Genomic DNA, 144,179 nt, shown 5'->3' with positions numbered 1-144,179 from the left:
TGCAGGCGAAGGCAACCAGGAGGCCAGGCCAAGTGGAGGGAATTCAAGGAACAAATTGGAAAATGGTGGGTGAGGAAGAGGAACGTGCAAGGATGAGGCAGAAAAGTGAACAAAAGCCAGGCCTCTCTAATGCAGGGTTTCTCCACTCAGGGCTAGGAAGGACACCTCCTTTCCCTGTTTTCTAGGTCTGGGTGAGCTCAGAAATCAGTCTCATCACCACAGACGCTCATCTGTAGGCATAAACAGGCCACCCTGTCCAGGGTACACCTTCTGGGTTCTAACAAGGTCATGAACAAAATAGCCTGGAAGGTTCTGAGATTTTCCTCCTTGAGTAGGGAGCACACACCCTAATTCCTTGCCGAAGGCAAAAACTTCATACCTGGAAGTTCCTGTGTTCAGCACAAGCTGTGTTCCTGTGCTAATTTTAGCATCATTTTTCTGCACAAAGACCTCTGGCCAATACTTCCCCAAAACCCCCTGCCTGCAGCACAGGATTTAAACTCCCTAGACTGAAGACTCGGGGGAGCTTCCTGTTTGGGTTCTCCCCCTCTGCTGCTAGAGGTTCTGTTCTCTTTCTTTTGCTTCTTATCAATCTTTCTATCAATCTTTCCCTGTCAATAAACTCTATCCTGTAACTTACCCTCCTGGTCTGTAGTTTCATTCTTCAAACCCCAAGACCAAGGACTTGGTATAGAGAGAAATTCTGGCAACAACATTAGGCTTTGTAAGCTGGGTGAAGAGTTTGGAGTTTACTTCATGTGAAATCGGTGCCTTGAGCTTAAAATGTGTGGATGTTACCTGAGGTTTTCATCTTGCGTTGCTATTCTTGGTGGGTTTGAGAAATTGTCAAACATCTTTGTATTCTCCTTGAATGAAAAGATAAAGAAGCTTGCCCTGGTGGGGCCTGTGGCTCAATGGAGTAGGGTGCTGGTCTCATATACTGAAGGTGGTGGGTTCAAACCCAGCCCTAGCCAAAAACTGCAAAAAAAAAAAAGAAAAAAAAAAAAAAAGCAGCTTGCCCTTCTCTGGGTTTATTATTCTGTATAAGGTTACTGAAAAGTAGGGAATTATTATTGCTCTGAGACATTATTATTTTCTTTGTTTCCTTTATGCTCAGAGGTAAAGTAAAAAAAAAAGAAATCCTAGAAATAACCAGTGCACAGTTAGTTTGTGCTTCATTGCTTTTAATTACTTCTTGCACCATCAGTTCCTCTCTGGGACCCATTCCCTCCTGGAGGGCCTTTCATCATATAAAATAAAAGGTAGGTGGGCTTAATTGTTTTCTTTTTGCTTGGGTAGTCCTTCCTGATATCAGAAAACATTCAATGTTTTAAGTTATCTTCGCTAAGTTTCTCAAGATGGTCATTTAACAATTTTTCTTCAGGCCAGGTATGGTGGCTTATACCTGTAATCCCAGCACTCTGGGAGGCTGAGGCAGGTGAATTGCTTGAGCTCATGAGTTTGAGACCAGCCCGAACGAGAGTGAGACTCTGTTTCTAAAACTAGCCCGGTGTTGTGGTGGGCACCTGTAGTCCCAGCTACTCAGGAGGCTGAGGCAAGAGGATCACTTGAGCCCAAGAGTTTGAAGTTGCTATGAGCTATGACGCCATGACACTCAACCCCAGGGCAACTGAATGAGACTCTGTCTCAGAAATAAATAAATAAATAAATAAAATAAATATTGACCTTATCAGTCTATTTCCTCACAATCTTAATTCTTCCTAAGTATTAATTTAAAAGATCACTTACTGGGTTCTTTTTTGAGGAATCTTTCTTTTCTTTCTTTCTTTTTTTTTGTGGTCTTGCTCTGATTCCTTGGATAGAGTTCAGTGGCTTCATCATACTTCATTGCAACCTCAAATTTGTGGGCTGAAGTGATCCTCCTGCTTCAATCTCCTGAATAGTTGGGATTACAGGTGCCAAGTCACATTGCCCAGCTAATTTTTTTATATTTTGTTGAGATGGGGTCCTGGCTTGTTCAGCCTGGTCTCGAATTCCTCCTGGCTTCAAGCAGTCCTCCTGCCCTAGCCTCCCAAAGTGCTAGGATGATAGGAGTGAGTCACTACACCCAGCCTGAGAATCTTAATATATCATCTTAATATGTAAGTCTGTGACACTGTTAGCATTGGATAATATTACTTCAAACACTTTTTAAAATACTTGTGAACTTTTATTTGAGGGACTATTCGGTAATTTATTTTCATATTATATTCTTACGAAACTTGATTCCAATAGCCATATTCTATCTGAGTCATAGTATGGATATATATTTAACTTTATAAGAAACTGCCAAACAGCTTTCCAAAATGGGACCATCTTTTACTTCGAATCAGCAATATTTGAGAGTTTCAGTGATTCCACATCTGTTTTAAGAACAGGTGATAAAGCTGTCTGGGCGTCATGCTTTAGGTAATTAAAGCTTTTTTTGCCATGTGCCAGTGTGTTGATCCATAAAACTCTAAGTGCTCCTAAATTCCTTTATAAAATAACTTTTTTTATTCTTTTAAATAATATAGTCAGAGAAACTAAGTCTGAATTTATTCTAAATCTTATGTGTGCTTGAAGAGAGGCAAAGAAAATGCTTTCTCTGTGCTTAGCAATATCTTGATGACTCTTTCCAAATTATAAAAGGAGAAACCAATTCATATTTGTTTTACTATGATTAACCCCCTTCTATCATGCATAAGAATAAAGTTAGAAGAAGGTTAGAAGTAGTTATATTGAGAACTATGGTAGATATCAAGATTTAGTCATCATTGTTTTTAGGGTTGGAGGTACTCTGGGAGGTTGGTTTAAATTACTTGCTTTTATAGAGAGGAAAATAAAACAGAGAAGGAAATGAACTTGTCAAGTTCATTCTTTTGATTAACTGAACTTGACCAGTCTGTCTAGTGCTAGTTTTAATTCTGCTTAAAATATCTATTATCAGTTCTGTGAATAAGACTGAATGTTTTCTTCATGGTTCTTTGTGAGGTCTTTTTGTTCAGAGTTATAAGTGGTGAAAGATAAATCATTCAAATAGATCTTTAAACTGATTGCAAAATAAAAAGATACTTGTAAGTGGAAATATAGCAATTCGGTTCAGTATGATTTTTAAAGGAGTTTCATGAAGTAGTTGGGCCTGAAAGGTTTTGAATTTTTTCTCCTTTTCAAACTATATGATGTTATTATGCAGTTGCCATGGGAATCATATGTAAGCTGCCAAAACCCTAAAACAGATCTTTGGATGTTAAGCAGGTAAGATTAAGTCATAGAGTTCAATTCTTACAGAGAGAAATATAGCATCCATTTGAAACACCAACTGTGTGCTGGAAAACTGCTACTTACATTTTTTTCCGTGCATCTGGAAGATTTAAGCACCATTCTTGGTCTATTCAGATTGAGGACTTTTTCAATGTCCACATTTGTTAGAGCCCTGAAGTAGATCTTCAAAGAAGACTTAAAAAGCAATCCTTCAGGCTAGAACCTTTCAAACAATGTTTACTTTCATATCAATAAACCCATTTGTGGTCTCTGAATAAACAAATGGCATTTGATTTTATCACACTGTTGACCATGTGGCTCAAATGTACTATAACCACAGAATCAGGAAGAGTATTGCAAAATGATTTTTTTCATGAGTTTGTGGGCTTCAAAATAAAACCAGTAAATGTCTTAATTTTCCAAGTAGTTTTCAAATCTTATTTTGAATGATTCTAATAATTAAACCATGGACCGTTATCCTATGTAGAATGATGCCTTGTATAATCTTCCCTTCCCTTCAACTATCTACCCAAATCTTTGGCCTTTTCAAAGGGAAAGACCTAGCTAGGAAAACTGATTTGCTCTGTGGGAATCTCCTGTAGCTGCTTCATTAGGGTAGTGTGCCTTTGCTCTGGAGGAGTGATGTGTTAGCGTACATTCCTCTGTAATGCACAGGCATAGGCATCTTATACATGCTTAGTGAATAAATAAGTTTAATTGAGTTTTTATTTTGTTTTTTGTTTTGAGACAGAGTCTCACTCTATTGCCCCAGGCTAGAGTTCTGTGCTTCAGTCTAGCTCCCAGCAACCTAGAACTCCTGGGTTGAAGTGATTCTCTGGTCAAACCCCCCAATTAGCTGAAACTGTAGACTGCCCTGCTAATTTTTCAACTTTTAGTAGAGACAGGACCTCGCTCTTGTTCGGATTGATCTCGAAATCCTGAGCTCAAGTGATCTTCCCGCCTCAGCCTCCCAGAGTGCTAGATTATAGGCGTGAGCCAGCAAGCCCAAACTGAATTTTTATTTTGAATGAATACATTCAAATAAATACATTGATAAAAAACAATCAAGACAATCACGAATCTGGACCGACCGTGTTTTCTCCAGGTTGAACTAGATCAGAGATCAGGAAATCTTTTCTGTTAAGTGCCAGATAGTAAATATTTTTGGTTTTGTTGGCCATGTGATCTCTGTCACAAGTGCTCAAGTCTTGTAGTGTAAAAGCAGCCATAGACAAATAGATGTGACTGTTTTCCAGTGAAACTTTACAAAAACAGGAGGTATACCTTCAAGCTGTAGTCTGCTGACCCCAAGAAGACACACAGATTGTACTGAATATGAAAGCGGCTTGTGGAGGAAGGACATAAACACCAAAAATCCTTTCTTGCTTTTAGGTGTTTTTGTGCCTTTGTCCATTCATTCAAGGTTTTTCTATTTCATATTATTATTTAGAGATAGCGCTGTAAAAACTTCTATCATTTTTTGTTAAAGCACGGAACTTTAAGAGATAATCTGCTTCCACCTATACTGGGTTTTTTAGAGCTCGCCCTACCATCTAGGATTAGTAAATGCTAAATAATAATCATTTTTCCTTTCACTACCATGCCCTTTATGGCATTTCCTCGGGTACCCTCCCAGGTATCACCCTGCAGCTTTTACAAGGTTCTATTACACATTGTCAGCGGCACCTTGCTGATTGAATCACACTCAGGAGAGAGTTAAGCACAAGGTCGTAAGTATTCCTGACAGGTTGTTCTTGCATGGTCTTGGTTTCTCTCGCATAAAGATTAAAAATCTTGTCGGAGCAGGTAAAAAATGAAGTATACGTAAAACCACCGAGCATACATAACTCACAACAGGCACTTCCCTAGAAGTCAGAATTGGGTGAGAGGGGTAGATTATGTGAGGCGAAATCCACCAGGGAAGAGCAGGTATTTCATGGTCCCAGGGTAGCCTTCTGTGGATGTTTGTGTGGGGAGAGTATCTTCTAGAATGTGTAAAGCTTTCACGATCAGTCCAAGAATTTCATGTGTGTAGCTTCACTTATACAGATCCAAGTTAGTAGTCCTATTTTTTGTGTTTGTGCTGAAGACGAGCTTTTTTACATAGTGAACTTAACTAATTTTTCTTTTCTGTCGTCCTTAGTGCAATGGTTATAAAACTGTCTTTTGGCTCTCCTTCAAGATTCCTTGCTTAAACTGGACTTGTGCCCAAAGCAGCAGGAGATGCTGTCTCATAAAGCCAAAACATTTTATAAGTACTGGCAGTGAAGGTTTATTACTTCATTCTGAAAACAGCACAGGGAGCCCATAGCAGACGTCTGGGGAGAAAGGGAGCCGCACAACTGCACATCTGGGAGCAGGGCTGACCTGTGTGCGTCCTGCTGCCAAGTCCGTCTGGGCTGCCTGGTCTGTGGCTTCATGCTTCCGGTGGTGATGAGCAGAAGAGTAGTGGGGATTTCGGTGCTGCAAGTTGTGATGAAGAAATCACCAGTTAGGAAATATGCCTGTCAATCAGGCAAGACTGGGCCCAGTCAGGCAGACACTAGGATTTGGATTTAGATAGATGTTTGGCTTTAATGGTGGAAATTTAGTAGAAAAATTTTTATCCACGGGACTTCCCAGTGGTTCTCAGGTTATACCCAATAGGTGAGCATAGCCATATGGCCAAATTTAGCTTTTGAGTTTTGACAGTCTTAAGGAATAATAATCAATCAGTGTGACTGGGAAAATCTTTGAATTTTGAGATGATAAAAAGTTTAGAAATGCCAGAAAAACATCCTGTATGTCTTTTTTTTTGCCATCTGGAATCAGCCATTATTAAGAGTTTCTGATATTTGTTTCAAGTCCTTCTATAAATGAAAGAGAGCATTAAAGATCATGTTTTCTGTTTCCCATCCCCTGTTCCTTTTCTCCTTTCACTCAAAGGTAAACTGTGATAGCTTTGGTGTATCAGTTATGGTTCTGGTGGGAAGCAGATGGATAATTTGCAGATGTTTATTAAAGAAACCATTTACACAGGTGTGGGCAGAATGTAGGGAAGTCACAATGGATATCAAAGTGCTATTTATCCCTAGACCCAAAGGGGAGAAGGGAGGGAACAGTTACTGGATTGCAGAGAGAGACGATTACATGGAGTGTTCAGCCTCGATAGGCTCTGTGTCCTTTGGTTGAGGGACACGATCTGCCTAAGGCAGCTCTGCGTGGAAGGAGCAGTAAGGAAATACCCTCATCTCATCCTTGTCCTACCCTTTGGTCTTCTGAGAGTGACCTAACTGTCCACAACCAACCATGAGCCAGAAGGCACTTGATGTGGTCCATGCAGGCCAGCCTCTCAGGGCAAGGATGGAGTTGGACAATGGACTCAGGGAAAATGTAAGGCATCCAGCGCAATCCATATCCTGAAATGTTATTATTTATGCCTGTCCCTAAACATTAAAGGATAACAAATAGTATATAGCAGGGGTCAACATTTTCTGTAAAGGGCCAGATAGTGAATATTGTAGGATTTATGAATTATATGCAGTCTCTGTCACGTATTTTTTCAATTTGTATAAACCTTTAAAAATGTAAAAACCATTTTTATCTTGTAGGCTGTACAAAAATAAGACATGAACTTGATAAGACCCGTGTGCTGCAGTTTGCTGACCCTTAGCATATATATTGTCAGTTTTATGTGTTGGAAAAAATTTTACATAGTTTATACCACATTTTCCAAAGCAGTGTAACAAATTATCACACACTTAATGATTTGTAAGAATATCCATTTATTATCACACAGTTCTGTAGGTCAGAATTCTAGGTGGGCTTATAAATGATTACTTAATTGATACTGAGTAAGGCATATTTTCATTAGTGTATTACACTAACTTGGCTTAATGGTGGAAATCTAGTAGAGACACTTTTATCACAGAACTTCCCAGTGGTCCTCAGGTTATATCCAACAGGTGAGCCCAGCCACATGGCCAAATCTGGCTTTGTTGTGAATGAATGTGTTGCATCAACATGAGGAGAATCTCCCAGTCAAATGGGTACCACTGACTGACTTGTAACCAGTGTGATATGCTCCCTGTCCTGGGTGACTTACAGCCAGGGATGGACAAAGCCTTTTTCTCTGAGTTGAGGTTGACTGAAACAGATTATAGCAAAGAAGCAGAAACCTTGTTTAAGGTAACAGGAGACCTACAAAGCAGCAAAGCGGTGACTGAAACTGGATTAAAGAGAGAACATTTTAATCTCATATGCTAGGAAGTTCAGAGGTAGCGTGAGCTTCAGGGTAGGGTGATTTGTAGCTTGACCGTGTTACGAAGAATGCAGGTTCTTTGCCTTTCTCCACTCTGTTTTCACATCTTCTCCTTTTTTTCACTTTTTCCCTTTCTTTCCTTTTCACTCTCTGTCATTTTGTCTTCAGCAAAATGTCTACAGTAGTTTAAGGCATTATATTCAGCTAGAAAAAACTTCAGACATAGAGGACTGGCTTTCTTTCATGAGAAAAGAAACTTTCTCCAGGATACCCTTCCTTCTAGTAGAATTCTTTTTGTGTATTATTGGTCAGAATCAAGTTTATACTGATTTCTGAACCAACCTCTGGCAAAGAGAGTGATATCACCATTGGCTCAATAGGTTTGTTTGTAGAACTGAGCATGGACCTGTTTCCACTGAGGCACCTGGCTGCTTGGAGAAGGGGTGGACGTCAGAACAAAATCAGAGACTTATTAGGAAAAAAACAGGTCTGGGGACACAGAGTGGAGAGAATGGAGGTTGGGGAGGCACATAACAGTTCTCATTGTAGCCTGAAAAGTTCCTATCCTTTCAAATACATTAAAAAGTTCCCATAGTCCATAATAAATGTAATTTCTACACGCCTATTTATAAAGTTGAGATGTGGCCATCTAGGTAATGTAACTTTATGCTTCGAAGACTTTTTTTTTTTTTTCTTTTTTGAGACAGGGCCTCAAGCTGTCACCCTGGGTAGAGTGCCATGGCATCACAGCTCACAGCAACCTCCAACTCCTGGGCTTAAGTGATTCTCTTGCCTCAGCCTCCCAAATAGCTGGGACTACAGGTGTCTGCCACAGGCCCGGCTACAATTTTTTGATTGTAGTTGTTGTTGTTTGACAGGCCCCGGCTAGATTTGAACCCGCCAGCTGTGGTGTATGTGGCTGGCACCTTAGTCGCTTGAGCTACAGGCATCGAGCCTGCTTCAAAGACATTTAATTAACCATTTTGTAGTTTGATATGTTGGGTTTCTTTTCATACTTCGGAGTCAATAAATCTTTCATCAGATCTCAGACATTTTAAAGGCCTTTGTAAAGCTATAGACCCTGGAGCCCATCCCTGTATGACACCACTTTCTCGCTGGATGTGGCGTCATGAAGCCAGGACTCTTGTCTCTGTAGGTGGATTGTATCATCATCTATTCCAGATATGATTTCAAATTCTTCCAGAAGGGCCATCTTCTTGCCAGAGGATCAAACCTTTTTAGCACACACTTCATGATAAAGCTCAAGCTGTAAAAGTCTTGAAATGACACCAAATTTCACTAAAGCCATATAGGCAGCTTTTAAAAGTGAGGTGAGAACAAGAGCAACAGGGACCGTAGACGTCGGCAGGGAGAGTCCAGGACAATAAAAACCAAGTTCCCCGGGCTGCTGTTCTTCCGTCTGAGTCCTAACCAGGCCCGACCCAGCGTAGTTTCCAAGATGGGGCATGTTCAGGGGGCGTGTCAGTGGGCTGCTACATCGCAGATACTGTATTCATTAATTTCATAAATATTTATTGAGCAGTGCTGCGTAGCAACATACCCGAAGGGCTTGGTGAGTGATTTAATAAAACATGCGATTAAAGGTTCTTTTGTCTAAGGAGGCTGTCATCTTGGAAAGGAAGTATGGGAAGGAGTTGGACTTAAAATATAGGATAGGATTCGGGCTACTTAATGTCCAAGTTAAATTTAAACTTTTTGAAATAGGCTTCTGTTTAGTAAATAGTTCTTGGTTTTAGCTCTTAATGCCTTCTCTTTTGTGCAATAGTTGCTTTTCGGACTTGCCTATCTTTCCTTTGAGGGCAAGGACTATGCCTGTCATACCTTTCATCTCCTTGGTGCCTAGAATAGTACCCTGCCCAGAGAAGCCAGGGAACCGGTGCTAAGTGCATACAAACTAATGCTGTGTCTGAGTCCTGGTTCCCAAAACAAACTAATCCAAACAAAACGGTGAGAGGGAGACCTAGCACTTTCTATTGCTCCTTCTGCACAGAATTCTTAGGGAACTGAATTGACATTAAAGAGCACTTGGCTTTATTTTAAACTCTCTAGCTGCTAAAGTTTGAGCACGTTGGTTTTTCTGCTCCAGAGTGGAACTTTTGAGATCTATAAGGTGAGATCTGTTGTTGAATATAAAGAACACAACATGTCACAAATTGGGAAGTTTAAGTGGAAGGACATCTTCACCCCAAGCTGTGCATGCTCCAGGTTGTTGCTCCCTGTTCTTTTTTCCTCTAGGCTTTGCATGGAAAAATTGTTATAGCAGTTTCCTCCACACTGAGCTAGAATCAATTTAAAGCAGATTTTACATATTTATTTTAAAATGGCCTGTAATGTATTTTAGAGTCAGTATTGATTCCACTTGCCTTCATGATTGCATCTTTGACTGGTGTTTTTGTTCTGTTGCAATTGCATGGTAAAGTAATAGGCTCTGAGATTCTATCACTGTCTACTCTTTTTATGTTGCAATTGCTTGATAATAATTTGATTGTATCTCTGCCTGATGTTTTAATACTCCTGTCTTCCAGATTGCTCTTGCTGGAGAAGTATTTACCCCAAGAGGTTGCTACACCCTAATAAAAATAAACAAATCAGGAAAACATGTAGTTGCATTTTTTTTCTTTTTGAGACAGAGTCTCACTATGTCATCCTTGGTAGAGTGCTATGGCATCCTAGCTCACAGCAACCTCCAACTCTTGGGTTTAAGCAATTCTCTTGCCTGAGCCTCCCAAGTAGCTGGGACTACAGTGCCCGCCACAATGCCCAGCAATTTTTTTTCTGCAGTTGGTATTGTTTAGCTGGCTTGGGCTGGTTCGAACCTGCTAGCCTCGGTCTGTGTGGCTGGCGCTATAACCACTGTGCATGGGTGCCCAGTGGTTTTTTTTTTTTGTTTGTTTGTTTTTGTGTTTGTCTGGCTGACACTGTGGCTCAGGTTGACTTTTACAGGTACTGTATGCTCTAGTTACCACCTACTACATAGCACCCCAAAATCTAGTGGCATAAAATGACAGCTATTGTCTTACGCTTATGGATATTATGGGTCAGGGATTTACCTAGGGTAGGGAAAGGATTGCTTGTCTCTACTCTCTACTCTCTGAGATCTAGGATAATTTCTAGGAAGACTCAAGCAATTGGGGTGATGTTAGTAGCTAAGTGCTAGAATCACTAGAGGCCTCTTCAACCATGGGTCTGGCTCATAGGCTGGGATAAGTTGCAAACTGGGCTCTCCTGAGACTGTCCACTGGGGTGCTTATCCTGTGGCCTCCTTCTGTAGTTTGGGCTTCCTAATGGCATGGTGGGCTTAGGGTAGTTGCACTTCTTTCATTTGAAGTTTCAAGGGTGACCATTCCAATGAACAGGTGGAAGCTGTACGACTTTTTCTGACCTAGCCTTCGAGGTCAGGCAGTTTCATTTCTGCTGCGTTCCCTTGGTTACAAATGAGTCACTAAGGCTGGCCAAAATTCAATGGGAGGGGAATTAGACCTCTCCTCTCAGTAGGAACAATATCAAAGAAATCTATTGTCATCTTTAAAAGTCTTTACAATCAATGATTTATTCTTTTATCAAATCTCTTTTCCATCATTTTTGAATAAAGAAAATAATTTATTGGTCATGGAGCAAGTTCATTAAGGACCTGTTAAAACATATTCAGGCATGGTAAGGAATACCGTAAAAGAAAGAATAAAACATTTCTTTTGAATGGGTACAGGCGAAACTTACTAAAGGCAGATGTCTACATACAAATGTCTACATACAATAACTAAGAAAATGCCATGAAGGCTACGTTGAACAGTTTGATGAGAATATTTCAGATTGTATAGGAAACCAGCACATTGTACCCCTTGATTGCACTAATGTACACAGCTATGATTTAACAATAAAAACAAAATAAAACAAACAAAAAAACATTTCTTTTCTTACAAAGATGCCTCCAATTTAATCAGAAAGATTGTATGCAAATATGTAAAAAACCTGAGTAACATATTTATAGCGTATCGAGGAGTGAAAATCAGTATGCTTTAGAACTTGGCTGTAATAGTTTTGGAATTTTTATAATATGCAACTATTTTGGATTTCATCCAAAGGAATATATCTAATGTAACTACCAACAGTAGCAACAGAAGTCTATGAAAGGAAGAATCAGATGAACATAGATTGCTACAGGTGAAAGGAACTTTAGAGATGATTTATTCCAACTCTTTCAATATGTAGACAAGGAAATGAAATCCTAAATGTAGGGCGGCGCCTGTGGCTCAGTCGGTAGGGCGCTGGCCCTGGGTGGCGGTTCAAACCCGGCCCCGGCCAAACTGCAACCAAAAGAATAGCTGGGCATTGTGGCGGGCGCCTGTGGTCCCAGCTACTCGGGAGGCTGAGGCAAGAGAATCGCTTAAGCCCAGGACTTGGAGGTTGCAGTGAGCTGTGTGAGGCCACGGCACTCTACTGAGGGCCATAGAGTGTCTCTACAAAAAAAAAAGAAATCCTAAATGTAACATTGTAGACTAGGAATGAGGAACAAATACTGGTTTACTCCTCTTGGGTAACCTCAAGCATGGGAAACATCACTTCTGTGAGTCTCACATAAAGTGTAAATTTTATTAGTCTGATTGTATAAGTCAGCTTAAGCTGTTGTAACTTAGTAACAAATTACCCCCAAATCTCAGTGATTTACAACCAAGGTTTGCTTCTTGCTTATGCTACAGGTCCATGGTAGGTCAGCTGAGGGTCTCCCATTGGTAGTACTTTACTCTGGGACCAGGATGACAAAGCAGATCTTATTTGGACATCTCTGGCTGATTGCAGGGGTGAAGAGATTATGGGGATGCAAATACTGGCTCTTATAGCTTCAGCTTGAAGTTACAGGATAAGCCTGACTGACATCAGAGGAGATGAAAGTATGATCTCCTGTAGAGGAATGAGATCCCTCCAGGGAGGGGCAGCAAGCATTTTGAAGGAGAATACAGTTCATCATGATAATATAAAAGTACTTAGTGAACAGTGGAACTCTATGTGAATGCAAGTTGCTCTTGATCTGTCCAAAGTTTACAGACCATTGAGTGCAGTGGTGAACCTGACATTACGGACTCAGGTGGTTTTCAACCTGTCTTCTTCTCTGGAGTGATTCTCTGACAACTTTCCTTTCACATTTTACTGTTCAACACAATATTCATTTTAGAACTACCAATCAATATATTCCCTTTTTCTGGATATAAGGACCATTTTCATGAGGATGAACCTGTCTCTCCCTCCTGCCCTCCTTTCTCGCTGTTTCCCCTTCCAGCCCCCTCACTATGAGTGTGTGTGTGCGCACGTGTGTGTGTGTTTGGTAAGGCTTGTAAATAGCTTTCGCATCTTTCAGTTTGATTGATAATTTTATACTACCTAGTAGAAACTCTTGCCACATGTGTCTTAAATCAACCATTTCAACCTTACGTGTTTTATTCGTGGAGAGAAGACTTCCATTATACATTTTTTTTTCCTGACAGAATTTGTCCTTAAAAATATGTAAATTCCATTACTGGCTATATCATTCTCCCATAATTTCCATATTCATCTCTGAATTATGCTTAGAGGAGGCAAGATGGATGACATAAACTTTCCAATGTTTTATGGAAGATTTAGACACAGAGTTTTTGTAAGCCATCATTCTCTAGCTCTTCTTTTTCCACTAGCACAAGCCTGAGAACCCAAGGAAACTCACTGTAGACGCTGATCTGCAGAATCGATCAGTGTGCCAGACTAAAACACCTATGAGGTGTGGATCCCTGAGCTTTTTTGTTTTTTATCTTTCATACAGCATCATCAGTTGCTTTCAGTTTTAATGTACTTTTACCTATGAGGTTATGAAGGATGGCTACACTCTTGCTCTTGCTTTAGTTTTTATAGAATCGGAGGAGTGGAATTGGCATGCTCTTCAGAGGGGAGGTAATTGTGTTCTGTCTTTTAGCTATGGAATATTGAGCAGGTTGTGATACAGTTGTTATACCACTCATCTGATGGTGACCTTTGGGTAGTACTTTTTGTATATTTCACAAAGCAAACATAAATCCAGTGAACCTTAGTCATGGCCAAAAGCCAAACTGAAAAAAATCTTTGAAGTATAGATTAAAAAACCATTGCAGCATTCATATTATATAGGTCAATGAATTATGAAAGTGAGGAGTATTAACTTCAAATAGCCCAACTCCCCTTCCTGCCCAAGGGCAAGTCCTATGTAGAATGCCATTGTTTTTGCAAGGTGAAAAGTAAGGGGTAAAGTAATAATGTGTTGTTACTGAAAGTTTGAAGGAAGGGAAGATAGGACAAGTGGCTTGAGGAAAAGGAAAGAGAAGTTTATTAATTTGCCAGCAAATAAGAGTAAGGAGAATGTCAGACTCTAGCCTTAAAATACCATTGCCCTAACTATAAGGAGAAATACAGAGCTTTTAATGGGGTTCAACTTTGGGCTATTGCTGTTTAATTATAGTTGATGGCTCTGATTGTCATTTCTGGAGATGAGATGACAATCTCGTGAACGCTGCCTAGATAATTTCCCTGAGCCATCTTCTGTGCTACCAAAATACCAAGGAACATTCTTCTCCCCCTCTGATTAATGACTTTGGGCAGGGATACAGGTTTTTGTTTCCCAAAAGGGTGAGGGGGTTTAAAAGAGACAGCTTGTAGAACATTTTTGCTCTTTTTCAGGGCTTTGCCTCTGTTATAATATATTTTCTGGTTAAAAAATAGTAACAGAGGCTTGGCGCCCATAGCACAGTGGTTATAGCACCAGCCACATGCACTGAGGATGGCAGGTTTGAACTAGCCCAGGGCCAACTAAACAACTTCAGCAAAAAAAAAAAAGCCAGGCATTGTGGTGGGTGCCTGTAGTCCCAGCTACTTGGGAGGCTGGGGCAAGAGAATCACTTGAGCCCAAGAGTTTGAGGTTGCGATGAGCTGTGACAGCATGGCACTCTACCAAGGGCTACATAGTGATACTCAGTCTCAAAAACAAACAAAAAAAAGTAACAGGATTCATATTGACCAATTCTATCATTAGTTTCTATCTCAGTTCAATTTAAAAATGTTTTCTCGGGGTGGCGCCTGTGGCTCAGTGGGGGGGGGGGCGGGCGCTGGCCCCATATACCGAGGGTGGCAGGTTCAAACCTGGCCCCAGCCAAACTGCAACAAAAAATAGCTGGGTGTTGTGGCAAGTGCCTATAGTCCCAGCTACTTAGGAGACCAAGGCTAGAGAATCACCTACGCCCAAGAGCTGAAGATTGCCGTGAGCCGTGACGCCATAGCACTCTACTGAGGGCGATAAAGTGAGACTGTCTCTACAAAAAAAAAGAAAAGTGTTCTCAAATGGTTTTGTATTTGACATATGGAAATAAAATTTGAAGTGATAGCCTAAGCTTATAGAGTAAGTAAAAATCCATTGCAACTGTTATATAATAACATTTATGAAAGATGTTAACTGCATAATTAACAACACACTGCCATAATCTAGACCTAAATTTGCATACATCCAGAAGAATAGTTTGCAGGAGCCTAAGAAATCATTACTGTAACCATTTACTAAATCCTTGCAGGGAAAGGAAAACCAAAATGTGTCAGAATTCCATGGTATGACCTAGTATATGTATTTTTAAAAAATTCCAAAAGACTGATATAAAGTAAATATTTGAATATCACTAGAAATGTTCAGTCTCCTTGCACATTAATGGGCCTCTTTAGACTATCACTGGCATGTGTGAGAATTAATTTTGGATTTGATTTTAAGATGTCTATGGTTATTTAATAGGAGGAAAGGAACAAAAAGGGTAACAACTTCACTTCTTCCTTTGTGCTTATGAATGAGTGGTCTCCTGGCATGAGTGCCATTGCCCTTTTGTCTCTTATATTCTTACTCAACTTATATATATCAGCTTGAGTTTATAGTACTCTGATGATGGGAAATTAGGGAACTATCTCTATATTCTGTGCTTCTGGATTTATTTTACAATAGCAACCAACAGGAGAAAGTGCTTCATTTCTACTTGTATGTATAATTATACACAAATATACATAATACATAAATATATATATGAATAAAATGTACAATTAGAGTGCCCAAAGCATGAAAGGAGCTTCTGCAAATTTTGGAATCATTGAATGAGCTAGAAGCTATACATAGGCTGTTTTTCTAGTGGGCTACTTCTCTAGAATATACCATAGTGTAACAAGGCTACCTGGCAAGGACATAGGACAAAATCCTGAGAAACGGAATTTAAATAAAGAAAAGAGATGAGATAGTGTGAAGAGTTAGCTTTTGCAGTGTGACAAACGACCAGAAAATTTCAGTGATATAGTGATTGCCCAGGGCTGCTCTGCTGAGCTCAGATGGGCTCAACTGGGCTTGGCTACTGGCCATGGGCTCCATTCAGGTCTGATCCATGAGGCTCTCAATCTCCTGGGGCCAGTGGTTTGCTCAAGACTTGTTCTTATGGTGCTCACAGAATCTCAAAGACATAGTGCTTCTGTACTAACCTCTGCATACATCATGCTTACAAATATACCATGGGCTGAAAGAAGTCACATGATGAGGGCAACGTCTCCCATGGAGGTGGAAAAAAGGGAATGACTTTTACTAAACAATGATCTAATCTGCCACAAATGAGCTTTTTTTTTTTTTTTCTTAAATTAGACAGAGTCTCACTCTGTCCTCCAGGGTAGGGTGCTGAGGCATTAGCCTGGCTCATAGCAACCTCAAACTCCTGGGTTCAAGTAATCATCATGGCTCAGCCTCCTGAGTTATTAAGACTACAAGTGCCCACCATCACACTCATCTAGTTTTTCTATTTTTTAAGTGGAGATGGGGTCTTGCTCTTGCTCAGGCTAGTCTTGAGCTCATGAGCTCAAGAAATCCTCCCACCATAGCCACCCAGAGTGCTGGGATTATAGATGTGAGCTACTGTACCTGGCCACATGGTCTTTAACATATTTCTCTTTTATTGTGTGATAGGAGGCTGGCTAACACCTTGTTCAGATGAGGCTGGAGAGGTAGACAGGGACTTATAGGCTATGGTAGCTATAATAATAATAACAATGATACGTAACATTTATAAAGTCAGGATGTTGGGGGCCATGCTGATAATAAATAATAACAGTAGAAACAATGCACACGCTATGAATTAGACATTGTTCTAATCATTTTGCAAACATTGATGTATTTAATCTTCATAGCAGCCCTATGAAATAGATGCTGTTACTATTCAGTTTTTACATGAGGAATCTGGGACACATAGATGTTAGGTGGCTTGTCCAGGGTCACATAACTCTAGTAAGTGGTGGAGTAGAGATTTAAGACCTGGCAGTCTGGCTCCAGAGTTCAGTCCCGAGTCCATGTTCTTAATACTCTCCTTTTCCTCAGTTATTTTATAAGTTGAGCACTGACATAGGCTATGTTTAAAAGGTGTTTTTGATAGAAAGATGGGAGAAAGGGTGAAAGTGATGATATTTGTTAGAACATGATTATTTAAAGTGTGATCTGTAGATTGCTACTGTACCATAGACTATTTCTTACCAGTCTATGCCAAAGTAGGTACAGAAATTGAAAAGATCTTAACACAACAACTAAGAAAATGCCAGGAAGGCTATGTTAACCAGTGTGATGAAAATATGTCAAATGGTCTATAAAACCAGTGTACGGTGCCCCATGATCACATTAATGTACACAGCTATGATTTAATAATAACATTAAAAAAAGAAGAAATTGAAAAGTATTTAAAAACTTATATAGCAAAGTTGACATTGTCACAAGACCTAAGCGCATGATCAATTTCTTAGTAATTTCTTTCTGTTGTTTGTTATAAAAGTGTTGGTTTATAATGGATTGAAAATTAAACACAATCAAAACAAAAACAAAAATGAAAACCAACTATTTATTCTTTACAGATAGTTTGAGAAACCCTGAGCAGAAGATAAATGAAATAATCAGAGCAAGTGTTTATTGATTATGGCTTCAAGTAAAGTGATGCTTTTGGAGATAGAAAGCAAATGAATTTGATAAAAAATTTTAAGGGTCTGTTAGCCCTAATTACCTTCATCTCACAGAGATTAAAGAGAGGAGAAGGTGATTGTTAGGCAAGTTTTAAAAAAGGGTTCAATGATGCTCCTTTCTCACCATTTAACTGGGGACAGTAATGCTGTTTGCTATGGCATTTTAAAGGAAAAATCACAAAGGAATACAATTCTGTTTGAAACCCAGGAAATGGAAAACTTTTAGTGATTTTAAGGGTAGATGCAACATTTGTTTAACTTTTTTTTTTTTTTTTGAGACAGAGTCTCACTCTGTTGCCCCTGACTTGAGTGCCATGGTGTCATAGCTCATAGCAACCTCAAACTCCTGGGTTCAAGTGATCCACCTGCCTCAGCCTTCTGAGTAGCTGGGACTATGGGAGTCTGCCACGACACCCAACTAGTTGTTCTATTTTAGTAGAGATGGGGTCTCACTCTTCCTCAGGTTGGTCTCAAACTGCTGAACTCAAGCAAACCACCTGTCCTGGCCTTCCAGAGTGCTAGGATTATAGGTGTGAGCCAGTGTGCTCAGCGTTGGTTAACTTTTTAAATTTTATTGATTGATTGAGACAGATTTTCACTCTGTCACCCTGGGTAGAGTCCCATGGCATCATCACTCACAGCAACCTCAAACTCTGCAGCTTGAGTAATCCTCTTGCCTTAGCCTCCCAAGTAGCTGGTACTACAGGCATGTGCCACTATGCCCAGCTAGTTTTTTTCTAGTTTTAGTAGAGACAGAGCCTTGCTCTTGTTCAGGCTGGTCTCGAACTCCTGAGCTCCAGAAATACACCTGCCACAGACTCTCAGAGTGCTAGGATTACAGGTGTGAGCCACTGTGCCTAGCCTGGTTTACTTTTTTAAAGTGACCAAAGTCTCTGGGTTTGCCTGAGACTTTCCCAGGTGTAGTGCTGGAAGTCTTCTGTCCTACAAGTCCCCTGAAGTCCCAGGCAAACCAGGTGGTTGGTTCATTTTATATTAGAAACATTATTTTACATTATACTGGGGTCAGTTTTCCCACTGCTGTTCATACTTGTACATGTATGTCTTCTTCTGTTCTGTCACCAGCCCATCTGGTGAGGTTCTACATTCCTGAAATAATGGCAAGTGGGAGTATAAATATAGACGCTCTGATGAAATGGAGTATTTGAGTGAGAATTTATTGAGAGAGATTTCCAAAGTGATAAAGAAATGAGACATAGGAGCAAAATGGGATGGTAATTATGTAAATATCACTTAAATTTTCTTCCGCAACATATAACTTTCCACAAATTCTTGACTTGGGTTTGCAGACTTTATTTTTCCAAGGGTAGAGAAAGCAATAAGGGAAACTATTACATACTGGCTAGGAGGGAAGAACTGGTTGGGAGAGAGAGAGTGCCAGAAACTTTAAGAGAATGTCACTGATTCATCTTAGGGTGTGTGAAAATGAAGGGATGGAATGTTTTGGCAGGGACCTGTTCTTCCTTCCCCCTAAGAGCATATACTTCAACCCTGTAGAGAACTGGTAGTGATGATTCTACAACAAGAAGAGGTAAAAGGAAATCCAGATTAAGGAAGGCAGTAGATTGAAAAAAATAAACTTTATAGTTTGTAATGAAGAAATAAGTAAAGTGCCTGTTGATGCAAACATGAATTTTTCATTAGAAGGCTGAGCCTTGAGCGTTTCCTTTTTTGTAGCAGAAAGTCTTCTTGGTGCTTTCCTCACACAGATGGACAGCGTCTAATGTGGATTGTGCCACTGTTGAACCATCAGTTAATATGTTTCTGATGACTCCCAATGCCTTGTGCTAGGACATCATGGGAATTGTTAATTCTGGCATACAGATCCGGTCCTCGTGAGAGGGCCATTATCTTGCTTTTAATTTTAAGAGCTAGTAAAATTTAGCAGTGGGAGGTTGTATACCAACTTAAGTGATACTAAGGTTAATAAGTTCTGATAAACCTCTATGATTAAACCAGCCTGTCTTTGCTTTTTATTTTCCCTGGGAGCATTTTTTCATTCTGAATCCCAGACAATGTGATGAAGGGCTAGAGGCCTGCATAACTCTTGGTATTTTCTTCTCTTGGGGAAGCGGGCATGTTCCTTATATCTCTTGCACACACTGGAGGTCTGCTTGAGAGGATCATCCTGAACTATGACCTCATCTGCCTCCTCTTAAGGGTCAAGGGTGAATCTATGTCCTGGGATTGAGACCACCTCTACTTAACCTTATATCAGCATCATTTGAGACTGAGACTAAAGCCTTGCCTCCCCCTTGGTCTTCTACCTCATCATCAGGAATAAAGTGGAACTTGTATTTGGCTTTATGGCACATAGTTGTTTATATTATTTTATCTCATATTTATTTAAATTTAAAGCAGTTTATTGTGAGCCGACTGTGTATGATTCATGGCCCAGAACACATGCTCTCAAGTAGGAAAATGTGCCCAAGGTAGCTGGGGTACAGTTTGGTGTTATATATTCATGGAGACAGGAATTACACATCAGATCATAAATAAATGTGTGGAAGGCATTCAGTGCTTTGTCCAAGGCAGGCACAGAGGGGGAGCTCACATGTTGTAGGTAGGTTTAAAGATTCTTTGATTTGTTACTGAAGTTTTGCCTAAAAGGTTGTAATGTTTTAAGATAAGGAAGTCTGTTGATCAGAGGCAAACGGCTGGACATATGCCAAGATGCAAGTGATCTGTTAAGTAAGTTGATGGCCTACCAGGTGTGGCGTGGCTGACCTTTGCCTAGATGATCTTAGGTCCTGTAATGATTTAATATCTATAATTATGAAGAGGAACTCCAAAAGGGAGGGAGAATGATGAGGCGCGTCTGACTTTCCTTCTCCTCATGGCTGGTGACTCAGTTTTAGGGTTTCTCTGGGGTCCCCTTGGCCAAGAGAGAATCCTTTCAGTAAGCTGGAAGGCTTAAAATTTTATTTTGGTCCACAATTTCCTCCTTTTGGCCAAGATTTGCCAGAGGCATCATTAAAGCCTACAGATATTTTTTTTTAAAAATTGTCATACTTTTAATATAAGATTATTTAATCTTGATGGATGATCTTTGAAGACTTTGAGAGAGACAGGAAATAGTCAATCATACCATTCTACAAAAGGGGCAAATACAGATTTCAAAAAATGAAGATATATAAACTTAAGTCTTTCCAAAAAATTTGTTAATAGGTTTTTTTTTTTTTTGTGGTTTTTGGCCGGGGCTGGGTTTGAACGTACCACCTCTGGCATATGGGACCGGTGCCCTACTCCTTGAGCCACAGGTGCTGCCCTGTTAATAGGTTTTTAACCAGATCTTTCTTAGCACTTAGAATGTGTTGATACAGTCCAAGGGCAATAAATGGCAAGTAAGTCATCAGAAACCAAGACAGCTCCCCTCACCCCCAACTTTCCATTTTTTTCTGTGCTTCTCTCCAATGTCTGATTCATATCTCTCCTCCCCATCCCCGCCCAACAGCTCTGCTCTTCCTGGCCATGGCACGTAATACCTGTCCCCAAGTGGTGGTGTCCCCAAAGTCAGTCCATATTCCCTCACATGTCAAGTACCTCTCGCCATTTCTCTCTATCCCTAGTATAAATTCTAGAAGAGGAAATCTTACTGAGACAAACATCAAAAAGGGTCAGTGTGAAGCACTCATCATTCTTGATTGGTGTGGACTGAATCTGTGGCCTGTGCTAAGACCATACCTCTGTCCCCACCATTTGAAATTAAGGGGAGGCTCACTCACTGGGAATAAGCCTGCCTTCTCAGTCCCCCATCACTGAACAGTAACAGACTTGCTACCAGTTCCTTGAATTCATGAGGACCAATCTTTTTCCCCTATTGCCCTTGCTTATACACGCCACCTTAGGTATCTTTACACATGTAGGGCAGCCCTACTTGCCCTGTTTTAATGCCCACAAAATGTTGAGCATGATCTAATGCAGGGGTCCTCAAACTTTTTAAACAGGGGACCAGTTCACTGTCCCTCAGACCGTTTGAGGGCCAGACTATAGTTTAAGAAAGAAAACTATGAACAAATTCCTATGCACACTGCACACATCTTATTTTGAAATAAAAAAACAAAATGGGAACAAACACAATATTTAAAATGAAGAACAAGTAAAGTTAAATCAACAAAATTACCAGTATTTCAATGGGAACTATGGGCCTATTTTTAGCTAATGAGATGGTCAATGTCTGGTTCCATATTTGTCACTGCTAGTCGTAACAAGTGATGCAAGTGTGCATCAGTTAGTCTAGATCTGGTTGGAGATTTCAGATGTTTCATTCTGGAAAAAGTCTGTTCACAGACATAAGTGCTGCCAAAGATGGTTGCCATTTTGAGTGTGTGGTTCCTGAGATTAGGGTACATCTCAGAGGGGAGAGATGCATAGAAATTAGGAAGCCTGCTTGACTTGAATGCATCTTTCAGAGAGTCACAATTCTCTGAGTCACAGTTCAGCCAGTTCCATTTGGTAAATTGTATCCACATTTTCAATGTCAATAGAAAATGGGTTATGGAAAAGCTGTATGTCCTGTTCATGGAGATGAAGCTCTTTAAATCTAAATTGGAACTCCTTTTGCAACTTTTCCAGTGAATCCACACATGTTTTGTTGGGAATGCAACCAATGGTTTTTCCGCTAACAGATTTTGAGTTGCGGGGAGATGGCAGAAATTTTCCTCCTTCACTTGTTTGATGAGGAGGCCTAATTTTACTTCAAGTACTTTCACATGTGATTGCATATCACAGATGAGCTTCCCCTTTCCTTGAAGTTGCACATTGAAACTGTTGAGTAGCTCTGTTACATCTGTCAGAATGGCAAGGTGCCATTTCCATTCTGCATCATTGAGCTCTGGTACTTCTTTGTTTTTTGAAAGCAGAAAAGCTGTAATCTATGGAAGTAAGTCATAGAAATGTTTCAAAACTCTCCTTCGACTCAGCCAACGGACTTCTGTGTGGTATGGAACATCTTCACAGGCAACATTTAGCTCAGACAGAAATTCCTGAAATTGTCTGTGGTTTAGTGCATTACCTCTAATGAAATTAACACAAGATACCACAGTTTTCATAAGAGTCCCACTTCAGTGATTTACTACACAGCGCTTATTGGTGGATGAGGCAGTGTATGGCTATTGGATGAGAATGGTTATGTTTGTCCAACTCTTGGTTAATGCGAGCAATTACTCCTTTCTTAGACCCCACCATGCTAGGAGCACCATCAGTTGTCACACTGGCTAGTTTAGCCCAGTCCAGGTCCAAACCATTTACAGTTTGGCAAACCTTTTCATAGATATCCTGTCCTATAGTTGTTCCTTTGATGCTTTCCAGTGCAGCAAGCTCTTCTGTGACTTCAGAATAGTCATTCGTCCCACGAATAAAAATTAGAAGTTGTGCAGAATCACGAACATCATTACTTTTGTTGAGTGCCAAGGAAAAATAGGTAAGTTTTTTTGCAGAGTTTTGTAAATGCTGATGCAAATTGTCTCCCATTTCTTCAATCCTTTGTGTAATTGTAGGTCCTGAAAGACTCACTGTACTAAATAAATCGGCCTTCTCTGAACACATCTCTTTGGCAACAGAAAGAAGGCATTCTTTAACAAATTCTCCCTCCACGATTGGTCTGCCAGGGCATGCTATTAGCTTGGCAACTTGAAAAATTGCTTGCAGTGATGCAATATTTAGCTGCTTCTGCTTCACGAAAGTATTTTGCTGAGTTGTCAATGTATTTTTCAGTTTTAATATTTTATCTTTTTTTACTTCTCTGACCAAACAATCATATTTGTCTTTATGTTGAGTTTGATAGTGTCGACGTAAATTGTCTTCTTTGAACACAGACACTATATTCTGGCATATCCACACACAGCTCTTTCCTTATACTGCATGAAACAGTAATCATAAGTCCACTGTTTTTTGAATATCCTACACTCTGAGTCAATTTTTCTCTTTCTTGATATCATTGTTTCCTAGGGATTCCAAATTACTATTAGTAAAATACCAATATATATACATACAGCACTACAAAAACAATATACCAGCAATAACTTTGCCCACACAGAGAAATATAGACCGCACTGCCCATCAATGCAGTCTGATCAGTGTCCATCAATGCAGCCTTGCCAGTCCACATCATTTCAGCCTCGCCAGTGCCCATATGGTGGAAGTCCACTTTTACCTCAGGCTCACACTGGTACGGTGCGGAACCTGCAAGATTACAGAGCCAGTTCCTCCACCTATGCGAGCTGCACTGCGATCTGTGAACTCGCACTGGAATCTGATGGCTTGGGTCTTCTCACAGGAAAAAAGAAGGCACATATGCCTTTTTTCTTCCGAATCTAATGTGAGTTCAGCCATACAAGCATATGGCTGAATTTGCACTGCTCAGAGATCGCAACAGTGTGAACTGGGGCTTACACAGCACACAACATACAGCATCATACACAACTGACTGGCAATCAGAATATAAATGCAGGGGAGTCGGAGAGTTCGGCTCATATTCCACATATGCACACTGCGGGCCCGGGACAAGTTGGCTGCTAAGCAGGACGGGCAGCGGGGGCATAAACACCTGGTGGGCTGGATAAATGTCCTTGGTGGGCCGTAGTTTGAGGACCCCTGACCTAACGTGTTCTGTTCTCCCATGCCCCCTCACATCCTGAAATTCCATTATGCCCTCTGGATTGTATAGTCCATCCCCAGTACAGTCTCTGTATCTTTTACCTCTTTACTCAGTGTGCTTTTTGCCATTTTGTTTTAAAGGAAACTTTGCTCTCTTCTGAGGACACTGCTTCCAGTGTAACCTTCTCCAGGATTGTCTGTTTTTCTCCTACAACCCTCTTATTTCTAGTCCTGAGGGGTTGGGAAGATGTCCTGTTTGTTTCCCCTTGTTGTTTCGACCATTTCTTCTTCCTCTCCTTTCTCCTCCACTTTGAATCTACAGTCGTCAAACTCTATCACTAACTTTTATCCACTCAGTTTCTCTAGATTTCTTGGTGATTTTACACTGCGGCTCACTATTAGCCCCTCTAAGAGTAATCATATGTTATGTTTTAGTGGTCTAAATACACATGAGGTTGGTTTTTTCAAATCTCTGGACTTTTAGTTCCTTGACTTTATCTATTCCAAAAATCTTGTTTTCTGCTCTACCTCACCCACTTCTTCCCATTGTTAGACTCTGGACATGGTCGTTATCGATACCTACAGATTTTCCATGGTCTCCACTTTGTGCATCTCTCTACCTTATCACCATCTTGAAAATATTCCAATTTCTTTCCTCTCTCTCTCCAAAGGAGCTTTCAAACCTTCTCAAACTCTCACCCTTTAAGCATATAGCCTTTTTCCTATCCCCTTGTCCCTTAGTGTCCTCTCTCTCCTTACCAGTAAATTGTATAATCGTAATCACTTCTGGGAAGACACCTTCATCTCCGTTGCCTATATGTATCTTGTTTTCTTCTCAATTGGCAAAAATATAACCTTGGTTAGTTCAGTCTTTTTGCTGAACGTGGCTAGAGAAAAATTTACAATCATGTTGGGTAGTTTTATTATGAATTCGTGACTGAGAATTTCAAGCAAGTCTTCAATGCTGTCAGAAAATCAAAAATTTCTTGTTCATTCATTCTCCTACTAACCTACATAACTACTTTACTTTCTCTTCCTCCTTAAAAATTTCAACATCATCTTCCCTATTTCACTCTGATGAAATTTCTTCTGTCTTTACTGGAAAAATATCAGAAGAGAACATCCATACACTCCACCACCACATTTGTCCAGCTACCAAAAACATCTGAACTCTTTTATTCTGCCTATCTACTCTGTCTATCTAACGCTCTTCTGTCCTCTGCCTTCCGCATCACCCCAGCAATTCCCATTTTTCTTGCCTTTAACAACGATATTTTTCCTTTCCACAAGACCATTCCCATTTGTTATTTTTCAGTTCTCTAAAACTCTCTTCTTTTTTTTGTTGAGACAGAGCCTCAAGCTGTCGCCTTGGGAAGTGTCACAGCTCACAGCAACCTCCAACTCTTGGGCTTAAGTGATTCTCTTGCCTCAGCCTCCTAAGTAGCTGGGATTATAGGCTTCTGCCACAACGCCCAGCTATTTTTTGGTTGTAGTTGTCATTGTTGTTTGGTGGGCCCAGGCTGGATTCGAACCTGCCAGCTCCGGTGTATGTAGCTGGTGCCCTAGCCACTTTAGCTACAGGGGCTGAGCCTAAAACTCTCTTCTTGATGAAACATCTACCAACAATCTGGCCCCTATTTCTTTGCTCCTCTTTGGGACAAAGGTCCTCTAGTATTGTCTGAGCTTGTTATTTCTAGTTTCTCTTCTTACATTCCCTCAAACCACTCTAGTCAGGTTTTATGAATCCATTAAAACTACTCTTGTCAAGATAAGCAATGAATTCCACATGACTATCTGTAGTGCTCAATTCTCAATTCCCATTTACTTGCTCCAGCAGTGTCACTTGACCTAGTTGAGGGCTTCACTCCTCTCTCTAACAAGGTTTGTTCATTGGCTTTCAGGCTATTCCATTATCTTGGCTTTCTTTGTACCTCACTGACTGTTGTATCCATTTTCTTATCTTTTTTGATTTTTTCTCTGACCCCCAGCTTTTTCTTTTTCTTTTTTTGACAAAGTCTCAAGCTATCACCCTGAGTAGAGTGCTATGGTGTCATAGCTCACAGCAACTTCCAACTCTTGGGCTCAAGTGAGCCTCTTAACTTAGTTTTTTCTAGTTTTAGTAGAGATGGGGTCTCATTTCTTCTCAGGCTGGTCTTGAACCTGTGAGCTCAGACAATCCCCCTGCCTCGGCCTCCCAGAGTACTAGGATTACAGATGTGAGCCACTGTACCCAGCCTTCTCTCTATCCACCTGCCTTGGCCTCCTGGAGTGCTGGGATTACAGGTGTGAGCCACTGCACCCAGCCTGCTCCCCATCCACCTGCCTCGGCCTCCCAAGTGCTAGGATTATAGGGGTGAGCCACTGTGCCCGGCCTTCTCTCCAACTTAGTGTTGCAGTGTCCCAGGGATCAGTCCTTAGATTTACTCTCATCTTTTTTGAGCTTGTTGAGTCTCATGACTTTAAGAACTATTTATATGCCAGTAACTTTCCTAGCCTGGACTCCTCTCCCAAACTCCAGACTTGTCTTTCCAACCTGTCCAAAACAGAACTTCTGATCTTCATCTCCTATCCCAAACCTCCTCCATCTCTTGAATTCTCCGTGACAGCTGATGGCAACTTCCAGCTGTCCAATTTCTCAGGCCAAAAACTTTGGCATGAATCGTCTCTTTCTTTTACAACCACATGCAACCCATCAGCAAGTATTGTAGACTTTACCTTCAAAATAAATGCAGAATCTGACTATTTCTTGCCACTACCATTTCTCACTGCTACTACCCTGGTTCAAACTACCATCTCTCACTTAAATTACTGAAATAACGTTCTAACAGTGCTTTATTTTCTGTTTTAGACACAGTAGCAAAAGTTATCCTCTGAAAATGTAAATCAGATTTTGTCACTGTCTGTTCAAAACTACGAAACACCTTTACCTTTCATTCAAAATATTTAAGTCCTTATGCTGGCTCCTATTACACGTCTGGTCTCATGTCCTACTCTTTCTCCCAGTCATTCACTCTACTGCTGTCATGTGGATTTCTTATTGTTCCTTGAATGTGACACTTAGTGTCTGTCTTAGTCTGTTTTGTGTTGCTATAAAGGACTGTGGAAGGCTGGGTAGTTTATAAAGAGAGGTTTATCAGGTTGTGCAAGAACCATGGAGCATCATCTGCTTAGCTTCTGGTGAGGGCTGTTATGCTGTATTCAAACATGGTAGACAAGGTCACAGAGAATGTGAACACACGTGAAGAGAGACCAACCCCAAAGGGTTTCCTGGCTTTATAACAACCCACTTGCATGGAAACTAATCCATTCTCCAAGAACCAGTCCAGACTCTCACTCACTACTGCAAGAACAGAACCAAGCTGTTGGTAAGTGCTCTACCCCATGACCCAAACATTCCTCACAGGTTCCAAATTTTGACATGAGATTTGGTAGGGTCAAATAAATCATATCCAGATCATAGTGGTACCTCTGCACTGGTTGTTTTTTCTGCACAAACACTCTTTTCCCAGAAATTTATATGGCTTATATCTCATTTAATCTACTCCAAGTTTATGCTCAATTGTTAAACCCTCGTTCAGGACCAAGGTGACATATTTGGACTTAAACTTCTCACTTCCAGTACTCTTTACCCATTCTATTTTTCAAAGGACTTATAACCTTCTACCATAATATATAATTTAGTTATATCTTATGCTTAATATATATTTTTCTCTTTCTGATATAAGTTCTACAAGGGCAGGAATCTATGTCTATCTTGGTCATTAGTATATTGCCAGGATGTAGAACGGTATTTGGAACATGGTAGATAGTGTTGTTGAGTAAATGAATGAATCTTAGTTTGGACTCTATTAGGTGTCCCTTCTTATTCTGATCAGCTGAAGACTGAGAGATGAGGTTGCAAATTAGTAAAGAAGGCTGTTCCCTCTGGGGATGAAGTAAGGTAGGTTCTCTAAGAATGTGTGTTTCTTCTTAAAAAGAGGAATTGGAAAAAGAAAGGAAGTAATGAACATGTCTGTAAAGATGGGGCCATAAATGTATTAAGCAACCAATAAGCCATGGGGCTTGGGGTAAACCATAGAAGTTAGATGAACTTGATGATTACTTTCAAATCCAACATTCTGTGATACTTGTCCCAAGAGTGTTGATGGATGGGGTTAGTGTTAGCCTGGACGAGAATCCTAATGGCATTAGGAGAATTCTCCTCTTGCCTCATATCCATTTTATCTTTAATTTTGGAGACTTAGAAGATAATAAAGTTATCAGAATATATATGTAGAGAGATAGCTAATATATAAGATTGCAGAATCAGGGATTCAAGAGCATCTCAGTGGGCTCCAATAATGTATCAAAACAAATAGGATAAAACTTAATGAGGATCAATTTAAAGTTTAGTATTTGGGAGTAAAAAAAATTAATTGTACAAGCGCAGAATGAGGGAAATCAGCTTCAACAGCAAATTATGTGAAAAAGAGTTGAGGCTTTTAGTTGATTATAAGATCAATATGAGACAATAGTGTGATGTTCCTTCTGAAAACAACCCCCCAAAATCTCAAATGCAATCTTTGTCCATGTTTGTAGAAAGATAGTCCTAGTTATATGTATAGTAAGGATAATAGTCACAGGCTACTTCGTACTATGAAGAGGATGTATGAAATATATATATATTTTTGTCTCAAGTATTTCATTTAGTTGAGAGTATCACCTTTTAAGAGAAGCACTGACAAATAAGCAAAATGTTAAGGATACCAGAAACTAGTCATTTTTCAAACTAGATTTATTGAATATTGACAACATTCACAGCCCTGTCCTGTGTGCTAAGTATATATTAGTGAATAAGTACACCAAAACTGTGCCATCTAGAGTTATCAAAAAAAAAAAAAATAGTGGGAAAATTTACTTTTAAAAGTTGATACTTTTGTTTTTTTATTATCTCACTGGATCATAAAACAAAAATATCTTATGATGTTTGCATATTATATAAAATTTGAGAAGTAAAGGAAATTGGAGAGAAGTAAAAAAAGGGGGGGCTCATAATCTCTCCATTATAAGTATGTATATTTTTTTTAATGAACTGTTTTTGCTCTATGCACTTTTGTCAGGAACCCAGGCTCCTTGTGGTCCTTCTTTTCTGCAGACCCTATTTAACAAACATTCAGGCTGTGGAATTTGAAAGAGGGAGTATGAAGGTGTGCATAAATGGTGTGATGGGTCAGATCTGCAGTGAAGTTTATCACTTTCATCCACAGTTGACTGGTCAGAGTCACAGAGCTCACAGTATTGCAGAGCATGCTGGGAAATGTAGTCTAGCTGTGTTCCAGATGAAAGGGAAAATGGTTATTTTCTACTATAATCATGAGCATTTGTTGAGTTTGTTTTGGTCATTCTTTCTCTAAATTTACTTTTGGATCAGAAGTAGTTTAGTTTTTTTCTTTTTTTTGTAGCTGCTATTTTTCTTTATAGTTTTATACTGTTATTAAAGAGTTTCGTTTGGACTATTTTTTTTGAGACAAAGTTTCATTATATCAGTAGAGTGCTGTGGCATCACAGCTCACAGCAACCTCTAACTCTTGGGCTTAAGCAATTCTCTTGCCTCAGCCTCCTAAGTAGCTGGGACTACAGGCGCTGCCACAATGCCTGGCTATTTTATGGTTGTCATTGTTATTGTTGTTTAACTGGCCCTGGCTGGGCTTGAATCCGCCAGCTCTGTTATATGTGGCTGGCACCCTACCCCCTAAGCTATAGGAGCTGAGCCTGTTTGGGTTATTTTTTGACTCCTAGGTTTGCTGAGTACTTACCTTCATGCATTTCCTCCACCTGACTGATTTTTCTTTTAACTGTACACGTATTTCATCAGCTGCAAGTGTGATGAAATGTGGTAGTGCTTGCTGTCTGAGAGCTTGAGATAGCTTTGACATCAGAAGAAGAAGATAGAAATCTGTCTATGCCCAAATGTCTTCCTTTTCAACCTTCCCCTTCATGTTTCTCTGCTTCTTGAACTGTGCTATATACTAACATCTTCTCTCACACACACTCAAACCTGTCATTTTAAAAGAGTAACTTTATCCTCTTTTACATCTGTTTTCATCATGATCTACCCATGCTCTAATCTTGGATCTGTTTTAGTCTTTCTAGACAGATTTTAAAAAACTATATTCCTTCATGCTTCATAAAAGGGATGACAGGATCTTCCTGTTGGATTTGATTTTAAAACTTCGTGACACTTTGGGGATTTCCCAATGCTTGCAAAATACCATTTAATGGCGGGAAAATACAGCACCCAAACTCAAATATAAAGTTTTCTTTGAATTCTTCCAATGATAACTGTAAGAGATTTTTTTTGCTTCAAAAATAGCTGGGCAGGCAGCAGCTACTCAGTGGGTAGAGCACCAGCCGCACACACCGGGGCTGGTAGGTTCAAATCTGGCCAGGGCCAGCTAAAATAGCAATGACAACTGCAACAGAAGAAATAGCCGGGCGGTGTGGTGGGCGCCTGTAGTCCCAGCTACTTGGGAGGCTGAGACAAGAGAATCACTTAAGCCCAAGAGTTTGAGGTTGGTGTGAACTGTGATGCCACAGCACTCTACCCAGGGGGCAGCTTGAGACTCCGTCTCAAAAAGAAATTTTTTTTAATAAAAGAAAAAACAAAATAAAACACACCAAAAATAGCTGGGCAGGTTAAATTATGGTTTTCTTTTTTTTAATCAAAGTAAAGATAATTGTGTATTGGTTTGTAATTTTTTTTTTTTTCATTGTTGGGGATTCATAGAGGGTACACAGAAGCAGGTTACATTAATTGCTTTTGTTAGATAAGGACCCACTTATATTTGTGGTTTGTAATTCTTTAGAAAAAGTTTCAGTATAGTTTGTGTGAAATACATCTGCATTTGCATTTGTTTTAATTCACACACGAAATATAATTGCTGGAATAACTCCAGAAGTAGTTAACTAGCTTTTAATCAAGAGGCCACACTCTAGAGATGGCTACTACAAGTGAGTATTTTACTATATTGATTTCTGATCAATACTATAAGCTTTATTAATGAGTACTCACATGCTATAGGTTAGAGCTTTCTTTTTTTTATTTTTTATTTTTTTAATTAAATCATAGCCGTGTACATTAATGCAATCATGGGGCACCATATACTGGTTTTATAGACTGTTTGACACATTTTTATCACACTGGTATAGGTTAGAGCTTTCTTTGGTGTAATTAGTCAAGATATGGGGATGGTCTAGAATGAATAAGGCATGAATAAGGCAAGGTTGAAATTCAGTGAGGACATGCTGTCATGACTATACTACAGTCATGGGTTGCTTTTTTTTGAGACAGAATCTCACTCTGTTGCCCAGGCTAGCGTGCTACAGCATCCATGCTTGGCTCACAGCAACCTCAAACTTTTGGGTTCAAGTGATCATTCCTACCCTCAGCCTCCTGAGTAGCTGGGATTACAGGCTCCTGCTGTGACACCCAGCTAATTTTTCTATTTTTAGTAAAGACAGGGTCTCACTCTTGCTCCAGGTGCCTGATGATGGGGATACAGTTTAAGAAATGGGTCATTAGGAGACTTTGTCTTCGCGTGAACATCATAGAGTGAACTTAGATGGAATAGCCTAATAGCCTCCTACACACCTAGGCTGTTGCTCGTAGGCTACAAACCTGTAAGAGTGTTACTGTACTGAATTGTAACAAAATGGTAAGTATGGCTTGGCGCCCATAGCTCAGTGAGTAGGGTGCCGGCCACATACACTGAAGCTAGCGGGTTCGAGCCCTACCCAGACCTGCTAAGCAATGACAAAATGGTAAGTATTGGTGCACCTAAGCATATCTAAAAATGGAAAAAGTACCGTAAAAACATGGTATAGAAGGTTGAAAATAGTATATCTGTGAATGGAGATTGCAGGACAGGAAGTTGCTCTGGGTGAGTCAATGAGGAATCTTCTATGGAGATTTGAGGGAAAAAAATGCATACAGTCATGTGTTGCTCAGCGATGCGAGGACAGATTCTGAGAAATGTGCCATTATGTGATGTTCATTGTGTGAGAATCAGAGTTAACAAACCTAGGTGGGGTGGCCCCTTACCCACCTGGGCCATTAGCTTTAGCCTTTATGCTACTGTAGGCAATTATAACACAGTAGCATTTGTGTATCCAAACATTGAAAACGTATAGTAAAGATAGAGTACAAAAGATAAAAGATAAAAAATGGTGCACCTGAATTAGACACTTGCTATGAATGGAAGTTGCTGTGGGGGAGTCAGTGAGTGGTGAATGCATGTGAAGGCCTAGGGCATTACTGTACCCTACCGTGGACTTCATAAACACTGTATACTTAGCCTACACTACATTTATAAAAAATGTTATTTAATAATAAATTAACCTTTGCTTACTGTGAAGTTTTTACTTTATAAAGCTTTTCAGTTCCTTTAACTTTTTGACTCTTATAAATAACACAACTCCAAACACAAGCCCATTGTACAAATATATTTTCTTTCTTTATATCATTATTCTATAAGCTTTTTTGTATTAAAGTTTTTGTTCCCATTTTAAACGTTATTTGAAAAAAGCTAAGAGAAAAAACACACACAAGGCTTCGGCCTGCACAAGGTCAGGAGCATTAATATTACTATTTTTCACTTCCACATCTTGTCTTCATGGGCAATCACATGCATGGAGCTATCATGTCTTATGATAACAATGCCTTCTTCTGGAACACCTCTGGAAGGACCTAACTGAGGCTGTTTTTTACAGTTACTATTTTAAAAAAATAAGTAGGGATATACTCTAAAAGAATGATGAAAGGTATAGAAAATGCATAAACTGGTAACATAGTTGCTTATTGTCATTACCAAGCATTATGTATTGTACATAATTCTATTTGCTAAACCTTTCTATGACTGGCAGCACAGTATGTTTATTTAGTATTATCCCACAGAACGTGAGTATTGCATTGTGTTGTGACATTATAATGGTTACGATGTCACTAGGTGGTAGGAATTTTTCAGCTCTATTATAATCCTGTGGGACCACTATTTTATATGTGATCCATTGTTTACTAAAATGGCATTATGAACTGACATGCGGGTTGTTATGGCTAGCATCCATTCTGATTGGGCAATCTGTGCCATTTTTGATGTTAAATATGTATTTTGAACATTGCTACTTGGAACAAGGTATGAGAATGAAAGAACCCAGCTTTATCCTTAGGAATGTCTTTACCCTTAAGAATAACTATAACCCTAGAAATGGGAACAGGATTGCTTGTTCTGGTTTCAGGGTTATGCAGTGTTCAACAAACACAACTATATTCAGCAGCCATGAATAGTGCCTTGGGTGTGAGAGTTCCTTAGAAGTCCTGTCTGCAGTTACTAATTTGAAGTATTTTTGGATGTTGACTCTACTTGAGGGTTAGTTGAATTATGGTGTTTGAATTTTGTCATATTTGGCTGGAGTAAGCCTTTTCCAGGTGCTGTCAGACCTTCTTAATAAGACAGAGCTGGCATTTCATCAGGTTTAAAGAACAGAATACATATTGTCTCAGGCCTGCCTGCGAATAAATGGCAGGATTCTGTCAGATATTTGCCTTCTTTATTACCTTGTAGTGAGATCTAGACAGTCTGTGGACCCTTTGCAAGGTATTGTTCATAGTCTTGGAGATGAAAAAGAATTATATTTTTATTTTCATCAACTCTATCTGAAATACAGAATTTCTTTCAACTATGAGTATAGGAAACCCACCCTGGTATTATTAATCTTCCTTTCTAATTAATAGAAATGACATTTATTTTCATGATGCATTACTGATATCGCAGATAGCCCAACATGATATTTAATCTTATTATTTTTTGAGATAATCTCACCATGTCGCCCTCAGTAGAGTGCTATAGTGTCACAGCTCACAGCAACCTCAAACTCTTGGGCTTAAGCGTTTCTCTTGCCTCAGCCTCCTGTGTAGCTGGGACTACAGGCACCCGCCACAATGCCCAGCTATTTTTTTTTGTTGCAGTTGTCATTGTTGTTTAGCTGGCCTGGGCTGGGTTCAAACCCGCCAGCCTCAGTGTATGTGGCCGGCGCTGTAACCTCTGTGCTATGGGCACCGAGCCAAGAGACACAAATTATTAAGGACATCTGCAATTTAGAGGCAATTGGTATTTACCAAATGAAGCCTAGTGTTGTTCATGACTAGGTTGACTTAGGTCAGTTCACAAAAGTGGATGATTCATAAACCGGACAAGTCATATGAAAGTAAGACTGGTAGAAAAAAATGTGGTCCTGACTGACAGCCATTGTTCTTTACCCAGAGGGGTGTTTCTGAGCTGGGTCAGAGACATGGTAGGGCGCTAAAATCAGTGATAGTAGCCCTGAAGGCAGAACACACTTGTATGTCTGGGGGGTTGGGCAAGACAAGTTACCTTGGTGGGAGGAGAGGAAGACTGTACCATTTGTCCACTCTCTGTTCTTGCTATGTAATCTTTCTACATCCTCCTCTAACTTTCTTTGTAACAAACACCCTCTTGTACACATATTAATTTAGAAATTATTTCAAAGGTGTTACTTTTGGAAAATGTGTTTAGAGGGGCAAGTATACCTCTTGCTTGTTTCCCTCCTCATCTGTTCCACTACTGGGCTAGGCATGCTGGGAATACAGTATAGGGAACTACAGGAAATGATATTCAAACTGTTTTATATTTTACAGAATATTTTTCTTATTTTCTTAAAAAAAACCCAATCTATTTTTATGTATATTTTTATAGTAGTCATCGTTATAAACATCAGGTAAGAAGTTAGGTATTTGAGGATAATAGCAAAAGTAGGATGAAAATTTCCCTTTCCTTATTTTAAAACTATATATGGATCAGTGGCTTTCAAAATTTTTTACCTGTGACCTATGGTCAGAAATGCAGTTTATGTTCTGACTCACTGTCCCTGCACATATACAAACACAGGTACACATACACATTCACGATTGAACAAAATCTTCGGGAACTGATTGTTTCTGTTCCACCCCATCCCATCCTGTCCTGCCCTGTTCTGTTTTATTCTGTCCCATTCTATTCTATTTTTTAATTTAAGAAAAATGTTGGGTGGCGCCTGTGGCTCAAGGAGTAGGGCGCCGGTCCCAAATGCCAGAGGTGGTGGGTTCAAACCTAGCCCCGGCCAAAAAAAACCACAAAAAAAAAAAAAAAAAAAAAAGAAAAAAGAAAAATGTTGGTCTTAACCCACTAAATTGATTTTACAACACACTAACATGTCATAATCTGAAGTTTGAAAAAATATTGGCCTAAGTGAGGCTGGTGTTTTTGATTCCTAAACAAGGTTCAGAAGTCACATGTTTTCTTCTACCCCCTCCATCCACTTCTAGTGAAAAAAACTGAGTGAGAGTGTTAGCTGGAGGATCTGGAATTAAGTACCTACTGGGCATCGATAACAACATATTTGTTTTGTTACCATTTGTACTTTTCCAAAGAATCTTGAAGAATAGAAAAATCTAAGCTTCATCATGACTGACATTTTTATCTTTTTTTTTTTTTTTCTTTTTCACTTCTGTATCCCCACCACTTAAGAGGATGACTGGTATATATAATATTAGGCACTCAAGAACTACTTTTTAAGCGATTCTTATCCCAATTCCCATATAAGAAAAATGAAGCTCAGAGGGATTTGTGACTTGCTTAATATCTCAGAGATTGTAGGTGGCAAATCTGGACTTAAAGATGTCTATCTAGGCCAGGCGCTGTGGCTCATGCCTGTAATCCTAGCATTCTGGGAGGCTGAGGCAGGTGGCTATCTTGAGCTCATGAGTTTGAGACCAGCCTAAGAAAAAGTGAGACCCTGTCTCTAATAAAAATAAAAAAAGTGAAGCAAGAGGAACACGTGAGCCCAAGACTTGGAGGTTGCTGTGAAATACGACGCTATGGCACTCTACCCAGGGCGATAGCTTGAGACTCTGTCTCAAACAAACAAAAAACCCAAAAAGATTTCTGTCTGATTCTCAAGTCATTGTGTAGTAAGAAGAGATGTAGAGTCAGACAGCCTATTAATTGGACTTTAGGAATATTGTCTGGTTTTGCATGCTAGGAAGTTTAGTATGGTGGTTTAACACCCTTTTAAAAAATAAGATCTTGGCTCAGTGCCTGTGGCTCAAGCAGCTAAGCACCAGCCACATACACTTGAGCTGGCAGGTTCGAATCCAGCCTGGGCCTGCCAAAGAACAATGACGTCTGCAACCAAAAAATAGCAGGGCCTTGTGGTGGGTGCCTGTAGTCCCAGCTACTTGGGAGGCGGAGGCAGGAGAATTGCTTGAGCCTAGGAGTTTGAGGTTGCTGTGAGCTGTGATGCCACAGCACTCTACCCAGGGCAATAGCTTGAGACTCTGTCTCAAAAAAAAAAAAAAAAAAAAATCTTGTCCTGAAAGGCTGTGTTTTTATATTCTTGATTATTCATTCATGTTGAGGTAGTCAAGGCCCAAATCATATGACTATTTTGATTACAAGTCATACATTTTGACTAGAAACTTTTCCTCATCACCACTCAAAACAAATATAACTAGCCACTCAAGCAGACTGAATTCTGCTGTTAGCAAACTGATGACCTTGCTGGAACTATTGATGCCATTGGGTAAACACAATCTGAATCACCCATGGGCTAAATCTGTCCACTTGAAGACTGGACACGCCCTCACAACACTCTGGCGAGTTCTAACTTGATGGCATGGAGCCGCTAGGATAAGGTCATTGTTTATTTTTTACTAAGGCAGAGACCTTTTCTAAATCAAGACCAAAGCTTTGCAAATAAAATTCTGACCAAGAGAAATACAGAACCAAATTAGCAGTGTCTTCCCCTTTCTTCTATCTTGAAAAAACCTTTGGCAATGAGCTTTCTCAAATAAAGGTGGCACAGCTGTTGTCTGGGGTAGAGCTTTGCCCCACTGCCTAATAACAGGCAGCTCATAACCCCAGCAACTAGGAACTAACAAGACGTAGATATTTAATAACTTACCATGGATCCTTCCGAGAGAGACAGAGCTGCTTAACAACTCCCCAAACAGAATTGCCTCTAACTTGTGAAAAGAATTTTGATTAATGAATTCTGAGAGTTTGGTGGAAACCATTGACATCTAGGCACAGAATACATATGTAGGAATGCAAGGCTGGCAAGCTGTTTTTGGCCAAGTATGGGTCTGAGCCTTGGAGAAGAACACTGAATGCTTAGCAACCAGTGTCCGAGGGCTTTAAATGTGGATTCCCACTGACTTTTAATTCAGCTGTGGCTAGATTCCATGAGTGGGCAGTTATCTGGAATACAAAGTTATCATTTACAGTTTTGTATAACTAGGTCATTAAAACCAGAATTTTTATGTAAACTGGAGTATGTCATTCACAGTGAAGATAAAGTCTTTGGGAAAAATTCATAATCAAAGGCTGATAAACACAAAGTCCATGTAAAAGAGATTGGGTGTCCTTGAAGACGCATTTCTACTGAGTTGTGCTGGACTATGAGTCTCCCTGAAGATGCATTTCTACTGAGTTGTGCTGGACTATTGAGGCATCCTTTTCTATTGCAGGATTATACATATGATGGACATCAGAGACTTCTGGTGGACTTCAGTCTTTTCTGAATACAGTGAAGATTCATCTCTGATTTTGTGCCTGGTTTGGTGAACACCCCCCCTCCCCACACACACACACACACACAAAAGCCTCAAAAGATACTTAGCATTCACAGAGTCAGCTTCTTAGCCATCCATTTTGTCTGCTGGTTCTAAGCTCTGCCTCTGGACTTCCTAGACCTCATTATTGTTAATTTTGGGGCTACAACCTAAACTATCGGACCACTGTCCAGCTTGATGCATTGGCTGGCTTTCTCTTAGTGTCCAGTCACTGCCTTTGTCTCTTTGTTACTCTTTTCTTCCATAAACAGCCCCAAAGCACTTCATAGCAACCTTCCTCTTTGATTTCCTATAACTGCACTTTTCTCAATAGGCCCTATTTGGAAATATTGGGCTTGGAGATGAGTCTCAGAAATCTTTGTCAGCATTTTCTTCCTTTAACAATACTGCAGACGTATTGATAAATAGAGGAGAATTAATATTTCTCAAACATCTATCATGTGCTAGAGACTCCAGGAGCAATAGATTGGCCAAAAAAAAAAAAATTGTCATCGTAAGAAATTTGTCATATAGGGGCAATTTTGTGTGTCATGGAAATATTGCCAATTTTTATGTGACCTTGAGTATTTGTGTATATTTATCAGAGATGTTCAGGGTTTTTGAACTATTTTTATGAAGCCTTGGCTATTTCTAATAATGTGCAGTTTGTTCATTTCTCAGATATTTAGAGTTTATTTTTGGCCAATTAGGCCTGCTTAGCTTGTCGGGCAATCTTTCATAAATTTAAGTTTTGTCTCTAAATCTGGTGTTTCCAAAAGCAAATTCATAAAATATTGGTGCTTCCAACCACTTTTATTGTTGGTATTGATACATTTTGTGTGCGCTAGTGTGATTTCACAATTTAAAACTCACAATTTTGGAGCACTATTTCTCCATTTTATATATTTTGATTTTTAAAATTTAAAGTTCATCTTTACCTAATGATACCAACTTATTTAGATAAATTTCACGTTTTGATTGTGTATTTGTTTTGTATATAATAGCTTTAATAAAGAAAATTATATGGAAAAAGCAGGTTTGAAAGAATAATAAATTTTGGTTTGTTACTCCTAAAAGCAACGTTAGCTTTTAATGTTATTTTTACATTGGAGTGTGAAAAGAAATGTCAAGAAATATTTATCAGTTGGGCAAGGTGGCTCACGCCTGTAAGCCTAACGCTGGGAAGCTGAGGTAGGTGGATTGCTTGAGCTCAGGAGTTTGAGATCAGCCTGAGCAAGAGTGAGATACTGTCTCTAAAAAAAATACCTGTAAAAAGAGAAAAAAGAAAAAAAGAAATATTTTTGTCGATCTAATGTCTCATAGATTAAATATTTCAGTACTTACAGACATTGTTGATTTTTTAACCCTATTTTGGTTTGAGTAATCCTTTGTATAGACAAAGTTGCAAGTTTAAAAATTAAGTACTATCTGCCTTTATGTTGTTTTACATACTTTATCTCCCCACTACGAAGTGTAATAGGAATTCTTGCATTCAATTTACAGGTTAGGAAACTAAGGCTCAGAGAAACTAACTTTTCAAAGTCTCTGATTTAAATCAAGCCTTAAAATGAGAATGAGGCTGAGCTCATTTGAGCTGAAATGCTACTCTTTAGATCTTCATTTCAACAGGTTTTCACAACAAAAATTTTCGGTAATTGCATGTACTTAGATTATATGAAGCTGCTACCTAAGTACTTATAGCTTCTTTCAGAGGGCTTGTGTGTAGCAAATGCTCTCGGTTTCTCATTCCTGTCTCCATGGCATGGATTGTAGCTGGGCACACCAGCTAACTTCTGATTGCTAACATCTCTGTATCTTTATGGTCTGTAGGTGCTGGAAATTAATGCTGTCCCTCAACCAGAGACTGCCAGAAGTTGGCGGATAAATACCCCAGTCCCTCACCCCTGGGTGGGGTAACTTTGGAAGTGCATGCTCTATCCTGTTTTTCAGAGTTCCCCAGTGGCATATAGTTCAGTTACCACAGTGATAATTCACACAATAGCACATCCTTTGCTGGCTTTCTTTCCTGCTTCTCTTCCCCTCTCCTCTAGTGGTATTATCTGGGATTATTTCCACTATTTGCATTCATTTGAATCCTTATCTTTGTGTTTACTTCTGGGGTAATGCAAACCAAGATACCATCATCCCTATTGGTTATGGGTATTTGGAAGTCAACCTTTCTGCTTACAGCATGTAGAAGTCCAGTCTCAGCCTGGAACCTCTGGTTTTGGGATTGACAAGGTAGCCTCTCATTTTCCTGATCACCTGGCTTTTCCCTGCTTTTGCTTCCTTATCTCTATTTCTCCTGGAGTTCCCTATTCTCTGTTCTTTCTCTTCTTTTAATGGCAATGCATTTGGGGCTGACTCTTGTTAACTACTTTATTTACCTAGTCTCTTCACATTGTATGCTACTCTCATGTATTAGTTGTCTATTTTTGCAAAACAAATGACAGCAAAACTTAGCAGTTTATTGTAGCAAACATTTATTATTTCACATTTTCTGTGGGTCAGAAATTTGGGTGTGGCTTAGCTGTGTGTTTCTGCCCCAAGGTCCCCCATGAGGTGGACTTCAGTCTGTCAGCCAAGGCTGTGTTCTAATCTGATGGCTTGACTGAGGGGGAGCTGGTTCTAAACTCAGTCATACAGTTGTTGAAAAGCCCTGGTCCTTGGCCATATGAGCCTGTGCACATGTCTACTTCATGATATGTGTGGTCTGCATAGGCTGCCATAACAAAATAACACAGGTTGGGGAGCCATGCAGATATTTATTTTCTCACAGTTCTAGAGGTTAGAAGTCCGTATCAAGGTGCCAACAAATTTGTTTTTTGGTGAGTGCTTTCTTCCTGGCTTGCAGATTACTGCCTTCTTACTGGACCTTCCCATGGCCTATTCCCTGTGTGGGTGGAGAAAGAGAGAGGTATTGCTGGTGTCTCTTCTTCTACCAGCCAGATTAGATTGGAGCTTTACCCTTATGACTTTATTTAACTCTAATTACCTCTCTAGGCTTTTTCTCCAAATATCATCCATAAGGAGTCAGAGCTTTGACATATGAATTTTGGGGCGGAAAGGGGCTCAATTCAGTCTATAACACATGGTAAGGTCCAGAAGAGAGCAAGTGAGTGAGTGAGAGAGCAGTTGAGTAAGATGGAAGCCATAGCCTTTTTATAGCCTAATTTTTGTCATATTCTATTTGCTTAGAAGTAAGTCAACAAGTCTAGCACATATTCAAGGAGAAATGATTAAACAAGAGTGTGAATATTAGCAAATGAGAGTGCAAGGGGCTGCTCCCTTTTCCTGTCCCACGCACCTTCCTCAGTTGAACAAGTTAATTCCTGACTAACCCACCAAAGCTGGGTAACCTCACTAAGGAGGGACAGCCCATAGAGCAGTATTCAAGGACCAAGGGTTTTGGGGTCAGGAAGACCTGGCTGTGATTATTCGCTTTGTGTTTTATTGTCCGTGTGACTTTGAACAAGTATTTTTTTTTTTTTTTTATTGTTGGGGATTCATTGAGGGTACAATAAGCCAGTTACACTGATTGCAATTGTTAGGTAAAGTCCCTCTTGCAATCATGTCTTGCCCCCATAAAGTGTGACACACACTAAGGCCCCACCCTCCTCCCTCCATCCCTCTTTCTGCTTCCCCCCCCATAAACTTAATTGTCATTAATTGTCCTCATATCAAGATTGAGTACATAGGATTCATGCTTCTCCATTTTTGTGATGCTTTACTAAGAATAATGTCTTCCACTTCCATCCAGGTTAATACGAAGGATGTAAAGTCTCCATTTTTTTTAATAGCTGAATAGTATTCCACGGTATACATATACCACAGCTTGTTAATCCATTCCTGGGTTGGTGGGCATTTAGGCTGTTTCCACATTTTGGCAATGGTAAATTGAGCTGCAATAAACAGTCTAGTACAAGTGTCCTTATGATAAAAGGATTTTTTTCCTTCTGGGTAGATGCCCAGTAATGGGATTGCAGGATCGAATGGGAGGTCTAGGTTGAGTGCTTTGAGGTTTCTCCATCCTTCCTTCCAGAAAGGTTGTACTAGTTTGCAGTCCCACCAGCAGTGTAAAAGTGTTCCCTTCTCTCCACATCCACGCCAGCATCTGCAGTTTTGAGATTTTGTGATGTGGGCCATTCTCACTGGGGTTAGATGATATCTCAGGGTTGTTTTGATTTGCATTTCTCTAATATATAGAGATGATTTAACATTTTTTCATGTGTTTGTTAGCCATTCGTCTGTCATCTTTAGAGAAAGTTCTATTCGTGTCTCTTGCCCATTGATATAAGGGATTGTTCGCTTTTTTCATGTGGATTAATTTGAGTTCTCTATAGATCCTGGTTATCAAGCTTTTGTCTGATTGAAAATATGCAAATATCCTTTCCCATTGTGTGGGTTGTCTCTTTGCTTTGGTTATTGTCTCCTTAGCTGTACAGAAGCTTTTCAGTTTAATGAAGTCCCATTTGTTTATTTGTGTTGTTGTTGCAATTGCCATGGCAGTCTTCTTCATGAAGTCTTCCCCCAGGCCAATATCTCCCAGTGTTTTTCCTATGCTTTCTTTGAGGATTTTTATTGTTTCATGCCTTAAATTTAAGTCCTTTATCCATCTTGAATCAATTTTTGTGAGTGGGGAAAGGTGTGGGTCCAGTTTCAGTCTTTTACATGTAGACATCCAGTTCTCCCAACACCATTTATTGAATAGGGAGTCTTTCCCCCAAGGTAAGTTCTTGTTTGGTTTATCAAAGATTAGGTGGTTGTAAGATGTTAGTTTCATTTCTTGGTGTTCAATTCGATTCCAAGTGTCTATGTCTCTGTTTTTGTGCCAGTACCATGCTGTCTTGACCACTATGGCTTTGTAGTACAGACTAAAATCTGGTATGCTGATGCCCCCAGCTTTATTTTTGTTACTAAGAGCTGCCTTAGTTATACGGGGTTTTTTCTGGTTCCATACAAAACGCAGAATCATTTTTTCCAAATCTTGAAAGTACAATGTAGGTACTTTGATAGGAAAGGCATTGAATAGGTAGATAACTTTGGGAAGTATAGACATTTTAACAATGTTGATTCTTCCCATCCATGAGCATGGTATGTTCTTCCATTTGTTAATATCCTCTGCTATTTCCTTTCTGAGGATTTCATAGTTTTCTTTATAGAGGTCCTTCACCTCCTTCGTTAGGTATATTCCTAGGTATTTCATTTTCTTTGAAACTGTGGTGAAGGGAGTTGTGTCCTTAATTAGCTTCTCATCTTGACTGTTATTGGTGTATACAAAGGCTACTGACTTGTGGACATTGATTTTATATCCTGAAACATTACTGTATTTTTTGATGACTTCTAGGAGTCTTGTGGTTGAGTCTTTGGGGTTCTCTAAGTATAAGATCATGTCATCAGCAAAGAGGGAGAGTTTGACCTCCTCTGCTCCCATTTGGATTCCCTTTATTTCCTTGTCTTGCCTAATTGTATTGGCTAGAACTTCCAGCACTATGTTGAATAGTAAAGGTGACAGAGGACAACCTTGTCTGGTTCCAGTTCTAAGAGGAAAAGCTTTGAGTTTTACTCCATTCAGTAAAATATTGGCTGTGGGTTTGTCATAGATAGCTTCAATCAGTTTTAGAAATGTGCCACCTATGCCTATACTCTTCAGTGTTCTTATTAGAAAAGGATGCTGGATTGTATCAAATGCTTTTTCTGCATCTATTGAGAGGATCATATGATCTTTATTTTTGCCTCTGTTAATATGGTGGATAACGTTTATGGACTTGTGTATGTTAAACCAGCCTTGCATCCCTGGGATGAAGCCTACTTGATCATGATGAATGACTTTTTTGATGATAAGCTGTAATCTATTGGCTAGGATTTTGTTGAGAATTTTTCCATCTATATTCATGAGTGAGATTGGTCTGAAATTCTCCTTTTTGTTTGGGTCTTTTCCTGGTTTTGGTATCAGGGTGATGTTTGCTTCATAGAATGTGTTGGGGAAGATTCCTTCTTCCTCAGTTTTTTGGAATAATTTCTGCAGTACAGGAATAAGCTCTTCCTTGAAGGTTTGATAGAATTCTGGAGTGAAGCCATCTGGACCAGGGCATTTTTTAGTTGGAAGCTTTTTTATTGTTTCTTTGATCTCAGTGCTTGAAATTGGTCTGTTCAGGAGGTCTATTTCATCCTGGCTAAGTCTAGGGAGAGGGTGTGATTCCAAATATTGATCCATTTCCTTCACATTGTCAAATTTCTGGGCATAATGTTTCTGGTAGTATTCAGAGATGATCTCTTGTATCTCTGTGGGATCAGTTGTTATTTCCCCTTTATCATTTCTGATTGAGGTTATTAGAGATTTTACTTTTCTATTTCTAGTTAGTCTGGCCAATGGTTTATCTATTTTATTTATTTTTTCAAAAAACCAACTCCTTGTTTCATTAATTTTCTGAATGATTCTTTTGTTTTCAATTTCATTGATCTCTGATTTGATTTTGGATATTTCTTTTCTTCTAGTGAGTTTAGGCTTAGATTGTTCTTCTTTTTCCAATTCCATAAGATCTCTTGTGAGATTGTTGATGTGCTCTCTTTCTATTTTTCGAATGTTTTTCTAAAGCGATGAATTTTCCTCTCAAAACTGCTTTTGCAGTATCCCACAGGTTTTGGTAGCTTGTGTCTTCATTGTTGTTATACTCAAGGAAGTTAATGATTTCCTGTTTTATTTCTTCCTTCACCCATCTGTTATTCAACAGAAGATTGTTTAATTTCCATGCCTTTGGGTGGGGTTGAGCATTTTTGTTAGAGTTGAGTTCCACCTTTAGTGCCTTATGGTCTGAAAAGATACAAGGTAAAATTTCAATTCTTTTGATTCTGTTGGTATTTGTTTTGTGTCCCAGGATATGATCAATTTTGGAGAAGGTTCCATGGGGTGATGAGAAGAATGTATATTCTTTATCTTTGGGGTGGAGTGTTCTATATGCGTCTATCAAGCATAGTTGTTCTAGGGTATCATTTAAATCTCTTACATCTTTGTTTAATTTCTGTTTAGAGGATCTGTCCAGCTCTGTAAGAGGTGTGTTAAAGTCCCCTGTTATGATGGTATTATCAGATATCATATTGCTCAGACTGAGTAAGGTCTGCTTCAAGAATCTGGGAGCATTTAAATTGGGTGCATAGATATTTAGAATTGAAATGTCTTCTTGTTGTAGTTTTCCCTTGACCAATATAAAGTGACCATCTTTGTCTTTTTTTACTTTAGTTGCTTTAAAACCACATGTATCTGAAAATAAGATTGCAACTCCTCTTTTCTTCTGAATTCCATTTGCCTGAAAAATTGTCTTCCAACCCTTGACTCGGAGCTTTAATTTGTCTTTTGAAGCCAGGTGCGTTTCTTGCAGACAGCAAATGGATGGCTTGTGTTTTTTAATCCAGTCAGCCAATCTATGTCTCTTCAGTGGGGAATTCAAGCCATTAACATTTATTGAGATAATTGATAAGTGTGGTAGTATTCTATTCGTCTTATTTGGTGAGAGTCCATTGCTTAGTTTTATCTTTTGCATCAGTGTGGAGGTTAGGTTCTGTCCTTTGATTTCTGAGTTCTTACTTTGCTGCTGATCCATTGTGGTGGTCAGTGTGCAGAACTGGTTGAAGTATTTCCTGTAGAGCTGGTCTTGTTGTGGTGAATTTCCTCAATGTTTGTATATCCGTAAATGATTTGATATCTCTGTCAATTTTGAAGCTTAGCTTAGCGGGGTACAGAATTCTGGGCTGAAAATTGTTCTGTTTAAGTAGATTAAAGGTAGATGACCATTGTCTTCTTGCTTGGAAAGTTTCATTAGAGAAGTCTGCGGTCACTCTGATGGATTTGCCCCTGTAGGTCAACTGGCGCTTACTCCTGGCAGCTTGCAGAATCTTTTCTTTTGTCTTGACTTTGGACAGGTTCATCACAATGTGTCTTGGAGAAGCTCGGTTAGAGTTGAGGCGACCTGGGGTCCGATATCCCTCTGAAAGCAGTGTGTCAGACTCTTTGGTGATGTTTGGGAAATTTTCTTTTATAATATTCTCTAGTATGGCTTCCATTCCTCTGGGGCATTCTTCTTCCCCTTCTGGAATTCCTATAACTCGTATGTTGGAACGCTTCATAAAGTCCCATACTTCTGACAGTGAATGTTCTGCTTTCTCTCTCTTCTTTTCTGCCTCTTTTACTGTCTGAGTTATCTCAAAAACTTTGTCTTCTACCTCTGAAATTCTTTCTTCTGCATGGTCTAACCTGTTGCTGATACTTTCCATTGTATCTTTAAGTTCCCTAATTGACTGTTTCAGTTCCTTCAGGTCTGCTATATCCTTTTTATATTCTTCGTATCGTTCATCTCTTATTTGATTCTGTTTTTGGATTTCCTTTTGGTTATTTTCCACTTTATTAGCAGTTTCCTTCATTGTTTCCATCATTTCTTTCATTGTTTTCAACATGTGTATTCTAAATTCCTTTTCTGTCATTCCTAACATTTCTATACTGGTGGAATCATCTGCAGTAGCTACCTCATGGTCCCTTGGTGGGGTTGTTCTAGACTGGTTCTTCATGTTGCCTGGAGTTTTCTGCTGATTCTTCCTCATGAGTGATTTCTTTTATCTGTTTCCTTGCCCTAATTTTCCTTTCACTTCCTCTTGCTCTTTAAGTTCTTGTGCCTGTGGACTAAGGGTTACAGGACCAGAAGGGTGAGAAGGTTGAAGAGCAAAAAAAGGGGATGAAAGAAAGGAGGACCGAGTGATAAGAAAAAAAGAAAGATAGAGAAAGGAGAGGGGGTGGGTATAAGGAATATTGACAAAAAGAAGAGAGGCACAGAAAGAGGGAGACAGGGCAATATAGGTGTACAGTAGGGTACTTTGACACAACCTTAAAAGACCCCACCTTCTGGGGGTGCCCAGTTGCGTGGTTCCCTTGAGGTCAGCAGCTCTTTGCTAACTTGATCAGACAAAGTACCCCACCTCCACCAAGTAGAGAGGAAAGACAAAAATGCTATAAATCAAACCAAAAGAAGTAAACAGAAAACTTTACGGGGATAAAATTGGGTGAAAAACCAAATTATATCGGTAGAAACACTAGCAAAAATGAAGTTGAAGTTATTGAAAAAGGGCAGCAATGGGAAATTATAATTAAACTAGGAAAATTGAGAAAGAAAAAGGGATCTGTGTGGAAAAGATTGAATTTAAAAAAACAAAAGAACATCAGCAACGTCAAAACAAACAAACAAACAAAAAAAAAACCAAACAAAAAAAAAAGAAAAAAATACACAACCAAGTACAAAGCAGTTTGTATATGTTATTGAATATTGTCTGGGCAACATGTGGTCTTCTGGGGTATGAGATGTTAGTCACAGTTCTGATACGACTGGAGGCTGCTGATTTCTCAAACCCCAGCAGGTAGACACCCTAAATCTCTCTTCAGCCTACTTAAAAGGCACTTTGAACACGTAAACTTGCTGAGCAGAAGCTTTCCCAGCTTTCTCGCTGGAATCGCTGCTGAAGTGGCTATCCACTTACCCAGTGTGCCAAAACCGGTCTCACTCTGCCCCTGAGGGTTAGGGCTGCAAGGCAGCTCAAACCCCACCCTTAGGCTACTTGGTTGCTGGGTTACCAGCTCCCACCCGTTTCTAGCTCTGCGACCCTGAGGGCGGAGCTTGCCGGGGCAGATCACTGACAATGGATCCGTGTGACCCACCGCCAAACACTATTAGCTCCGTCTGGCTCAGCGGCTCAGACTGGGGTCCTAGACAACGGCCACTCCCGCTCAGGCCTTCCCCAAGGCAGTTCAACTCAGTGCCAAGTCCAAGGACATCAAAACAGTTCACAGGTAAGGCCTTTCTGGTTTGCAGTCTCGCTGCTACTGAACTTACAGTTGTGGGCGGGTTTAGACGGATTGAACACACGCGACCACTTGCCGGTTTTCCACTGTTTTAGTCCTCCTCTTGGGGTCCAGAAGTCTCTCACTGACTCCCTGTATCTTCATAGGAGTGATGATAGGCAGTTCCCACCAGCCAGAGATGCCTGGAGTCCTATCTCCCCAGACTCACGGTGCCCAGATGCAAGGAAGCTGTTACTCGGCTGCCATCTTGCTCCGCCTCTGAACAAGTATTTTTTAAACCTCTCTAAGACCACATTTATTTTATAGGAAGATACAACATAAAACTCTCTGTTTTTGTTCTACCCAAAGCTGATCCACAGAAGCATTTGAGTGCAAATTATTTGGGAAGTCAGGAACCACCAGAATGGGAAGAGAGAAATGAGGCAGGAAAAAGAAGGCCAGTTTAGGTTGTGTTATGAAGTTAACACCATGGGCAGCCGGAGCTCAGTTCAGTCAGAGAAGCTCAGGTGTCAATGTGGCACATACACCTCATAGTTATTGCTACTGAGGGCCAAGGGATCTGGGGTTTTCACTCACCAACTCTCCTTTTATAGTTGGTTGAAGGCTGCTTCTGGGCATTAACTCTTCGGTACTTCTGCCTTTTTTTTTCCCCCATGGGCCAGTTTTGCATCTGGTGCCAAGAAAAAGCCTTCAGGAGGAGAGTCACAGATATTCATAGTAAGCAGCTTTCAGAGTACAAAAGTGCATATCTAATGCATCCCTGTTCAATAGAAACTTAGCACAAGCCACAAGTTCATGCTGTGAGCATAATTTTAGGTTTTGTTTAGAAGCTGCATTAAAAAACAAATAGCAGATGAAATTAATATTCCTATTTTGAGGTATTTAATCTAATATATAAAAATGCCATCATTGCAATAGATTAATATAAAAATAATGCAGATATTTTACATTTATTTTAAAGCTCTAGGTCTTTGGAATCTAGTTTGTATTTTATTTATTTATTTATTTATTTATTTATTTATTTATTTATTTTTTGCAGTTTTTGGCCGGGGCTGGGTCTGAACCTGCCACCTCTAGCATGTGGGGCCGGCGCCCTACCTCTTTGAGCCACAGGTCTTTGGAATCTAGTTTGTATTTTACACACACACAGCTTATCTTGATTTGAACTGGCCTTATGTTAATTATAGCTAGCCACGTGTAGCTAATAGCTACTGTTGGGACAGTGTGGGTCTGGTGGATATTCAGGGTATCTATATGGTCTGGGTACCCATTTTAGCAGGTTTTTGTGAGAATTAAATAAGTTCACACGCATCTCAAATTTTATACTGTTTCCTAGAGCCATTGTTATTGGGGATTCTACTAGTTACTAATAGGTTTTGATTCCTGGAGGGAGGCATTCATGAGACCATTGATGGAGATGTAAGCTAGGAGACGCCAGTACCCTAAAGAGTTACACTGGGTAATTTTTTAAAGACTGTTAGAAATTTGGCTTTCTAAAATATATAGGTTTTTTTGCCCTGTTTTTATCAACTCTACTCCTGTAATCCCCAACAGATATTTAACAACCCTTGAATCAAGCTCAAGAAGAAAGCAAACATCAGTAAGTTTATTTAAAGGGGAAAATGAGCTAGCTGGATTTATGTGCATATAATGAGGAAAGAAAGGAAACTGTATTCTAACCAAGGGTGTTATAAACTGAGAACTTGGGTGAGAAAGGTACACACAGATCAATTTATAGAATCCTGTCAGCAGAGATGCTTTTTAAATAGCACTATAGACTCTCTGGCAAAATAAAAGTGAAACAACTGGAACTGCTCCAGCCCCAGGCTTGTAAAACCAGCAGTGAGTGAAGCCAGTAAACAGATGCACATTCCTACCTTGAACTACCCCTCCCCCCCCACACTCTTCTGCGAATCCTACACACTATCATTTGCAGAAATATTCAGACTTGGTTTACAACGTCAAAGCCTTAACCTGCACTCACATAGCCATGATTTCTTGTCTCCTGTCCTTTGGCCATTTCCAGTACATGGACTCTCCTTCCTAGCTCTGCCCATCAGAGCAGAGTTTGCCTTCAGCTAAGTCATTCACCAAAGATATCACATAGGATGGAGCTTCGTTTCACAACATTAGCTAATCCATATCTGCATTTTTTCTTCAAATTTATATAGTAGTATGGTTCAACCAGCTGGGAATCCCTACAGTGAAGTTGTCTGTTCATTCAGGACATATTTTGAGTTGTGCCAATCACTTTGTGAGGCACCAGCAATATAGCAGGGCACAAGTCCTAGGCTCTTACCTTAAAGGAAGTCTGGTGTGGAGGCAGACAGGTAAACTGGAGTGCAGGACATCAGAAGACCACAAAGGAGGGGGGCTTAGTCATGAAAGGCTCCCTGAGCGGAGTTAAGTTGAGGTCTGAGGCTGAACAGGGATGTGTAGAGCAAAGCTGTAGAGAATAGATGTGAAAGGAATTGGGGACATAGCATGTAAGAAGACCTGAAGGTAAAATTTCATGTTAGTTTACTAATAAGGCTGTTATAAGAGAATTATATATATAGTGCCATGTCAATGGGGTCGTAAATTCATGGTCCACAAGCTGGCCATCAAGTTGTAGGAGCTGGAAAGAGGTCCAGCAGTGTTGGTGGGAAGCAATGCAGTGCAGCTGCAATCTACTGGGCCAATAGGACATATTTGAAATTCAAAGTTGAATGTCTTCAGGAAGTGTGGATTTTTACAGTTTGCCCCAAATCCTGATGCTTTCTAACATCATAGAAATGAAGTTTACACAATTATGCTACCTGCTCTACTCCTTTGAGATCCTGTTCCCTGGTCTGTGTCATTTCTTTGATTTTTAATGCGGGAGCTTGATTGCTGGATAAACAGATCATTCATCCTCTTGTTCAACAAATATTTACCTTGGCACTGTGAGGGGGCATGGATATATGCTTGGTATTTCAGCTTTAATGGAGCTTGTATTCTGAAGGGGAGGACAGGTAAGTAAATAAGAAAATGAGTGTACGATATATAAATTATGACAAGTGATTTGAGATGGTAATAGGGACCTATTTTAGAATGGGTGGTTAGAGAATGCCTCTCTAAGGGTGAACATTTAATCAAAGACTGGAAAGAGAAGAAGAAAGTCTTTGGAAGCATGTGGGGGAAATGTGCCCCAGGCAGCAAAAGTGAAGCCAAAAGTGAAGTTGGACAGGTTGTAACTTGCACAAACGCTTCTGCTCCCTGAGCCGTGAATTCTGGTACATGGGTGTGTCTGTCCAGACTCGAGGAAGGGGGTTGTAAATTGCAGCTTGGCTTGCAGAAGTCCCTGTAGAAAGCCCTAGCTAGGACAAATACAATAAGATTCTTATATTGTGGAGAACAGATGTCTTTTTAAAGTAGAATAAATACTGAGGGAGGGGTGGAGTTTGGGGCGGCTCCAGCTGTAGGTGCTGTTGGAAGTCCAGCAATGCTGAAGGACGGCAGTTTGTACAGGTCAGGAAGACAGGGTGCACCAGATGTCTCTTTAGGAATACTCAATAAGGCAAGCCCGGCTTCTAGGCCTGTCAATGCCCTAAGTCAACATTTAGTAATATAAAGCAGTGAAGGAAAGGAGGCAGGTAGAACAAGCCTTCCTTCAGGCTGACAGCTCTGGCAGACACAAATGTCTAGGGCACTATGGAAAGAGGAAGGGAACAGAGCAAAAATGAGAACTAACAATGCAAGAACCCAGTAATCAGAACTAGGTCCTAGGATCAGAGGAGAATCAAGACCAGGCTCCCTGGACATTGTGTTATTGGTCTGATAGGCTTTGAATTCTGTAATTGGTACCTAACTTTGATTAGTCCAGGGCAATCTTGGCTTGTAATAAAAAATTAAACTGTATCTGATTTAAAGATTAAGTGGCTGATGGATGGGTGGAGGTCCAGGCATGTGGTGACATGATAACACCCACATGGTGGCTTACAGCATCTAGGTGCCCCCGTGGTGACTCTTAGACGTCTCCACATTCTTTTCTCGGTTGCACTGGACATTCCTTATTCACTCTCTTGAATCTTCTCTAGTACTCCTGTCTCTGGGGTCCTTGGCCATTTGTGTTCCCCAGCTCCTATAACCACTGGCCTCACATGGGCACAGCCCCATAATGCCTTTCTGCCCCTACTATGCATGTCTTGGGCTTCCCCATGGCCTCTAATGTGCGAGGTGCTGGGGGACTGAATGGGCATCATGTACAAGCAACCTGAAAGTGTGCGGGATTTAATGTTCTGGGACGTGCCTGTGTTCAGGCTGAGATGGAAGCTAGCTGGTAAATACTTCTTCCTTCCCCTGGCTGTCTCAGAAGATGACCGTAGGGCATGGAACAAACGTTGTACCTCTACTTGTTTCCAAGTAGTGGCCAACTCAGTAACCACCCTCCTAATAACTCTCCTCCCTGTCTGCTGTATACCCCCTTGGCCTCATTTTTACTTTCTGGGGATCGCACCTTTCATAAAGTAATAGCACATAACCTTTGTCTCAGGCTTAGCCAGGATGCAGTGGTCAGGTGCAGAATTGTGCATAGGGTCAGTAGCTTATAGGTCAGCAGCTGCATAGCTCAGTATTCGCCAAGAGCCATATGTGGCTCTAGAGCATTTGAAACGTGGCTGATCCTAATTAAGATGTAGCGTAAGCACATGTAAGCATAAACTATGCATAACATTTTAAAGACATAGTACAAAAGATGTAAGATATCCCATTAATAATCTTTTAAATATTTATTACATGAAGAAATATATTTGGATATGTTGAGTTAGAATGTACTATTAAATTCCGTTTTATCTGGCTCTTTTAACATTTTAAAATGTGGCTGCAATATTTCTACTGGCCAGCATTTTTCTAGAGTTTATGGAATCCACCTCTTACCCTATTTAAAAATTTAAGGCAACAGCTGGCAGTCTATGTTGTCTTCTTTTATTCTTTCAGCACTTTTGTTTTCTATGAGTTTTTAAAGATTATTCATCAGTGATGCTATGGATACATGATACTTTCAAACTAAGGGGTCAAAAGAAACAGCAATATGTGCACAAGAACGTTGTGAATATGTTAAAATGACCACCTTTATTTGTTAATGCCTGATTTTATAGGATGCTGGGTTTGTAACTTGAACTACAAAAGACAGAGGGCCTCTATTTGATGCTTTTCTAAACATACTAGGATAAGTGCAATAGGTGTTGAAAAGCCTAACAGTTTTATGAGTGTTCATTTTCTGGCTATATTTTATTATGTCTATTTTCCATGCTATAATTGAATATCATGAGCATAGTGCCTAAGGATTAACTTTTGTGCTTTTTTTTTTTTTTTTTGTTCACTGCTATTATCAATTACACGTTTCAATTTGGTTGGCTAAATTAAATTTGTTGCAGGATTTGGCCCTGCTCTTTTCTCTGGAATTTCCTTGTGGCTTTTTTGCTCAGGGTATTTTATCATCAAATTGTCTTATTAAGCTCTCATACACATGACACTGGCTATGCACTGTATATGCTACAAGTCAAATAGCTGGGGATTCTATTCTGTTCTATAAAAAGATAAGGTTCTGGCTTGGAGTCACATTCCATCTCTTGGAATTTTGTTCTGGCTGGATTGAAATACTGTTAGAGAACAGTTTGGTGAGAAGTTGCTTGGGGGGCAAGAGTTGAATGAGTTCATATGAAAAAGGAATGTGACTTGAAACAGAGGGAGTAGCAGGGTAGATAAGAAGCCAGCTTCTAAGCTGGGAGGGGAATGGAAGAAACAGATTTTAAAGATTCAAAAGGAGCAGTGGTCTTAAAACAGCAAGTCAAATTGCTTGCCAGAGCTCCACTCTGTCTAAATATAAGGTTTTTGGTTTAAGTCAACTTGACAGCAGAATATGTTACTTAGTTTTTGGTAATCAGTTTATTGTTAAAGAAAATGCATCTTACAAGGGTACATGTGAAACTTAGTAAATGTGGAATGTTAATGTCTTAGCACAATAACTAAGAAAATGCCAGGAAGGCTATGTTAACCAGTGTGATGAAAATGTGCCAAACGGTCTATGAAACTAGTGTATGGTGCCCCATGATCACATTAATGTACACAGCTGTGATTTAATGAAATAAAAAAAAAAAGAAAAAAGAAAATGAAGACAACATACTATCCAGAATTTTGAAATACTGAAGCAGGACTATGTATTACCACACATACTTCTAAAGCTGGCCTACAAAATTCTTTCAACAGACCTAATATTTGAGTTGATTTCAATAGCCAAATTCAGATGTGAGTTTCACATGCCATGGGTTTATTTATTTCCCTTTTTTAGCTCTTAGATTGTGTTTGGTTTAAAATTTTGTTTCTTTTCTTGGCAGATAAAAGAAACTAAATATAGAGAAAAAATTCTATCTGAAAATTCCTTCTGATAAGAGAGGAATAATTGTGCTTGAAAAGATGTGCTTGAATCTGAATTGCTACATTAATATTAACTTTGTTCAAAAGAACAAGTAAGCGGAGTGCTGGGACAATTACAGTAAATCATTTATTTCACACTCAAGTCCCTAATCTGTTTTGTAGTCTTCCTGGGAGGATAGATCTACATACGCTTGTAGGGGTGAGGGGGAAATGCCTCTTTCCCTCAAAATTTTGCTGAAAGACCAATTTACAATTAAGGCAGATTAATAAAAGAAAGGCTTACTTACCATGTACAAGGGGAGAATCACAGAGGATTACTCAGTATCCCAGTGGGGATCCAGATATTTTTATACACACCTTTTAGAGATGAAGGCAGGGAGATGAAGCATGTAGATAATTCTGCATAGGTGCAATAAACACTAGGGAGGATGAATATTATACTTGGGAGAAGGAATGGATGGGGTGGGGGAAACAGATCGACTTGTAAATTAACCTGAGAGAGAAGGTATTATGCTTTAAATAATTTGGGCTAGGTCCAGTTGCATTCTTGATCTTTTTTCCTGCAATATATTGAGATAACTGGAAGAAGAAGGGAAGTCCATTGTCCTTTTTGATGGGTCAGTCTGATTTATGCAAAGAGGGCAAGCCTCTTCCAAAGGCCTGTTAAACTCTAAGAGCCTTTAGTTTAACATATTCTTTTATATCAAGGAGTCAAATTTGGGGGTAAAATTTCTCTGAGCTTCTTCACAGTATAATAAATAGAAAGGCAAACCCTTTGTCTCATTCATTTCACACATGAATCCTTATGCAAAGCTGACTCAAACTCATTCAGCAATTGGTGGTAATTGAATTGTGACAGTGTTCTTAGGTTGTGTTAATCTCCCACTGGATGGAAGCCCACTACCACAGTCACGTCCAATCTGGTTTTATTTTAAACATCTTTTAAAAATCAGGGTTAACAGCTTTCACTGCTCATAAAATTAAGTTGACTTGTTAACATTTTATGACCCAGAGAGGTAGGTTATCATAGGCAGAAAACGTAAAAGCAAATGAACTATAGCTTGGATTTATTTTTTTGCCAGTGAACATAAAGCATACAATTTTTTCTTTTTCTTTCCTTTTTTTTTTTTTTTGTTAGAGACAAAATCTTCCTCTGTTCCCCAGGCTAGAGTCCAGTGGTGTGACTATAGGTCGTATCTCATCCCAATCTGACTCCTAGGCTCGAGGGATCCTCCTGCCTCAGCCTTGAGAGTAGCTAGGACTATAGACACCCACCACAATACCTAGCTAATCCTAATTTTTTTTTTTTGTAGAGACAGGGTCTCACTATGTTGCCTAAGGTGATCTTGAACTCCTGGGCTCAAGTGATCCTCCTGCCTTGGCCTCCCAAACTGCTGGGATTTTAGGTACAAGCCGCTGTGCCTGGCCTTAAAGTAATCTTAACAGCAAAATCATGATGGCAGTCACTTCTGAAAATTATGTGAATTGCACAGATGATAGTCATGCTAAGCTTGGATTCTAGGGCTTGGCTGCTTAGGGACTGCAGAAGCAATGGGAAGACTGAGGTTGGAGTGTGTGGCCAGCAAGAGCTGTTTTTATTCATGGTTATTCTTCAACCCCTAACATAGCCCCGACAGTTAATAAGCCTTTGGCAAATATTTGTAAAATGAACAAAGGGTGGAATGCTAGGAGTTGTCTCAGTGGCATTGCCAGCTCGTCAGGGAAAGTACCAGACGAGCCATCTGGATGTGAGCCAGGAAAGTGAGCAGGTGAGGCCAATGAGGTAATGGGGGCAGGAAGATGGTGAGAAGCGGCGGAGGTTTTCTGCTGCGTTCTGCCTCTGACATCTGTTTGGCCTTCAGGGTTTCACGCGTGCTTTTCTGAGGGGCACGTTAGAAATGCACATTCTGATAAAGGCACAACAGAATGAAGCAGGGAAAGGAAAACCTTGAGACTGCAAAAGGGACCCAAGAAGAGCTCGGTAAGTATAAGGGCATAGAAAACATAGAAAAATGCTAAGTTCATTTATAAAGAAAACTTTTAATACTGATTCTTAAAAAGGCAATAAAATTAAAGAGGATAATTGCATTTATAGTATTCATTACGTTTTCCTCTTTTCAAAGCATAAAAATGACACTTGGGCTATCATATTTAGCGTAAGAGCTAATGACAAAGGTAGTCATGGGAGGTCCAAGGAGAGGAAACTAAGTGAACATGTTTTGTGCCAGAATTTATGACAAAGGCTTTGCATGCATCCTTCCCTCTGACGCTTACAATAAATTACTAACACTTGAGAAGCTCAGAATGCTTCACAGAGAACATGCAAGAAAACCTTTTATTTTTTCCTTAGAATAATCCTATAAGTAACATACAAATTATTATAAGTTTCAAATGCCAGTGAAGACAGGATAAGACAGTAAAATTTACCTTCCATCCTTGCCACTTTCCAGCCTCCCAATTCTTTTTATTTACATATATGTAAATAAATTATATTTTATTACATTTATAATTACATAAATTACATTATGATGGGACATGTAGCCTTCCAATTCTTTTTATTTACATATATGTATATATTATACATAACTGTTAAAATACGAAGATAATTTTTTTTTGTCTTTTTAAAAATTTCCAATTAATATGAGGGTACAAATTTTTAGGTTATAATGTTCTTACTTGCAAGGTAAAGTTCAAGTTGCAGAAGAGCCCTTTGCCTAAGGAGTGTGCACATCAGGTGAGATCCCGCCAAATGCCCTCTCTCTTCCCTCCAATTGTTCTCCCCCTCCCTTCTCGCTCCTCCCCCTTGCTAGACTATATTTGTGTTTTATCATTCCTATAAGCATGTAATTGTTTATATATTGGTATGAAGGTAATTATTGAGCAGCACAATTTAATTCATTGGAACATAAATATAAGATGATTTAATTTTTTAGAAATGACTTTTTCCTAGATGTGATATCTACCACCCAAAAAAGGGGGGAAGTATTTTTGAGACAGTCTCACTCTGTCACCCTGGGTGCCACTCACAGCAACCTCAAACTCTTGGACGCAAATGATCCTCCTGTCTCAGCCTCCAGAGTAGCTGAGACTACAGGTGCCCACCATGACCAGGTAGTTTTTCTATTTTTTGTAGAGAAGGGGTCTCCCTCTTGCTCGGCTGGTCTTGAATTCCTGAGCTTGGGTAATCTTCCTGCCTTGGCCTCTCAGAGTGCTAGGATTATAGGTGTATATACCCGGCCAAACTTCTCCCTTTTTTGGGTGGTAGATGGATTCCTTAGTGAAATCCCAGCCCTTTTTATATAACTTCCCTGCTATTTTCAGTTATTAAAGTGCTTTCATTTTGGTATTTAATATTACATTTGTTTTAAAACTTTAGTTTTAAATGCAGTTCAGAGAGAGTCTTCTCCTCTACGCCAGGGAAGGCCAGCCTGTATAGGAGGGTCTGTATAGGAGTGAGGCAGGGAGCTTGCTGGCAGCTTTTTCTCTGCTGTCCATCTCATATTGTAGCATTTGTGAGTTTAATGAGGTTGGTGAAAGTATCAAGATGCCCCTTGCAAGAGAGGCTTGTTTCCATTCAGCATTGGTAGGCATGGCAGCCCTTTGTCATGTTTAGGTCAGAACCTCTCCCAGCCAAGGATGGTATCTATTTTCATTCTTTGGTGAGGCACATCTTTTCTCCCTGCCATACGTGACTATGGTGGTTCTAAGAATGTTACTGTGAGTTCTGTACTTTTCCCTGAGGCTGAATTAGTGAGAACAAAGAAAGAGGACAAGTGGTTTGAGGAAAAGGAAAGAGAAGTTTATTAAGTTTGCTGCCAAATAAGAAGAATGGCAGACTAGTGTCTCAAAAGACTGCCATCCACCTTTAAGCAGAAATATAGAACTTTTTAAAAGAGGATGTTCAGAGGTTGGGCTTGGGTCTCTGCGACACGTGGCTTTGGGCTGTTGTTCTTTAACTACAGTTGATGTCTTTGGTAGACCATATCTTCAGTGCAGATGGTTTTGTGACCTCTGGACAATTCTGTTGAGCTATCTCCTGAGGTTTAAGATACTAGAAAACAAAGAACAAAGAATATTTTCTGCCTCTTTAATTACTGGCCTTGGGCAAGAATATATGTTTAATTCCCAAAAAAGGTTAGGGGTTTTAAAGAGACACTTTATGTCTGTTATACTCTTCAATTATACTTGTATCAGTAAAGCAGGGGCAGGTGGCTTATTGAAAGATACTCATAATATTTTACAATTGTCATTTAGAAGTACATGCTGGTTATTTTCTATCAGTGAGAATTCAGTTATCTCCCATTGTATACGCAGAACAAATAATCGAAGAAAGGTTAGCCGGGATGTCAAGGCCCCCAGGAACAGATCACCTTCAGTGGCCTTCTCGGTAGCCAGTGGCCTGATTTCTCTTGGAAACCTGAATGTCTCTTTTTGAGTGACTAGGAAAATACATGATGGCCTCCTGCTTGGGCTTAGCCGCAGCCTGCATAGGGGCCATTATTTCAGTTGCGTACATAACGTCCTTATTTCCTGCTGTTAGGAGCCCCCTTTCTTCTAGATGGCACTGTGAGCATGCGTGGTCATACAAGCACATTTAGAGTTTGCAGACAGCTCAGCTGTCTGGGCTGACGTCACAGGCGGCAGTGCCATGGCTCTCAGTACCCATCATTTCATGACCACAGCATATCCAGGCCTTCGTCAACCATTGTTCACAAAGCTGCTCCTGTTGGTGAAAAGATCCCAATCTGGCTCTGGCATTGGCTGATCTAACAGATCTGTCCTTCTAGAATAGACAGCTTCCAGGACCTCTATACAGTCTTGCTGCAAAGGCTTATTCTCTTCAGCTGGTACTAGGGTAGGATTAAGAGTAGACACAGTCTTTAATTTAATACTGGTATTATCCAAAAGGATGGCCTGGTTTCTGCAATCAACCAATAACCTCCCTTCTGTTCTAATAAAGCCAGAACCTGCTGGGGGGCATGTCCTAAACAGGTTGTTCTAAGGTGAGTTTTGCGGCCTCTTGTAACAAGTCACAAGTAGTTGTTCCTGCCTGGAAGCAAGGAGCCCATCCTCTCACAGTATTGTCCAGTTGCTTTGGCAAGTATGCCACTAGTTGTGGGGTGTCTTCCAGTATCTGTAATAGGACTCCAAGGCTCATTTCTTGTTTTCTATGAATGTGTAATTTAAATTCTTTTTTTTTTTTAATTTTCTTTTATTAAATCATAACTGTATACAATGATATGATTATGGGGCATCATACACTCACTTCATAAACCATTCGACACATTTTTATCACAGTGGTTAACATAGCCTTTCCGGCGTTATCTCAGTTACTGTGCCAAAACATTTACATTCTACATTTACCAAGTTTCGCAAATACCCCTGTAATATGCACCACAGGTGTGATCCCACCGATTCCCCTCCCTCTACCCACCCCCCCTTCCCACTTCCCCCTATTGTTAAGTTGTAGCTGGGTTATAGCTTTCATGTGAGAGTCCCAAATTAGTTTCATAGTAGGGCTGTGTACATTGGGTATTTTTTCTTCCATTCTTGGGATACTTTACTAAGAAGAATATGTTCCAGCTCCATCCATGTAAACATGAAAGAGGTAAAGTCTCCATCTTTCTTTAAGGCTGCATAGTATTCCATGGTATACATATACCACAATTTATTAATCCATTCGTGGATCGATGGACACTTGGGCTTTTTCCATGACTTAGCTATTATGAATTGGGCTGCAATAAACATTCTGGTACAAATATCTTTGTTATGTTGTGATTTTTGGTCTTCTGGGTATATGCCCAGCAGAGGAATTACAGGATTGAATGGCAGATCTATTTTTAGATCTCTGAGTGTTCTCCATATATCTTTCCAAAAGGAATGTATTAATTTGCATTCCCACCAGCAGTGCAGAAGTGTTCCCTTTTCTCCGCATCCACGCCAGCATCTCTGGTCTTGAGATTTTGTGATATAGGCTAGTCTCATTGGAGTTAGATGATATCTCAAAGTAGTTTTGATTTGCATTTCTCTGATGATTAAAGATGATGAGCATTTTTTCATATGTCTGAAGGCCTTGCGCCTGTCTTCTTCAGAGAAGTTTCTCTTCAAATCCCTTGCCCAGCCTGCGATGGGATCCCTTGTTTTTTTCTTGCTGATGCGTTTGAGTTCTCTGTGGATTCTGGTTATTAAACCTTTGTCAGAGTTATACCCTGCAAATATCTTCTCCCATTCTGAGGGCTGTCTGCTTGCTCTGCTTACTGTGTTCTTAGCTGTGCAGAAGCTTTTTAGTTTGATCAAGTCCCAGTAGTGTATTTTTGAAGCTGCTTCAATTGCCCGGGGGGTTCTCCTCATGAAATACTCGCCCAGACCAATTTCTTCAAGGGTTTTCCCTGCATTCTCCTCTAGTATTTTTATAGTTTCATGTCTTAAGTTTAAATCTTTAATCCAATGAGAGTCTATCTTAGTTAATGGTGAAAGGTGTGGGTCCAATTTCAGTCTTCTGCAGGTTGCCAGCCAGTTCACCCAGCACCATTTGTTAAATAGGGAATCTTTTCCCCACTAAATGTTTTTAATTGGCTTGTCAAAAATCAAATAGCGGTAAGTAGCTGGATTCATCTCTTGGTTCTCTATTCTGTTCCAGATATCTACTTCTCTGTTTTTGTGCCAATACCATGCTGTTTTGATCACTATCGATTTGTAGTAAAGTCTGAGGTCTGGTAGTGTGATTCCTCCTGTTTTGTTTTTATTTCTGAGTAATGTCTTGGCTATTCGAGGTTTTTTCTGATTCCATATAAAACGAAGTAATGTTTTTTCAAGATCTTTAAAATATGACAGTGGAGCTTTAATAGGGAGTGCGTTGAAATTATATATTGCTTTGGGTAGTATGGACATTTTGATAATGTTGATTCTTCCTAGCCATGAGCATGGTATGTTTTTCCATTTGTTAACATTTTCAGCTATTTCTTTTCTTAGAGTTTCATAGTTCTCTTTATAGAGATCTTTCACGTCTTTTGTTAGGTAAATTCCCAAATATTTCATCTTCTTTGGCACTACTGTGAATGGGATAGAGTCCTTAACTGCTTTTTCAATTTGACTGTTGTTGGTGTATATAAAGGCTACCGATTTATGAATGTTGAGTTTGTAACCTGAGACGCTGCTGTATTCCTTGATCACTTCTAGGAGTTTTGTAGTAGAGTCCCTAGTGTTTTCCAGATACACAATCATATCATCTGCGAAGAGCGAGAGTTTGATCTCTTCTGACCCTATATGGATACCCTTGATCGCCTTTTCTTCCCTAATTGCGGTGGCTAAAACTTCCATTACAATGTTGAAAAGCAATGGAGACAATGGGCAGCCTTGTCTGGTTCCTGATCTGAGTGGAAATGATTCCAATTTAACTCCATTCAATATGATATTGGCTGTGGGTTTGCTGTAGATAGCCTCTATCAGTTTAAGAAAAGTCCCTTCTAGACCAATTTTCTTGAGTGTTCTGATCATGAAGGGATGCTGGATATTATCAAAAGCTTTTTCTGCATCAATTGAGAGAATCATATGGTCTTTGTTTTTTAATTTGTTTATGTGCTGAATTACATTTATAGATTTACGTATATTGAACCAGCCTTGAGACCCTGGGATAAAACCAACTTGGTCATGATGTATAATTTGTTTGATGTGTTGTTGGATTCTGTTTGTTAGGATCTTGTTGAATATTTTTGCATCTATATTCATTAGTGATATTGGTCTATAATTTTCTTTTCTTGTTGGGTCTTTTCCTGGTTTGGGGATCAGGGTGATGTTTGCTTCATAGAACGTGTTGGGTAGTCTTCCTTCTTTTTCTACATTTTGGAACAGGTTGAGTAATATAGGTACTAATTCCTCTTTAAAGGTTTGGTAGAATTCTGACGTGAAACCATCTGGTCCCGGGCTTTTCTTTTTAGGGAGGTTTTGTATAGTTGATGCTATTTCTGAACTTGATATGGGTCTGTTCAACATTTCCACTTGATTCTGGTTAAGTCTTGGAAGGTGGCGTGCTTCCAAGTATCGGTCTATTTCCTTCAGATTTTCATATTTCTGAGAATAAAGTTTCTTGTAATATTCATTAAGGATTTTTTGGATTTCTGATGAGTCTGTGGTTATTTCGTCTTTGTTGTTTCTGATTGATGATATTAGAGATTTTACTCTTTTTTTCCTGATTAGGTTGGCCAGGGGTTTATCTATTTTATTGACCTTTTCAAAAAACCAGCTTTTTGATTTATTGATCTGTTGTATTATTCTTTTGTTTTCAATTTCATTTAATTCTGCTCTAATTTTGGTTATTTCTTTTCTTCTACTGGGTTTGGGGTTGGAATGTTCTTCCTTTTCCAGTTGCGTGAGATGTCCCATTAAGTTGTTAACTTCCTCTCTTTCCGTTCTCTTGAGGAAGGCTTGCAGTGCTATAAATTTCCCTCTTAGAACTGCCTTTGCAGTGTCCCAGAGGTTCCGATAGTTTGTGTCTTCATTGTCATTTTGTTCCAAAAAATTGGTGATTTCTTTCTTAATCTCATCTCTGACCCAGCTATCATTCAGCATAAGGTTATTTAACTTCCATGTTTTTGTATGGGTATGCAGATTCCTGTTGTTACTCAATTCAAGTTTTATTCCATGATGGTCCGAGAAGATGCATGGAATAATTTCTATTCCTTTAAATTTACTGAGGTTAGACTTGTGACCTAAAATGTGATCAATTTTGGAGTAAGTTCCGTGGGCTGATGAGAAGAATGTGTATTCAGTTTTGTTGGGATGAAATGTTCTGTAGATGTCTGCTAAATCTAAATATTGGATGGTTAGGTTTAAATCTAAGATTTCTTTGCTCAGCTTCTTTCTGGAGGATCGATCCAACACTGCCAAGGGAGTGTTGAAATCTCCAACGATTATGGAGCTGGAGGAAATCAAGTTACTCATGTCTGTTAGAGTTTCTCTTATAAATTGAGGTGCGTTCTGGTTGCGTGCATAGATATTAATAATTGAGATCTCGTCATATTGAGTATTACTCTTAACAAATATGAAGTGACCATTCTTGTCCTTCCTTACTTTTGATGGTTTAAAGCCTACTGTATCTGCAAATAAAATTGCAACACCTGCTTTTTTCTGATTACCATTTGCCTGAAATATGGATGACCATCCTTTCACCCTGAGTCTGTATTTGTCTTTTAAGTTGAGATGTGACTCTTGTATGCAACAAATATCTGGCTTGAGTTTTTGTATCCAGTCAGCTAACCTATGCCTCTTTAGAGGACAGTTTAAGCCATTCACATTGATGGAGAGTATTGATAAGTCTGGTGGAATTTTGGGTATCGAGTTTTTCAAAGGTCCAGTGGACATTTTTAATCCTTTCGCCAGTGTGGAAGTTGGAGTTTGATCCGAAGATTCTGAGTGAGTTTACTTTTGTGGTATAGGATTGGGTTGGTCATTGTGGAGGATAGGTCTGAGAACATCCTGAAGAGCTGGTTTACTTATGGCAAATTTTTTCAACATATGAATGTCATTGAAGTATTTAATTTCTCCATCATAGATGAAACTCAGTTTAGCTGGATACAAGATCCTGGGTTGAAAGTTTTTTTGCTTTAGGAGATTAAAAGTTGATGACCAGCCTCTTCTTGCTTGAAAAGTTTCAGCAGAGAGATCTGCAGTTATTCTAATATTCTTACCTTTGTACGTTATAGTTTTCTTTCGCCGGGCTGCTTTGAGAATCTTCTCTTTCATGTTAACTTTAGTGAAGCTAATTATGATATGTCTGGGAGATGGCTTATTGGGGTTGAATCGTGCTGGGGTTCTGAAGCTGTCTGCTATCTGAATTTCAGATTCTCTAGGCATGTCTGGAAAATTTTCTTTCATAATTTCATGTAGAAGGGCCTCTGTGTCCTTGGCAGCTACTTCATCAGTCTCCGAAATTCCTATAACCCTTATGTTGTTTTTTTTCGAATTATCTGAGAGCTCTCTGAGTGAGTGATCCGTTTTTGCTCTCCATTTCTCTTCCTCTTTGAGAGATTGGGAGCGTTCGAAGACTTTATCTTCAATGTCAGAAATCCTTTCTTCTGCTTGCTCCATTCTGTTACTGAGGGATTCTACTGTATTTTTCATATCTTTGAGGGCTGTAAGTTCTTGTTTCAGTGTGTCTAAGTCTTTGGTGGTTTTGTCTTTAAATTCGTTAAATTCTTGAGACAATTTTTGAATTTCTCCTCGAATTCCTAATTCCATTTTATTAATCTTGTCTGCAAACCAAATTCTGAATTCGACTTCTGACATCTCAGCCAGTTGTTTATGAATGGGATCTTCAATCACATCTGCCATATCTTTTCTTGGGGGGGTTGATCTATTCTGGTTATTCATGTTACCAGAGTTTTTCCGCTGATTCCGCCCCATGGTTTACTCCCTTTGGTTTTTCCCCTGGGGTTTTATCGAGGGCCCGTACAGTGTTGTGGCCTGAGAAACTGGGGCCCTGTCTGGTGTGGTGGAGCAAAGTGGTTCTGTCTTGTTTTCAGCTGGTTTCTGTTCGATCCTATTGCAACTTCTACTCTGGCTTGAAGTCTCAGCTGTGTGGAAAAATCAGCAATTAAGTCACCCCGCCTGCCCACCTCTGGCCCCAGTTGGAAAAGGAGAATCAAACCTTCCTACAATCGCACACCCAGGGCACCGCCTGAAGAGTCCTCAGTCTATTAGCCCAGTTCAAAAGGTCCGAATCAACTGTCTCAATCGGCACTTGTCTCGGGTGGAAGGGTTCAAGAGGTCTCTGGGAACTGGATCACAGGGGCCTGGTGACTCCTCTGACACGGCTCACCCCAGTGCAGCGTGGAGTCAGGAGGAGCCACCCAGCAAACAGAGCAGTCTGGGAAGGTTGACGTCTCCTTCCCCACTTTGCCCCGGACCCAGTCACTGGTATCTCTGCAGATGGCTAACCCAGTTGCCTGCAGTGAACAGACACTCCAGGGGTTTGCACCTGCCTGAATCGCAAGGAAGTCTGCCAGGCCCCCGCAGACTGCCGCTATCTAGCAGGAGGAGATGGGGCCTGACATCTTTGAGTGTTTGATGCAGGTGATGGGAAGGAGGTGTTCACTCAGGCTTAGCCCCGTCCCTGATGCATGCTGCTAACAGAACAGAACAGAACAGACAACTTTGTGAGGTTCTGTCTCTGTTCTTGTCGTCGCCTACAGGAGACGGGCTGTTTTGAGTTCAAACGTCTTTGCTGCTGGAGAATTGCGTCTGAACACCTCTCTGGGTCGGCCCCGCCCTGGAGGCTTCCGGGTTTGTGAGCCGTGTCACCGGTGGCCTCCTCTGGTTGCCCAGGGAGACAGGGGGTGTGGCCTCAGAATATCCAGAAGTGAGCGTTCTGCCGTTAAAGAAAAAACGGCTGTTGATCTACCTCCAGGGAACTGCTGCTCTGGTGTGGGCACTCAGGCGACCCTTTTCTCCTCTGTCCCACGCCCCAGAGTCAGCACTGAGCGGCCGCAGTTTGTGCTGGGTCCACACCCCTTAAGAGATCCCCCAAGAATCAGAACTCTTGGGGGATGGGCCCCCAGACCCCGATTGGGAGTGGGGCGGGGGGAAGCTAGAGTTTCATTCAGTTTCACGCAATACTACGGTCCGGGGAGGGCTCCTGCACTGCACCGCAGGGAAGTGCCGCCAAGGCTTGGTTTCCCCTCAGCAGAGTGCCCTCTCCTCGCTCACGTGTCCCAGAGTCAGCGCTGCCCTGACGCAGCTCAGGCACTGTGCACTCCCCTCGAGAAATCACCCAAGGAGCTGAACTCCTGGGGGATAGGCCCTCAGACCCCGAGTGAGAGTAGGGGTTCTCAGCTCTCAGCAGGGAGGCCAGAGTCTGATTCAGTCTTGGGCCCCGTATGCCTGGGGAGGGTTGCTGCACTGCACCGCAGGGAAGTGCCGCGAGGCGTGACTCAGCCCGGTGCCCTCTCCTCACTTGCGCGCCTCAGAGTCAATGCTGACCAGTCGCAACTCGGGGACTGTCCACTCCCCTTGAGAAATCACCCAAGGATCCGAACTCCTGGGGGATAGGCCCTCAGACCCCGAGTGAGAGTAGGGGTTCCCAGCTCTCAGCCGGGAGGCCAGAGTCTGATTCAGTCTTGGGCCCCATATGCCCGGGGAGGGTTGCTGCACTGCACCGCAGGGAAGTGCCCCGAGGCGTGACTCCCCCTCAGCCCGGTGCCCTCTCCTCACTCGGCGTGCCTCAGAGTCAATGCTGACCAGTCGCACTCAAGGGGACTGTCCACTCCCCTTGAGAAATCTCCCAAGGATCCGAAGTCCTGGGGGACAGGCCTCCAGACCTCAGTGGGCGGGAGGGGAGCGCCGGGGATTCAGGGTTGCCGGCAGAGGATTCCCAAAGTTTTATTCAGCCCTATGTCCGGCAGGAGAACGCCACGGCACCCCAGTAGGGGAGGTAGGTCCAGTTTTTAGAAGGTCTCTCCCGTGGAGAGACCGTGAAAATTAAAGGGCTCTAATTTCTGCCCGCTTGTTCAATTTCTGCCCGCTTGTTCAATTATGGGGCTCTAGAGCCGGTCTCATGGGGGAGGGGGACTCCCGTCCGCTTGGTGGTGGATTTTGTACCTTTTGTTTGCGTCCTTGTGATCACAACTTGCCTCAGCGGTGTTGATGTGCGTTCTTCAGCCTTCTCTCTTGGTGAGGCTCAAGTCCACCAGGATACTTACTAAATTCCTGTCCCTTAACTCTCCTTCTGGACGGGAGCCTTTGTTGAAAGCTGGCTTCAGTCCGCCATCTTGTCTCCCCGCCCTCTGTAATTTAAATTCTTTCTGCAAGTCTGGCAACTCCAGAGTGGGGGCAGTTGTAAGATTCTTTCATTTCTCAAAGGCATTTTGACAGTCTGTTGTCCAGATAAGGGACTCCACGTCTATACCTGTAAGGACCTCATACAAGGGCTTTGCTATTAGTTCAAAGTTTGGGTCCAGATGTAATGGAACCCTGCCATTCCTAGGAATCTGTGCAGTTGTCTTTTATTTTGGGGCACCTTAAGATTCAAGGTGACTTGCTTTCAGTATGACATTAGGCTGCAGGTTCCCTTGCTAATTTTCAACCCCAAATAGTAACCTGCTATTTGGAAATCTGCCTTTTAGGGTGATACTTTATAGTCACACGAAGCCAGATGATTTAGCACAGCCAATGTATTTGTGAGACAGTGATCATAATTGGGCCTGGCTATAGGTAAATCATCCATATATTGTAACAGGATCCCTTGGCTCAATTGCAGCTCCCATAGGTCTCTTGCTAAACTCTCACTAAACAAGGTAGGAAAGGTTTCCAGCTCCTGAGGGAACATTGTCCAGCAGTACCCTGTGGTCATCCTGGCCTCAGGATCCTGCCATTCAAATGAACTGTGTCTCTTTTTCCAAAGGAATGAAAAAGAAAGCATCTTTTAAATCTACTCCTGAATACCATTTATAGTCACCTGGTACTATTGTTAGAAAAGTATATGGGTTTGGAACCACAGGGCGAATGTCTTATACACTATCACTGGCGGCACATGATCCTGTACTAATCTACACTCACTGGTATGGGGCTTCTTGACAGGCAAATTGGCATATGATAAGGGGACTGGCAAGGAAAAATTAGTACATGCTCTAGAAATCTGTTCAATATAGGCTGAATTCCTTCCAATGCTTCCTTTCTGAAAGGGTATTATTTCTTAAGAGGGCGTAAAGTCCCTTCTTTTAACAGAATGGTAATTCAGAGTTCTACTTGACCATCTGTCCTTACTCACTTTTTAGTAGACCTCAGGATGAGTAAGATTTGTTTCTTCTTGTCAGTCAGCAGACAATGAAATCAGAGAACATTTTCAGGAGAGTCTTTCAGGTAGAGTTGTTGCTTTTCTGGGAAAGTAGTTCTCTGGGCATTCATCTTACGTAACAAATCATGGCATAGAAGGAGTGTTGGACAGCCAGGCATGTATAAGAAACTGTGTCTCAATTTTTGTTCTCCCAGTTGGCACTCAAGAGGTTGGAGTATGGGTCGTTGTTGGGTCTGACCAGTTACCCTCACCACTGCCACTGTATACTTGCTAAGGGAAGTTTTTTTTTTTTTTTTTTTGAGGCAGAGTCTTACTTTGTTTCCCTTGGTAGAGTGCTATGGCATCACAGCTCATAGCAACTTCAAACTCTTGGGCTCAAGTGATTCTCTTGCCTCAGGTTCCAAAGTAGCTGGGACTACAGGTGTCCACTGCAATGCCCGGCTAATTAAGGGAAGTTAATTTAGAATTTAGGACAGAAAAGGTAGCTCCAGTGTCAATTAAAAAGTCCACTAATTGAGTCTCCCCCGTCAATTGTACCTGGGGCTCTTGTGGGGATATTTGGATTAGGGCCACAGTGAGGCCTGGGATCCCAGGCTCCCTCATTCATCATCTGAGTCCTGGACTTGAGGAACCATTTGCTCTCTTGGGGGTTTCTTGTTACCTGGAGTCCTTTACAATTTTGGGCCTTGTTTTTTACAATGTCCTTTCTCTTTACAAAAAACACATTTCAATGTGCATTTTCTGCCCTTTCATTTTGACTATATCAAAGGACCCTTGGTTGGTGCAGCTACCAGAACACACATAGGTTTCAGTTTGTGTTCTTTTCTAGTGTTACATAGTTTAAAGGCAAGTCAACAAGTTGTAAGGGATTCACGCCAGTTGCCCCTCTACACACTGTAGTTTCCTGTAAAAATCATATTAACCATGCACATATTTTCAGGGGCCTCTGGTTCTGCATTTATATATTTCTGATATGCCTGATAGATGCATTCCAAAAATTCAGAGGAATCTTTATCAGCTCTTTGTTATAATTCTTGGACCTTGTTTAAACTCCTCCGTCTAGGCACCCCTCCTCCCGACCCCCAAAATACTCTTTTGATAATGATTTATTCTCACACTGTCTGTGTTCACTGTAGGATCCCAATTTGGTTCTGCCATTGGAATGGCAGCACTGGTGTCTGGGGTCTGATAGGATCCTCACCATGGAGATGCTATGCTTCCCCCTTGGCCTTGTCCACCACCAATCTATGCTTATCTGCCGTAGTCATGTATTCAGTATGGTCTGTATGTTTGCCCGAGTGTTCTGGTGTGTCACAAAGATGGCTGTGAACAATTCTCATTCTCTGAGGGTCCTCTCTGTAGGTTGAGTTCGAATTTTTCCAATTCAATAAGTCAGAGGTACAAAATGGGATATAAGTCCAATAATACCTTGCTGATTGTTCTAGAGCATCCAAGTCCCCTATCAGATGTTGCTGTAATGGAAATTGCCTCGCCCCAGCTGTAGGTACCCTTTAGCCAAACTGAGTTCCCTGCTGGGTCTTAGAAGGAGACTGTTCCCATTCCTGAGTCATCATCTGGTGGGCCTGGGAACTGAATTGGTTCTCGTTGTGCCTTCCCCAACCATGGGCCCTTCCGCTGGCGGTGTCAGGCATAGGGGAGGTGGCAGTTGGGGAACAAGGTTCTGTGAAATTTGGATTGAAAAGGCTTATGAGATTCAACCCGGTTGATTACTCCTCAATTTTATCACCCCATGTCTGACTATCTTTACAGACTGGTGGGGAGGTTTCCTTTGCACCATTAACTTTGTCACAGGCCTTTCAGTCTTTTTATTAAGCAATCACATGAAAGATTTATACTTTTGTGATCTTGTCCCATTTGCCTGGCTTTAGACAAAATAATTCTAGTTGTAAGATAGTATAATAATTTAAGGTTCCATTCAATGATCACTTCTCCTCACACTCTAGAATGTATATTGACCAGCAGTATTGCAATACAACATCATTCTCTTTTTATACATAGGCTTACAGCTGTAAGTTGACCATTTAGCCAAGATTCTCCCCAAGAGACTTTTGGATGGAATAGAAATGGAGCCTTCTATCTAAAACAAAACTCGCACATAGCAACAGTAAACACAAGTTGACAAGTAGATAATACAGGGAATTCCCAGTGCAAACAGTCTCAATCTCAATGCCAAGGCCTACCAAACAAATGGGAACCACACAAAAGATAACTAAATTCTCCTAGTCCAGAAGGGAATAGATCCCCCTGGAATGGAGCCATTAATGGAACCCTGGTTCCCTGTTTCTGCTCAACCATGACTTCCATACCTGCAGAGTCACAAATGCCTTACTATAGGGCTGGAAGTTTCAAAACCTTCCCCTGATGGGGGAGGAATTAATTAAGGGTCTCAGTGTGCACACTGGGGAACTTGCCAAAAGGGCTGAGGCATAGCGACTCTTCTCAAATCCATTTCCTTTTCTTCAATGAGGTTCAGGTTGTGGGGAGTAGTGTCTAATCTGGGGAGGAGGAAATGGGAGTTCTGTGGAGCTAAACAGGCTACAGTAGCTGATGGGGTGGTTTCCCTCTCCCACCAAGAAAAGATGGTGCTCCTACTGGCAGTGACCAATGGCTTGACCCAGGGATGCTCCCCACCTCTTCCAGACATGGCAACAGTCATGTTGCTCCAGGGTGTCAGTGGGCCCAGCCATGGAAGTCAAATTTTATTACTGAAAGTTTGGCACTTGTCCCTCAGGCTGAATCAGCAAGAATGAAGAATAAGAACAAGTGATTTGAGGAGAAGGAAAGAGAAGTTTATTAAATTTGCTGGCAAATGAGGAGGGCGGTAGACTAGCATCTCAAAAGACTGCCATCCTTTAGGTGAGAACTTACCAAATTCTCACCTGACAGGTACAAAGTAGGGGCATATGGAATACCTCCTGCTGAAGGGCTGAACTACAACTTGGAATTTACCTAACAAATGCAAACAATGTAACCTGATCATACATCCTTTTATATTAATCTGAAATAAAAAAAGGAAAAAAAATACCCAAAGCTTAAAAAAAACCCAGGATATCAAATTACCTAAAAATTTAAGAAAAGATTCTCAACCTCATTAGCAATCAGAGAATACAAAGTATGATGAAATACAGACTCACCAGAATTGCTAAAAGTAAAATGACCCCAATGTTCAGAGTTAGAGATCTGGTGGGAAAATCAGTCTGGAAAACTCTTTGGCATCACCTAATAAACTTAAAGATACACACACACACACACACACACACACACATGCACGCACACCAGGATTTCCATCTTGCTGTTAAGCAGAAATACAGGGCTTTTCAAAAGCAGGGTTTTCAGAGGTTGGGCTCTATGTGACTAGTTTTACGTGTTGTGGCTTTGGGCTATTGTAGTTTAACAGTGGTTGATAGTTTTGGTAAACCTTATCTCTGGTGATGATGATCTTGTGACCCCTGGACAATTCTGTTGAACCATCTCCTGTGGTTTAAGGCACCAGAAGACAAAGAACGAAGAACGTTTTCGTTTGATTATCGACTTGGTCAGGAATGCAGGTTTTAGTTCCCCAAAAGGGTTGGGGGCTTAAAGAGACAACTTGGAATGCATTTTGCCCCTTTTCAGATCTTTACCTCTATTACAAGAAAGTTCTTTTAGTTGCAACTGCTTGCTGGAATCTCCATCTAGGGCTGGCGGATGCATATGGGATCTCACCACCCATGTCTGTCAGAAATCACGGATTTGGGAGTGTGGAGGTGATTCTGACTGACTCTTCACCAGGTAAACCCCCATTCCACTTGTCATCTGTCTTCAGTTTTCTTCTACTGAGGTTGTATGCAACAGATTGTTAGACCTGCTGGCCAAGCAGATATCAGACAGGGAATAAAATGCCAATCTTTTCTTCTTGAAGTTACCCTAATCTTTACAAGTGACTCTTCATGGAGCCTCAGTGGAGACTGTGCACTTTGTCTTGGGGAAAGGAAGGAATCCTCTGACCCTCCTGCATGGAGACTAGACACCAGAAGGAATTAGTCTCTTCCCATGAATTGATATTCTAAGAGTGGTGGCTCCCTCCCCTCTCAGTGCTCTCCTTACATGGACTAGAACAAGGACGTGTGGTGGGTAGTGATAGCACTGGTTTTGCATTTAAAAATTTTTTTTAGACAGCGTCCTGCTTTGTTGTCTGGGCTAGAGTTCAGTGGCATCATCATAGCTCACAGCAACCTCAAACTCTTGAGCTTAAATGATCTTTCTGCATCAGCCTCCTGAGTAGCTGGGACTACAGGTATTTACCACCATGCCCAGCTGATATTTCTGTTTTTTATGGTATGGCTCTTGCTCAGGCTGGTCTCAAACTCTTGTAATCTCAAACTCTCAAGTAATCCTCCTCCCTCAGCCTCCCAGAGTGCTGGAGTTAGAGGTGTACACCACCATGCCCAGCCTGATTCTGCATTTTGCTTCTTGCTGTAAGGTCCATGTGGAGGAGGGGGCCCTCGGTGGTGGCTGCTTTGTGCACAGAAAGCATAGAGTATTCAATCTTCAGCCCTGACCCTTATCTGGAATTCTGCTTCATGAAAAACATCCAAGTTGACATTCTTAGACACAGAATCTGCTGCTGTGCTTGCTTGCTATTCATCCTTCTGTACAAGACCTGTTCTCCCTCTTTTCGGTCCTGTAATACATCCTGAAAATCTGACTTCCATGGACTGTATCGCCTTGGCTCTCTTGTCTTCTTGCTTCTGATTGGTTTTGAGTCATGGGAGGCACTAGAAGGAAGTTGGAGAGTGGTAGAAAAGGAAGTTGAGGTATTTATAACATGGACCCTCTGTCCAAACTCAGGTTCCTCTGTGGTTTCAGCTGCTGCACTGGTGGGTCCTCTTCCGTAGCTCCAGCTGTAACTGTTCTCTCCTTTTTCTCCTTCTGTTTAAGGCTGGTGCTAATCCCTGGGGAATGTCACCATCTTATGTGAATTCCCTCAACACCTAGCTGTTCTTTTAACCCTGTGCATACTTTTGGAAAATCTCTTCATTAAAGTAATTTTAGTTACATCATTGAGTGGGCCATCTGTTTTCTGCTGTGTCTATGACAAATATGCTCCCCTTTTCCACTAGCAAAATATCCCTGGTTCCTCCATGTCATTACAAAGATATTTATTAAATTGAAACATGGCTGTATTCTGTAATTATGAGGAAACATCAGACATATCAAGATTGAGGAGACTGCTGCAAAATAACTACCTTGTACTATTTCAAAATGTCAAGGTCATGAAAGACAAAGGAAAAGCAAAGAACTAATATCACTGAAGGAAGATTCAGAGATGTGAGAAGTAAATGTAATGCTTGATCCTAGATCAGGAGGAAAAAAGTTTATAAATTTTGCTAACACAAAACATATACATACATATGTATACACACATACAGCTTGGAAAGAGGGAAGGATAAACAAATGTGATAAAATGTTAACTTTGTGAATCTGTGTAAAGGATCTATGGGAAGTCTTTGAACTATTTTTGTAACTTTTCTGCAAGTTTCAAAATAAAAAGGTAATATATTAACTGGACAATGTTTCATATTCCAGGTGAACATCTCCCAACTGCCCTGGTGCTGGCCATCTATTCAAATTGTCTCTCATTTTCCTCTGTTAAAAGCAGTCCTTCAGTGAACACCCTGTACACCTATCTTTCTGTACATGAGCCAGAATTGCTGTTGAATACAATTGAATTCAATGAATGGTCTTGCACATTTTACATTTTGGTACATTTTGGCAGGTTGCCAAAGACTCTGTCCATACCTACAATCAGTTTGTACTTTTGCAAAATTATGAGAAAGCTTTTCTAAAAAAAGTTAGATTGTAACCTGTACCAACGTAGTCTTTCAACCTGATAGAATGGAAGTCCCTAGAGGTTAGGAATTCAGTGAACTCTAAGTTATTTTCATAGTGTTCACTGCTTTTCCGCCTTATCTCTGACATTTTCAATGCCCTGCTTGTCTGTACCTTCCATTTGCCCTGGGATTTTGTGACACATCTTTCTGAGCCTAACTCTCTGAATTTCAGTTAGCCAGAAATGCTAGCAAATTTTAGTCAGGAGGGTAAAAAAGTTAAAATACTTTCAGATATTAATTATAGATGGTTTTTGGATCTATCATTACATGCTTTCTTTCATGAACATATATAACCAAGAACTGACAGTTATAATCCTTTAGAAAATCATTAAGTGATGTAACACCAAGGTTGAATTGGGAAAGTTATAAAATTGTTTTGCAGTTTGCAGAACACATTTATGTTTGGTCTTTGAATATAATCACAAAACGTTAAAGATGGAAAGCAAGTCACAGACCGTTTTGTCCACTTTCTTCTTTTGCAGATGTAGAAACCATGATTCACAGATCAACTGAAATCACACAGCTCATAGCTAGCAAAACAAGGATTAAGCATGAATTTTCTGATGGTTTTAAAGTGCTTATTTGTGCTTCACCTCTGTACATCTTAGAAGTACTGTATGTAGGCTGTGTTAGAAGTACTGTATATAGGGCTATGTAAGTGGTGCTGTGACTTCACTACATTCAGGGTGGGATGGTTGAAAGAAAATATTACTTCTATATCATAATGGAAAATTTGAGTAATGTGGTTTGTAGGAGACCAGGCACCAAGCTTGTGGAAGCAGTCACTGGCTCTTGAGGGAGGCACTGGGAGCGGGACAATCTCCTAGCTGGCATGGAGATGTTTGGCTGGCTGGAGACAAGCCCTCAAGCAGCTGCATGCATTAATGAGTGAAGATTGGGCCCTCATTAGCAAGCAGGTGTTATACATTGGACATTCTTGGTGCAGCAGGGTGGGAGTGGAGGGGCCGGGGGAGAGCACGTAGTGATCATTAAGTATGCAGCTCTTGTGCCTGGGTCTCCACACCTGTTGTATAATGCCTCCATAAAAGGCCACGGCAGAGGTTGCTCAGTGTTCTCCCTGGAATATGGGAAGCCCCCCACTTGCAGGCATTTGTACCTTCAATCTGTGGTCACGGCTGCTTTTATTCATGTGGCGACGGGGTGCCCACAGTGGGCACCAACATGATGGTGATGAGGATGGGACAGTAGATGAGCACTGACAGTGGCTGTGTAAATGATTTATATCTATCAAGCCCCCGATGAGAAATTGTAACTGGTAAATCAGGTACTTATCTTTTGATTGCTGGGAGTTGCATGAAAAAGGTACAATAATGCCATGAGTATTACAAATGTCTTAACATTATGTAAGCCCCAAAAGTTTTCCCCAAATGGTAATTCTACATTGCTTCATATACACAATGTCAAATATTACTATATTTGGAAATGACTAGATTTTCCTAGACAATTTGTGAAGCTGAACTTGGATGATTAAGTTCCTACTTCTCTTTATAATGGCATAATTTAAGCTAAGATTACACCATTCAGCTTTTGTAATTGAAATAAATAATTCTTCAAGTGGTTATGCCATAATGAGGAACAGTAATTTATAATACAAGTTTTAGAGCTAACCCTTCTCACCCTTGCCAAATCATTCATATTTAGTCTTGGAAATGCATTTTTGTATTAAGTTGGATGTGGCATATGTAACATTCTGGAAGATCAGAAAATTTCATGTAGAATCCTCAAGTTTGAAGGCAACTGGATCATATTTCTATCTTCATTATAACTCTGGTGGGTTCACTTGTGGAGTATATTAGATTTGGAAAAACCATTGTGGAGATGGGAGAAAATTTTGTAGCAGAGTGGATCTAACTTGGCCGTGGGTCTGAACTTCAAGAGAAAGAGAATTGTCAGGGAGTGAAAAGATAGTCTCTATCCCCAAAAAACCTGAGATTTGGTCTGAATTGAAATTGGTCTGCTTATTCAAGGGGATTCATCTGGTTTGTGGTGGCAGCAGGAATTTCAGTCAATGGTGATACCGTAATTTTTGTGATTCCAAGGCTTCTGTTGGTGGTGGGCTAAAGAGAGTGGATAATCAATGACTGGACAGATGGTCAGGTCCCGACTAAGTGCTTGTCAACTCTGCTCCACCCAATTTTCTCTATTTCAAACATTTTGTGACACCCATTTACTTAACACACATGCTAAAGTATCTACACACATAATTAAAAAAAATCCATATACTCTAACTATGAATTAAAGAAGAAATAAAAGAATAAATGATAATATTTATTTAAATATATAATGCTTATATAGAACTAAAGTGGAACAGTGTTGCTCCAATTTGACTGTCCATAGATGTCTTCTGGGATCTTGTTAAAAGCAGATTCTGGGCGGCACCTGTGGCTGTGGCTCAAGGGAATAGGGCGCCAGCCCCACATGCCGGAGGTGGCAGGTTCAAACCCAGCCCCGGCCAAAAACTGCAAAAAAAAAAAAAGCAGATTCTGCTTCAGTAGGTGTAAGGTGGGCTTTGAAATTCTGAATTTCTCACAAGGTTCCAGATGCTACTGTTGGCACATGAAATACACTTTGTGAATAGCTTGGTCCTAGAAGACAGAATGAAGAAATCAGAGCATTGCCCTGAGAAAGAGACAGCGTACAAGTAGAGCCAGACACAGACAGGTGTATTCAATTGGCAATTGAATTACCAGGAGTGGTGGTTGTCATTATTAATGTGATTTTTCAGGGCATTTATGAACAATTCTTGGTAAAATTCTGACCAAAATAGAGCCTGCTTTTCCCTTGATTTGCGTAGTAGTTGCATTCCTGCAAAAATACTTTGTGTTCATGTGTGAAATGAAGTTAACACCAGGCTCAGGTAATCATAGACAAAACTTTCACTCAAAGAAATACCCAGTAGAAAACCTGAGATTTTCATGGAACGTGGGGCAACTCTTTGTATGCGGGGCTATGTCATGGATTTCAGGGCCTTTAGTGCCCACCGAATATCAATAGCACAACGTAAATCATTGTGGCAACCCCCCAAAATGCACTTGTAAAATCCTCATGTCCTCTGGGGCACAGGGTGTTAACCAAGATAGAGTGCTGGTCTCAGTCTGCTAATTAGCATCTGTGGCAGAAACCTACTGTAAGGGTTGGGCAAAAATGAAGGGGGTAAGGTGGAAACCCTGCTATAGCTGTTTGGGGGAGACGGGTAAGCCTGGGCTCACTCTGAACTTGGCTAGACCCTTTGCTTATGACAGACATGCTTATGTCAGACTCTTTTGAGGAAGAGGTGGGCTGGAATTGAGCATGCCTTTCAAATGCTATGTTGCTACGCTGCAGACCACCTAAGGATTTTGTCAAAATGCAGATATTGCTGCAGCAGTCCTGGGGTTGGGCCTGAGGTTCTGCATTTCCAGCAAACTCTCAGGTGATGTTCTTGGTGCTGCCACACCATGTTTTCTTGTTTTATTTATTTTTGAGACAGAGTCTAGAGTGCAGTGGCATCATCATAGCTCACTGCAGCCTCAAACTCCTGGGCTTAAGTGATTCTCCTGCCTCACCCTCTCAAGTAGTGAGGACAACAGGTGCCCACCACGACACCTGACTAATTTTTTTATTTTTAGTAGAGACAGAATCTGTTCTTGCTCAGACTGTTCTCCAACTCCTTACCTCAAGAGATCCTCCCGCATCCCAGAGTGCTAGGATTATAGGCATAAGCCACTGTACCCAGCCTGTTGCACTGAGTTTTCTTTACAAACTCTGAATAATTGCAAGAGATGGAGCACCTAGCTGGTGGGAGTGTGGCTGTGGTCAGGAACATCAGTGAGTGAAGCTGAGATGAACTGAGGGCGGCCAGTGGCAGACAACAGTCACCACATCTTTCTTAACTCCTCTGTAAGAATTCTTATTTATTTTTTAGTTGCAGTTTGGTTGGGGCTGGGTTTGAACCCACCACCCTCGGTATATGGGGCCGGTGCCCTACCCACTGAGCCACAGGTACCGCCCTCTCTGTAAGAATTCTTTTCTCCTCATTCTTCTTGATGAAGACTAGCACGCTGACATAGGCTTGTCTGCATAGGGCTGCTGGTTCTTACCTTCTCTAGAATGGGGGAGTAATTGGTCTCGTTTTGTTTAAGGGTCATTTTAGGTTTTAATGGCACAGAATAAATAGTACAGAGATTTTATTTATGTCATCCGAGGATTTAATTAAGCATACGTTGACATATTTTTTTTTTTTTTGAGACAGAGTTTTCACTTTATTGCCCTTGGTAGAGTGCCGTGGCATCACACAGCTCACAGCAACCTCCAACTCCTGGGCCTAGGCGATTCTCCTGCCTCAGCCTCCGGAGCAGCTGGGACTACAGGCGCCCGCCACAGCGCCTGGCTATTTTTTTTTGTTGTTGCAGTTTGGCCGGGGCTGGGTTTGAACCCGCCACCCTCGGCATATGGGGCCGGAGCCCTGCTCACTGAGCCACAGGCGCCGCCCACGTTGACATATTATTAATGAATATTTGAAAGCCAGATTTACTGAAGATAACATTCAATTCAAATAATTACTTACTGATGATTGAAAATGTTCTCTAAAAAGACTATTAAGGGAAAGACTTTCATTTGGTTTTAGAGTCAGTAAGACGGAGATAGACACAGATGCTATAAATTCTTACTCTTTTATCCAGGGCCTTGGCAAGGGTGAGACAGGAGAGGTGCCCGGGACGCCACATTAGAGGAGGCACCTGCTCTCAGGTGGTGCCCCTGAGAGTGTGTGTACGCCAGGCAGACATTGCTGGGCAGAGAGTGCTCACGTAGCATTGATGCTTCTGCTATGAACTGCTTGGAAGATGTGCCGTCTCCCTGAATGAAGTCATCTTCCACGTATCTTTGGTTGATGACCTCTTATCTGGAATACTGTTTATTAATAAGTTTTGTGGTTGCCCACAATAAACACACACTAAATCTTATTTTGAAGGCACACAGTAGAAAAGAACCTCAACAATTCTCTCAACAGATTTCTCATTTTCTGTACCTAAAATTTCTCCTTGGTCTTCTTATAAATTACATAACTTGTGGGTTTATGATTTTGAAAGCTTACCCAAATGTATCTCCAGGTCTAGTGAGTAAAAATGGATAAAATAAACCAAAACAGAGCATATGGGTCAGATCTACAAACCAATATGCTTCCCCCACATGACTTCTAGATGTGATTAAGTCATGAAAAATTTGTTTTTTTTGGATGAGAATAAGATTGCAAAAGCCAAAAGCAACATCAAAAGCCTGCTGGGGAAACCAGCTTAGAACATAGCTGGGTTTCATCTGCTTTTAGATCAGCTGCATCAAAATCTCTTAAGAGTCGGGGTGGGCATTTGGAATGTATAAAGCTGCTTAGGTGACGGCAATGCTCAGGAAAGATTGAGATCTAGAAACCTAGATGTGTCTATTTTCAGGGTGTCAGAAAACGCTAACATTGTTAAAATTTTTTTTTTTTTTTTTTACAATATGTTAACCTAAAGATGTGTTACCAATTAAAAAAGAAATCTATTTAATTTATGAAAGGGCAGCATTATAACAATAATAAAAGTAAACAAAACCCCTCTGAGCCTTGCAAATAACTCACTTATTTTCATTTTCTCTTTCTAATCAGTCCTTCTCTAGGCTTCATAGGCCTATGACCTTTGCAATGTGCTGTGGTCCAAATGTTTGTGTCCCTCAGAAATTTGTATGTTGAAACCTAATCTTCAATGAAATAGTTCTCAGAGGTGGGGAGGTGATTAGGTCATGAGGGTGGAGCCCTAATGAATGGGATTAGTGCCCTTATAAAAGAGACTCAAGGGAGCCTGTTTGCCCCTTCTGCCATGTAAGGTGACAGAAATAAAGTGCCATCTGTGAAACAGACACCAGATCTGCTGGCATCTTACCTTGGACTTCCCAGTCTCCAGAAGTGTGAGACACAAATTTCTGTTGTTTGTAAATTACCTAGCTTAGGGTATTTTGTTATAATAGCACAAGTGGACGAAGATATAGGGGTGCAGGGCTCCATACTGAGAAGGGCTTCATGTTTGGTTTAATTTCTGTCGTCACTGTCTTGAGATTTTTAGTAACTTTTTAGCAAGAGGCCCTTCATTTTGATTTTGCACTGGGCTCCACAAATTGTGTAGCTGGTCATGTCTCTCTATCTATATGTATGAATACCTACATATAATTTTACATAGTTCTCATATGAATTTGTGTTCTTTTTCTACTCAAAATTATATGTTCAGTATTTTATCATGCCATTTTATACTACTAGAGATTTTGTACTATTTTATAATGTATTACACTACTCCCTTTTATACTATTATACATTATACATACTCATGATGACCAATTTTAATGATTTATATAATATCAATTAATTGTATCTATGTTTAAGACTCCCTTACCTTAATATTTCCCATATTAGGTTTTGCTTTATTTTTCACTAATATATTTTCTATAGCTATGAGAATCTTTGTGCATTTAGCTTTATCCTTTTTTTAAATTTTTATTTTTTTGAGACAGAGTCTCACTATGTCACTCAGAGTGCTGTGGTGTCACAGCTAACAGCAACCTCAAACTCTTGGCCTTAAGCGATTCTCTTGCCTCACCCTTCCAAGTAGCTGGGACTACAGGGGCCCACCACAACACCCGGCTATTTTCTGGTTGCAGGTGTCATTGTTGATTAGCTGGCCGGGGCCGGGTTCAAACCTGCCAGTCTTGGTGTATGTGGCTAGTGCCGTAACCACTGTGCTAAGGGTGCCGAGCCATAGCTTTATCCTTTGACAAACTTTACACAAGATACATCTCAGTTTTCCTAGGGCAGAGTCAGTTTATGCCTTGTGTATTTGTTAATTGTGCCTTCCTTTGCTCTCAGATGTATCTTAGTTAAGTCTAAATTTTATGTTTTTCTTGGCCATGACTGATATTATGACCATTGTTCACTTTTGATAAATGCTCAACAGTAAGATATTGTAACATATAACATATGAGAATGGCCACTTTGGAAAATAAAATATAGTAAAAAACTGGCTTCTTTAGAAAAGACTATCAGAATAAGTTTAAGTTCTCCACACAATCACATAATTAAGAGGAATGACATAAGTGAGCAGTAATGTATTTGGCATTTTTTATTTTTGCTGTACATGTGGTTATTAATGACTCATGGTGTTGGAGAATATCACTTACAAACCAAGACGTTACCTTTATTTTTTAAATTCATAGATAATTCAAAGACTATTTCTAGGCAAGAGAAGGGTCTAACTAAAAGTATGGAAAGAAGTGTTTATATATTTGGACACTAAATAATTTAAAGAACTTTGGTGACTGTGCTAACTCAGATGGAGTGTAATGATGTTAAGCTGCACCTCATGACTGCTTGGATTGATGCTCTGATTTGCTAATTAGAATATCAATATCTAATCATTAAATTGGGGTCTCCTTCCGAGTATGACTGCTCTGTCCAGTTCTAGTTAGTGTATGGACATGGCCTCATTTCTTTGAAAATAGTGCACACTCCTAGATGCCTTAAATGGAGTACATGGCAGAGGCCATCTGCACTTGAGATAGGATAGGGAAGCTGAGACAGACATAGGCAAAGGCACACAGGCTTGCTAAAATCTAGAGCAGGAAGCCAGGACTGATGACCCACCCCAGCACTCATCCCAAGTCCTGCTAAAAGGAATGTTCTGATTCCTCCATCAAACAATTGTGAAGCCTGTAGTTAGTTTACTAATTCTAAGTTAAGCAACAAAAATTTTAGAACTAGAACAATTATAGACTACATATTTCAAACCTTCTCACTAATGGACAGCCTTTCATCTATCTTTCTGTCTTTTCTGAAAAGAAAGAAAGATGAGAGAGAGAGAGATGGAAGGAAAGATGGAAGGAAGGAAGGAAGAAAAGAAGGAAGGAAGGAAGGAAGTTTCCCTTTTCCTGGATATTTATTTCCTTCAGATTTTACTATTCATTTATAATTCATGTCTCAATCAAAAATTACAAGACATATGAACAAGTAAAAAAAAAAGAAGACTCTTCCTCAAGAGAGAAAACAGTAAATAGAAAAGGATTCATAAAACTGTTACAATTATGAGACAGGGACTTTAAAATAATGATAAATTCATAAAAGGAATGATTGGAACAAGAGAATAACATCTTTGAACACCTGGACAATTTTAGAGTCAAATGGAAATTATAGAAATTAAAAATATTTCATTTCCTAGACAAAGAATTCCTTTTTCTTTTTGGTTTGTTAGAATAATTTTCCAGAATTATATTTATTAGTCTGTATTCACACAGTGTAACAACTTTAAAGTGGTAAACATTTATACATATGCATTATGAATAGATAGTTGGATAAATTCTTGTGCAGATTAAGGTATTGGTACCCTGGACACAGAAAGGGTTGAATTAGTGAAATGGAAGGCAATCAGACAATTTGAATTCTATTTGCAATTAAAATATGTGATATAAAATAAACACATAATTTGAGTTCTAGGAAAAAATATCTGAAGGACCTAGAATTTTCTAAGGTATATGAAAGAACTCTGCAAACCCAAAGAAGGATGAATACAAAGAATTAGCAGTAGAAACACCATTACAGACAACACAATCAAAGTGCTAAAATCCAAACACAGAGAGAAAGTCTTAAAACTGCCAGAGAAAATGAGACACATTACATACAGGGCAGAAACAAGAGACAGCACAGTTTCCACTGGAAATAATGGAGACCTGAAGACAATGGAATGGCATCTTTAAACTGTCAAAAGGAAAAGAAAAAGTAAATCCAGAATTTTACACCTAGTGAAATATTTTCCAAAAATAAAATGCAAAACAAAGATATTTTCCAAAAAGCAAAATTGAAGAAAATGTCTCAAGCAGACTTCTACTACAAGGATTACTGAAACAAATGTTTAAGTTGAAAGAAACAATGTCAGATAGAGATCCAGTTCTTTGGAAGGGAATGATAACTGGAAAGAAAGAAAAAACATGTTAGTAAATATAAAGGGCATTAAAACATACACACAAACACAGATAAAAAGGCACTAATGATTTCTAAGAATAAAAATAGCAATGTTGTGTAAAGTTCTAGCATATTTAGAAGTAAAATACATGACAAAAATATAGAGGTTGGGAAAGTGGCAATTAAAATACATTATTTTTGGCTGGGTGCCGTGGCTCATGCCTGTAATCGTACACTCTGGGAGGCCGAGGCATATGGATTGCCTCATGGTTCAAGACCAGCCTGAGCCAGAGTGAGACTCCATCTCTAAAAATAGCCAGGTGTTGTGCTGGGGGCCTGTAATCCCAGCTACTTGGGAGGCTGAGGCAAGAGAATCACTTGAGCCCAAGAGTTTGAGGTTGCCGTGAGCAATGATGCCATAGCACTCTACTGAGGACAACAAAGTGAGACTCTGTCTCAAGAAAATATGTACATATGTATGTATATAATGTATATGTTATGTTAAGATTTTTATATTAACATTGTAATGGAAGTTTTAGCCATTGCACTTAGGGAAGAAAAGGCGATCAAGGTTATCCATATAGGATCAGAAGAGATCAAACATTCACTCTTCGCAGATGATAGGATTGTATATCTGGAAAACACCAGGGATTCTACTACAAAACTCTTAGAAGTGATCAAGGAATACAGCAGCATCCAAGGTTATAAAATCAACATTCATAAATTGGTATCCTTTATTGGTAGCCTTATCTACCAACAATAGTCAAGATGAAAAAACAGTTAAGGACTCTATTCCATTCACAGTAGTGCCAAAGAAGATGAAATATTTGGAAGTTTATCTAACAAAGGATGTGAAAGATCTCTATAAAGAGAACTATGAAACTCTAAGAAAAGAAATAGCTGAAAATGTTAACAAATGGAAAAACATACCATGCTCGTGGCTGGGAAGAATCAACATTGTTAAAATGTCCATACTTCCCAGAGCAGTATACAATTTTAATGCAATCCCTATTAAAGCTCCACTGTCATACTTTAAAGATCTCAAAAAAAAAAAAATACTTCATTTTATATGGAATCAGAAAAAACCTTGAATACCCAAGACATTACTCAGAAATAAAAACTAAGCAGAAGGAATCACACTACCAGACCTTAGACTATACTATAAATCGATAGTGATCAAAACAGCATGGTAGTGGCACAAAAACAGAGAGGTAGATGTATGGAACAGAATAGAGAACCAAGAGATGAACCCAGCTACTTACTTTTATTTGATCTTTGACAAGCCAATTAAAAACATTCAGTGGGGAAAAGATTCCCTATTCAACAAATGGTGCTGGGTGAAATGGCTGAAGACCTGTGGAAGACTGCAACTGGACCCACACCTTTCACCATTAACTAAGATAGACTCTCACTGGATTAAAGATTTAAACTTAAGACATGAAATTATAAAAATGCTAGAAGAAAGTGCAGGGAAAACTCTTGAAGAAATAGGTCTGGGGGAATATTTTATGAGGAGGACCCCCGGGCAATTGAAGCAGCTTCAAAATTACACTACTGGGACCTGATCAAACTAAAAAGCTTCTGCACAGCCAAGAACACAGTAAATAAAGCAAGCAAACAGCCCTCAGAATGGGAGAAGATATTTGCAGGTTATGTCTCTGACAAAGGTTTAATAACCAGAATCCACAGAGAACTCAAACGTATAAGCAAGAAAAGAATAAGTGATCCCTTTGCAGGCTGGGCAAGAGCCTTGAAGAGAAACTTCTCTGAAGAAGACAGGCGCACAGCCTACAGACATATGAAAAAATGTTCATCATCCTTAATCATCAGAGAAAATCAAATCAAAACTACTTTGAGATATCATCTAACTCCAGTAAGATTAGCCCATATCACAAAATCCCAACACCAGAGATGTTGGCGTTGATGTGGAGAAAAGGGAACACTTCTACACTGCTGGTGGGAATGCAAATTAATAGATTCCTTTTGGAAAGATGTTTGTAAAACACTTAGAGATCTAAAAATAGATCTGCCATTCAATCCTATAATTCCTCTACTAGGTATATACCCAGAAGACCAAAAATTACATTATAACAAAGATATTTGTATCAGAATGTTTATTGCAGTCCAATTCATAATTGCTAAGTCATGGAAAAAGCCCAAGTGCCCAACGATCCACGAATGGATTAATAAATTATGGTATATATACACCATGGAATATTATGCAGCCTTAAAGAAAGATGGAGACATTACCTCTTACATGTTTACATGGATGGAGCTGGAACATATTCTTTTTAGTAATGTATCTCAGTAATGGAAGAAAAAGTATCCAATGTATTCAGCCCTAGTATGAAACTAATTTATGGCTTTCATATGAAAGCTATAACCCAGTTATAACCTAGGAATATGGGGAAGGGGGAGAGGGAGGGGAGGGAGGGAGAGGATGGGCAGAGGGAGGGTGATTGCTGGGATTACACCTGTGGTGCATCTTACAAGGGTATATGTGAAACTTAGTAAATGTAGAATATAAATGTCTTAACACAATAGCTAAGAAAATGCCAGGAAGGCTATGTTAACCAGTGTGATGAAAATATGTCAAATGGTCTATAAAACCAGTGTATGGTGCCCCATGATCACATTAATGTACACAGCTATGATTTAATAATAAATAAAATAAATTAAAAAATAAAAAATAAAAAGATTTTTATATTGTTAAAAAAAAAAAAAAAGAAAATAGTGCACACAGTATCATCAGTATATTGTTTTCCTCCATTTAAGATAGGCTTGCTCCTTGAGTTTATTCTAAATTCATGGTATTCGATTTTTCCCCTTGAAGCTAAAGGCTGTATTTTTAGGATAAATGCAAAAACTCAAGTGTTTCTAAGACATGTGTTGGATGTGACTTTTATAAAACAAATGTGTAAGGATCCTGACTGCATACTTCCTCCCTCCGAAAGGAGGTGCAGTGGTCAGTGCTGTTGGGCTGTGTGTACTCACCTGGGGATTGATGGTGGGGCTGCTAGGCCAGCGTGGAAACCTGTTGCTAATGATTAAAGACTTTTGAAGCTTTGCTGGGATGCACAAAAGGTTGAGTCTAAGGTTTATTTTAAACTGGAACAAGTTACTCATCTTCTCTGAGACTCAGTTTCCTTGTCTGTATATAACCAAACATGTTTTTCCTGGAAGTTACTCTGTAGTGAGTTTGAAACTGTGTTCCTAGAAGTGGAAGAAAAGATAAGGGATGCCTGAGAGGGGAGAGAGCCAGGAACCAATAAAGAAAGCTGGAACTTTTTTTTTTTTTTTGAGACAGAGCCTCAAGCTGTTGCCCTGGGTAGAGTGCTGTGGCATCACAGCTCACAGCAACCTCAAACTCCTGGGCTCAAGTGATTCTCCTGCCTCCGCCTCCCAAGTAGCTGGGACTACAGGCACCTGCCACAACCTGGCCCGGCTATTTTTTGGTTGCAGCCATCATTGTTGTTTGGTGGCCGGGGCTGGATTCGAACCCACCAGCTCAGGTGCATGTGGCTGGCACCTTAGCCGCTTGAGCCATAGGCGCCGAGCCAGAAAGCTGGAGTTTTGTGACTCCTCCAGGGCAATGGATTCCCATGCCTGTGGACAGAAGACGGGAAGTTTGGACAGGCTGGGCCAGAGTGGCTGGGCCATTTATGCCCTTGCTAGTGGGGAGGTGTCTTCTAGGGCAGTGTAGGCTCCAGAAGGTGTGATCTGGAGGTGAGTAGCAGGAGGCAGTGGGCAGAGGGAGTATATTCATTGTGAGGGAAACCGGTATAGTACAGGCTGTGGTGCCTCCAAGGAGACACTACAATTGGGCAATACACTGATTCTGAGCCTGGATATAACCTTAAACATTCAATTTTTAATTCAGTGGTTTGCAACATTAAGAGATAAACTGAGGCATGATAAAATTTTAGAGTTTATTTGAGTAATTCAGGCATCAGGAAGTACCAAGCCAGAAGTGGTTTTGGGGGGTGTCTGCCAAGGGAGTACAAGGGGAAGGCCTTTATAGGGTGAATAAAGAAGTAGCCAAAAAATATTTGATTGGTTAGTTATTACAGTTGCCTTATGTGGTCTGTACTGCTGGAAAGTCCCCTGTTATATAAGTTAGTTGATGGCTTCTTATTGGTTAGCATTAAGTTTTATTTTTCTTTAACAAAAGCATTTACAAGAAGTAGCCCAGGTTAAATTTCAGTTATGTTGGTAAATCGAGCAACGTTAAGGTCATTTACGAGGCCTAACTGGCTTTGTCTGCTCTAGGATTCTTTAGGCTGCCATTTTAATTTACTTTAAAACTAAAAATCACCTTTTATTTGTGGAATTACAAATGAATGAATGTGTACATTTTTTCTTTATTTGTCAAGTGCCAACCAAGGCTCCAACTCTGGGAATAAAGAGGAACAAGATGCAACCTCTGTCCCTGGAGCTTTCATAGATTAGGGAGGAGATATTTATTGCAGTTTAAGGAACATAACAGGTTTTATTTGTGACCCCTCTTGGTTAAATTGACCTTGTCTTGAAAGTGATAATCCTACTCTTCCTTCTAGGAAGCAAAATGTAGACATAGTCTTTGGCGCCCCAGGGTCTGGGTTTGCTGATGCGTTTCAGCTTTATGATCTAGTCCCCACCCCATGGAGCTAATCTGCCACATGGTTCCTGTCCCACGTTTGTGTGTGTGTGTGTGTGTGTGTGTGTTCGCTCCCCAGTTCTCTCTTGGAAAAGGGGGCTGGAGATCCCCTTCAATTTCCCCATCCCTCTCAGCCAACTGTCCCACAGAATTGGCTTTGGTGTCCTTTATTTATTTATTTATTTATTTATTTATTTATTTATTTTGTAGAGACAGAGTCTCACTTTATTGCCCTTGGTAGAGTGCTGTGCCATCACAGCTCACAGCAACCTCCAGCTCCTGGGCTTAGGCAATTCTCTTGCCTCAGCCTCCCCAGTAGCTGGGACCACAGGCGCCCGCCACAATGCCTGGCTATTTTTTTTGTTGCAGTTTGTCTGGGGCCGGGTTTGAACCCACCACCCTCGGTATATGGGGTTGGCGCCCTACTCACTGAGCCACAGGTGCCGCCCCGGTTTCCTTTACTTTTTACTTCAGAAGGTAGACTGATGGCCAAGGCCTTTATCCCGGTTGCTATCAGCACTGGGTTAGGCCTTGGTCCTGTGAACAATCCCGTCTAACCTGAAGATGTCCTGATCATTTTTTCTGTTTTGTTCATGATGGGTCTGACTGCCTCTGGCCATCGACACATACCTGGAGGCAGGTGAAATGAGTTAAAATGAGGTTAGGCAGCTAGCAAATGGAAATATTAACACAAGGAATTCAGACCCAGGCAGTGTGACTCCAGAGATCATGCTCGTAACTGCCACCCCATCTTTCTTTCAGCAGTGGTAGGCGTTCCTCCATCATGCCTGGTGTCCAGTATTGCTTCCTCTGGAGAAAAATCTGACTCAGTTCACATTACTGCTGCTTTGATAAAATTGTTACTTCGTGTATGATTGCATCGTGTCTCTCCTCTTGTGCTCTCTTTTTTCTTTCTTTCCTCCGTTGCCCCCCTTTTTTCTTTCCTTTCACTCTCAGAATGCTGTTAGCATCCTCACAGCGTGGCAGCCTCGGCCACATTGGGCCATTCCTTTTTTTACTATAGGACTGGGCTAGGTAAGTGACCACCAGGGAAGAAGGATCACGGGAGGCCACCTGGGAAGACGGCTACCACCCTGACTTCTAGTTCATTTTCCTGTTTGCAGATTTACATCTTACTCCCACTTTATGACGTAACTTAGTTTCCAGTCCCAAACCCTTCTGGATTTCTGTCAAGAAGTAAGGCAACTTTGTGTCCTTTTTCCGTAACTACCTCTCCATACACGTGATGCCAGCCTCCTTCCCTAAGCATTCTTCTTCCCATCTTGCAGAGTTTTCTTGAAATCTGTCTGCCAGTGGATTCCCTTCTAATATCTTTCTTGTGACTGGCGCGTGTGTGTATCCTTACGTTTCTTCAATATCCTTAGTAGGGTCTAGGAGGAAGAAGAGAGAAATCTATTTGGTCAATTTATCATTTTTAACTTGAGATCAGAAATTGTATTTTTTAATGTAGCTCCAAGAATAAGACATAATTTTATTTCATAGACTAGTTTTCTGATTATCTCTGTGAATAAATTGCCTTCTCCTAATAGCTAAGAACATCTAGTGAAGCTAAGAGATATTGAGGGATTTTTAAAAATTTCAGTTTATCTGTAAGACATAAATAATACTATGTGCAGTAAGCTGCTTGACACTTAAATTTTGTTAGTCTTATTTTGAAATTAATGTAAAATTAGGACTGCAATTTATAATGGGTTTTCCTGTTGTGAGATTGGCACTGTATTTTAGAAACTGGAAAAAAAGATGAGTTTGATGACTGGTGATCTTACATTGTGGCTGAAGCAACTCTATAATATACCTTTTTTTTTTTTTATCATTAGAAACATCTCTGTTCCTTACCAAATACAGTTTTCTTATAAATATTATAGTTCTTCATTCCCCAGGCTTTTTATTACAGAGGCCCTCATTTACCCTGATGCACAGCTCTATCTGATTTTTTTTTTTTTGGTTAATACAGGGCACACATTTTTCTTTTGAAATCAGTAAGAAACCAAATTGAAAAGAGCCAAAAATATCTGATGTTAGGGTTACTTTCACATTAAAAACTTTCCTTTCCCCCCAACTATTAAATAATAATTCATGTTTGTTGTTTGAGAAATTAGAAAACATATAGCCAGATGTAAAAGTAATAAGCAAAAATCACTCTCATTTCACCACTTTTTCTAGGTTTATATTGATTTATTTTCTATATCTATGCTTCTCTGTATTACTTTTGTCGTTTAATTTTGACCATCTCTCCTCATTAAGAAATGTGAGCCTAAGTAAGAAATTTTAATGTTAGCATACTATTCCAGTTTGCAAATATAATAATAATATGTTTAACCAGTTCCCTACTAATGGACATGTAGGTTGTTATGAAATTTTTATTATATTACAAGTGCTGTGATGAATATTCATATATGTATATATAAGGTGTCTGTAAAGTTCATGTGCAACTTAAAATATAAACTGTAAAACATACATGCATCTACATATACACACATATGGTTTATCAACTACTTCTGAATGATAGATTCTTTGAGGTAGAATTTCTGGGTTTTAGGGTACTCATGTTTTATATTGTCAACTTGACATTCATAGGTCATAACCACAAACATGTATTCAAATCATCAGTTCTCCACACCCTTTTCAGCAGTGATAAATCATTCTTTTAATATTTGCCAATGACAAGTTTTCCGTCTCCACCCCCAGAATCCCCTGCCCCACCCTGCTCTTCGGAGCATCAGTGGGCCCCTTGCCCTCTGGCTTCCTTGTGAGTCAGCCAGTGGGGCTGTTGGTAGCAGGTGGACAGAGGGAGCACGGTGAGGTCAAGACAATTATTCATCTGCTTCCCCTCTGCCGGGTTGATGGGGGGTGGTTTTCAGCAGCTTCCTACCAAAGGCTACAGCTCCTATCTGGTGGTGTACAGTCATCGTAGCTTCCAGTAACTGTTCCCTTCCTGGTCCATTCTGACCTAAGGTGGGAAATGGATTCTCCTGGACTGTTGCTAGCCCTGGGGTGCTCTACCATCCTGGGTTGATATCCCTCAGCCTTATCTACAGTTTTGTGAAAACTTCTCTTATTAAAGTCCCTTATCGCCTTGTTTGAATATGCCATCTGTTTTCTGCCAGGACCCTGACTAATAGATAAGAAAAATATCTTGTTTTTATGGTAACACTTTAATTTATTATAATTTCTCCCTTCGCCATGTTTTTTCTTTTAATCTTATTTTCAGCATTGCTGCAGTTCACTATTAATATGAAGTAGTCAGATTTATTGACTATTTACAGGTTATGTCATGCTTAGAAAGTTTTCCCCTACCTTATTTTTTTTCTTATATACTTATAATTACATTTTAAATATTTGTATCTTTAATTTATGTGGATTGGTATGAATTAGTAATAAAGTTTTCTGTTCCTATTTAACTATAGATTTTTCTCCAGTTTCCCAGCCGCATTTACTGAATCCCTACCATTTTACCACTGAGTCCACCCCTCTGCATATCATCATTATTCATTCTGAGCTGTTTCATTGATTTCCGTGTCTGTACTGGCCCCCTTGTTAAGATCTTTCATTCTTGTTACTTTAAAATGTATTTTAAAATCTTGTAGAATGTTTTATCTTATTCTTCTTTTTTAGAAAAAGTCTGGATATATTCAGTTTTCATGTTCTTCCAAATAAACTAGGAATTGTTTTTTTCAAGACCCCTCTCCTTCAAAATTATATTATGATTTCATTTGGTATTGTATAATATTCACGCTTTATTTTGTAGAGAATTAATGTCTTTTCAATTTTGAGTCTTCTAGGCCAGAAATATGGTAAATGTATATTTATGTTAAGTCTTTTTAGTGTCTCAGTAAAATTTCTTCACACATGTTTTGTGCAATTCTTATTTATGCTTAAAAATAAATTGTCATTGCTGTTGTAGAGATTTTGTTCTTATTGTAGAAAGATATAGCGAGGGAGAGATAGTATTATTCTTATTTGTATTTTGAAAAACCACTAGCAAATTTAAATTCAAATTCATTATAAGGTACTTTGCAAAGCATTTCATTGTTTTTCCTTATATTTGTATTCATAGTAATTGAATCAGTAATCAATCTATATTTATATTTTATATATTTATATATTATATAGTATAATTGTTAATTCGTAAATGTATAATGAGTTTCCACTTCCAAGATCATGTATGTTAAATCTTAGCAAACATTTGCAGCATCCCACAATAACCTTAAGAGGAAAGAAATCCATAGATACAAATTAATTAGCTGTAAAACTAAAAACTCCACATATATACAGCAAAGTAATGCCAATGCTAAAATATAAAAAATTCCTGTGCAGTTTGAATAGCCCTGAATTTTCAAAGCTCTCACTAGATATGAACACTTTTTACTGCAGTAAGATGAATACCGAACATTAGCTCTTGAGAATTTAAGCACATTTAATATACAAATTTTAAAAAGTTATCTCTACTTCACTTTCAAGATGAATTTGGCATTGCTGTAGAAAACTATTAATGTTGCAAGCTATAGATGCCCTAAACTAAATTTCTAAGCAGTTTAAGTTTTTTATAGTGTACCCTAAATTTTGTATACATTGTTTTGAATTCCTAAACTTAATGAACTTCTCTACTTTTTGCTAATGTTTCAGTTATCTCCAGGATGGAACATGTGTATTGTCAGTATTTAGCAAACTGGTAAACTGAGCTATGGACAGATTAAGTGGCTTATAGTATTCTATGTTTGATCATTGCCTTAGTTCAGGTTTTTTACACCTTTGATTTTTATAATTCAAAGAGTCTTCATGCCAGTCTGTCATCTCTCCAGTCATTGATCTTGGCCCTTTGTGCAGTGACCTCTTTAAGGACATGTCAGAGCACGTCCTTGTGCAGAGGTTTCAAAGAAAAATCAGAACCTTCAAAGCTTCTTACCCTGATGGAGGGAGTTCACAATGTCTATATTTGCATTCAGAGTCCTTATATTTGTCCCTTTTGTAACCCCAGGCTTCTCCTCTCCTATTTTCTTATTATTTCCACGTGGCTCCATCTTCTCCTTACCTTTTGATACCCTACCCAAGCTCTCAGCAGAGGCTGAAACACTAGCTCTTTCTTTATGTGTTCTTGTGGATTCTCTTCATCTGAAATAAACACTTCCATTTTTTAATAGTATTTTTTGTACCACTCTAATATGCTTTATATTAATAGTTGTTAGTGCATGTGTTTTAAGAATCTTAAATAATAAACACCGGAATGGCAGGTAGAATGTCTTGTTTATCTTTGTACGCCTCACAGCGCCTAGCATAATTCTTATACACAGCGGTTTGTAGAACTGAGTGGTGTTTTCTAATGTTAAGATTCACTGTGCAGTGTTGACATTAACCATAGATAGATGATTGCATTAAAATTGAATATATATATATATAAAAATATAATATATATATGTACAAATAAAGTCGTAGGTTTTCACTGTTAATTTTATTTGGGAGAAGGGTAAAGATAAATTTTTTTTGAGTTAGAGTCTTGTTCTGTCTCATGGGCTAGAGTGCAGTAGTGTCTTCATAGCTCACTGTAACCTCAAACCCCTGGGTGATCCTTCTGCCTCTACCTCCCAATCATCTGAAACTATAGACGTGGGCCACCATGCCTGGCTAATTTTTTAATTTTTTGTAGAGATGGGGTCTTGCTCTTGCTCAGGCTGATTTTGAACTCCAAGTTGAACTTCTTTCATCTTGGCCTCTCAAATGCTAGGATTAAAATGCCCAGCTAAAAATGATTTTTAAAAAATTAATATTTCATATACATGGATGTATTTCTCCCTCATCATGATCTTACTTAACCACATTAAACGCTCCTTGAAAAAATGTAAAATATAAAAAGATAATTTCTCGTTTTTTATTTCAGTAGAATTGAATACACTAAATAATCAATGTCATTTTATAGGTGTCATTTTTAGTATGAGCATGGCTGTTATTTTATTTTTAAATACAGTAGTTTACTCTTCTAATGACAGTTTAATATTTATTCAGGAATAGTTTATTCTAATTAGAGAAGGGAATTTTACCAGTTTAAACGCAGTGACCATGACCATCATGAATATTTCTGTGAATGACTGTAATGGGAGATTGTCAGTGGCACCGTTTGGATAATTTTTATTTTTTCATTATTTCATAAAAGCAAACTTTGTGTTATCATTTGCAGCTATTGTTTCAGAGGACAGGCATGGGCTCTTGAGACCAGTAGGGGGAATAATTTTTCTGAAGACTTTTCAGTAGTTGGTAAAATAATATGGGTGGCTAATACAATTTTTTTCTGTCATGAGAAAAAGGCAATTCTACAAGATAGGATATGACTTCGCATTTTTCACTTTAAACTAGTTCTAAATGAAGCAGTATCTCCAGAAGGATTCTGAACATGAATTTCATCTACTTTCAGATGGTGCACGTGAATGCAAATGTGCTGGAAAGCCCTCAACTGCTAGGCCTGGCCCAATTAATTTTCATACAGCAGAACAGAAAATGATAAAAACAAAAACAAAAAAGCTGCAGTGGATCAATGGGAAAGGAACATTCCAACTTCTTTATGCGTTAGTGAACATAGTAGTATTTGACTGTTTTTTAATAAAATTTAGTTTGAACTTCTGCCTGCTTGCCAAGTGATTCATACCAAAAAATGGTAAAATTTAAAAGCCAGATAGAAATGGAACATTATCAGTATCATGTGTATTTCAAAAAGAGAGTATAGTATTCTTTTTAGAAATTTTGCATTTCCCTTACAAGTTTAGTTAAATTGGATGTAATTGAGTTGATTCGATGATTATCAAGTGAATTAAGCCTACTGTTCCATGTCAATGAATGCATGCATACCTACCTTGTGTGCTGTCAAAATATCACCTTTTTAGACAAGATAGAATAATTTGGAAAATGTGTACATGTTGAAGATCAGATCTGAATTTCAAGACTTCTTTTGCCCCTTAATAACTAGGAGGCTCTGGAAAAGTTATTTTACCTAAGCCTCAATTTCTTCTATAAAATCAGGATAATGCCTGCTCCCCATAGTTGTTCTAAGAGTAAGAACTACTGTATATGAAAGATGCTTACTATTTCCTGGTACATAGAAGGAGTTAAAAAAATGGTAGAGTTTTTTAAATACTCATATAAATACTATAAATTTAAAAACTAACAACAGATGTTTGGTAAGAAATTTGAACAGTGAGGAATGGCTGAGAAAAGCAAGAAAGTAGGTGTATTTCATGTTTTGGTCAAAATAGAGGAATTACAGAAAAGAAGGAATTTCCTTTGATCCAAACAAAACAAAAACAAAAGAACTAAGCATTTCTTAGTGGATGGAGGATTTGTGCAAGGAGTAGTCCTTGCCTCCATCTTTTGAGTGGTGCTAGATTTACCATTTTCTTCGTTCCACAGCAAATGATTTTCCCATCAGCTTTGGATATGTGATATCATTTTTCTTGTTCAAACAACTCCTTTTCCAACAGGACAATATGCACATAGCCCTATTCTACCAAAATGCATTTTACATTTTAAAATTGGCAAGAATTCTCCATGCCCTTGGGTATGATGACATTCTCTTGGTATTGATTACTATCATCTAGTTGTCTATGTTTATACATCTACCTAACTACTAGAGGAACTTTGCAGGAGAATATCTGTCTTTATTTTATTTTTGCTTTCAATGGTTACCACATTTCCTGTAAAGCACATTCATAGTAGTTTAAATAATTTCCTGGGGGAGTTAATGTGGATAAGTCATCCTGCTTTGCTTGGGCTTCATTTCCCTTTGGCTCTCATAGAATGTCTGCTTTTGCCCTTTGGGTGTTTATTTTGTAGCCCCAGAGCTCTTTCTAATTTAAGAATTGACATAGGAGAAACAAAGTGTGTAACAAGTAGAGAACAGAGTCACAAAGGAGAGAGGGTAGAGCAGAGAGATGTCAAAGAGTTTAATTGGGTATTTAAGAAAATAGATAACTCAGCAGAGTCTTAGAGATATTGACCTAAGTGGTAATTGACCAAGTAATAAGGCAAAGAATGAAAAAAATTGGCTATATTTGGAAAAAAAATAGTATGGCCAAAATAATGAGAGGGAAAATTATAAATATAGTATTCACCTTAGTATTCTTGTGAGAAGCCAGCCAAAGGAGAAGGAGAATATATTAGGAAGATAAAAAAATTTCATGGAAATGTTACAATGTGAAGAACAAAAAGTGAATGATTAATACAGAGTGTAGAAGGCTGGATGCAGTGGCTCATACCTATAATCCTAGCACTCTGGGAGGCCGAGGTGGGTGGATTCCTTGAGCTCAGGAGTTGGAGACCAGCCTGAGCAAGAGTCAGATCCCCATCTTTACTAAACATAGAAAAAATTAGCTGGGTGTTTTGGCATTGCCTGTAGTCCCAGGAGGCTGAGGCAGGAGGATCACTTGAGACTAGGACAGTGGTTCTCAACCTTCCTAATGCCACAATGTATTTTCATTGTTAAATAGGGGTCACGATCCACAGGTTGAGAACCACTGGCCTAGGAGTTTCAGGGTGCTGTGAGCTGTAATGCCACAGCACTCTACCCAGGGCAACTGTTCCATGGAGAGAAGCATGCAGAGTGTCAATAAAAAGTATGGCTGTTTGAGTTTAAAAAAAAGCTGCAGTTTGGGTAGAAAATTCTTGCAGTTTGAGAGGATCTGTTGAAATAGGAAGAGAGATGATGCAACATATAGAAGAGCTATACTAAATAGAATGTACAATATTTTGTAAGTAGAAAACGGCAGAAAAAATGAGTTCTTAGATGACATAATGTAAAAAGAGACATTTATTACAGTTAATGAATGAGTAGTCTTTTTTTAAAATTTTTTTTATTGTTAAATCATAGCCGTGTACATTTGTGCAATCAAGGGGTACAATGTGCTGGTTTCATATTCAATCTGAAATATTCTCATCAAACTGTTCAACATAGCCTTCAAGGGGTTTTCCTAGTTATTGTATGTAGACATTTGTATTCTGCATTTAGTAAGTTTTGCCTGTACCCATTCTAAGATGCACTGTAGGTGTGGCCCCACCCATTACCCTCCCTCCACCCTGACTTCCCCCCTGCCTTCCCCTCCCTTGGCCCTTTCCCTATAGTCTTGTGCTATAGTTGGGTAATAGCCTTCATATAAAAGCTATAAATTAGCTTCATAGTAGGGCTGAGTACATTGGATACTTTTTCTTCCATTCTTGTGATACTTTGCTAAGAAGAACATGTTCCAGCTCTATCCATGTAAGCATGAAAGAGGTAAAGTCTCCATCTTTCTTTAAGGCTGCATAATATTCCATGGTGTACATGTACCACAATTTGCTAGTCCATTCGTGGGTCGATGGGCACTTGGGCTTCTTCCATGACTTAGCAATTATGAATTGGGCTGCAATAAATATTCTGGTACAGATGTCTTTGTTATATTGTGATTTTTGGTCTTCTGGGTATATACCTAGTAAAGGAATTATAGGATCAAATGGCAGTTGTATTTTTAGATCTCTAAGTATTCTCCAAACATCCTTCCAGAAGGAACGTATTAGTGTGCATTCCCACCAGCAGTGTAGAAGTGTGCCCTTTTCTCCGCATCTACGCCAACATCTCTGGTTTTGGGATTTTGTTATGTGGGCTAGTCTTACTAGGGTTAGGTGATATCTCAAAGTAGTTTCGATTTGCATTTCTCTGATGATTAAGGATGATGAGCTTTTTTTCATGTGTCTGTAGATCGTGCATCTGTCTTCTTTAGAGAGGTTTCTCTTCAAGTCCTTTGCCCACCCTGAGATGAGATCACTTGTTCTTTTCTTGCTCATACGTTTGAGTTCTCTGTGGATTCTGGTTATTAAACTTTTATCGGAGGCATAACCTGCAAATATTTTCTCCCATTCCGAGGGCTGTCTGCTTGCTTTACTCACTATGTTCTTGGCTGTGCAGAAGCTTTTTAGTTTGGTCAGTAATGTATTTTTGATACTGCTTCAATTGCCTGGGGAGTCTTCCTCATAAAATATTCACCCAGGCTGATTCCTTCAAGAGTTTTCCCTGCACTTTCTTCAAGTATTTTTATAGTTTCATGTCTTAAGTTTAAATCTTTTATCCAGTGAGAGTCTATCTTAGTTAATGGTGAAAGGTGTGGGTCCAGTTTCAATCTTCCACAGGTTGCCAGCCAGTTTACCCAGCACCATTTGTTAAATAGGGAATCTTTTCCCCACTGAATGTTTTTAATTGGCTTGTCAAAGATCAAATAACAGTAAGTAGCTGAATTCATCTCTTGGTTCTCTATTCTGTTCCAGACATCTACTTCTCTGTTTTTGTGCCAGTACCATGCTGTTTTGATCACTATCGATTTATAGTATAGTCTGAGGTCTGGTAGTGTGATTCCTCCTGCTTTGTTTTTATTTCTGAGTAATGTCTTGGCTATTCGAGTTTTTTTCTGCTTCCATATAAAACAAAGTATTATTTTTTCAAGATCTTTAAAGTATGACAGTGGAGCTTTAATAGGGATTGCATTAAAATTGTATATTGCTTTGGGTAGTATGGACATTTTAACAATGTTGATTCTTCCCAGCCATGAGCATGGTATTTTTTTCCATTTGTTAACATTTTCAGCTATTTATTTTCTTGGAGTTTCATAGTTCTCTTTATAGAGATCTTTCAGTCCTTTGTTAGATAAGCTCCCAAATATTTCATCTTCTTTGGCACTACTGTGAAAGGAATAGAGTCCTTGACTGTTTTTTCAGCTTGGCTATTGTTGGTATATATAAAGGCTACAGATTTATGGGTGTTGATTTTGTAGCCTGAGACATGCTATATTCCTTGATCACTTCTAAAAGTTTTGTAGTAGAGTCCCTAGTGTTTTCCAGATATACAATCATGTCATCTGCAAAGAGTGAAAGTTTGATCTCTTCTGACCCTATGTGGATACCCTTGATCGTCTTTTCTTCCTGAATTGCAATGGCTAAAACTTCCATTACAATGTTAAAGAGCAATGGAGACAATGGGCAACCTTGCCTGGTTCCTGATCTAAGTGGAAATGATTTCAATTTAACTCCATTCAATACGATATTGGCTGTGGGTTTGCTGTAGATGGCCTCTATTAGTTTAAGAAACATCCCTTCTATACCAATTTTCTTAAGTGTTCTGATCATGAAGGGATGCTGGATATTATCAAAAGCTCTTTCTGCATCAATTGAAAGAATCATTGGGTCCTTATTTTTTAGTTTGTTTATGTGCTGAATTACATTTATAGATTTAATGTATATTGAACCATGTATGTCATGTATGTCTCTTGTGGCTTTACGTTCATCAATAGTTCTCAGTCTGGGGAGTCCTGGGAAAGAGCTCCCTGAATTTTTTCCAAGAAGTTCATGAAGTCAAAACCATTTTCATGATAATACTAAGGTGTTATTTGCCTATTTCACTCTCATTTTCTCAAGGGTGAGCCATGGGGTCTTCTAGAGGCTAAATGAGGTGTAATATTGCAACAGAGTGAATACAGAAGTAGGTGGGATAATCCAGTTGTCATTGATTGAGCCAAACATTAAAGATATTTGCATAAATGTAAAGCAATGACATTCTTTCACTAATTTTTTTGTTCTGGAAAATATAGTCATTTTTCATAAAATGTGCAATTTATAATAATATGAGTTTATCATTATTAATGAATAAATATTTAAATTTTTCTGTTTTAATTTCAATACAGTTAAATATTGATAAATGTCACCCATGTAAACAAAAAACTCTTTGGGATCCTCAATAACTTTTAAAAGTATAAAGAAGTCCTCAGAGCAAAATATTTGAGAACCAGTGATGAAGAAGAAGAGATGGATGGAACCCTTGAAACAGTCTAGTGAAGAAGTGGAGAATTTCTCATGACCCACGAGCATTTACAGATTATTTTGTTACGGATATTTTATTCTAAATTCTTTTAAGGGAAAATAAGTTAATTCTAAGAGCATTTAAAATTTTTGCCTCCAACCTTTGAAGCGAAACCAGACAAAATGTTGAATTAATGGAAAGGAAAAAAACAAATATTTCTGAAGAATTCTAGCGGAAGAGAAATTGATGTGAGGTGAATACATTATTTTGACTGTGTAATGACACAGTCTTTTAAATATAGATGGAAAAAGTTCAAATTTCACTAGTGAGTTTTTGGCACTGAAAAATTCCTATTTTTATTTTCTTCTTAAAAAAGGGATTGTTTTTCAGAAGTTGCAAGTTGGGCTGCTATAACAAAAACAATAGGCTGGGTAGCTTAGAAAGAACAAGAATGTGTTTCTCATGATGCTGGAGGCTGAAAGTCTGAGATCAGGGTGCTGGAATGGCCAGTTCCTGGAGAAGGCCCTCTTCTGGTTTGGATGCTGCCAACTTCCATTGTATCTTCACACGGTGGAAAGCCCCCTAGAGGCTCTTTGGCCTTTTCTTATAAGGGCACTCATTTCATTGTCATGACCTAATTATCTTCCAAAGGTTCCACTTCCTCACGTCATGAGGAATTTAGCATGTGAATTTTGGGGGGACAAAAAGATTCAGTTCTTAGTATTAAATGAACTAATACTTGTCAAAATTTTCTTTATTAAGGTGGAAAATGAATTCTCATAACCCTGACATGAGAGCAGCCAGTTTAGAAATCAGTCCCTTTCCCAGATTCCTGGAGTGCCTCAAGGCTAGAGTGCCTGGAAACACCCTACCTACGATTCTGACCGACCTTAAGGATATGCCCACAATCCTGACCTGCACTACAGAAGAGCCCCCGGCTGTACCCTGGGCTCCTGTGTGGGAGCTGAGCTGACACCCTGTCAGTCTCCATCTGCCTTTTCTTCTCTATTAAAGTCTTTCCTTGTCCCTGGACTGGCCGCCTCTCCTTTCTTACAGACCCTCACCCTAGTTCTATGCCAGAATGCATGCTCAAGGATGTTGCTCTTTGTTATATGTGCTGGCAGTTGTAATTAATTATTTTAATTCATACAAAGAAGAAATAGCTGCTTAAATGCCAAACCAATATAGTAATCTTTTAAAAAAATACTTAGATTTTCATTATACTGGAGATAATTTTCTACGTAGATTGATAGTATATTTAACTCCAGCCTTTTAGTGGCATGTGTTACATGCTGTGATTCATCTTTGTGAGTCATGATTAACAACATGACCTATTTGTACATATTTAGTTTTTGAGAACTGGGTAAAATGGGTGATATATTTCAGCAGTATCATTAAGATTCAAGGGCTGCTACAAAGGCGGGTCCTTGGAATAACATTTCATTAATTGCCCACATAGTTTTCAATCAGCATCTAACCCTTAATTATTCTGAAAGTTCATCCTTGAGCATGCATTCCTTAAAAGAACGTTTATCATTTTTTTCACATCACAAAAGGAATATGTATTCATGGTAGAAAATATAGCAAATATAGAGAAGCAAAAAGAATTAAATAAAAATCACAGGCAAGTTTTTCTCATGAAGATTACCCACTGTGTTTACATTTTTTTTTCTTTTTTTTTGAGACAGAGTCTCACTTTGCCACCCTCTGTAGGGTGCTATAGCATCATAGCTCATAGCAACGTCTGACTCTTGGGCTCAAGCAATTCTCTTGCCTCAGCCTCCCAAGTAGCTAGGTCTACAGGCACCTGTCACAACTCCCTGCTATTTTTAGAGACAGGGTCTTACTCTTGCTCAGGCTGGACTTTTTTTTTTTTTTTTGAGACAAGTCTTACTCTGTCACCTGGGTAGAATGCTGGGGTATCATAGCTCACAGCAACCTCAAACTCCTGGGCTCAAGCAATCTTGCCTCAGCCTCCTAGCTGGTTGGAACACCTGTTAATTTTTCTATTTTTAGTGAAGATGGGGTCTCCCTCTTGCTCAGGCTGGTCTTAAAACTCCTGAGCTCAAGGGATCTACCCACCTGGGTCTCCCAGAGTGCTAGGATTACAGGTGTGAGCCATGGCAGGCCCTCTATTTACATTTTGAGAATATCCTTTCAGTCTTTTTTTGATGTGTAAATATATACATATATTTTTTGCTTTTGCTAAAGCAAGACCATACTATACATACTGTTTTGTAAATTGCTTGTTTTTCCCAATGGTATTTTGCAAATATCTTTCTTTCAAGTGTATGTTTTATTGGTATTCACATTATCTGAAGTTCTGCAGACACTTTTATCACCATCATCGTAGATTGTGAGAATGTATTATGGTGACTTGAAGGTTATATTCCTCAGGTTCTTGGCTGCAAATAACAGAAGATGACTGGCTACATTTCACAGAAAAGGAGTTTACTGTAAATACTGGCAGCTCCCAGAAAGAGTGGGAGGGGGAGTGGGGAGAAAATGGAGCAGCCAGGCTTGGAAAGTGGAAAACAAATGCCCTCTACAAGGAAAACCAGAATTTTCTGTCTACATATGTGTACATTTAAAAATGAGGCCTACACCTGCGGTGCATCTTACAAGGGTATATGTGAAACTTAGTAAATGTAGAATGTAAATGTCTTAACACAATAACTAAGAAAATGCCAGGAAGGCTATGTTAACCAGTGTGATGAAAATGTGTCAAACGGTCTTATATAACCAGTGTATGGTGCCCCATGATCGCATTAATGTACACAGCTATGATTTAATAAAAAAAAAAATAAAAAAATAAAAATGAGGCCTACCTGGCTTGACTCTTCAGAATCTATTGCATTCACTTAGATTAGAGCTGAGAGAAAATGGGTATGGTCTGGAGGCCAAAACGGTAAAAGATTAACAACCTAGACACTGATAGAAATCGGAAGAACTCCTGCAGCTCCGAGCCAGAGGGGTTATTATATAATGAGACCGGCATACTAAAGATCCCTCAGCTTGCTGTGCTGTGAGTCACATGGAGGACAGGCAGGTTTGCCTTTTTCACTTATTGCTGTTTATGGAGCACACATTTTTATTATTTATTTGAATGATGGGAAATGACCACAGTGGGCTGCCCTGAGGACAGTGATAGTCAGCTGGAAACAAAGCCTGGATGACCTGAATGTGAAATGCCGAGTATGTGTGGACCCAAGAGGTGAGCCCAGGACATGAAGGAATCCTAAGGATTTAAGGGCTGTGCTATATCATAGTGACAAATCAAGCCCTTTCATCTTCCTCTCCCCCCTCTCCCTCCCCCAAATTGCTAAATCTGTGACCATGTGTTAATCTGACTGATATAACAGCTTGAAACTAGGCCATTTGAAATATAGAATTCTTGGGGATAGCGAGAAAATATGCCATTTTGAAAAGCCATCTTCTACTATAATCATTGCATAATGGCATTCAGCAGCATTAAAAATGACAGGGAGAAGAAATAGTGCTTTGAGAATAGAATTGCTCTTAGCTTTCTTTAGAGTTCTGAGAGGGTTTTACAGAGAAATGTACTCTTGGTCAATTCAGTAAAACTAGCTCTCTCTCCAGCAAGTCTTCCAACTGGGAGAGGCTGCCCTTTGCTAGCCCAGGGTAGGCTCTTGGTGGTAACAAAAACAAGACTCTGTCCTCCTCTACCTGGGCCCTGCCCAAAGCCCTTAGTAATGATTAATTCTTAAAACATGGCATTGCTGAGAAAATTACTGTCCCCGTCTATGTAAATTTTTTTTTTTTTTTTCACTTTTGTGTTTTCTCAGAAAATAAGAACTTAAAAGGGTTGGTAAGGAAGGGGAGGAGGGGGTCATGGAATGGAAAGTAAATGGAGAAAAGAAAAGGAGGAAGCTCACATCTGTTATAACCCACAGTCTAGTTACTTTGCACATATCTTCTCAGTTAATTCTCCCAACCACTCAGTAAGTTAACTAATCAACATTTCCATCTTACAGAGGAGTTAGCTGAGGCCCAGAGAGGATAGGAGGTTTGCCCACGACCCCAGAAGCTAAATAGAAAAACCAGATTCAAACTGCAGTTTCTTCTTTGTCCAAGTATTTTCATTGTAATAATTGAGGGCGAGGAAAAGGAAAGGGATGAAGGATATTGCATGGTTGGGGTGGGGGGGGCGGGAGAAGAAAAAACAAGGCTAGTTTATGTCATTTGTTAATGTTGACATCTATATTTTTAGTTAGCCACAATATATTATGTAATACAAAATTATGAAAATGATTTAAATGTCAAGAACTGATTATTAACTCAAAGACATACTAGTTCACTACTAATTAATATGAAAGCTGTGTCTATTCATTACATATCCATGATCTTTGCATTATCTGAAGTGTTTTTGTGATAATTCATTTCAATATATGGTAAGTTTTGCAAATGGCTCATTATCTATCTATCTATCTATCTATCTATCTTCCATCTTTCCTCCCATGTATATCTAATATATACTTAAATACACACATATATAAATGTACACTCAAAAAAGTTTTAATTCTTGGGGCATCTTTAGGTTTTTTCATTACATAATAATATAACTTAAAAATAATTCAGATTACTCTAAGGGTACTACGATTAGATTACATTGCATTTGTAAGGTGAATTCCAAGTTGTAGTTGAGTCCTCCACTCAGGAGGTGTGCTTTATACTCCCCATTGTGCCTAATAGGTGAGAGTTTACCATGAAATCCCTCCCCACTTCCTCCTCCCTCCTTCTTGGATTTAATTGTGTTTTTCCTCTCCTGTGGGCCTGTAGTCTACTAGTTTAAATTAGTGTTGAGTACATGGGATGCTTGATTTTCCATTCTTGAGATGCTTTACTATGGAGAATATTCTTCAACTCCTTCCAGGTAAATGCAAAAGATAACACGTTTTGATTATAAAAGTATTTGCTCATAGAATAAAAGTTTAAGAGTATGATGATAATAAAAATCACCTGGACTAATCTGGGTCAGGCTGACCTGGGAATGAGCCTGATTAAGAACTTGCAGGTGGGCTTGGTACCTGTAGCTCATAATTGGCACTATGACTATTAGCATTTTATTGTTTTTCTCTCTTCTAAACTGCATATGTACAGAAAAACATTTCCTTTTGGGATAATTATAGATGTACAGGAAGTTATAAAAATGGCACAGTTTTTTTTTACCAAGTTGTATCCGATGGTCATATTTTATGTAACTGTAGTATAATATCAGAAGTCAGCAAACTGCCCTTAGTACAAAGGATGTATACAGTGCTATGCCATTTTTATCACATGTGTATATTTATGTAACTACCACCACAATAAAAGTATATATATATATTTTAAAAATTTGTATCATTCTGTATAATTTGTTTTATAATGTTTCCATTTCACAATATACTATATTGAGAACATTCTCAATATAATTACTATCTCTCCTATGTTGATGTTTTTCATGCCTGTCTAGTATTACATTGTATAGACATCTTTGTGTGTGCATCTTGAATAATTTCATTAAAATAAATAGAAAAATAGTAGAATTGGGCAGTCATGGCTACAGACATTGTGAAGGTATTTGCCTCATACTTCGGAATCACTCCTTGAAATGTATCAGTTTATACTCATGTGGCCAAAATGAATGCTGATGTTCGTTAACCAGTGACTTGGCCAACACGGGCATGAGCATTAAAAGAAATCAATACCTTAATGTACACAGCTATGATTTAATAAAAAAAAAATCATCTAGATGTGAGAGTCCAAGGATAGATTGGGAATAATGAATATAGAGGTGACCCTGGAACAACATGGGTTGAACTGCACAGGGTCCACTCATACGAGGATTTTTTCAACCAAAGGCAGGTGGAAAATGTAATAGTCATGGAATGTGAAACTCACATCTATTGAGGGCTGACTTTTTATACGCACGAGTTCTGCAGGGCCAACTGTGGAACTTGAGTATGCACAGATTTTGGTATATTCAAGGACCTTGGAACCAATCCCCCAAATATACCAAGGGCCAATTGTAATGGTATTACAAATGTATGATGTGACTTCAGTGAAGGTGGTGGGGAAAACCAGACTTGATCTAAGTAACTTTGTAGGATGATGTTTTCAGTGGAAACTGTAAGAATAAAGATAAAAATGACTACACATTTAAAAAAAAAAGAAATTAATACCTAGTTGATAGGTGAAAAGTATTATTGTATTGTGATTTAATTTGAATACATTTCTACTAATGTTAAATGCTTTTTATGTTTATTGAACACTGATACGTCTTTCTGCTGAATTCTTTCTTCTTGTACTTTAGCCAAGTTTTTCTCAGGCAGATATTTTTCCTTTATTTATTGGTGTCCTTTGTGTGAAGGATATTATCCTACTCTCATAGGTAGAAACTTTTTTTGTATGTTTGTTCCAGTGTTTTGTTAGGTTTTCAGTTTTGTTTGTAATGATTTTTCTGAACAGAAGTTGAGAATTTTTGTGTTATGAAGCCTATCCATATTCTATAACAGTTCCTGCCTTTGGAGAGTCCTTTTCCCCATGAAATAATTAAGTTATATTTTCTTTTTCTGAGATTTACTTTTTATGTTAATTTTTTTTAAAACCATCTTCTATCTATTTTAGTATGTAAGGTAAGCATCTAATTTAATTTTGTATTCTTAGTTATTAGCTATCACAGTAATAGCTATTAAAAATAAAGACCTTTCCATTAATCTGAAATGTCTCATTTATCATGTATTAAAGTTTTATGTACACAGCACAAAGTATAGAACGTGGATTTCTACTCATATTAATTCATCCGTTTACTCATTTATTCATTCATTCACATATTCATTCTTCCACTCATTCATTTCACAAACATTTATTTAACACCCACCATGTACTTTAGATTTAGTGATTGAAATAACGCACAAGATGACGAGGAATCTACCCTCATAGGGCTTTCTTTCAGGGGTGGGCTGGGAAATAGAATAAGGTTATAGCAAATAAGTAAAAAAGGATGGAAATTTTAGGGAGAAGTTCTATGAGAAGGAGAAAATAGACTGCTTCTCATAACATCATATCCTCGTCCAAGTCACCAAAATCTCTTGCTTGGATTATTGCAAATGGTTTTTTAGCCAGGCTGTGTTGGGTAGCTAGCTAGATATGAGCTTGGTGGATGACAGATGCAGTTAGGCTAAGAATGTACGCAGACATCATCGTGCCAATTATAGATTCTCACTCATACTGTGACCGGACTGGTCTGGGTCAGGCTGACCTGGGAATGAGCCTGATTAAGAACCTGCAGGTGGGCTCGGCACCTGTAGCTCAGCGGCTAGGGCACCAGCCACATACACTGGAGCTGGCAGATTTGAATCCAGCCCAGGCCTGCCAAACAACAGTGACAACTATAACCAAAAAATAGCTGGATGTTGTGGTGGGCGCCTATAGTCCCAGCTACTTGGGAGGCCAAGGCAAGAGAATCGCTTAAGCCCAAGAGTTTGAGGTTGCTGTGAGCTGTGGCGTCACGGCACTCTACCCTGGGCAACAGCTTGAGACTCTGTCTCAAAAAAAAGACACTGCAGGTGGATTGTTTTCAAGACTTTGCAGGTGGGCATTTTGGGAGCAGAGTTAGTAAGACCCTGGGAGACTTCCAAGAAGCAGCTGATACTCCTTGAAGTTGTGTATAAAACCCAAGGGCTGCGTTTTCCACAGTGCCTGCAGTTACTAGGATGAGGCCTGGCTTGCTGTGCAGGTTATTAATAAATACTTTCTTTTTCTTACTAAGACCTTGTTTTCTTCAGTTATTTCAGGGACTACCTTGAGCCACCACAGTGCTCTAACCCATTTTTGGGATCCAGCCAGGAGGAGGTATGTTTAATTGATTTACTTTTAACTCTTTTGCTACTGAAGAAGTGAAGATAGTTGTATGGGAATGAGTGCCAGAGAGTCATCTGTTTTCTGTGTTATGGAAGGCATAGACAGAGGGTCATAGTATGAGTGAGAATCTGTACTTGGCACTTGATATCTGGGTACATTCTTAGCAAATGGCTCCTTTTGATTTGCATTGTACCCTAGGACTTGATTTCTTCCCTTCCTGGATTCACTGTCTATTCTCTTATGATCTCTTCTGCATTTAGGATTGCCAGAGAGGTCCTTCTAAAACAAATTGGATCATGTCACTCTTTTGCTCTAAAGCCTCCATGTCTCCTTTATCATCTATTATTGGGTAACAAATTACTACAAGCTAGTGATTTAAAGCAACACACATTTGTTGTCTCACGGTTTCAATGGTCCAGGAGTTGGGGGAAATTTGGTGCCCACTTAGAATGTCTGCCACCCTCCATTCCATGTTACTGAGATAAAAAGGCAAAGTCCTTAAATGGCCCCGGAGGCCTCGGCAAACCACCCCCTGCCCTTCATATCTCTCTGACCATCACTGTCTGTTCTCATCCTCTCACCTTCCCCATCTCTTTGCTGCAGCTCAGTGGCCTCTTGAATAGGTCAGGCACACTACGGCCAGGGTGCTGGTCTCGCTGCCTGGAGCACTCTTTCTGCCCACTGCTATAACTCATTTGCCTCCTTCAACTCTTTGCTTCCAAGTCACTTCTCAGTGTCCCTGCCCCCCACGCCCCCATATAGTGATGCAAACTTCTCCTCACCCCTGCCCCTGCACTCCCTACCACCCTTACTCTGCTCTCTATTTTCTTTCTTTCACAGCATGAATTGCTTCTGACATGTTATATTTGCTGTGGTTATTACTTACCATCTATCTTACTCCACTAGAAAGCAAATTCCATGAGGGAAAGAATCTTTGTTTTCCTCTTAATATGTACTCAGTACCCAAAACAGTGCCTGGTGCACAGCAAGCATTTAATAAATATGTACGGAATGAATAGGCTGGGAAATACTTAATGAGAGGCTTGAAGTAAGAGCATTTGAGCCAAGGTCTGAATGATAGGAGGCCTCCTCAGACAGGATATGGGGAAAGATCACTTGGGGCAGATTTTTTTTGCTTTTTGGTTTTTATTTTTATTTTTGGAGGAGACAAGAGTTTTACTTTGTCACCCTCAGTGAATCCTAGCATTCTAGGAGGCCTAGGCAGGTGGATTGTTTGAGCTCAGGTGGTCAAGATCAGCTTGAGCAAGAGTGAGACCCTATCTCTACTAAAATAGAAACAATTAACTGGGCATTATGGCAGGTGCCTTTAGTCCCAGCTTTTTGGGAGGCTGAGGCAAGAGGATCTCTTGAGCCTAAGAGTTTGAGGTTGTTGTGAGGAACTCAACCTAAGGCAACAGAATGAGACTCTGTCTCAAAAAAGAAGGAAAAAAGCCCTTCTAAGCACTTTTCTTTTCTATTTTTTTTGAGACAGAGTCTCACTATGTTGCCCTCAGTAGAGTGTCGTAGTGTCACAGCTCACATCATCCTCAAACTCTTGGGCTTAAGCGATTCTCTTGCCTCAGCCTCCCAAGTAGCTGGGACTATAGGATCCTAATACAATGCCCAGCTATTTTTTTTTTTTTTTTTTTTTTGGTTGTAGTCCTCATTGTTGTTTAGCAGGCCTGGGCAGGGATCGAACTCATCAGCCTTGGTGTATGTGGCCGGTGCCCTACTCATTGAACTATGGGCACTGAGCCCCTTCTAAGCACTTTTCAAACATTAATTCATTTAATTCTCTAACAACCATATGATGTAGGCACAGTAATTTTTCCCATGATACAGATGAGGAAACCGAAGCACAGGGGAATTAAGTAACTTACATGAAGTGTCATAGCTAGTATTTAAACACAGGCAGGAAGGCACACAGTATAAAGCCAGAGTCTGCACACTTAACCACTATATTAGCATTATCAGTGCAAAAGCCCTGAGGCTGGAACAAACTTAGAGTTTTTGGAAGGATGGCAACAAGACCAGTATGGCTAGTGTTTATTTAGGGATGAGAAACATCATGGTAACTGAGTCCAGAGCGGTAGGCAAAGGTGAAAATAGAGAGGCTCAGGGAAAGAGGAGGTAGAGATTATTCTCATTGCTGGAGGCTATTAACAGTAGTGATATGATCTGTTATAGTTTTTAAAAATAATTTCTCTCAGGCTTGGTGCCTGTAGCTCAGTGCTTAGGATGCCGGCCATATACACCGGGGCTTGTGGGTTTGAACCTGGCCCAGGCCTGCTAAACAACAATGACAACTACAACAAAAAAGTAGCCAGGTGTTGTGGCGGGCACCTGTAGTCCCAGCTACTTGGGAGGCCGAGGCAAGAGAATTGCTTAAGCCCAAGAGTTTGAGGTTGCTGTGAGCTGTGACGTCATGGCACTCTACCCAGGGTGACTAGTGAGACTTCATTTAAAATAAATAAATAAATAAACAATTTCTCTATATGGAGAAGGAACTTCATGAGGGTGAAGAAGGAGGTAAACTTAAAAAAAAATCCTCAAGAACAATTCTGTTTTCCATGTGTATATTTTTTGTATAGTTATATCAGTTTAGACACACCTCTCGGATTCCATGTTATATTAGCTAATGGAATGTCTTTACGTTTTTTATTATCTTTTGTATAGTGAGTTTTAATTTCTGTAAATGCACATAACATAATGTTTTTGAGAAGACAAATAGGAAGCAATCATGTGCACTGATACTAAGCTGCAGCCAGGCCGTAATAGCCTGGCTCATTTTCAAAATTCAATCTTATTTTTTTACACGGCTTTATTGAGGCATAATTTACACACCATAAATTTCATCTAGTTTAAGTGAATAATTTTATGGCTTTTAGCATATTTACAGGATTGTGCAACCATTATCACATTCTAATTTTAGAACGTTCCCATCACACCAATAAGAAACTTCATGCCCATTGGCGGTCACTTCCCATTCTCATCTGAGCCTGGGCAACCACTAATTTACTTTGGGTCTTTATAAATGTACCTTTTCTGAACATTTTATGTAAATGGAATCCATACAGGATGTGATAGTTTATGTCCAGTCTCTTGTCACTTAGCATAATGTTTTTGAGGTTCATCTCTAAGTTTTAGTATCTTTTAGTACCTCATTGCTTTTTATTGTTTAATAATATTCCATTGTAGGGATATGGTACATTTACTTCTTATTCAACAGATGATGGACATGTGAGTTATTTCTCCTTTTGGTTGTTGTAAATAAACCTGATTTAGACATTCTTGTATCCATCTTCATGTGGACATAAAACATAATTTAGAGTGGAGATATCTCTTGGGAGGAATGAAATTGCTGTTTTTTTTTTTTTTTTTCCTTTTGGTAAATCTATATTTACATTAATTTTCAGTCTTAAAACCAGAATGCCCTACACTATGACTTTATTTTGATAAATTTCCATCCCCAAATTATTTTCATTGTTTTGCCTTTAGATGTAGACCTGCAGCTTACTTGAGTAAGGAACATCTTTGCATTTTTTAATGTTTTAAAATATTGAGAAATAATTTCTGTGTGCTCATAGATTTTTTTTTCTTGGTGCTCAATTTGTGATTTGATTAAAAGTGTGTTTAAAATGAAGATGTTCTTTAAATTTTTGTTTTAGCATGCAGAATATATAGAGTTATTTCTGTCTTTAAAACAATCTTCTGTAGAAAAAGAGGTTTAAAAAGCACAATGACAACTTCTTTGTTATTTTAGCTGCTGACATTTTTAATTCAATTTAACAGCGGCCTTATATTTTTAAAGTTAATGATGCAGATTTCAGGTTCAGTTAGCAGCAATTTAAGATGACAATTCAATCATTAGTGAAACTAATTATTAAATGGAAAACTCACTGTAATATTCAACCTCATAATGAAATAAAATCTTAGGTCCAAGTGCTGTGTAAAAACTGTGAGCTGGTTGGTGTGGAGCTGTCTTAATAAAACAGCACAACGCTAAGGTTGAAAGATGGCAGTCTTGTACATGAGATTATTTTCAGTTGTCTAACATTAAATATTTAGGTTCATTTCTAGCCATGATTTTATTTAACTAAATCACATAGCATGTAATGAACTTTGTTTTACAGCATCTCTAACCATGTTTCTAAATGTAAATATATTTACATATTATATTTATCCCATTTATCTTAAATGCGTATGACAGGTATAATCATTACCATGTTTATACAATCAAAATAAAATAGCAATAATGCTATTATGGATATTCTTGTAGCTTTATTTTGATAAGTGCCTGCATTTCTGTTGGGTATATACCTGGAGGGAATTTTCTAGATCACAAGGAATGCAGTGTTTAACTTTGATAGGTAAGGTCAAACCATGCCCCATCATGGTTGAACTACCTGCTCATCCTACCACCAGTCCTTAAAGAGTGTCTGTCGCTCTCTCTGATGGTAATATGTGGAACTGGCAACAACGCATTTGTATCAGTAGTCAAATGGATGAATAAGCAATGGTGTCTTGGTCACTTTGGGCTGCTATAACAAAGATACCGAGATTGGGTGGTTTTAACAACACACATTTGCTTCTCACAGTTTTGGAGTCTGGGAAGTCCAGGATTAAGGTACTAGTAGATTTGGTGTCTAGAAAGGGTCCCTTTCCTGATCCATAGACATCATCTCACCACGTCCTCACATGGCAGAAGGGGCAAGGAAGCTCTTTGGACTCTCTTTTATAATCCCATTGATCAGCATTCTGCCATTTAAGACTTAACCACCTTTCAAAGACCCCACCTCCTAATGCCATCATCACATTTTCCACAGTAAAAATTGTGTTGCGATTTTAACATGTGACTTTTGGAAGGCAGAGGCAATCTATAATAGGTGATATATGTATGAAGTCTGACAATTAAGTTTGTGAACTCATCCTAGAAAAAGTGCTACGTACTTCATTGGTGCATATCACTGTGGTCACCTTCAAAGTATCTAGTGCCTAGTCCATTCAAAGCAATTCTGGAACTCTTTTTCTGAAATGACCTTCAGAGTTGTTGTATGGCAACCCCAAATAAGCAATAATAATAAATGTCACTCAATTGTGAGACACTGATATACCAAGGTTATGAAACCTTACTGAGTTATTTGTACAGTGCTGGCAGTGTAAGCACACAGTGGCAAGTTTGTGAACTTAATTGTCATAACTTGCACAATGACACCTCCAATGGTCATTCTCGAAAAAGAGTTCCAAAATTGCTTTGAAGGGTGGACTAGGCCCTAGCATTGGTGCATAGTTTCCCAAAGGGAGTACTTTGAAGGTGACCATAGTGACATTCAGCAATGAGGTATGTAACACTTTTTCTAGGATGAATTTGAGAATGTGTCTGACCTGGTATACAGTGGGATGCCCTACAACAATGAAAATGAACTATACTGTAAAGGTAACAACATGAGTGAATCTCAAAGACATAGTGTTAAAGAGTAAAGTAAAAGACAAAGGAAAATATACTATATAATCCCCATTTTTATAAAGTTCAAAAAAGATAAAATTAAGCTGTGGCGTTAGAAGTCAGATAGTAATTAATTTGGGGGAACCAAGGAGACTAGTGATTTGAAAGGTGGCGGGAGACGAGTTTCTGAGTGCTGGAAATGTTTCATTCCTTCACCTGGATTTCTTCACTTTGTGTGACATTTTCTTTGAGCTGTGTACCTAATGATCTATACACCTTCTGAATGCATGCTAAAATTCAGTAAGAAGTAAAAGACAGAGATTGAACTTAAAAATCACTGATTTTACCGTCTTTTGATTTTATTTATTTATTTTTTTTTTTTTTCTTTTTTTTTTCTTTTTTTTTTTTATTGTTGGGGATTCATTGAGGGTACAATAAGCCAGTTACACTGATTGCAATTGCTAGGCAAAGTCCCTCTTGCAATCATGTCCGTCTTTTGATTTTAATTGTAACATTGATTTGAACTTAAACAGAATAATTAAAGTGAAATTTATTTAAAACAATCTTTTTTATATCAGTAAAATTTTCTAATAAGTACTCAGAATTTTCCACTACAGCAGTATTTTTTGCCCTGTTTTTTTTGTGATTATTATTTTTTTTTTGAGACAGAGTTTTACTTTGTTGCCCTTGGTATAGTGCTGTGGTGTCACAGCTCACAGCAACCTTGAACTCTTGGGCTCTAGTGATTCTCTTGCCTCAGCCTTCCGAGTAGCTGGGACTACAGGTGTGTACCACTACACCTGGCTAATTTTTCTATTTTTAGTAGAGACAGGTCTCACTCTTGCTCAGGCTGGTCTTAAACTCTGAGCTCAAGCATCCACCCGCATCAGCCTCCCGGACTGCTTGGACAGGCATGAGGCACTGTGTCCGGCCTATTTTTTGTGATTTTTTCTACAGCTGTCTTTGTATTTTTGGTCTTTTATCACAACCTTAATATTTTGCTGATTTATAATACATTTTAATTTCTGAACAACGTTACTCTTGTGATTCATTTGTTTAAAGACAATTTTAACTGTTTTCTAATATAATTACTTAGTAAATTTTTAAAAAACTAGCTAGGATCCGGTGGCGCCTGTGGCTCAGTGAGTAGGGCGCCGGCCCCATATACCGAGAGTGGCGGGTTCAAACCCAGCCCCGGCTGAACTGCAACCAAAAATGGCCGGGCGTTGTGGCGGGTGCCTGTAGTCCTAGATGCTCAGGAGGCTGAGGCAGGAGAATTGTGGAAGCCCAAGAGCTGGAGGTTGCTGTGAGTCTTGTGACATCATGGCACTCTACTGAAGGCGGTAAAGTGAGACTCTGTCTCTACCAAAAAAAAAAAAAAAAATAAATAAATAAAAAAGAAAAACTAGCTAGGATCTTGATTGGATGACTTTAATTTTACAGATCAAATTAGGAGGCATCGATATCTTTAAATTGTCCTTCTTTTCATCCAACACTATGATGTCTCTCCATTTATGTAAGTATTTTCTTATGTCATTGAGTATTTGTAATTTTTCTTTGAAAACTCAATTATGATCATATAATTAACATATGAATATATTCTTGTTGTTAAAAACGAAAACATTACAATTAAGTCTGTAATCCTAACCGAAATACACCTTTTCCCATAGAGCTGTCCATGGCTGTGAATTTGGAATGTATCTTTTCAGACGTTTTTATGCATCTACATACATGTGAATATTCACAGAGAAGATACAGTATCTTGATTTTTTAAATGACTTTTTCTACATAAATGCCATCATACCATCCACACTTGTGTGTGTGCGTGTATGTGTATGCTTGCTTGTGTGTTTTGCTCCCCCACCACCTGTTGCCAGCAATAGGCCTTAGAGATCTTTCCATAGTAGGACATTAGAATTCTTCATTTTTTAAGATTATCAATTCATGTACCTGAGAATGGATATTACTGGTGGTTTATCTATATCCATATGATGCCTATGACAGGCAGATTGTTTCCATTTCTTGTGATTATAAACAATGCTAAACCACATTCACAAACCCACAGTTTATTAATAGCAAGTGCCAGAGGGTCCAGACATGCCCTCCCACTGCCACTTTCTGTCCATGTATATCCAACACTGAAAGCCAAATTATCATTTGAATGTCAGATAATGTACATTTTTAGAAAAGATACTGCCTGGCAGTCCATTTTCATACTCATAAGTTTTTCTCTAATTAGATTTTGAGATGTGAAGTTGGTCAAGGGATATGTACTATTCAATCTTAATAAATACTGCTTACTCTTATCTGCAAATATTTTCTCCAATTTCCATGTCCATTAATAATGTATAAAAATATCCATCAATACTCCATATATTAAAAACTAGAGGAGATGGTAAAAATGATTACTGCTCTTGTGGAGATTACAATTAAATATCACCAAGTAGCTGAATTATTGTGATATAAGGCAATAGAGATAATATCTTAAAAGTAGTTGAACTTTTAGAAGTAATAGTTTATAGTGCTTGGCAATGGGAAGAGATATTACCCTGCGTTCAGGATGCCTTGCTGAATTCTTCCCAGCCAGAATAGTAGGCTCATAAACACGATTTGTGGGCTAACCAAATAGATTCACTTGTTAGAAATAGTCTCTCAATAACCAAACTCACATAACTTGAAATAAAAAGAAAGTTATCAATGCATAGGAAATAAGAAGTGCCAGAGGATCCAGATATCCCCTCCCACTGCCACTGTCTATCCACCTATCTCCAACACTGAAAGCCACGTTATCATTTGAATGTCTGCTAATCTGTGTTTTTAGAAATATACTCCATGGCAGTCCATTTTTTCATGTAGCCTTTCTATCGGGAAAACCAGGTTATCAACCTGATCAATGTGCATGGAATGAGAAAGGGAGGAGTGAGTGTGGTTAGTTATGGGAGTTACCAATTCTACTCTACAATATGGGATTTACCTGCCCCTGGGCAGACAGGAAATCTAGACAGAGACAGCGTCTCTTAGACACTGCCGGCACAGGTCCAGCCAATACTTATTCCTAGCATTCTTTCTTTTCTGGACTTACAAAAATGGATAATTCTCCATTCCATGGGTACATTATTTTCCACAGTTATCAAGTACCTAGGTCACTACAAAAATTTTGAGACAGACTGTGCTATTGGTCCATTATGTCACTTGTAAGAAACACGGTCTACAGCGTCCTTTTTTGTTTACCCGTGCAAGTTTCAGCTTGCTCAGCTTATTGGTGTTGCTGAAGGGCTTCCTTGGTTTCTGTCTGCCCAGATTTCAAGTTTTTGTGTATTTCCAAATTTTCATAATGACCCACGTTTTATTCTCTAAAAGCAGTCTATGTTACTTAATTCCAATAATAAAATCAATAATTATAGTCTTTATGTTTATTTAGGGCTTATGATGTGTCAGGCACAGTTTTTGAGATGAAGTCTCCCTATGTTGCCCTCGGTAAAGTGCCGTCGTGTCATACCTCACAGTAACCTCCAACTCCTGGTTTCAAGTGATCCTCGTGGCTCAGCCTCCCAAGTAGCTGGGGCTATAGGTGCCTGCCACAATACCCGGCTAGTTTTTTACAGACAGGGTCTCACTCTTGCTCAGGCTGGTCTTGAACTCCTGATCTCCAGTAATCCATCTGTCTTGGCCTCTCAGAGTGCTAGGATTACAGGTGTGAGCCACTGTACCTGGCCAGTTTTATTTATCTGTTATTAAAGTGACCCTCAATATAGGCACAATATATGAAAATGTGATTAAAATACAGCAAGAATTTTAAGTAGGAAGAAATTCTTTCTGATTAGGTCAATAAGAGAAACTTCTTACGAAGGAAGAAAAGGAGACTTAAAGTATGATTAGAATTTTTATTGGCAGAAGTAGGAGAAAATTCCAGCCTTAAAAAAAAAATGTTTTTTCCTTAAAAGGTTAAGTTTCATTTGCCTAGAAAGTTTACTTATATGAAATACCTCACTTTTTAATAGTGCCTGATAAAGAAGATATATTTTATGAAGAATTTGCTATGGGGTAGGGTAGGGTCAGAGGCAATATGGAAGTTTTCCTATACATTTTTTATTGTCTGATGTAATGAAATGGACATAGAACAAAAGCGTCATTGGCTTCATGAGCCTTTTTTCTTCTAATTATGTTTCTCATACACTTGTGCAATTTATATTTTATTGAAAATGAGCCTTGAGAGATGCTCTTAAAGTCTGGTAGGGGAAATTAGAACTTATTGCCTTTGATTGCAGCATTTGTTATTTTTGAGGGAGAAAGCTTTGGTGGTCACTTACAAATTGTGAGTCTGACCTACATTGCAGAGCGAGCAAATTTCCCTGGGAACCCGATCAATAACACACTCTTATTATACAAAAGGAGCTTGCTAACAGCCTTTCCTTTTTTGACAGTCAAAACAACAATTTGTTCAATTTTATCTACTCTCCTAGAATTCCCATCAGGTAAAATTGCTCCCTGTTTCATAGTCACAAAGCATTTCATTTAAAATGATCATGTTAATTTTCATTACATTTTTAACATAAAAGTTATACATGGAAAATTCTGAGTAATTATGGTAGCAGGCTAGTTGTGTCTGATATCTCTTCTCCCAACTTGCACAGTAAAGATACAAACTATCAACAGAGGAGGAAAACTAAAGGAAAGAGAGAAAGTCAAATTTTGGATGAAATTTCTAGTAACTGTCATTAGGGAAGATAGACTGAGCATCTTAGTTTTGGACTATACACCATCTGCCCACTTTTTACTTCTAACTGAATAAAGAGGCTAAAAGGTAATACTTTTTTTTTTTATTGTTAAATCATAGCTGTGTACATTGGTGCAATCAAGGGGTACAATGTGAGGGTTTCATATACAATCTGAAATATTCTCATCAGACTGTTCAACATAGCCTTCATGGCATTTTCTTAGTTACTGTATGTAGGCATTTGTATTCTGCATTTAGTAAGTTTAGCCTCTACCCATTCTAAGATGCACCGTAAGTGTGGCCCCACCCATTACCCTCCCTTCACCAAAACCTCCCCCCTCCCTTCCCCTTCCTTGGCCCTTTCCCCATAGTCTTGTGCTATAGTTGGGTTATAGCCTTCATGTGAAAGCTATAATTTAGCTTCATAGTAGGGCTGAGTACATTGGATACTTTTTCTTCCATTCCTGAGATACTTTGCTAAGAAGAATATGTTCCAGCTCCATCCATGTAAACATGAAAGAGGTAAAGTCTCCATCTTTCTTTAAGGCTGCATAATATTCCATGGTATACATGTACCACAATTTGCTAGTCCATTCGTGAGTCGATGGGCACTTGGGCTTCTTCCACGACTTAGCAATTATGAATTTGACTGCAATAAACATTCTGGTACAGATGTCTTTGTTATATTGTGACTTTGGGTCTTCTGGGTATAAACCTAGTAAAGGAATTATAGGATTGAATGGCAGGTCTATTTTTAGGTCTCTAAGTATTCTCCAAACATCCTTCCAGAAGGAACGTAAGGTAATACATTTTTAAGTTAACCCCTACTTAAAAGTATCTATCCTCTTAATCAAGATTTCTCAATCCTGGCACTATTGACATTTCAGATCTAGTAATTCATTGTAGGGGACTGACCTGTGTGCTGTGGAATGTTTAGCAGCATTCTGGTCTCTACCCACGAGATGCCAGTAGTATTCCCATCCTCACCCCCAGTTGTGACAACCGAAAATGTCTCCATGCATTGCCACACAGCCCTAGAGACATAAAATAGCTCCCAGCTTACCACAGTCCTATATGACCAGAGTAACCAGAGCCTGGAGCTTCTTGTCCCATCTCTCTTTTAACACCGTAGAAACCTCACTTTTCTTTTTCTTTTTTTTTTTTTTTATGACAAAGTCAAGAGAAACAGATTGTAGTGCCCTGAATCCTGAGACACTTTATTTTCCCCCTCCCCCCAAATTTAAAAAAGAGCATTAGGACTAAAATTCATCTATGGTGCTAGAAGTTAGAGTAATGTTTACCTTTCAAGGCGGAGATATTACCACAGCAGTGATATCACAGAGACTTCTCCAGTGACAGAAATATTCTATATTTTGATGTAGATGGTGGTTACACATATGTTAAAATTCATTGAGCAGTACTGATCATCAACTTCACTGAATTAAAGTTTTACCTCAATGAACAGCAACGATGAAAGAAAGACTTAGGAGAAAGAGAACCAAACATAGAGTATATTAAAAAAGACAAAGGATCTGAAGGTGAATTAGAAGAACGTACCTCTGAAAATTAAATGATGCAAACGTTGAAGAATACATATGCTTGCATAAAAGAGTCTGGTTCGAAAAGGTTAATGAATTCTCATGGAGCCCACACCAATGGCTCTCCATAATTCCTATGAAGCAAAGGGAAAATTAGCATTACAAACTGGGGCTGTTATTCAACATATTGCCAGAATCTTGGAAATATTTCAGCAGTCTACCAGGGTAATGGATCTGATTGAAAAATGTAATAGATGGCCCATCCAAGCTGTGCTAGCAGAAGCAGCCTCCACATGCTCACTAGAAAGATGGGGAGAAGTCCCAGCCCAGCCACTTCTGTCCCCTCAAATGCAACCATTTGTACTAACCCGTGTTCTGTGCAGCTCTTCTGCTGCATGGGCACCGCTTTTTAAGGCAGAGAGTTCTTTGTTCCCCATCCCCATGGTGACACTGATTCTTCTACTTCTAAATCTGGAGTGCAATATCAGAAAACACGATGGTTGGGGGAGGGTACAAGGGGCCAGCAATGGCTCATTGTTTTGAGGAATTAAGTCCACACAAGCACAGCATTGTGTCCAAACGTAGTAACAGTGACCAGAACTCTGCACTGAGTCAGGCTCGACGTGTATAGAGCGGTCAGAATTCAGAGTGGTCAGTGTAAAAACGGCAGATCTGGCATGGAATCACCTCTCTTCTATTTAGCAATGGCATACACGCTGTTTCACAACTCTTCCTCTAGTCCCCATTTCTAATCAGGTTTCTGCCTCTATTGATTCCCTGTGTAGGGATTTGGAGGCCACCACTGCTGTCAAAGAGTCAGTATACCTAGAGTGGTCAGCTCACCAGCATGAGTTCACATGTCCTGGAAGGTCTAGATTTTGAATGTGATCATTCTGTCCAGCGTGGCCCATGTATTTGAAATGGTTAGGGGTTTGACTTAATGTCTTAGGCCTTGTGTGTTCAGTGTGATCAATGTTCAGGCCAGTGGAGTCTGCGTTGTTTACAGTTCTTATCCCCTCTAGGCCTAGTTGAAATCTGGCATCTTCAGGAGGGAAAGTGGTCTGAAGGCTGGGTACTGTGGTTCATGCCTGTAATCCCAACACTTTGGATCACCTGAGCTCAGGAGTTTGAGACCAACCTGCACAAGAGCAAGACCTATCTTTAAAAAATAGTTGGGTGTTGTGGTGGGTGACTGTAGTCCCAGCTACTCAGGAGGCTGAGGCCAGAGGATTGCTTTAGCCCAGGAGTTTGAGGTTGCTGTGAGCTATGATGGGGGGACTACAAAGTAAGACTCTGTCTCAAAGAAAAAAAGAAGAGGAAAAGTGGTCTGAGGACATATATGGCTGGAATCTGGGCGTGTGTGGGGTTTTTGCATGTCCTTCTGGTATATAGGTTTTCACTGCCCCAGTACTATTTCCCAGGATTGGTTGTACAGCTTCTTAAATAGCAATTTCTTTCCCTAAAGAAGGAAGAACCACCCCTACCCTGCCTCATCCTAGCTCTAGCCACACCCCACCAGGGATAGTCAACATTCCCTGACACTGGCTAGTTGTGTCTTGTCCAAACTCCAGCCTGGGACCCAGAAGACCTGGGTGGCAGGATTTCTTTCCCCTTAGCCCTTTCCTGGTCTCTCACTCTCACCCGACACTGCCTAAAAGACCCCTCAACAGTGGCCTCAACATACCTCTCTCTCCTCTTGGCTTTATGTAGTAAAACCCATTATTCATCCATTCACTAATTTTCAGTTCATGCGTTCATTCAGCAGACATTTTTTAGCATCTGTTGTGTTCTAGGGATTACTTTATTAGTCAGGGTTATAGAGGCATATGAAGCACATAGTATTTTCCTTTTTTAGAGCTTATTTCCCAGCGGAGAAAACAGACTAAGTGAATAAATAATCAAACAGGTATGTATTAGATAGTGAGGTAAATAAAATCCGAGCATGAGATATTGACTGGGAGGTACTAGGGAATACTGAGAAGGTGTAGTTTTTGCCTATGTAAATAAAAGTGCCAAAGACTCAGGGAAGTCTTAAAATAGCCCCAAGGTTAGTAAATGCAGTGAGGCCTTGATGGCCTATTGTCATTTATTTCCCCTTTTTTCTTTCCTAAACAAACTACTTCTTAGTGCCTTAGGAAAAGCTGAGTGAGTGACCCAGCTTTAATTTCTAGCCCTGATTAATATCACCCAGTCATTAAAACCTCATACTCCCAGTCAGAGGTTGGTCTAAGAATCTGGGCCTAACCCAGTCAGCGCATAGTATTTTCCGGTTAATATGGATTGGTTCAGGAATGGGCACATAATCTAATTTGAGCCAGTTAAGTATATTCTTTCTTTGACTCTTTTTTTTTTTTAATCAACATAATTTAAGTGTGCCGTGGAAGCTTAACTATAGGTTCAAGTGGGTTGTGAGATAAAAAAGGTTGAAAAACACTAGTCTAAGGGTTCACTGATGTTTTCAACTACCAGACAACTGAGATGCGGAGGGAGTTTTCTAGAAATGCCTGGGAAGTTTTCTGCTGTCTCTAGGAGAGATGGTCTGTCTAACTAGCTAGGAAGCAAGCAGACCTAGTTGTTCCTAGCAGCTGGCTCATGGCCAAGAGGCAAATATTGAGAGTGAATTCTGACACCAGGATAGCTGAGTGTAAAGAAGGAAGTTGTCCCGTTGTTGAAGACATCAGTGAACCTCTAGACTAGTGTTTTTTAACCTTTTTTAAATCTCACAACACACTTGAACCTATATAGTTAAGCTTCTGTTGATAAAAGAAAAAAAGTAAAAAAAAAAAATATACTTATTATGCTTTAAACTTCTTTCAAATTAATAATCCTTAAAACTTTTTGCGGCACATCTAAGATCCTCTCACCATGGCACAGTGGTTGAAAAATCATGGCTCTAGACTAGCGATTCTCATCCTGTGGGTCGTGACCCCTTTGGGGGTCAAATGATCCTTTCATAGTGATCACCTAAGACCATCCTGCGTATCAGATATTTACATTACAATTTATAACAGTAGCAAAATTATAGTTACAAAGTAGCAATAACAATAATTTTATGGTTGGGGGTCACCACCACACGAGGAACTGTAGTAAAGGGTTGCAGCACTAGGAAGGTTGAGAACCACTGCTCTAGACTGACTGATCTTGAAAGCCTAGTCATGGGCACTCGGCATTCCCGTACAGGCCACAGCTTCTGTTTACGCACAGAGCAGGCTAGAGACCTCCCAGCAGCAACTCTTAACCAGTGATAGACAGGAGATGATGGATAGCTACCTCGGCTTACCTGTCCCTTACTTGAAACAACTCTGAGCACTCCATGTGACAGAGAAGCCCTCCCCACCTGGGGAGCATTTACACTGAGCTGTGAAGGACAAGAAGCTATCCCTGAGGAGAATGTTCCCAGCTGCGGCCACAAGTTGGCACAGGCCCTAATGCGGTATTTGTTTTGACATGTTCCAGAATCAGAGAAAGGGACGGCAAGTATAGCTGGGCCGTGGATAGCAGAAGCTGGAGTTCTAGAACCAGGGAGTCTGATAAAGTCCTTTTCTTCATCTTGCTTGCAGTTTGGCCTTGGGCAAGTTATTTAATCTTGTGAGTCGTAGACTTCTCATCTTTAAATGAGCTTAAGAGCAGTACCCAGATGACAGGTTTATAATGAAAATCAAATGAGCTCATGAATGTGAAGTGTTTATCGCAGTCCCTGGCCCAGAATTGTTATTCTCTCATCTAGATTAGGTTTGTTTGCCTAATGTTCAATTTGCTAGGGATTTTATGTCTTTTCAGAGTCATTGTCAGAAAGAGCCAAATAAAATTACACTCAGCCGAACCTTGGAACAATGAAGTGCAAACACTCCTGATAAACTCTGAGGAACCACAGCTAAGCTCTTTTTTCTTTTTTTAATAGAGACATTGTCCAGATCTAGTCATAACTCTACTTGCCCCCAGAATTTATCTCTTTGCCAGAAAATCTGGAAGCATGCCTTAAAATCTGGCAAAATGTGAGATAAGTGTATTCTCTGAGTAAGAACACAGCTCCTTTCCTGCGGCAGCTTCTGCTGGAAAACTATCAAAATATGATCTGTCAAAATACATGGAGATTGTGGCTTGCAATAAACACTTTGGCCAATTTGTCCATCAAAGAAGATTAAAACCTTGCTGCAGACACATTATTGAAAAAAGCTGGAAGTGCTACTATAGTTCCACTGGAACACACATAATTAATTACCTGATGGACCTTGACACATACATTGTGGGCTGCTTTGAAAGCCTGCTGCGGGACCATGCACTCTAACAGGATCTTGTTATTACTGCAGGTGAGATCATGAGGTAGCTCTTACGTGGAGGCCGTCACAGGTATTTCTGCCTCTTCAGCCCATGCTCAGCTTGTCAGGAAGCTACTGCAAAATTGTGTATGTTAATTGCACACAGACGACTTTGTACGGTGATTCCAGAACTTATCTGCAAGAAGGAAAGAATCCATGCAGGCTACTTTTAGCAGCGAATTATTGTAAATCCACAGTAACAGCCATTGGATTTAATCATACGTCTATTTGCTTACAACAAACAACAAAGACCAAGAAAATGTGTGTCACCTTCCCGACTGGTAGTGCTCTTTCCTCTAGAGCTTTCTGTCAGGGCAGTCTAATGAAATAATAGAAACTGCTTATTTTATTTATCTAGGACAAGTAATATTTTTCTTACCTCTAGTAAGTACTTAAAGCAATCAAATTCTTCTATATTAAGTCAAAAGCGATTTAGTGACCATTTCTGTCTGCCATCATATACTAATTTTCTATAATTATGTGCTATTAAAAATGAAGAGATAGAGAAGGATTCAATTCCTAGTTCAGCCACTTATTCATTCTTTGACATTAATAATAGTAATAATGATAGTTAACATTTATGACAGCTTACCAGGTCCCAAGCATTATGCTTAGCACTTAACTGATCCCCGTTTCATTTAATATTCGCAAAAAGCCTTTGGGGAGGAGATGTATTATCATTATATCCTTTTTATAGTTCAGAAATAAAGGCTTGAAAGGTTAAGATACTTGTCCAAGGTCATACTCTTAATAGATGACCTGGCTGCATTTCAAACTTGGGCTGCCTGACCCGGAAGATTATTCACAGTACATTTTGTCTCTTCTTGGGATGATTTCCTTATCTATATTTGTCTTTCTCTCTCAGGTAACTAGGGAGTCCAAGGCTCTGCCCAGACTGTTTCCAGACTTGGTGTGGGAAAGAGCAGAGTTGGCTCACAGCTGAGAACCTGAAGCACAGTGTGAGTGGGGCCAGGGCCGCAGGCCATGGGAGTGCCAGGCAGGATGCAGGGAGGTTTGACATGCCCAGTCCTGGTCCAGGGATCCACAGTGAAGGGTGAGGCTGGGTGCAGTGGCTCACACTTATAATTCTAGTACTCTGGGAGGCCTAGGGGGGAGGATTGCTTGAACTTAGGAGTTTGAGACCAGCCTGAGGAAAGCAAGAGCCTGTTCTACTAAAAAATAGAAAAATTGGCTGGGTGTTGTGTTAAGAATCTGTAGTCCTAGATACTCAGGAGGCTGAGGCAGAAGGATCGTGGGAGCTTAGGAGTCTGAGGTTGCTGTGAGTTAGACTGAGGCTATGGCACTATAGCCTAGGCAGCAGCAAAAAAAAATCATACAAAGTGAAGGGTCAGCAACAGAGGACGTGTAAGACTGAGCAAGTGAGTTTGGGAGACAGACTAAAAAACTGCCAGAATCTGTGGGGACTCCAGCAATGGGAACTTAACAGCAGATGTCCAGAAAAAAAGATGCTGATGGGGGTGGAGCTGCAAAGGTACCAAATGCATTCCTGCCACTGGTGAAACAGAGGTGATAATAATGTTTCTCTTACCCGGATCTCTCCAAGAGCAAGCAAAATAGCCTATGTGCAAAGCACTTTGCAAATTCTAAGGGGAGAATTTTTCTTACAGAGGGTTTTCTGTGTTCATGTATACACAATAAAGGAAATCTGTGCATCTGTGATTCTTTCACAGTAGCCTCACATAGGACACCTCAGTTGGGTTTGGGTGGAAAGTAGAAGATTGGTTTGACAAAGAAAAAGAGCAGGTAACTTTTCAGCTTCGTCACGTGTTCTGATGGGAGAATTTGCAAGTGTACCAAGAAAATGAACACTGCTGCAATATGGTGCCCTAATGCCATGGATTCTAAGTGAAAACGTATCGTATATGACAGGCTGGATGCAGGATTTAAAATATACATGGTGGATTTTGTTTCGTAGCTCCTGATCTGCACTGGGGTTTGTGAGTGCTGTCCTCTAGTGTAGGAGGAAAGACTGGAGAGCAAGGGGGGCTGCACTGGATGCAAAGTCAACAGAGGAGACCTTGGGATGCCATGTTAATACCCCCAGACGCTGGGAGGCTGAGGTGGGTGGATTGCTTGACCTTAGGATTTCGAGATCAGCTTGAAGAAGAGCGAGACCCCATTTCTACTAAAAAATAGAAAAACTAGGCTCAGCACCTGTAGCACAGTGGTATGGCATCGGCCACATCCACTGAGGCTGGCGGGTTCGAACCTGGCCTGGGCCAACTAAACAACAATGGCAACTGCAACAAAAAAATAGCGGGTGCCTATAGTCCTAGCTACTTGGGAGGCTGAGGCAAGAGAATTGCTTAAGCCCAAGAGTTGGAGGTTGCTGTGAGCTGTGACACCATGGCACTCTATGGACAGTGGCCTAATGAGACTCTGTCTCAAAAAAGAAAAAAATAGAAAAACTAGCTGGGTGTTATGGTGGGCGCCTATAGTCCCAGCTGCTTGGGAGACTGAGGCAAGAGGATTGCTCAAGCCCAAGAGAGTGAGGTTGCTGTGGGACTCTATTCATGGGGGCAGAGTGAGACTCTGTCTCAAAAAAAAAAAAAAAATGCCCCCTATCTGTTGAGTACAGGCTGGAGAGAAGCAGGGTGGGTCATGGGGTCACAGAACACACTACTGGTCTCTGTGCCACTCCCAGACCACTGAAACTAGCACCCGGGAAGGCAGCTGGTGTCAGGAGGCTGCTACAGGTAATGCACCCAACAGGGTGGTAAGGCTGGTGCCTGATTTGGCTGGCAGCAGAATCAAGACGGTGCTAGGTAGAGGCACAGCTGTTACCTGGCATGGAGGCCTAGCAAGCAGTGAACAGAACCCTAAGTAAATTGTGGGAGGCACCGAGAAGCTGTGTAAAGTCATCTGTCTGCTGGGAATGCCCTTGGCTCCCACCATATACTTCAGGTTGAATAGGAAATAGTCATTTCTATCAGCTAGTCTCTGAATCCTAACCTGAGAGGAGGATTCCAAGAACAGTCAGAAGAAATGAGTAAACCTAGTCTCAGTTCGTGAGTAAGCCTCGCCTTATTCTAAGACGAATAGGAAAAAATCAGAGGAGCAATGAAAAGATTCTGAAGCAGAAAAATGGAGAACACACTGTTCAGGATGTGGAGAAAAAGGATAGAGTTGAAAATGACAGATAGCTCAGGGACAGAGTGTAGTGATTACACAGAGCTAACTGAGGCTTCTAAGTAGGAGAGCAGAGCAAAGAGGATGAGAAATAGACATGTGGTGGGAGAAGGAAGCCAGCCCCAGCTCTGGGAGAGCTGAATCTGTACATGGAGATGGCTAATCTGTTTACATCAATGAAAACAAAATTCAGACATAGCCTAGTGATACTTTCAGATTTCAAAGACTTCCAGAACATTCATTCAGGGAGCAAATCAAGTGGCCTGCAAAGGGGATTGGGAGGATCATATTTCCCTCTGATATCCTCTCAACAATATTAAAAATATGGGTAGATGGGGAAAAGATTTGGCATAGGAGTCGTACACGAATTTTATTCTAGTAAAATTATATCTGTATATGAAAAACATTTCGTTTTCTGACAGAGTATGTAAAATAGCTACCAAAAAATCCACTCCAACCCCCCCAAAAGGCTCAAAAGTGAGGTCTAGCTGATCTAGAGATAGAGAACTCAATGGGAAAATCAGTTTACAAAAAAAAAAGGATCGCACTAAGCACAAGTTGTACGTAAATTAAAGAATGATAAATGTGGTTTTTAAACCAAAGGAAAATATCAAAAACAAAATTTTTGAAAGAATAATACCTAATAATAAAATGGACAGGGTTGGTTATGTATGGTTATCCAAAGTACTCGACATATAAATACATGTTTATAAATATTTGCTGAATGAGTATTAGACTATTGCCATGTATGTAAAAGTAAGTAAGAAATGGGGATGGCTAGTACGTTAGAAGAAGCTAAATCATATCCTTCTTTCACTGGGTAATGTAGAACATCCAGGAGAGTAAAGTGGAACTTTTTCCTTCCTTTATGCTTAAGAGATAATTTTTTTGTTATTGCAAAGCAGAAATCAAATTCATTATTTCCATATAACTATATATACAATGGGGCTTGGTAGATTCTCTGAGCAAGTAACTTTTATGTCCTATATTTAGGAAGGGATAGACATTCTGAGGGAAGACAGGTACCTTTTGCCACATAATAGTACCCTGATATCAATAGATCTAAAAGGACAATTCTGTCAGCTATGAAATCTAACTCAAAAATGCCATATTCCTCCCTCACCTCCAAATTAGTGTGATTGACTGCTTCTTGATTTTTCACTTTATTCTTTTGGCCTTACATGATTCATGGAATTAAATTAGCCGGGTTTTTTATTTATAGAGAACTGATTGCAATGATTCATAACCGTGATTCTTTTAAGATGACTTACTTAACAATGAGCCACAGTGTTGGCTGTTACAGGTGTCAGTGTCTGAAGCTCACTGTCGAGCAGAGCTGTCTCTCCATATAGAAACAGAGTCTGCTTTACGACTGCGGGGGACTTAGCTGAAGAATAGATAATGGTTTTGTGTTATAAACAACACCAAAATTGTCTGATTCTAGCTTTGTTAGAGTGAGTGGAAAACTAGCAAGGATGGTTTGAACAGTTTGTCCCAGAAGCTCTGAAATGAATATCTGTTCTGGATTAGGGATGCAGACTAAGAACACAGGGCATTCTAAATAGACAGGCTTATTCCGAATTTGACTGATTAAAGAAGGAATTTATCACAAATCCTGGTGGTGGCTGTATTTTTACCCTTGACCTGATCGTATACTTTAGATCATCTTTTAGACAATAAGAGATTGTTCCCTAATTTGGGGCTGATATCTAGAGAAAGTATGTATCTTTGTTTTGGGAAATAAGTTTCAGAAAGTATCAAGGGTGTGAATGATATACTCCCTCCTGAATTTGACCTTGGCTCAGAATAAATGTGGCAGTGGGTTGGGGATTTCCTGGGAATTTCTTGGCCCTGCTCTAAATGTGCCAGAGACACACAGCCCTGTTCTTTGTCCTCCATTGTCTATTGTATCCACAGAACATTTAATTCTGTTTCAGGAATGCTCTGGATTATTTTTCCTGTATATTACCTATTTTGTGAATTATCAGGGATGAATTTTAAGTCACCTTTGAGGAGTATAAACGTGCTTGGAAATGCAAACTTGTTTAGTAGAACATCAGACAACTATGGACTGGCTGCCCTCATTATCTGTACTACATATTGTATAATGTGTTTTAAAACAAAATGAAAATATTTTTATATTTGTTTCTTTATTGTCAGTGCTTTTATTAAGTGAACATTTTTGACTTTGTATTATTATTGCCTAATAGGTCAAATAAGCACAAACACATGAAACAATTATCCTTTAAAAAGATTTCAAGTGACAAGTTTATATCTGTGTAATTTTCTCAACAATTCTGATTTAGGTGGGGTGCGGTGTCTCATGCCTATAATCCTAATACTCTGGGAGGCTGAGGTGAGTGGATGATTTGAGCTCAAGAGTTTGAGACCAGCCTGAACAAAAACGAGACTCTGTCTATACTAAAAATAAAAACTGAGGCAAGAGGCTCGCTAGAGTCCTAGAGTTGGAGGTTGCTGTGAGCTATGATGCACTCTATTCAGGGCGACAGCTTAAGTCTCTGTCTCAAAAAAAAAAAAAAAGATTTCTGATTTATTATTATTATTATTATTATTATTATTATTATTAGAGACAGAGTCTTACTTTGTCGCCCTTGGTAGAGTGCTATGGGGTCACAGATCACGGTACCCTCCAGCTCTTGGGCTTAGGTGATTCTCTTGCCTCAGCCCCCCAAGTAGCTGGGACTACAGGCGCCTGCCACAGCACCTGGCTATTTTTTGGTGCAGTTTGGCTGGGCAGGGTTTGATCCTTCCACCCTCAGTAAATAGGGCCGGCGCCCTACTCACTGAGCCACAGGTGCTGTCCCTATAATATTTTTAATGTTACTGTGATCTAAGAGTTTGCAGAATATTCTCACCCACATATATAAATATACATATATTTTTGAAATATCACTTGGTTTGATTCTGTTACATTAGCACCTAAAGGGGCTTAATTTATCATGTATTCCTTGTCCTACCCCATGTAAATAGTTTATGTAATTGCAGGGCTGCTCCAGGGAAGAACAATTGTAGTCAACTAGTCCATGTGCTATGGTATTTGTGGTGCTTCTGATGTACAGTCGGGTGGTTGGTGGTGGGGTGAGGGTGTAAGGAATGAGGAGACTTAGATCAGAAAGGCAGGGGAGAGAGGAGTTAGTGCAGGAAGGTTAGGTGGGAATGGGGAACAGTGGACAAGGGAGGAATTTTCAGTGCGGGAGGCTGAGTTGAGAAAGCTCCCCAGGTGTGACACTGAGAGTTGGAGGGCTGGAGAATGGATTTTAAAAAGTGTTGTTGTGGGGGTGTACCTTTTGGTTTTCCTGCAGAGTCCTTATTAGGATTGCAATGTCTCTGTTTAGGCTGCTCGGATGCATGGAGCCTGTGTGGACACTGGACGTGGGTGTTAGGTGCTGGCGATACAGTGTCGGGCACAGCACACGTGCTGTCTGCTCCCATGGATCTGACACCCTGGGAGGGAAGCTGGCAGGAATCAAATAACCGCCAGAATATCATTCATCAATTCAAAATTTATTTGTTAAGCAGCTACAATGTACTAAGCAATATTTTAATTTCTTGTAATTTTGATCCATCAGTAAAACAAATAACATTATTCCTGCTGGTGGTGGCTTTATAATGTGCCAACCTGTCTAAGCTGGAACTTTTATTTCCCAGAATTTCCTTCCTAGTAAGCTGAGGGTTAGGGATGGCCACAAGAGAAATTTGCATAAGCTCTAGAAGGCAGGAGCATAGCAGCTCCTTTTCCAGGAAGCTTCCAGAATTTCTTTTACTCTTTGTCCATACCCTTAGTTGTACAATCATCTGCCCTCTTACCACTTAAGGTGGACTGCTGGACGGCTGGGTGGCCTGCTGGTCCTGCTGGGTCTCCCCCAGCTGGTGCTCTGAGGCCTAGGGTTAGTGCAGGGCAGCTCTTGGAACAGGGACCAGCTTCTCCTGAAGGTCTCCTATAGTTGTGAGGCTGGAGTTGCCAAGAGGCAGGTTACAAACATCTGTAGTTGTCCTTGTCCTACTGGAATGGTTGTCTTATGGTGACTTGAGGCAAAGCCCAGAAAGCCCTCTTAGTAGTAGAAGCATCTGCCCTCTTACCGTTTAAGCTGATCTTCCTGGCTCTCTTTTCCTCTTCCTGTGGCACAGAGGTAAAGACATCTATTTGACTTGATCTTAAGCACGTGGACACACAAAGGGGAATGTCAGAGGGGGTTTCAAGTGATGTTGCAGCAATGGGACTATAGTTCTGCCCAGGACTGTCCAGCCATGAAATGATTGTTGAGTTGTGTCCTGTTTCTCAGCCTTTGGAACCCCTGTGTTCCTTTCAATCCATTCCCAAGTCTGGTGCTCTGGCCTCCTGCTGGTTCTGTTGGTCTTCCTCCTTCTACCCTGGATCATGTTGATAAATTAGATTCCCCGTTGCTGAAGTTAGCTCTAGCATGTAATCAAGAAACCTATTGATACAGAAGGCTTTGTTGCATTCTTTGCTGTATTTGTATCATGACATTATTCCAGTCTATTCATCTGGCAACTGTGCACTGTGATTTCTTTGTTTGGAAAGCACAAACAAGAGTAACCATCTATTGAACTGTGCTTATTCAATAGGGAACAGACAGATGTAATTGATGCCAGAACTTATGAAAGTTATAGCAATCATTTATGAAACTAGCATAGCTATCAATAATAACAATTTATTAATCACCTACTTCTTGAAAGTAAAAAATTTGATTTAATATTTCTATAGATGCCAGGTATTTGGTTGAACAATTCTATATTATATATGTAAAAATCAAGATGAAAACTGGCAGGCTAATAGGATCTCAATCTTGGGGCATGTTGTAGATCTCCAAATGAAAAGGACTTTATGGGTGGCACCTGTGGCTCAAGGAGTAGGATGCCGGTCCCATATGCCAGAGGTGGCGGGTTCAAACCTAGCCCCGGCCAAAATCCAAAAAAAAGAAAAGGACTTTATATCCTCAGGAATTAGACACCCAGGTACAATTAGAAGTGCAAGAGATTTCTTGTGGGAAAGACCTGTGAAAGGTAAAGGGCCAGATAGATCACAGAAGAGTTAGACGGAAGCTTCAGACCGTGCTGCAGATTTGAACACTGTGAAAGGAGAGAGGGCAGGAAGGAAGACTTGTAGAAGAAGTTTATGTTGTAACGCAGCTTGGAGAAAGCCTCAGAGGCTGATGGAGAGATTTGGTGCAAATATTTTCAGCAGGAGGAGTTTTGGGTTGGACAGGAGTCTTCCAACTGTAGTAGCCCTGCTGAGCTTAGTCACTGGCTGGGAGCAGACTGGGAAAAGGGTGGCCTCAATGTGAATCCTGGGCTGGATCCCAAAGATGCAGCCCCTGAAGGCAGTCAGCTAAGTACATTCCCTCAGTGAGTTATCTCTAAAAGTATTTGAGCAGAGTACCTCCACAGAGGCCACAGAAAGCCAGAGGAGGCATGGGAGGAGGAATTTGCTTTCAAAAATCAAGCTTATTCTCTTCTATCTGATCATTTTTCAAGATCACATTCTCAATGTGTGTAAGAGATCATTCTGGGTGCTGAGTGTGGTTTAGCAGGAAGTCTTTCAATCTGTTGTTTGGTGAAGTGAGTCCTGGGGAAGGGTCACTGGTGGGCTGCTGGGGAGAACAGGCATTGCGGCTCTCTGAACCAAGTAAATACTTTCTGAGAGATCCAGATGCTCTGCCTTCTTGCCTGCTGGAGTTATGTTCTTTCCGTTCTCTACTCTCCTTCATGTATCTCAGACATTTCTTCTTCTTTACTGAATCATGCCTCTCAAACCACGTGTAAACATTTTCTTTTAAGAATTTCCTCTAGTGCTAAATTCTTCTCCAATCCCCTTCCTTTCATTCTGCACCTGCGAAGGGCAAGCACAGGAACGCTCTCCTCTTCCTTTGCATCCATTCATTCTTCAATTCACTTTAATCTGACTTCGCTTTTCCCTCTCCTCAGGATTCAGTTTGTCAAGGGCACAAGTGAATTTGTGGAGCAAACCCAGTAACCAGTTCTCTGTTCTTCCTGCCTGACCCTAGCGGCATCAAACAGTGCTGATACCGCCTTCTTTCTGGAACACTTGTCTTTCTAGAACACTAATCTTTATCACATTCTCCTGGTTTCTTCCTATTTCACTCTGGCATCACTCTCTCAATATCACTAGCTGACTCCTCTTTCTTAACCAAATCTAAACTTTAGCCTTACTCTCATTGTGGTCTTCAGAGAACATTCTTTTTCTGTTCTAATATTTCTTGGTCAGTGTATCATGGCCATTTTGGGCAGGGCAATTCTTTAAGCGGGATATTCTTTGTATTGAAGGACCCTTTACCATCCCTTGTCCTCAGGCAACTAAATTCCATCCAGTCGTTGGGATTTTCATGAGTTACTCCTTTAGCAAACCCTGAAAGGAGGAATTTGTGCAAAGGAAGGGCTTGTTCAGGAGAAGCTCCTAGAAGAGTTGAAAAAGATGTGGGGGAAGTAGGGCAAAATAGGAGAAGATCCAAGAAGGAATTTGTTCTGGCTTGAGATGGGAAGCTAGGCTTTTGTATTCCCACTTCTATTAGTCATTGGCTACAGACTGCTGTGTTTGTGGTGGGGGCAGAGTATTTGGGATGAGACGGTGGATGTGAACTTACAATCACTTTTAGCTCTCTATGCTTGCAGCCAAAGTAGTCCAGGAGCACTAAAAAAATAACAGGATTGCAGCTACAACCCCTTAAAAACAAAGGAGGCTGGGCACAGTAGCTCACCTGTGGCATCTCAGCACTTTGGGAGGCTGAGACGAGAACATCACTTGAGCTGAGGAGACTCCATCTCTACAAAAAAGAAATAGAAAAATTAGCCTGCTATCAGGGGGCATGCATCTATCGTCCCAGCTACTCAGGAGGCTAAGGCAGGAGGACTGCTTGAGCCTAGGAATTCAAGGCTGCAGTGAGCTATGATGATACTACTGCACTCCATCCTGGTTAAAAAGTGAAACCCTGTGTCAAAAAACAAACAAACGAAAGGACATCTAGATGTGGAGGAAACTAGTAAGGAGGATTTCCGGGGACCTGGCTGGGGCAGTGTCTGTTGCAAGTGTCTGTAATGGGAACGTGGATGCAGCAAGGTGGGTGGAAGACATGTGCACTCAGGAGAAGGGAGGGTGGGTCTGACTGGTCAGACCCCTGCATCGTATTCCTGAGAGTGGCCCCTTGCAGACCTGTTTTCTGGACTCTCCCTGGCCGGGAGAAGGCAATGATAGGAGTTACAGTGTGAGTTTGTAGGAGCTGTATTGGCACAGAGGCCTGCTTCCAGCCTGTGGGTCCAGGAATGACTTTTTGGTATCAGCTGTCCACCTGGCTTATACTTAACAGTCCTGGCATATAATGGCCTTCACTACCCGTGTCTTGTCTCAGCAACACAACAGGAGTCTCATGAACATAACAAGATGCCTTGTGGGGTGGAGTGTTCTCCCCACTACCACCAATGAACAAGAATTCTGTTTTGCTGTTTCTTTTGGATGGAGGTTTTGTAACTTAATCACAAATTTGATAATTTTGAAATAGAAGAGGTTCTCCTGTTTTAGGAATCTCTTGAATACAAGATAATGCTTACAGGTTTTAAAGGAGTGTTACATACAGGGCATGCATCAGTATACTTCAGCAGGAAATGGAGGAAAGTAGACGCTACTGTGTGTGGAAATACTGAAAAGTGAGAAGAGAATATTAACTTTCAATTCTAACACAAAGGTAACTGATCATTTTATTATAATTTTTATTCTTTTTAATATTTTACTGTTTTTATGTGTATATTTTTCATGTACTATTTTCCCACATATTGTTATAAGAGAAGCTTGTGTTTTTAAAGTATGTCTAAAATTTCTTTGATACTCCTTGCTTCTACAAATGGTTCTTAACTGACCTCCTTTTCAGTGTGAGCCGGGCTTAGTGACTTACTTCTATGGCAGAAGTAATGCCATGTGCCTGTGGAGACTAGGTCAGGAAAAGCAATGCTTCCTTGTTTTCCCTTGAGACATTTGCTGTGGAGAAGCCAGCTGACATGTTGTAAGGATGCTCAAACTGCCCTAAGGAGAGATCCTTATAATGACCTCAGCAAACAGCCTCTTCCAGGGTCTCTGTCCAAAAGGCAGACAAGTGAGTCATTTTGGAAGCAGAGCCTATAGCCTAAGGCAAGCCTTTAAGTGATGGCAACTCTGGCCAACATATTGCCTACAACCTCACAAGAAGACCTGAAATCACCCTGCTGAACTGCTTCCAAACTTCTGTTCCTCAGAATCTATAAGATAAAAAAATGTCTGTTGTGGCAGGGCATGGTAGCTCACACCTGTAATCCTAATATGCTGGGAGGCCAAGGTGGGAGGCTCCCTTGAGCCCAGGAGTTCAAGACCAGCCTAAGCAACATAGTGAGATCCTGTTTCTACAAAAATAGAAAAGTTAGCCAGTGGCACGGACCTGTAGTCTCAGCTGCTTGGGAGGCTGAGGCAGGAAGATCACTTGAGCTCAGGAGTGGGAGGTTGCCCTGAGGAATGAAGCACCATTGCACTCTAGCCTGGGGAATAGTGAGACCCTATCTAACAACAAAAAATGTCTGTTGTTTTGGGATACTATTTAATGTAGCAATAGATAGCTAAAGCGAAGTTCTCGATATATTCAAGTTGCCTTTTCAAAAGGCTATACAAATTTATTCACTCATCAAAAATAGTTAAGAATGGCTGTTTTACTATGCCTTTTTCAATTGAGTTTTTATGACTAAAGGAAAGAATCTTTGCTAATGTAGAAATAAATTATTATGTCCTAGATTCTTTCATTCTGCTTTGATTAAAATTATAGTTGAAATAATTTCCCTGTCACTTAATGAAAACTTTAATTAAAGGAACCATTAACACAGGACTGTAGAAAATGCAAAGCATGATTTAGGTACTGGCCTTTTTTGAGAGAGGAAAAGAAAGGGTAGAAAATATGTATGTCTTTCTTTTATCATAATATTTAAGTGAATTTTATTCTTTTGAATTTCTGTCTAAAATGTGTTTACTAAGAATGGCAAAATGTTTTCTGTAATCTTGGTAATTATTCTTTAGGAGATCTAAGGACTATTGGTCTGAAACCTTAAAACTGTTGGTGTTTGTTATAGGCAATCAGATCTGCTAGAATTTTTTGGTAGAGAACAATATCTTTTATTTAAAGTTGTTTATTTTTAAAGAAGGTGGCTCTTTATACTTATTATAATAATTATCTAATAATTATCAACCTTGTGATAATTATTAACTGGCTGAGGCCTCACATATCTGGTTACAACAATCTCAAGCCATTTTTAAAAGTCTTGAAGCAGGGGAAATATTTGTAAGCTTTTTCTATTTTACATAAGTCATACAAGTAAAAATAATCCTTGTAATTTTATAACAGAATCAGCTCTTAAACAAAAAAAATGAATCCTCAACTGCTTATCTACACTCTTCTGATAAATTAAAAAATAGGGAGGAGAAGTTCTTAACATTAAAACATGAAGCAGACCTTGAATAAAATGTAACATTTGTAGTTTTCAAATAGCCTTATATATGGGAATACGCACAATGCAATCAACTACCTTGTTATTGCTGCTTTCAAAAGCTCATCCATTTTTTCATCATTATTTTGAATGTGTAGAGTGCTTTGTTGCTTTGAAGCTGCTTTTGTAAGTGACATTGGAGGGAGCAGCATTGCCTGTTCAGTAAGAGAAGCCTAAAGCTGACTGAATGTTGTTGCACTACCAAGACCTGGCCTCCCTGCTGATTGAATGTGTGGCAACATGTCCCTGAAACAGCACAGAAGGAAAACCATGAAGCTGAAATGGAAAACAACTCATTATACTTATTAGCACTAACATTTTTATATAAAACTCCAAAAAAATGAAATGATTTATATCCCTGAACTTACTCTCGTGTGTATTTTTCTGGGAACTTCTGGAGAGGTTTTTTGTTTCTATTGATCTGTCTGTTTTTTTGAGTATGTTAAGGAAATCTGCTATTTGACTCTCTCTACTAAGCGATTTTCATTCTCGATGTACAAGTGGAAAGGCACTGTCTTATGTAATTAGATGTAATATTTATGAAAGCATTTTTAGTTGACTGCCTTCTTATTCTTTAAGATACATTTTAAGTAAACATTTTAAAATGTACATATTTTTATTTAAATATATTTTAAATGCCTCAGTGCTGCATCTTAACTACATAGTTCAGCAAGATGGCACGCACACGGTTTTGTATTTGCTCGCTTGAACAAGCCACTTCTGGTTCTTCTCCGAGGGAGGCATAACTAAATAAATATAAGCAAAGGAAATAAATGCTAACATAAATAATGATCGTCAATTTGGCCATGTTCTGACATGGTAACAGAATGGATGCTATCTTGCTCAGGGAGAATTTATTTGGATGTGTGTCAGTGACTCACGAAGAATTACAAGAAACTCTCAAATTTATGACAATTAGGAAAAATGTGGTGTTTTTCTCTTGCCCTCAGATCTTTTTAAACTTCAATTTTAGAAATAAATTTGCTTGGCCATGTTTATTTGGTATCATAGAAGAATTTTATTTATATATATTTTATTTTATAATAAAATATTTTATTATTTTATAATAAAATATATAATAGATTAATAGATTAATAGATTAATATGAGGGTGCAAATGATTAGGTTACATTGTGTTTCTAAGGTAAAGCTCAAGTTGTAGTTGAGCCCTTCACTGGGGGTGTGCTGTATACTCTTACATTGTACCTATTAGGTGAGAGTTTACTAATGCCCCACCCTCCTCTTTCTCCCTTCCTTCTTCCCCTCTCCCCCCAGAAGAATCTGATTTTATGAAGTAATGTACAGTCCCTGTGTTGGCAGAAACAAAACTCCTTTTTAACAATGAGTGGAGAAAATCTTACATCCCCTTCTGAATGTGTCTTTCAGCACTTTGTGCTGTAAAGTCACTGCCATACTGCTCCTTGCTTGGTGAAGAAATCAGTTGGGTCTTCCCTCACAGCATTGGCTTTGAACCATCCACCCTGCCTCCAACCTGTTGTCTGCACACCCAGACCATTGCTGTCTGGTATGGACTTGGGACACATCCTGGTTCTGTCTGAAGCCCTTCCTGACATCTCCATGGCTTGTCACTAATCCCTAATGCTGGGCCTGGGTGTCTGGCAACCACTGTCCTTCCTGGCTGGGCCCTTGGTGCTCTGGGCCCTCACTAATCTAAGAATGGGGATTGGGCACTTGCCGAGATTGTTCCTTCTATGCAGGCTGATTCAGAAAACACAGCAAAAATTTGCTAGGCATTGCCACTTGTAAAGAGTGTCCCTATCATACAATTAGATGTCTTAAGATGGCAGAAAAAGAGACAAAGCAGGTGTTAAAACATGAGCTGAAAGTACAGAGCTTTCTTTCCAAAAAGATGTTCCTATCATTTTGGGTGGCTTTGGAAAGAGAAATACAACAAAGCCAATCATCATTGGAACTATTTGTATTTCCTGTGGCAAGAGTTTATATTAGCTTTCATTCCTTTTTAATCTTTTTGTAAGAAAACAGAACAAGACAAGGCAATACTGCATGTGTTAGCTCCGAAACAACCCTCCAAATCTAGTGTCAGAGATGCTAAGTGATCTCATTGGATCCTGTCTCTAGTACTTCCAATTAGTTCCTCCAGTTCATGCTCCATTATTTCCAGAGGACTTTGGAAAGAGTGCAAGTTTGGTCTCTCTTCCTCCAGTGACTGTTCCCCGCTGGTCTGCTTTGTGACCTCCAGTCCCCCCCACAGCCCACCCTCAACATCTGTAAAATGTCCTTTCATCTCTTTCCCTCAAGTTGAGTTGATCTTACTTGATCCCATGACTTTATCTCAAACACAACACTACATCTCACACTGATTTATAAGTATTTATCTTTCTCTCCCACACTTTGATCTCCTTCAGGGTACAGCACTTACCTCTTTTGAGATCACTGAATCTGGATGTTCATGAAATGTATATGGAACGAACGAGATGTTGAGAAGCAATTAAAAGCCAGATCCAGCCATTGGTTAGAAATATATTAAGGTGTGATATGGCCAACAGGCTCTGTGACACAATTCTTTCGTCTTTCCTTAAAAAATACTAACTTCAGTCTGTGAAAGGTTGGACTGTGCCCAACTCTTATGTGTAAAAGCAAGTTTGACAGGGTCTCAATATCCCTTCACTCTAGCTGGCTAAAAGAATGCTAAGTCAATGCTTTTCTCTATGAAACCAATGCATTTTTATTTGGTTTGACATTTATTAACCTCTGAATAACTTGCTATAGGTCAAGTGACAGAGTTGAGAGAGGGATTTCTTTTGAGAGACAGGTTGGCTGGCTGCCTGCCTGGCCATACTCTCCCTTGAGTTCCATCATCTCCGAAGGGCTGGCCTAGTCTAGTTCTGGTTCTATGCCTTCCACAACCTTGACATTTCATCCAGCACAGAAAAGATCATGTAACAAACCTGCAAAACGAAGGTGTGTTAATTTACAATGAGAAATATAACTGGCAAGCAGACCAGAAATTCATATTATTGAATAGTGTATTCTAACTTCCTTAGAAAAACATGATTGGGAAACCATTGTTAAATCATAAGTTGTTTAGTTGTTCTAGATGAAGAGAAAGGCCGTGAGCGTTCCATGTTTCACTTTCTTCTTGGCCTCCAGCTGCTGGGCAGACTCCAATATTTGCTTTCAAGGGATGTAATAGACTTTTCCCTGACTGGAGAAACCACTACTTTTTATTTCCCACTTACAAGACCCTAATGCAGTCAGTTGCTGCTATTAGCAGGATTTCTTCAGGTAAAACCAAATAAAACTATTTTAAGGTAAAATTTCCATGTTATAATTATAATGTAGTAAGACTACTATCACACTGCACATGTGGACACTTTGACTGGACTTCAGCATTTTTCAAATCCTTGTAGCCCCACATTTTCTTGAATTAATTCCTACATTTAGTTAATTGTATTCATCATGTATTCACTCTTATTAGTTTCATTCTTAGGAAATGGCAACATTATTTATGGATTTCAGAGGTTTAGGTCTTTGCTTCTAATGTTGATAGCACAGTTTTTGGACACTTGGTCCACTGCCACACTTCTGTAAATACAACTTGACAATTATTGCTTCAGTGGGATTTTTTGGACCAGCAGTGCCATGCATTAGTGCATCATAAAATTAAATTAGTGGGTTCTCACCAGAGCTTAAAAATGAAATAGAATAGAAAATATTGGAATACATGGCCCATAGTAAGGTAAATATTATTTTATATAAATTCTCCAGAGGAGGTTGTGATGTAAAATGTTTTTTTGTTTCTGAGTTATAATTTATAAACCACTCCCTAGGACTCAGAGCTTCATCCTCTGTCTTAGAGAGCAAGATGTTCTTTGTGTGTGAAAGTGTTGGAAAACATATTTGTATAAAACTTTAGCCATAGAGATTTGTTATTAGAGGAAAGTATAAACTCTGGGTCAGAGACCTGCAGAAATGTCTCATACTAGGGAGTGTATGACAAGGGCAATGGGTAAAACAGGTGTCAAGCTTATTGCACTGTGATTGTGCTACTATATGCTAGTGATGCAATAGTGTAAAAAAAAAAAAAAAAAAAGACTTGCAAAGCATGCAAAGCCCAATAGGATGAGAAGTCAGCTGGGAGAAGAGATAGAAGAACATGTGGACTGTGGCTGGTCACTGCTTCTCTGTTGCACAAACCTTTCTTTTGCATTAGAGCTTGGGCTTGTGACAGGAAGAGTATAGCTGCGCTGAATTCACCAATTTCCAGGTGAGACAGGTCCACAGTGACCTCTGGTCAGAGTCAGCCAGTCAGAATAAGTGGAACGATTTTCATATGAAATTCAAATTTTCTTAGGAAATTGCTTTCATAAGCATAAAAATACACCTTATATTTAGGTACTCAAAGATAACTGTTTAGCCAACTCTTAAAGGTACAAATACATTTTTTTTTTTCTCTCTGGGCTCTAGCTATTTCCTACAGTTGATGTGCCTATGGACAGGTGGTTCTGAGTATTTGAAAGTGTCAGACTGCATTATCTACCCATCTGTCTGTCTATGCACTTATCTGTTCATCTGTCTATCCATCCCCTGTTGAGCACCCCTGTACTCTGTGCAAACAGTTTGTTCTGACATTGTGTATTTTCAGGAAATTTCAGTGGATTCTCAGATATCAACAGAAAGACGTAGGAAATATGAAAAAGGAAGGAAATATGTCACCACCAAAGGACCACAGCAATTGTTCAGCAACAATTCCCAATCAGAAAGAATTTTTCAAAATGCCAGATAAAGTATTAAAAATATTGATTTCAGAGAAGCGCAATGAGATGCAAGAGAAATCTGAAAATCAATACAAAGAAATGAGAAAATCAATGAGTGAGAAATTTGCCAAGTGGACAGATAACAACAGACCAAACAAAAATTCTGGAACTGAAAAATTCATTGAAGGAAATAGAAAATATATTCAGTAGCTTCAACAATAGGTTAGACCAAAGAGAAGAAAAACTTCAGAACTTTAAGATAGGTCTTTTGAAATAATTGTTAGGCAAAAATAAGGGAAAAAAGAATAAAAAGGAACGAACATAGCCTATGAGATATCTAGGCCTACATAAAGTAACCAAATTTACCAATTGTCAGTATTCTTGTGGGGGAAAGATAAAAAAAAAAATTAGAAGTCTATTTAAGGAAATAATAGATTAAAAACCTCCCAAGTCTAGCAAGAGAGTTAGACATCCAGATACCCTGTGATCTGCAGGCAAATATGTTGCAAAAAGGTCTCTACCATGACATATTATAATCAGCTAGAGATCTGGGTAAAGAAAATGTGGTATATATACACAATGGAATACTATTCAGCCATAAAAAGAATGAAATGATGTTTTTTGCAGCTACATTGATGGAACTGAAGGCACAAGTCAGACACTGAAAGACAAATGCCACACATTCTCACTTACAGTGGGAGATACATAATGTACACATGTGAAAACAGTGGAAAATTATGGGCATTGGAGACCTGCACAGGTGTGGAGGGTGAAGTGCGAGGATAATTGGAGGTTACTTGGTGCGTACAATCTACATTGCTCCAGTCATGGATGCACTGGTGGCTCAAACTTCACTGCAGTGCGTTGTATCAAGGTAGCAAAACTGCTGTTCTGCCCCATGAAAGTTATTTGATGTTGTTCTTGTCAGATGGATGCATCTTCTCTATAGATCCCCTTGGCAGATAGTAATTCAGCCTTTTGCTTTTATGAGAATATAATTTTCAAGTTCTTCCTTGTGTTAAAACTCATTGGAAAAGTGAGTTTTAGTTTAAAACTAAAAGGAACCCATTGGGTCTTTTTCCTTGAGCTCCCCTCAGAAGCCTCTTGTCTTAGCCACATCAGCCATGAGCACTGAAGAGTTACCTACTGCCTCCTAGCCATTTCCTCAAATAGGTGGTTTCTGAGCCAGTCCTGAACTAGTCTGAAGGCACATTAGATTTTGCATTTTCACAGGATGGTGAGATCAAGACCTTATCTGATGTCTGGTAGGCCTAAGGTGTTTTTCCATTCTGAACTATTCCAGTGAAGCCTCCAGTCTGGTGCACGGCTCTTGTGCCTTTGCTTTTCTTTGGTTTTGGAAGGCCATTCCAGGATCCCTCTGGGATTGGCACCCTATTCTAATTCTCATATTAACTGAGGTCTTTCCTAGCCACAGATGTATAGGATCTTATTCAACCTGGATGGTCTTCTCACTGGTACTGTTAATGCCCACATCTGCCAGTGGATGAAACCTATGGAATCGATGCCTTCTGAAATTGAGCCTGAGTTAATTATATACTCTTTGAACTTTCCCATCTAGATTCCTGGCTCATTTCCTTGAGGCCAGTTCTAATGCAAGATCAGTTTCATAACTCTGGTGCTCCCTTCTGGGTTTCTCTGCCTGGTCTTGTCTTTAATGTTCCAAGTTCCAAACTCTCCAAGTTACGCATATTGGTCTTAATTCTGTAAGTCATCTGAATTATATCACATGGGACCATGTATATCATACCTTCATTTATTTGAATATCGTCACTGTTTCAGTTATCTCTTGTTGCATAACACACTACTGCAACACTTAGTGGCTTAACACAGTATTTACTAATGATTTTGCACAAAACTCAGTAGGGAAATCTCACTTTTGCTTCATGTGACATTAGCTGGCATGGCTTATTAAATAAAGATCCACCTCCAAGTGGCTCATTTGCATGGGCTGGCAAATGAGCCCAATTGGTACTACTTATTGTCAGAGAGCTCAGCTTGGTTTGTTGACTGGGTGCCTCAATTTTGCTGTATGTGGGCCTGTCCTTGTAGCTGTTTGTGTTTCCTTCTAATACGGTGAATAGATTCCAAGAAAGAGGAAGTGGAAGTTGCCAGTATTCTTTTTTTTCTTTTTTTATTGTTGGAGATTCATTGAGGGTACAATAAGCCAGGTTACACTGATTGCAATTGTTAGGTAAAGTCCCTCTTGCAATCATGTCTTGCCCTGATAAAGTGTGACACACACCAAGGTCCCACCCACCTCCCTCCTTCCCTCTTTCTGTTCCCCCCCCATAACCATAATTGTCATTAATTGTCCTCATATCAAAATTGAGTACATAGGATTCATGCTTCTCCATTCTTGTGATGCTTTACTAAGAATAATGTCTTCCACGTCCATCCAGGTTAATACGAAGGATGTGAAGTCTCCATTTTTTTTAAAGGCTGAATAGTATTCCATGGTATACATATACCACAGCTTGTTAATCCATTCCTGGGTTGGTGGGCATTTAGGCTGTTTCCACATTTTGGCGATTGTAAATTGAGCTGCAATAAACAGTCTAGTACAAGTGTCCTTATGATAAAAGGATTTCTTTCCTTCTGGGTAGATGCCCAGTAATGGGATTGCAGGATCAAATGGGAGGTCTAGCTTGAGTGCTTTGAGGTTTCTCCATACTTCCTTCCAGAAGGGTTGTACTAGTTTGCAGTCCCACCAGCAGTGTAAAAGTGTTCCCTTCTCTCCACATCCACGCCAGCATCTGCAGTTTTGAGATTTTGTGATGTGGGCCATTCTCACTGGGGTTAGATGATATCTCAGGGTTGTTTTGATTTGCATTTCTCTAATATATAGAGATGATGAACATTTTTTCATGTGTTTGTTAGTCATTCGTCTGTCATCTTTAGAGAAAGTTCTATTCATGTCTCTTGCCCGTTGATATAAGGGATTGTTGGCTTTTTTCATGTGGATTAATTTGAGTTCTCTATAGATCCTAGTTATCAAGCTTTTGTCTGATTGAAAATATGCAAATATCCTTTCCCATTGTGTAGGTTGTCTCTTTGCTTTGGTTATTGTCTCGTTAGCTGTACAGAAGCTTTTCAGTTTAATGAAGTCCCATTTGTTTATTTTTGTTGTTGTTGCAATTGCCATGGCAGTCTTCTTCATGAAGTCTTTCCCCAGGCCAATATCTTTCAGTGTTTTTCCTATGCTTTCTTGGAGGATTTTTATTGTTTCATGCCTTAAGTTTAAGTCCTTTATCCATCTTGAATCAATTTTTGTGAGTGGGGAAAGGTGTGGGTCCAGTTTCAGTCTTTTACATGTAGACATCCAGTTCTCCCAACACCATTTATTGAATAGGGAGTCTTTCCCCCAAGGTAAGTTCTTGTTTGGTTTATCAAAGATTAGGTGGTTGTAAAATGTTAGTTTCATTTCTTGGTTTTCAATTCGATTCCAAGTGTCTATGTCTCTGTTTTTGTGCCAGTACCATGCTGTCTTGAGCACTATGGCTTTATAGTACAGACTAAAATCTGGTATGCTGATGCCCCCAGCTTTATTTTTGTTAAAGAGAACTGCCTTAGCTATACGGGTTTTTTTCCGGTTCCATACAAAACACAGAATCATTTTTTCCAAATCTTGAAAGTACGATGTTGGTAATTTGATAGGAATGGCATTGAATAGGTAGATTGCTTTGGGAAGTATAGACAT

The 144,179-nt window shown here is 39.7% G+C and overlaps 2 long non-coding RNA genes across 5 annotated transcripts; one reads left to right on the top strand and one right to left on the bottom strand.

The window, feature by feature from the left end:
- Window positions 1-55,711: 55,711 nt before the first annotated feature.
- On the top strand, window positions 55,712-100,167 carry LOC128591959 (uncharacterized). 2 transcript variants are annotated; one of them, XR_008381721.1, is made up of 3 exons: window positions 55,712-55,784; window positions 55,878-55,996; window positions 99,898-100,167. It is a non-coding gene; the product is annotated as an uncharacterized LOC128591959 (long non-coding RNA). The 2 variants fall into 2 exon arrangements; XR_008381720.1 differs by lacking the exon at window positions 55,712-55,784 and having other exon boundaries at window positions 55,827-55,996.
- A 17,138-nt stretch (window positions 100,168-117,305) lies between these two features.
- Window positions 117,306-130,538, bottom strand: LOC128591958 (uncharacterized). 3 transcript variants are annotated; one of them, XR_008381718.1, is made up of 5 exons: window positions 130,000-130,538; window positions 122,922-123,149; window positions 119,068-119,170; window positions 118,719-118,833; window positions 117,306-117,876 (listed from the first exon to the last, which is right to left on the bottom strand). It is a non-coding gene; the product is annotated as an uncharacterized LOC128591958 (long non-coding RNA). The 3 variants fall into 3 exon arrangements; XR_008381717.1 differs by lacking the exon at window positions 119,068-119,170; XR_008381719.1 differs by lacking the exon at window positions 119,068-119,170 and having other exon boundaries at window positions 122,922-123,154; window positions 130,270-130,538.
- Window positions 130,539-144,179: the final 13,641 nt, after the last annotated feature.

The sequence above is a fragment of the Nycticebus coucang genome, chromosome 8, assembly GCF_027406575.1.
Source record: "Nycticebus coucang isolate mNycCou1 chromosome 8, mNycCou1.pri, whole genome shotgun sequence".
Lineage (NCBI taxonomy): Eukaryota > Metazoa > Chordata > Mammalia > Primates > Lorisidae > Nycticebus > Nycticebus coucang.
The sequence above is the reverse complement of the archived record's forward strand: the minus strand, read 5'-3'. Positions and strand labels throughout refer to the sequence as shown.